The following is a 144,179-nucleotide window of genomic DNA, read 5'->3' on the forward strand; positions in this document are numbered from 1 at the left end:
GTGTGCTCTTTCATTATTGCACAGATAACTATGTTACTGCCAGGATTCTGAGAGTGTTAGAGTGAAATGACAAATAGCCCTTTGTAGACTGCAGAGTACAGTGGATATTAATGCAGAGAAACACATAAGGCAGAACACCCTCTTTGAGACTGTATATATGCCTTAAATAAATGAAACATTTCGAAGAAATTGAGTCCGAGAAGTGCGTTGTAAAATCCTGTTGGAATTTGGTGATTAAAATATTTGTATATATATTATCTACAGATAGTTACAGTTAGGACCTATTATCCATAGGAAATCCGCAACATTCTATTCCCAATAAGTCTGGTGCCGGTTGACGAATCCTCGCAAAATTTTCCAAACTTTTGGCCAGCTCCGCTCCGCTCCGCTCCTACCCTGAAAGTTTTGTGGTGATTCGTCAAGCGGGGGCTCAGAAAAAAGGGGGGTCCCAAAACGCGTTTTCCCCATGCAATTTCCCATAGGATCTGTTGTCGCAGCTACAGCCCGAACCGCTGAACGGAATGACACCAAATTTGGCAAAGAGGTAGTCCTCAGTTCAGACTCGTAACTTTTGCATAAATGGTGTGAATCCGTTCAGTAGTTCCTGAGAAAATTAGAGTTAAATGTACATACATATCTATGGCCGGGGAGGATCCGCAGACCCTACCCGCACCGTAAGCGCACTCTCCCCGAACCGAGCGCGCACCCTCCCGATCGCACGCTGAATCCTAATTGGCTGTCGAGTGTCTGTCTACATCCGAAACCAGGAACTGTTGGTGGCCATTTTCTGCCTCGGTAGAAGCGAGGCTGAAGAAGCAAGGGGAGAAAGTGTGTAAAACATATAAAGGGGGAAGAGTAGAAATACTCTGACCCTCTAGAAGTGCTTAGGGGGTCCCAGAAGGACCCCCTGGGTCCCCCTTTAAAAAAAAAACAAAACAGTGAAATGCGCGCACGGTGCGCGCATCCTATCGCGTTGGGTGCGCGGATCCACAGATTTTTTTTAAAAAAAAAGATAAGAAATCATTGGTTGTATGACTACTTTGTACACTGAAAGGTAGGGTGTATATTTCTGTTTTTTAAAGGTATGATTCTTATTGGTTAACAAAAACAGATTGTAAGGAACATTATATATGATAAGCTGATATGTTGAAAAGTGAAGCACACTTCCTCTCTTGTTTAGCAACATTGTGTGCTGAACTTCTGACCTGTGTGCCCAGTGCAGTGTTCCATGACCTGTTTCTATGGTAACAGGCAGAAGGTAGATTGGGGGAAGGGTTGAAATGTATTTCAGTTGGAAAGGGTTGAAATGTTTAACCAATAGAAATGTGTGTTTGCTTTTGCGTTTATGTGTGAAGGATTGTGATTTGATGTTTACATGTATATGTGTGGAAAATGAAAGGGAAACTTTTCCATTCTTTGTTTTTGCTGAGAGGTGCACAGTGCAGAGATTCTGTAAAAGAAAATATGGTGAGTGACTGATATACTGCTTAATCTACAAAACAACTTAAAAGATGAGTTATTTAATTGTGAGGGGATGTATGTAGACTTTTTTGATTTTAATCAGACTAATGTTTTTCTCCTGCTAAAGTGTAGGGAGAACTTTGTTTTCTCTACAATCTTATTGACAGTGTGTGTGCATGTAGAAACCATTCTGTGATAAGCATTTGTGTTTTTCATGTGTTTGCAGACAGATAACTGTGCAGTTTTTATATTTTGGCAGAATTAGAAACCAGTCATTGTTTATGAATTTGTGAAATTAGTTATGTTATGTTTCTATACTAAAATGTAGTACTTCTTCTAGATGAAGAAATGTGTTTTGGTATAGTGCAAGGGATAGTGTTGTTTGTCTAGAATCACGCAGTGAGTATGTGTGCATTTGGGAACCACTGTGAGAGAAGCATTTGGTAACATTGTGTATTTGCTGACAGATAAATGTTTTAAAATCTGTCTTGTTGTCAAGTTTTAGTAGCATTAGAAGGCAGTTTTTGCTTATGCTTTGATTAAATGAGTCAGGCTTTGACACAAAAGTGCAGTCCAGAAATATGTAGATTGTGTGCAGTTCCCTTACCACTTGCACTGTAGTGAATGAGTTTTGGTAAACTCCTAGGGATAGTGGTGCTTGTCTAGAATCACACTGTGAGTTAGTGTGTATTTGGGATCACTGTGAGAGAAGCATTTGGTAACATCGTGTATTTTCTGACAGATAACTTTTTTAAAACCTGTCATGTTGTCAAGTTTTAGTAGAATTAGAAGCCAGTTTTTGCTTATGCTTTTATTAAATGAGTCAGGCTTTGACAGAAAAGTGCAGTCCTGAAATATGTAGATTGTGTGCAGTTCCCTTATCAGTTCCACAGAAGTGAATGATTTTTGGTAAAGTCTTAGGTATAGTGGTTGTTGTCCAGAATCACACTGTGAGTCTGTGTGCATTTGGGAACCACTGTGAGAGAAGCATTTGGTAATATCGTGTATTTTTTAGCAGATAACTCTTTTAAAACCTGTCATGTTGTCAAGTTTTAGTAGCATTAGAAGCCACTCTTTGGTTATGCATTGATAAAATGATTCTTGCTTTGACACTAAAGTGCAGTACTGAAATATGTAGATTGTGTGCAGTTCCCTTACCACCTCCATAGTAGTGAATAAGTTTTGGTAAACTCCTAGGGATAGTGGTTGTTGTCTAGAATCACACTGTGAGTCTGTGTGCATTTCAGAACCACACTGAGAGAAGCATTTGGTAACATCGTGTATTTGCTGACAGATAACTGTTTTAACCTGTCATGTTGTGAAGTTTAAGTAGCATTAGAAGACAGTTATGGCTTATGCTTTGATTAAATGAGTCAAGCTTTGACAGAAAAGTGCAGTCCTGAAATATGTAGATTATGTGCAGTTCCCTTACCACTTGCACTGTAGTGAATGAGTTTTGGTAAACTGCTAGGGATAGTGGTGCTTGTCTAGAATCACACTGTGAGTTAGTGTGTATTTGGGATCACTGTGAGAGAAACATTTGGTAACATCATGTATTTGCTGACAGATAACTGTTTTGAAACCTGTCATCTTGTCAAGTTTTAGTAGGATTAGAAGCCAGTCTTTGCTTATGCGTTGATTAAATGAGTTAGGCTTTGACACAAAAGTGCAGTCCTGAAATATGTAGATTGTGTGCAGTACCATTAACTCTTCTAGACTAGTGAATGAGTTTTGGTAAACTGCTAGGGATAGTGTTGCTTGTCTAAAATCCCACTGTGAGTCTGTGTACATTTGGGTAAGGATTGTGAGAGAAGCATTTGGTAACATAGTGTATTTGATGACAGATAACTGTTTTAAAATCGATCATGTTGTCAAGTTTTAGTAGCTTTAGAAGCTATTCTTTGCTTATGCATTGATAAAATAAGTCAGGGTTTGACACTAAAGTGCAGTACCATGTACTATTCTATTCACTGTGCCAGAACTGAAAATTTAAAAGTTTTACCCAGGCACTAACCTAGTAGTAGTCTGATGATTTAGTCAGTTTCCAAGTCCTCATGTTGTGAACCATACATGGTCACATAGATTGTTTCAAATGTCTATGCAGTATGCATGCAGTCTTCTAACATACTATACACTTGTCTTTCACATTTTCAATTCGCTAGTCAGTATCCATACACTTCCAGGAAACATCCTGTAACTCCGTTTGCAGTCCTCTAGTGACCCATTCAGCATCATGTACTAATCCATTCACTGTGCGAAATCTCAAACACTTATAAATTCACCAAGATACTATCTTTGCAGTACTCTAATCATTCAGTCAGTGCCTAAGTGTTCATGCACTGAGCCAGGCGTTAGCACATGGCCTGCTTCAAACCCCTATCCACTATGTATGCAGTCTTCTAATCACCTAGACACTTGTCTTTCACACTTTCAATTCCCTAGTCAGTATCCGTACAGTCCAGCAAACATCCTGTCACTGCCTTTGCACTCCTCTAGTGACCCATTTAGTACCAAGTACTAATCCATTCCCTGTGCGAAAAGCCTACCACTTATAAATTCACCTAGGCACTCTCCTTGCTGTACTCTAATCATTCAGTCAGTACCCAAGTAGTCATGCAGTGAGCCAGGCCTTACCACATGGACTGCTTTAAATGCCTATTCACTATGCATGCAGGCCTCTAATCACCTACACAGTTGTGTTTCACACCTTCAATTCCCTAGTTAGTATTCATACACTTCTAGCAAACAACCTGTCACTCACCCAGTGTGTCTCCTTATAGTACTGTAATCATTTAGTCAGTTAGCATGTAGTGTTTTAGTGAGGTAGGCTTTAGGGCATGAACTGCTTCAAAGTAGTATGCACTATGCATGTAGTGTTTTAACCATCGTCACACTTGTGGTTCAGGGCTATAGTTTCTTAGTCAGTATTTATATAAAATGTGTTTGTACAGTAATGGAATAGTATAAATTTGAAAGTTATTAATATACATTTATTTGTGATTCTTTTTTACAGGTACAGAACAGGAGTGTTTCTCATCTGTTTGCACTCTTCTCGTGCAAGATTGTTTGGATGAAGGGTCCTTCAGTGTTTCATCATACTTACTGTGCCGCTCGAGTCTTTTTTGTTAGGATCCCCTCGTAACATAACTCTTTTGAAAATCTTGCGCGTGACAAAGGTGGCATGGGTCTTTGTTTGCCCCTCGAGAAAAGTAGAAAAGTTCCACATCACTGAAGGAAAACGTTGTGGGCGTGGTGCGTCCTCCAAAAATTCATCCTTATATTCAGTGAATATTTTAAAGCGACAACATTTACAGTTTTTGTAAGTTAAACTTATAAAATTTTGTTAGCTGTAAGCATTTTATATATCTGTGATTTGTATCTTGTGGTATTTTGTTGAGAATAGCATGTTGTTTTTTTTTTAACAATCTTTGTGATTGTTTTTTTTTTGCTCGCTGTTAAGTGATGAGTACGATTGAAATCACTATTTTTAATGAAATATAATATATTCTGAGAACAGCAAAAAAGGCAAAAAAATTACTTTGTGGAAATTATGCTGTGTTGTAAAAAAATTATTATTACATGTTTTATATTTTTTTCCTTTTCTTTCACAGATCCAAATTTTAAAATAAGCAATTTTTAAGAATTTTGATTGGAATGAAAATGTGAAAAAAATGTGTACCATTTTTTATTCCTATTACTGTGAAGGTAAGTTTAACTAAGTCTCAATATGCAGAATGAGGAGGTCTGCAAGAAGCTACAAAGTGGAAACATGTTTCTAAAAACACTCTGTTTATACCTATGTAGTTTTGAAATCTGACCATAATCAGATATCATGTGACCTGCAAAAAAAAAGAGATTTGAGGGGTTCATAATATATCCTATTTTAGCTATTGAAGGACCACAATTATTTCAATCATTCTTCTTTGAGCATCTTTGCAGACAAAACTTTGTGCTTACCTTTTATTATTCGCAAGGAATTTTAAAAACGGAAATATGTCACTTTTTGTAAGATAGTTATTGTGTAAGATACTCTTTCATATTTACAAAGAGAGGAAATGGCACTCTGTGCACTTTTCATACTCCATGTAAATACAACCTCATCATGCAGACCACTTTGTTTTGGAAGGGTGTTCTGTAAGTGTTGTTGTGCATGATTGCACTGAATACTCATAGAACAAGACAAATGTCTAGATTTATCAGAAATCATAAATCTCGATATGTGTGTGAATGGTGCACCATTCTAAAATTGGTGTAGGAAAGCACAACAAGGAGAATTGTTTTCATTTCTCCACATTTTTACGTCTTCAATGCATGCTGAAATGTTCAGCATACATTGAAGGAGAAAAATGCATTTTCTCATTGTTTTTGTGCAGGAAGGTGTGTCTTCCTGCAGAAAAACAAACAGCACATGACACAGATATCCTTGCACTGTGGTGCAAGGGTGCCTGTGTCACCACATGGCTGCAGTTAAAGCAGCCGTGCAGACAGGAGCATAGATTTGCAACATATTTATGTACATATGTTGCATCCCTGTGCTTCGGAAGTACTACAGCACACTGCAGTTAAAGAGGTTACTGTGTGATGCTGCAGCACTTCCTCATACTTCTGCACTTATACATTCACCATACGCTACTAATGCATTCATTCAGTCAATTACATACTACACATACATTCATCTAAACTAACACTAACAAAGAAATGTAGCTCTTTTTTTAAACCAGGAAAGTTAGTTCTTACAAGAACTTTTTTTTTTCTTCTTTTTTCTTTTATAATTGTTTTAGGGGTTTTTGAATTTTTTTGATTTTTTTTTGTTTTTTCTGCAAAAAAACCCCCCAAAAAACAAAACAGGAAAAACCAAACAATGAACTTCAGGGAACAATAAAAAAAACAAAAAACTGGCAAATGTGACTTTCTTGGCAGCGGCAGAGCAGATCGATCGACTGCTCACCATAGCACAAAGTCGCATTGCACTTAGTGCAGAGCACTTTTAAAAATTGAAATTGAGGACGGATGTCCAAGGTTTGGGCTGATGGATGCACTCTTGATGTGCTCGGCTGCGATGAGGTGGATGGCGCAAGAGCAGGAGTGTTTCTCATCCGTCGGCACTCTTCTCGTGCAAGATTGTTCGGATGAAGGGTCCTCATGTGCTTCAATATACTTGCCGTGCCGCAAGAGTATTTCTTGTTAGGATCCCCTCGCGACAGGACTCTTTTGCAAATCTTGCACGTGACCAAGGTGGCATTGGTCTTATTCTGCCCCTCGGGAAAAGTAAAAAATTTCCACACCACTGAAGAAAAAAGTTTTTTGGGTGGTGCCTCCGCAGAAAATTCATCCTCAGAAGTATGAGGTGATGCAGGTGATGCCTGCTGCCCTGAAGCCATTTTTGGTTGAAAAAAGTTAGAGCTAAGTGTAAACTTAGTCTAAAGAATCTTCTTCTCTCCAAAGAGATGGTGCTCTAAAGAAGGTCAAAGAAGATTGATTGAAATGGGTGGGGTCTTTCAATAGTTAGAAGAGGAAGTGTAATGAACCAATCAAATCTCTTTTTTTGCAGGTCACATGGGATCCGCGCACCCTGCGCTTACGCAGCACGCACCCAGCGCGCATCCGCGAAATTGAATAAAAAAAATTATAGGATTAGATGTAAAAATATATTAGTTTTAAGACTAGTTTAGAGTTTGTCTTCAATTAATATTCACATGAAATACATACATATGTTTTTTACAATGTTAAATAATTCGCAGGATCCGTGCACCTACCGCGTCATAGACGCAGATGACGCATCGCGGAAGCGCGTAAACGTCGCGTTACGTACATCAAACGTGTCGCGTATAGGCTGGGAGTCGCGTACCGGTCGCATTGCGATTGCACACTAGACACGTACCCGACGCATACCATGCGCAGATGCTATCGCGTAGGGATCAGGAACGGTGCGCTTAGGGTGCGCGGATCCAAAAACATTGAAAAAAATATATAAAATAAAGTTTTGCACATATAGTTAAAAAAATATTTTGAAAAATATTTTAAAAAAATAGAAAAACCCATTAAGTTCAAATTATATTTTTTAATTTTTAAAAGAATTAATTGAAAAAATAAGTTTAAAAAATGGTGATAAAAAAGTCTTTTTAAAAAAACTGTAATTAATAAAATTGACACACTGAATTTGAAAAATATACAAATCCAATCAAAATCATTAAACATGATATCTTCAGAGATAAGTTATAGCTAGGAATTAGCATTTAAAAAACCTTTGAAATTCACTGAAAAAACCATAGGTTTCATGCACGTTATAGTTAGGGATTGGCATTTAAAAAACCTTTGAAATTCACTGAAAAAACCAAAGGTTTCAGGGGCGGTATAGTTAGGAATTGGCATTTAAAAAACCTTAGAAATTCAGTGAAAAAACCATAGGTTTCAGGGGTGTTATAGTTAGCTGGACATTTCCCTCGTACAAAACCCTAGAAATTCCCCCGTTATAGTTAGTTCAGCTAACTATAACTCGCGCCCCGATATGCACTGCTCATGATGTCACATATTACATCACTCATGACATGGTCAGTGACATCACTGATGACATCTCAAATGAGATCACTGATGACATCACTGATGACGTCATCCATGTGATAAATTAGTGCATCTTCTCACACCCTAATATAACCTTTGATACACCGACTAAAAATTTCAGACGGCCATTTTGAAAACCATAGATACTCCAATACCAATAACTAAATACCCACTCATTGACTCTTAGGTCTACATACATCTCCACTCACTCACCTGTACAGTCACTCATACTTACAGTCACTCCGTACAGGACTATCATATGCATTTATACACCTATATAGACACTCACACACCGCCAATCATCCATTGAGGTACTGACACACCTAGTCACTCTTGCAAATAATTAATCACAGTCCAATTTACTTACCTATACAGTTAAACACATTCAAGTTCACTTACTCATAAAAATACTAACTAATTCTGACGCTCTTATACAATTACTGATACAAGCACACACTCATTCATACAGCCACTCCCGCAATCACACACTCTCACATATAGATAGTTATATACTGTTACACACATATACACAGTGTTTCACATATGTAGTTACTGACACATGTACAACTGAGATATACATTCAATCACTAACACACCCACACATACACTCACCCAACCACACAGTCCATCACAGTTGCACTCTTAAAACCATGCACCCATAGAAACACCCACTCACACATCTATGCACAGAGTCACACACACTACCAACACAAACACTCAGGCACCCATACAGATACTCAGACAACCAATCAATAACCCAAATAGACACTCATATAGCTATTCACAAAACCATGCAGACACTTATACACCAACACACAGACACATACAGACATTCACACAGTTTAGTCACTAGTCTGCAGTAAGATACATTTAATGACTCACTTATAGAGTCAGTTACGCACCTAGAAAATTATCCATTCACACACTTGTACACCCACTCATTCTTCAAAAGGCCTTTCCCTATATATATTAAACATATTAAAACTTTACAGAAACACAGACTCACTGGATGACGTCATCAGTGATGTCATCAGTGATGTCATTTGAGATGTCATCAGTGATGTCATCAGTGATGTCACTGACCATGTCATGAGTGATGTAATATGTGACGTCATCAGCAGTGCATTGCAGGGGCGCGAGTTATAGTTAGCTGAACTAACTATAACGGGGGAATTTCTAGGGTTTTGTATGAGGGAAATGTCCAGCTAACCATAACACCCCTGAAACCTATGGTTTTTTCAGTGAATTTCTAAGGTTTTTTAAATGCCAATTCCTAACTATAACGCCCCTGAAACCTTTGGTTTTTTCAGTGAATATATATATATAGATATTACCTACTGGCGGTCGCCAGTAGGTAGTTATAGTTAGGACCACGTTTCCATAGGAAATCCGCAACATTCTATTTTGAATAACTTTGGCGCCGGTCGACGAATCCTCGCGAATTTTTCAAAATAGGTGGGGCGCTACGCTCCGCTCCTACCCTGAAAGTCTCGGAGGGATTCGTCAAGCGGGGGCTGAGATAAAAGGGGGGTCCCAAAACGCGTTTTTCCCATGCATTTTTCCATAGGACCTTTAGACACAGCTACAGCCCGAACGGCTGAACAGAATTACTAGAAATTTGGCAGAGAGGTAGTCCTCAGGTCAAGGAAGTGCCTTTTGTAGGTTTGGTGTAAATCTGTTCAGTAGATTCTGAGAAAATAGCCTTTAAATCAATATATATATCTGAGCCAGCTTACGGTGCGCTTACGGTACGCTTACCGTACGCGTACGGTGGCGTGCGCGAGCACGATTCTGATTGGCTCTTAGATCTTAGTAAACATTCGAATCGGCCGAAACCAGGAAGCGGCGGCCGCCATTTTCTCTCTCGCACTGAGAGTGTGGATTAAAATACAAAGCACAAAAACATGTAAAGGGGCTGTTTGGACAGCTCCAAAACACCTAGCCATGTTGAGGGAGTCCCCAAAGATCCCCCATTGCCAAAAACGGAATTTTTCATTTTTTCGCTAATTTCGCCGATTACGCTTACCGTACGCGTACGGTAAAAAAATTATAAAAAAAAAAAAATTATCCACACTCTCCCCACCCCGTGTGCAAATGGTGCCCGAAGGGCACCATTTGTGAGCATGGCTTATAAGAGGTGTGAAAAATTTAAATATTACCTTTCAAAACGAAGTGCATCATATGTCCTCCATGTGCGCACGGTGCGCGAAGCGCATCGTGCGTACATGGCCCTTCTAGCGTAACGTGGGCACGCGGTGCGCGTAGCGCACCGCGTGCCCACCGTGTGTGCACGGCATTAACTGCGCAAAGTGGGCGCGCGGTGCGCGAACCGCACCGCGTGCTCACTGTGCGCGCACGGTGCGCGAAGCGCACCGTGCGCGCACGGAACGAACTGTGTTAAGTGGGCGCGCACGCCACGAATGGCGTAAAGTAACTTAGCATTTAAAAAACCGTACAAATTCACTGAAAAAACCATAGGTTTCACACACGTTATAGTTAGGAATTAGCATTTAAAAAACCTTGCAAATTCACTGAAAAAACCATAGGTTTCACACATGTTATAGTTAGCGGAAATTTTACTGATAAAAAACCAATGAAATTCCCCCGTTATAGTTAGTGCAGGCAACTATAACTCATGCGACCGCAATCTTCTGCTGATGACATATGTGTCTTTATGAAAAAAAAATATTTGTAATATATGTATAGCTAAAAATTTATGGAAGAAGACATGGGCAAATAAGTGTCTAAATACAGTATTGGCATCAGCAGAAGATTGCGGTCGCATGAGTTATAGTTGCCTGCACGAACTATAACGGGGGAATTTCATTGGTTTTTTATCAGTAAAATTTCCGCTAACTATAACATGTGTGAAACCTATGGTTTTTTCAGTGAACTTGCAAGGTTTTTTAAATGCTAATTCCTAACTATAACGTGTGTGAAACCTATGGTTTTTTCAGTGAATATATATATATATATTAATATATATATATATATATATATATATATATATATATATATATATATATTGCATCCAAAATAATTCCTCGCGACTGATTCAATTATTGTTAAGGATGCACTCACTCGTGTGATTGAAGTTCAAGGCGGCTTTATTTAAAAAACCCTGCCATACCCCTCGCTGAGAGGAGTTTTTTCTCATGTTTCACGGCTTGGTCCTGCCGCAAGCGACGCACCACCAGTGGCAAAGAGCGCCATCACTGCCCGAAAATAGACCTCATTTGTGTTTCTGCGAGACCAACAAGGGCAGCTGCGCCACCAGGGACTGGACCATGGTTCTGGGCCCCAGCGAACTCTAAAGTCAGTAAGCATGGGGATCACGAGAAACGTTGTTAAAAGCAGAATAAATCTCAAGCATCACCCACTGAAGGGTACTGATTGCGAGACTCTGAACGAACTACAGGAACCATAATGCTTAAAGGGAAGTCTACCGTGACGCCCACCAGGGGGCAAACATTTCAAAATGCAACAAATTTGGTTTCTGTTGTTTTTCTCAGGCTCGTGGATGCTCCTGGCTTCCCCTTTGAAAAAGGTCGGAGAGACCGAAATGCATCAGGAACAAAACAATGCCAGCGCTTTCAAAAATGCAATGAAACCTGCCGGTTTCATCGAGATGTGTGCGGCTCATTTCCTTCTCTCTGAGAGGGTTTTTTTTCCTCATGTTTCAGGGCTTGGTCCTGCCGCGAGCGACGCACTACCAGTGACAAAGAGCGCCATCACTGCCCGAAAATGGACCTCATTTGTGTTTCTGCGAGAGCAACAAGGGCAGCGGCGCCACCAGGGACTGGACCTTGGTTCTGGGCCCCAGCAAACTCTAAAGTCAGTAAGCATGGGGATCACGAGAAACATCGTTAAAAGCAGAATAAATCTCAAGCATCACCCACTGAAGGGTACTGATTGCGAGACTCTGAACGAACTACAGGAACCATAATGCTTAAAGGGAAGTCCACCGTGACGTCCACCAGGGGGCAAACATTTCAAAATGCAGCAAATTTGGTTTCTGTCGTTTTTCTCAGGCTCGTGGATGCTCCTGGCTTCCACTTTTTTAAAAGGTTGGAGAGACCGAAATGCATCAGGGACAAAACAATGCCAGCGCTTTCAAAAATGCAATTAAACCTGCCGGTTTCATCGAGATGTGTGCGGCTCATTTCCTTCTCGCTGAGAGGTTTTTTTTCACACATATATATATATATATATATATATATATATATATATATATATTTAACAAAGGCGTCCAACGGTTCCGGATTAAATGGCGCTCTTTTTGAAGGTGCGGGAACCTTGCGGCTTGGACCGCCGCTAATATACCAACAATTTTTCTCCGTTTAAAAAGAAAAAATAGGGTCGCACTCCAGCGAGTTGTAATAATCCTTGGTTTTTATTCACAAATCCACAGGTTCCGAGATGCACAAAGGAAACCAACGCGTTTCGTCAGCGTCCGCTGACTTGCTCACGGTTAATTTACAACTTTCAAATCAAGTTTTTTTTAACAAAAAGACAGGAAATTGACACACCTTTCCTGTCATGTGCGGGGTGGTTTGGAGTTCCCCGGATTTCTGGGAAATGTAGTCCCGTTCATTAACTCACATTTGTTTATATGTTCATATGGATTTTTTAACGCGAGGCTAAATGTCACAAATGAAATTAAATGCAATGCCATTAAGGATCAAAATGAAACAAATTTCATGGCTAAATCCAAAACCAAATGTTATCAATTTCAACATTGCATCGTAAATAAAAACCCTCTAGTGGGTCGTCATTGCTGTATTGTCAATTTCAAAACCACATTGTAAATGAATATCCTCTAGTGGATTGACATTGCAATATGTCCTCCGGTGGGCCTATATCTTAAAGACAGTACTAAATTTAGAAAATCATAGTGGATTACAAGAAATTATTAACACAATGTAACCATTTTGTTCAAATATAAAACCATATTAAATGAAAAAAGTCAATTTGATTTTGTGTTACTGTCTAAAGATGTATGTATAGTTCTTCCGACTGGTTCAGACCAAACGGTGTCATGCTTCTAAAGTTAATAATGTGTCGAGATTCCTTTTGCCTCAATAATCTCTCCCGATTTCCTCCTCGTATGTTGATTGGTACAGTTTCAATTCCGTAAAACTTTAGGGACTTCCAATTGCTGTTGTGGTGTGTCTCCATGTGCCTTGCTACCGCATTATTTTTGTCCTTGTTTTTGGTGGCCCTCGTATGTTCCAAAATTCTTTTCTTCAGCTCACAAATGGTGCTTCCCACATATTTTAAATTACAGGGACATTCAATGATGTAAACCGTGTATTGGCTTTTACACGATATTAGTTGTTTGATTTTCCAAGTTTTTTTGTTAGCCATTGTGATCTCACTTGAGGGTTTAGCAATTTGGCACACCTTACAGTTTTGACACTTAATGAAGCCAGTCTTCTTTAGCCATGTTGTTTGTGCTTTGTTCGATTTAAAATGACTGTGCACCAATCTGTCTTTTAGGTTTGGAGCTCTTCTGTAAGTTATTACAGGGTGCGGTCCCATTATTTTTCCCACAGTCCCGTCCAGTTGTAGTATTTTCCAATTTTTTTTTGAATCACATTCACAATTTCTTTAGATTCCAGAGTGTAATCCAAGATTAATCTTATTGGTTCATCCTTGGTCTCTGGCTCTTTGGTTTGTGTCAAGCAATCTTCCCGGGTTTTCTGATTGGCTCTGTTCCAACACTGATTCACAGTGTTTTTGTTGTATTTTCTCTTGAGGAATCTGTTGATTGAGCCTGCACTTTGTTTCTTCCATTCCTCCTCCTCACTGCACAGTCTACGAAGTCGGAGAAATTCTCCATAGGGTATGCTTGACACTAGGGAGGGTTGGTGGAAGCTCGTTGCTTCAAGGGTGGCATTGGTTGCTGTACTTTTACGGAACAATGTTGATTCCAAACGGCCATTTTTCACATATATTGTGGCATCCAAAAAGTTGATCTTAGTCTTATTGGTTTCATATGTGAATTTCAAACTCGCGACACTATTATTGAGAATTTCAAAATATTCACTGAATTCCTTCTCATTTCCGTGCCTAATTATCAATAAATCATCAATAAATCTTGCCCATTTGATAATTTTGTTTGTGTGTCGTTCATGTTGTTTGTTCCAGGCCACCTCTCGCTCCCACCAGCCCATCACTAGGCAAGCATAGCTTGGGCTAAAAGAAAAGCCCATAGCCGCCCCGTTCTTTTGACGGTAAAGGTCATCTCCGAAGAGAAAAATATTGCCAGTGAGGCAGGACAGAATCATATCACATAACATGTTGTTATGGTCTTTGAAATGAATGTTTCTTTCTTGTAGGAAGAATTTGATGGCTTTCAAACCTAAATCATTATCGATGTTCGTGTACAAAGCAATTACATCCATCGTTATTAACAGAAAACTGTTTTGCCAGGTCACATCACGCAGATTGTTTAGAAGATCAGTAGTATCTCGAATGTAAGATTCTAATTTCACTACATGTGGGATTAAAAAGTGGTCGATGTAATTGGCCATGGGTTCAAATAGGGACCCTTTCGCTGACAAAATTGGTCTGCCTGGTGGTGTCTTACAGTCTTTGTGTATTTTCGGGAGAAAATACATTGTCGCAAGTTTAGGGAAATCCACAGATAGATATTTGCGTTCTTCTTCATCTATCAGGTGTTTCGCTGTCCACATATTTAGATTGTTTTCCATTTCCAACTGATATTACATAGTGGGGTTAGTACTTAATTTCTCATAGTATCTTTCATTTTGCAACTGGCGTTGTGCCTCAGTGATGTACAATTGGCGGTCCCATATGACCACGTTGCCTCCTTTGTCCGCCATCTTAATTTCGATTTCCTTATCATTGGCTAATTTATCCAAAGCCTCCTTTTCCACTTTCGGTAAATTTTCCTTGCGATTCACTTTATTGATTTTATACAAGTCATGGATAACCGCCTCCTGAAATACATCAATTTTGTCGCCCGGTGGCAGCTGAGGGTAGAATTTAGATTTTGAGCGCTTGTTGCTGAGACTGGCCCCTAATTGTGGGATTGCTGACTGCAGGGGTATCTCCCCCCCTTCCTCCCAACAAAAGTTGATGTATTTCAGGAGGCGGTTATCCATGACTTGTATAAAATCAATAAAGTGAATCGCAAGGAAAATTTAACGAAAGTGGAAAAGGAGGCTTTGGATAAATTAGCCAATGATAAGGAAATCGAAATTAAGATGGCGGACAAAGGAGGCAACGTGGTCATATGGGACCGCCAATTGTACATCACTGAGGCACAACGCCAGTTGCAAAATGAAAGATACTATGAGAAATTAAGTACTAACCCCACTATGTCATATCAGTTGGAAATGGAAAACAATCTAAATATGTGGACAGCGAAACACCTGATAGATGAAGAAGAACGCAAATATCTATCTGTGGATTTCCCTAAACTTGCGACAATGTATTTTCTCCCGAAAATACACAAAGACTGTAAGACACCACCAGGCAGACCAATTTTGTCAGCGAAAGGGTCCCTATTTGAACCCATGGCCAATTACATCGACCACTTTTTAATCCCACATGTAGTGAAATTAGAATCTTACATTCGAGATACTACTGATCTTCTAAACAATCTGCGTGATGTGACCTGGCAAAACAGTTTTCTGTTAATAACGATGGATGTAATTGCTTTGTACACGAACATCGACAATGATTTAGGTTTGAAAGCCATCAAATTCTTCCTACAAGAAAGAAACATTCATTTCAAAGACCATAACAACATGTTATGTGATATGATTCTGTCCTGCCTCACTTGCAATATTTTTCTCTTCGGAGATGACCTTTACCGTCAAAAGAACGGGGCGGCTATGGGCTTTTCTTTTAGCCCAAGCTATGCTTGCCTAGTGATGGGCTGGTGGGAGCGAGAGGTGGCCTGGAACAAACAACATGAACGACACACAAACAAAATTATCAAATGGGCAAGATTTATTGATGATTTATTGATAATTTGGAACGGAAATGAGAAGGAATTCAGTGAATATTTTGAAATTCTCAATAATAGTGTCGCGAGTTTGAAATTCACATATGAAACCAATAAGACTAAGATCAACTTTTTGGATGCCACAATATATGTGAAAAATGGCCGTTTGGAATCAACATTGTTCCGTAAAAGTACAGCAACCAATGCCACCCTTGAAGCAACGAGCTTCCACCAACCCTCCCTAGTGTCAAGCATACCCTATGGAGAATTTCTCCGACTTCGTAGACTGTGCAGTGAGGAGGAGGAATGGAAGAAACAAAGTGCAGGCTCAATCAACAGATTCCTCAAGAGAAAATACAACAAAAACACTGTGAATCAGTGTTGGAACAGAGCCAATCAGAAAACCCGGGAAGATTGCTTGACACAAACCAAAGAGCCAGAGACCAAGGATGAACCAATAAGATTAATCTTGGATTACACTCTGGAATCTAAAGAAATTGTGAATGTGATTCAAAAAAAAATTGGAAAATACTACAACTGGACGGGACTGTGGGAAAAATAATGGGACCGCACCCTGTAATAACTTACAGAAGAGCTCCAAACCTAAAAGACAGATTGGTGCACAGTCATTTTAAATCGAACAAAGCACAAACAACATGGCTAAAGAAGACTTTCTTTATTAAGTGTCAAAACTGTAAGGTGTGCCAAATTGCTAAACCCTCAAGTGAGATCACAATGGCTAACAAAAAAACTTGGAAAATCAAACAACTAATATCGTGTAAAAGCCAATACACGGTTTACATCATTGAATGTCCCTGTAATTTAAAATATGTGGGAAGCACCATTTGTGAGCTGAAGAAAAGAATTTTGGAACATACGAGGGCCACCAAAAACAAGGACAAAAATAATGCGGTAGCAAGGCACATGGAGACACACCACAACAGCAATTGGAAGTCCCTAAAGTTTTACGGAATTGAAACTGTACCAATCAACATACGAGGAGGAAATCGGGAGAGATTATTGAGGCAAAAGGAATCTCGACACATTATTAACTTTAGAAGCATGACACCGTTTGGTCTGAACCAGTCGGAAGAACTATACATACATCTTTAGACAGTAACACAAAATCACATTGACTTTTTTCATTTAATATGGTTTTATATTTGAACAAAATGGTTACATTGTGTTAATAATTTCTTGTAATCCACTATGATTTTCTAAATTTAGTACTGTCTTTAAGATATAGGCCCACCGGAGGACATATTGCAATGTCAATCCACTAGAGGATATTCATTTACAATGTGGTTTTGAAATTGACAATACAGCAATGACGACCCACTAGAGGGTTTTTATTTACGATGCAATGTTGAAATTGATAACATTTGGTTTTGGATTTAGCCATGAAATTTGTTTCATTTTGATCCTTAATGGCATTGCATTTAATTTCATTTGTGACATTTAGCCTCGCGTTAAAAAATCCATATGAACATATAAACAAATGTGAGTTAATGAACGGGACTACATTTCCCAGAAATCCGGGGAACTCCAAACCACCCCGCACATGACAGGAAAGGTGTGTCAATTTCCTGTCTTTTTGTTTAAAAAAACTTGATTTGAAAGTTGTAAATTAACCGTGAGCAAGTCAGCGGACGCTGACGAAACGCGTTGGTTTCCTTTGTGCATCTCGGAACCTGTGGATTTGTGAATAAAAACCAAGGATTATTACAACTCGCTGGAGTGCGACCCTATTTTTTCTTTTTAAACGGAGAAAAATTGTTGAGATATATATATATATATACATACATATTACCTACTGGCGGTCGCCAGTAGGTAGTTATAGTTAGGACCCCTTTTCCATAGGAAATCCGCAACATTCTATTTTGAATAACTTTGGCGCCGGTCGATGAATCCTCGTGAATTTCTCAAAATAGGTGGGGCGCTACGCTCCGCTCCTACCCTGAAAATCTCGGGGGGATTCGTCAAGCGGGGGCTGAGATAAAAGGGGGGTCCCAAAACGCGTTTTTCCCATGCATTTTTCCATAGGACCTTTAGAACGAGCTACAGCCCGAACGGCTGAACAGAATTACTAGAAATTTGGCAGAGAGGTAGCCATAAGGTCAAGGAAGTGCCTTTTGCAGGTCTGGTGTAAATCTGTTCAGTATTTCCTGAGTAAATAGCATTTAAAAGCATATATATATGTGGGCGGAGCCTAACCACACATCTCATCCTGAGATCTGATTGGCTGTCAGCACTTCATCCAAGAAGTGTTGGCAGCCATCTTGGGACAAATATACATGATAGCACCTCATTAAAAAGCATTGCAGTTAATAGAAGGTTTTAAGACTTTAGTTACATTATAAATCATTTGTTGATGGTACCATACTCATTTTAGGAATTGTGGTATGTTCTAAGGTGATTTCACCATGTGAAAAAGCCTTCTGCTGGGATATCATGATTGAGAGAAAAATATTTTCTCATGCTTTTACCACAGAGGTTTGGAAGGTGATCTATAGGCTAAACTGAGAGCTTATTTTCTGTAAATTCACATTATCTTTCTCAGTCATGTGAGAATGAAGTCTGATATTCTCAGTAAAACATGTACATCCAACAAGGGCAGAGACTGTCAGTTGATTCCTTTGTGTTCTACTGCAGCTTCCCAGAGTGTTCCAAAGAACTACTAGAGCGCTAACAGTCCTACTTATGATAAACGTATGGCACACCTGAAGCCATCTTGCTTGGATTAAAGTGGTAACTCTTAAAACATTTAATTTAAAAAGGAACAAAATGAGGGGGTTCATTTTTCCATAAAAAGTATGATTAGTGCTGCAGAAAGAAAAATTAGGGCACATTTTGAGTGACTTCTCAAATCCTCTTCTATTTCATTAAAAAATTCTGACATGCAGACTGAAACATGCACTTTCAATACCAGCAGCAGTTTTCCCTGGTGAGCAGTAGCTTTACTACAGTGATCTAATGAGCAAAAAGAGTGCTAACATTCTGAATTTATGGCAAATGTGTGACACATCTGAATGCCTTCTTGATGGAATCAAAGTAAAAAACTGAAAGTATTTCCTACTGAGGAGACTGCAGTAAATGAGGAAATTAGGAAACTTCATAACAAATAAGTCTCCCAAGATGGCCACCAGAGACAAAAGAGCCCAAATGTAGCCCAAATATCACCCAGATGTAGCCCAAGTATAGCCCAATGACAGAATGTCCCAGAATGTTCTTAAAAACAACTAGAGCGCTTACTGTCTTCATTATGACAAAAGTATGGCACACCTGAAGCCATCTTGATTGGAATAAACTGGTAACACTTAAAACATTTAATTTAAAAAGGAACACAATGAGGAGGTTCATTTTGCCATAGAAATTATGATTAATACTGAAGAAAGAAAATGAGGGCACATTTTGAGTGACTTCTCAAATCCTCTTCTATTTCATTAAAAAATTCTGACATGCAGACTGAAACATGCACTTTTAATACCAGGAGCAGACTTCCATGGTGGAGTAGTTTTACTACAGTGATCTAATGAGCAACTAGAGTGCTAACATTCAGAATTTATGGCAAATGTGTGACATATCTGAATACCTTCATGATGGAATCAAAGTAAAACACTGAAAGCATTTCCTACTGAGGAGACTGCAGTACATGAGGAAATTAGGAAACTTCATAACAAATAAATCTCCCAAGATGGCCACCGGAGACAAAAGAGCCCAAATGTAGCCCAAAATCAACCAGATGTAGCCCAAATATAGCCCAATGACAGAAGTGTGCAAAACACTTATTATTTTGTGTTTTTGCAGTGTTATATAGTGCAGACTTGTCAGGTATTGGAGTGCTTTACATGAGCATTGGTTACATCACACAAGAACAAATTCATTTTGGTTGTAGACATGGGGAGACTAAGTGATTTGACCAGAATCACAGAATGTCGAGCTGAAGCAGAAACTTCAACCTGGTTCCCCAGTTGCAAAGTCTGCAGTTCTGGAAGTAACACCACATCCTCTCCCCTAAGTGCAACATTTAATCAAGTGGTCAACTGGATAAAAAAACATAAAGATAACAAATAATTTAAAAGTGCTTTGTCGCTATTTGAAAACTCAGAAAATATGTCCTTATTTTAGTCTTTTAGAGCACTAACCATAATTTTGATGCCAATAAGACCCTCTCATATATGTAATTTCTAAAGGAAATGCTCTAGGTATTACAGTTTTGATTACATCAAGATGATGTCAGGCGTTCCACACTTTTGTAATAAATATAGAATGTTAGCAATCTAGTTGTTCATTAGGATACTGTTGAGAGGCAGAGGCCAGGGGCACGGACTCTGAAAATTGAAGGCAGGTAGGAGGGTGCAAAGGCAACAATTTAACCACACTGAGCTGGCAGGAAGGGCCGTGGAAGCACAACAGACTATGGAGGGCAGTGGAAAGGGGGGCAGGGGCAACAAACCAACAATACAGGACTTGCAAGAGAGGCTGTTGGAGGGAAGATCTATTACGGGTCAAGGAAGCTAGGGGCGGTCCCCAGATCCCCGGGAGCCACCACAGAACTGAGCAGGAGAGTGAGTCAGGGACAAAAGGGGCACCTTAATTTGAGCCGGGGTGCCTAGGAACGCTTGCTCCAAAAATGAAGAAAACAGACATATGAGACATGGAATTGGAGGCAGAATACAATGGCAGTTTAATGAGAAGATGCAACTTCAAAGAAACCGCAGAATAGAGACATAAAGTACAAAAAACAGAATCCAGATAATCATACAGCTGTCATAATATTCTCTGTATCTCAATTAATGTACTGACAGAGAGAGAGAGAAAACACATCTATAAATGCATCATGAGAAACAAGTTACACCAAGGAAAATGTTACCTAGGAACACTCACGTTTACTCTTAGAGCAAGCATTCCTGCAATTACAATACAAAATCTTTTAAATGCAAAAGTAAAGAGAACAATGGTTAAACATAACATGACATTTCATATAGGTAAAATAGAATAAGATACTTCAAGCAAAGCAGAGCAAGACATTTTAAGCAAAGGAAGACAAGAGCTCCCAGCTCTTGGGGAAAACCTGCACTGCCTGTTAACCTACATACAGACGGCGAGGTAGTCCGTCGATATCTGTGGGTGCTCCCTTTTTATATCATTTTGTGGGCTCCTTTGCACGCTACATCTACCTACGTATGCTACCCAAAAGCTTCGACTGCAGATTTTACCAGACATTTCGTCATTTACCCACTTAATGCTGACAATGGACTGGGTGAAAAGGTCAGTCTCTCAGGCCAATCGCTTATCGTAAGTTCCATAGAGCAAGCAGAAAATAATGGGTATTGTACGGGAATTCAATATATTCATGTATAAAATCTCCTCAGTTCTCCTAACTTGACGCTCTGCGGTTGCCACTTCCTTAAAAGCGGGAAACCTGCCCAGGAAGCAAGTACCAGTCCAGGATGCAGCCTACTGTATGTCGACAGCTTCAGGGGGATGTTGAACTTTGATACCGAGCACGGAGCACTCGGGTAGGGTGGGGGCTACTAGTTTGGATCAGAAGGCCTCGCAGACCTGCCTTCAGACTGCTATACACTAAAATTGCAGAGCTATGGTCAATTTAACAAAGAGGCCTACATATTGAACAGAAGGGCCTACACAGGGGTTTTATGCTGGCTGAGTGGTAAGGATGTCTCAGGATAATTATATAGCAATACAGGACCCGCTGGTCAATTTAATACGGCCTACAAATGCAGCTGGCAGGGCAAGGACAAGGGTCTCATACTTCAGGTGTGGACAGAACGGGCCAGGGGCCCCCTGTGATACAAAATCTACCCTCCTTCAAGGCTGTGGCAATGTAATAGACCATTGTGGGCAGAAGGAAGAGGCAATGGTAGTACAACCATACATGCCAACAGACCCGATTCAGCCAGGAAACGTCCAATGTTTTTAAGCTCAAATGGGCTTTATTTGATCTGTCTCCTGTCTACAATATCCTCTTTTTCAATGTAACTCAAAGGGGAAAATCAATACCCCAGTTTTTTTTCAAAATCTCCCTCTTACCAAGTTCAAAATGTTCGCAAGTATGGTACATTGGATCATGGAAGGAAATGGGATAGGGACATGGACTTGGATAACAGAGGACAGGAGGGACATGGAGAGGTGCACCAAACTGACCCTGCAGGGCAGGCATCAGGGTTTGCAGCAGCACAATACACCACACAGGGCATGCAGGACGGGAGTGCAGCACAACAATCCATAGAAAGCAAGAGGGAGGGGACAGGACCATGCACATGGACAACAGAGAACAGAGGGGCAAGAGGCAATGGTAGCTAGCTGACCATAATGGACAGACAGGAGAGAAAGCTGCAGCATAACAGACCATAAAGGGCAGGAGGGACGGATCAGGGGCATTACAATGGAACAGACAAGCCAGGAGGGAGGGAGTAGGGCTGGGGGCAAGGGGGCAGGGCAGGAGCAGCAAGATAGCCATGGAGGTCAGGCAGGATGGGCACTAGAAGCAAGACACACCATGAAGAGCAACAGTGAGACTGTGATGGCATACACACAGACCATGGAGGGAAGGTGGGAGGGGGTCAGGGGCAGCTAACTGACCACACAGGGAAGGTGGGAGGGGCCATGGCAGCACAGAAGACCATGCATGGCAAGTGGGAGGGTTAGTGGCAGCACAATGGCTATGATGGGCAAGAAGGAGGGTGGAGGGGCATGCACAAAGGACAATGGAGGATAGAAGGGAGGGTCAGGACCTGTGCACAGACAAGAAAGTTCAGGGGAAGGGACCTCACAACAGACCACACGGGGCAGGCAGGAGGAGCAGTTGCAGCACAACAGACCAGGGAGGGCAGAAGGGTGTGGCAGTACAATGGACCATGTAGGACAGGAGGAAGAGGATAGGGGCATGGCATGTGGACAGGCAGGGTGGAGGTGGCAGGGACAGGTTACAGTCATCTGACAATGCTAGGCAGGTGGGAGGGGAGTGGCAGCTCAACAGAACACTCAGAGTAGATAGGAGTGGCAGGTCCATGGGACATGGTGGGCAAAAAGGATGGAGCAGGGGCATGCACAAAGACATCGGAGGGCAGGGGGAAGGAGAATAGGGGCAGCAAGCTAAGCACAGAGTTTAAGCAGGAGGTCAATGATGGGGCATAGAATTGGGCAATGGAGGGCAGGAGGACTGGACTGGTACATCATACTAAATTGAGGGCAGTGGCAGCACATCAGACCATGCATGGCAGGAGGGAGGAGGCTAGTCCATGGATTCACACAACAGAGGATAGGGAGGAAGGGGATGGGGCAGCAAGCTAACTGTTCAGAGAAGGCGGGTATTAGGAACTTTATTGTTTTTAAAACATTGTGTCTGTGCGAACTACTTAAAATATGAACAAGTATGCAGCATAATCTCACTTTTATTCAGGAAGAAGAGGACGTTTGTGACTGTGACTCCGGGCTCACTTGGCAGAAACACCCCCTGACCCTCCACCCCCTATCGCAAAATGTAATGCCCGTGAAAAGGGTAGGTGAACACAGTGTTATATAGAACATAGTCCTGAGAGCACGATTGAAAATGAAAACTAGATATAGTGTATGGTATAAACTATGCACCAAAAAGTGTGATATAAGATGAACCGGGCGTGAAATATAATTTGCAATACATTGTGCGCAATGACAGATTCATTGGAGAGCGCGAGATAGCACAGGCACTAGCGCGTGCTATGCGATATGCGCCTTGGAGTGTAATATGCACAGGGCAGTGTTGTGTAACCTAACTAGTCTCTAAAGTTGTAATATAAAATATGTGCTGGGGAGTGTAACGTTGCATATGCACTGTGACAAATATATGGATCCCAGATTGTAATATGTATGGCATAGCACTGTGCGTTATAACATAGGCATCGAGAAAGGCACGTTAGATGGGGCAATATAACCCGTGCGAAGACAAGTGTGGCATGACATATTCACGGGGTGGTGTTACAGTGCACATGGGCTAGAGAGTGTCATAGCATATGCACTAGCTAGTGGAATACAACACAGAGGTGTGTGGCACTCGGCAGGCAATGGTGGGTGTAACACAGCATTGGGCTCTGTCAGGAGCACGCTGTGACTCTCAAGTGATGTTCGTCCCCTTTCCAGAGAGTAAAATAAAAAGTATTACACATCCGGCAGTGGATGTGTGTTTTATTAACCGTGAGGGGGGTTTCTTGCATAGTTTTGGTCGAATTTTTGTCGAATCCCCTTTGAATGGCTTGGTGTGCATGTGTATTAAATGTGCCCGTCAATAGCTACCCATGTTTGTATAAATAAACAACAAGGGTGTCTACCAGGATTAGGCACGGTAGGGCATCAGACATGTCAGAGCTTCACTAGTGGTGTAAATACATTCCACGTGGATTCATTGCATGCATAGTCGCCTTTTAATGAATATCACGCAAATCGTCATGGTGATAGGTACGTACGGTTTGTCCAGCATGTCCTAGGTGTGTCTATAAATATATATTTTTTAAAAATAATAAAAAACAGTGGCCGGCCCTGGGGATTGGGGTCAAAAAAATATAATTAGGAGACTGGCCCTGGGGGATGGGGTCATCAGGGCCAATAAATTAGAATAAGAAGGGGAACCAAACAGCCCCCCTTCTTAAAAAACTAAAATAAATAAAAGACTGGCATCGTGCCGGAGGCCATGCCCCCTCCGTGCAGCACTCTGCAAACGCGCCCCCAACAGGCATCTCCAGTATGCGCCAGGGAGCTGCGCTGCAGCCAGGTGTTCTGAGGCCAAGCCCCTTTTTACACCTCTCTGCAACGCAGCTCTGTGGCGCTTACTGGAGGTACCTAGTGGTCTAGTTTGACCCTAGGGACCCTTAGGATTCAGGGGGACTCTCAACTTAGAACAGCCACAGGGCGCGTTTACACAGTGGTGAAGGGAGGGGACGGGGCCTGAGGTGACGTGTGCAAACACGCACTATGGCATGTTTTAAATTGGGGATATAATTTCCCTTCAATACTGAGGGCCCCTGGGGGCTAACTAGCCCACCAAGTGCTTCCAGTAAGCGCCACTGAGCTGCATTGCAGAGAGGTGGTCCAGGCCGTGCCACTTTTTACACCTCTCTGCAACGCAGCTCTGTGGCACTTACTGGAGGTACCTAGTGGGCTAGTTGGACCCTAGGGACCCTCAGGATTCAAATGAACTTAATCTCCCAACTAAAAATGGACACAGGGCGTGTTTACACAGTGGTGAAGGGAGGGGACGGGGCCTGAGTTAATGTGTGCAAAAACGCCCTGTGGCCTGTTTTAAGAGGTAGTTTTAATCCCCATGCCCTATTATACACTAGGGGCTTACAGAGGAGGTCATGCTAATCACAGGGGGACCCCAACGCATAATGTTCCCTAGTGTATGTAGGTGTTTTCACTGTATTCTAAGTGTCTTTTAACATAGCACTGGCTCTAGGACTGGTTAGTCAGACTCAGTTACCACCAGTATCCGTCTGAAAAAGTTGAGGGTACAGGATGATTTTGCAACAAGGCTTCTTTCTGCTCTTCTTTTTGTTCTTTCTGCACGTTATCCTTCTTCCTGCACTTATCTTCGTATTTGAGGACTTCTGTTGCTTCTTTCTGCACTTCTTTTGTTTCGTTCTGTGCATTTTTTCTTCTTTCTTCACATGTCCTATCTCTGTAGGCATAGTTAGAAATTAGCATTTAAAAAACCTTTGAAATTCACTGAAAAAACCATGGGTTTCACACACGTTATAGTTAGGAATTAGCATTTAAAAAACCTTAGAAATTCAATGAAAAAACCAAAGGTTTCACACATGTTATAGTTAGCTGGACATTTCACTCGTAAAAAACCATTGAAATTCCCCCGTTATAGTTAGTTCAGCTAACTATAACTCGCGCGCCCGCAATGCACTACTGATGACGTCACATATTACATCACTCATGACATGGTCACTGACATCACTCATGACATCACTGATGACATCTCAAATGACATCACTGATGACATCACTGATGACATCATCCAGTGATTGTGTGTTTTTATGAAAATGATATATTTTTTATATTTATGTATATCTCAAGGTCAAAGGAAGAATAAATGGGTATATAAGTGTCTAAATGGATACTTTTTTTTGGAATTTTTTTTGTGTAACTGACTGTTTAAGTGTATCATAGTGAATACATGGCTTACTGAGTAATCTTTAAATATTTAAATATCTGTATCAGTTTCTTACTTTGTGTATAAGTGGCTGCATGGGTTGGTGAGTAGCTACATGAGTGTCTATATAGGTTATTAGTTGGTTTTTTATCACTATGAGTGTCTGAGTTTCTGTATGGTTCGGTGGGGGGTATTACTTAGTGCATAGGTGCATGAATGAGTGACTCACTGTTTGTATGTGTTGAATACAGCATGTGTGCAGGACTGTATGGGTGGATGAGTGTGTGCATGGGTGTGTTAGTGAGTGAATGACTGTCTCAATAGTGTCTTTATGAGTAACTACATATGTTTTAAACTAGTATATGTGACTATTGGTGTATATAAGTGAGTATATGTGAGAGTGAGAGATTGGAAGAGTTCCTGTATGAATAAGTATGTGTTTCTATAAGTGATTGTTTAAAAGAGTAAGTATATGTAAGTTTCTGTAGAAGTAAGTGTGGTGGTGTGTGTATAACTGTATATGCAAGTAAATGGATGATTGATTCTTTATTAGCATGAGTGACTATGTGTGTGAGTTACTCTATGGATGAGTGGCATTGTGTAACGGGATGTACAGGTGTATGAGTACATATGATGAGTGAGTACATGTATGAGTGACTGTAGAGGACTGTTGGTGAATTACTGTATGTGTATGTGGTTCTTAGAATTACTGAATAGGTTGTTGTAACTGATATTGATATGTTCATTATTTTGAACATTTTAGTTTCTATTTTTGAATGTGTGTTTCAATGGTTATATTAGGGGGAGAGGAGGTCTGCCACTCTATCACAAGGATGATGTCATCAGTGATGTCATCAGTGATGTCATTTGAGATGTCATCAGTGATGTCATGAGTGATGTCAGTGACCATGTCATGAGTGATGTAATATGTGACGTCATCAGTAGTGCATTGCGGGCGCGCGAGTTATAGTTAGCTGAACTAACTATAACGGGGGAATTTCAATGGTTTTTTACGAGTGAAATGTCCAGCTAACTATAACATGTGTGAAACCTTTGGTTTTTTCATTGAATTTCTAAGGTTTTTTAAATGCTAATTCCTAACTATAACGTGTGTGAAACCCATGGTTTTTTCAGTGAATTTATATATATATATAGATATATATATATATATATTCACTGAAAAAACCAAAGGTTTCACACACGTTATAGTTAGGAATTAGCATTTTAAAAACCTTGCAAATTCACTGAAAAAAACATTGGTTTCACACATGTTATAGTTAGCTGGACATTTCACTCGTGAAAAACCAATGAAATTCCCCCGTTATAGTTAGTTCAGCTAACTATAACTCGCGCCCCCGCAATGCACTGCTGATGACGTCACATATTACATCACTCATGACATGGTCAGTGACATCACTCATGACATCACTGATGACATCTCAAATGACATCACTGATGACATCATCAAGTGAATGTGTGTTTTTCTGAAAATTAAATATGTTTTATATATGTATATCTCACGGACGATGGAAGAATAAATGGGTATATAAGTGTCTAAATGGATGATTTCTTTTTGAAAAATTGATTGTATAACTGACTGATTAAGTGTATCTTAGTGAATACATGGCTTACTGAGTAATGTTTAAATATGTAAATATCTTTATCAGTCTCTCACTTTGTGTATAAGTGGCTGCATGGGTTGGTGAGTAGCTACATGGGTGTTTATATATGTTATTAGTTGTTTTTTTTAGTATTAGTGTGAGTGTGTGTATGGTTCGGTGGGGGGTATTACGTACTGCATAGGTACATGAATGAGTGACTCACTGTTTGTATGTGTTGAAGACAGCATGTCTGCATGACTGTATGGGTGGATGAGTGTGTGCATGGGTGTGTTAGTGAGTGAATGACTGTCTCAATAGTGTCTCTATGAGTAACTACATATGTTTTAAACTAGTATATGTGACTATTGGTGTATATAACTGAGTATATGTGAGAGTGAGAGATTGAAAGAGTTCCTGTATGAATAAGTATGTGTTTCTATAAGTGATTGTTTAAAAGACTAAGTAAGTGTAAGTTCCTGTAGAAGTAAGTGTGGTGGTGTGTGTATAAATGTATATGCAAGTAAATGTATGTTTCTTTATTTATTTTCATGAGTGACTATGTGTGTCAGTAACTCTGTGGATGAGTGGCATTGTGTATCAGGATGTATAGGTGTATGAGTACATATGATGAGTGAGTACATGTATGAGTGACTGTATAGGACTGTTGGTGAATGAGTGGATGTGTATGTGGATCTTAGAATTACTGAAGAGGTTGTTGTAACTGGTATTGGTATGTCCATTTTTTTGAAAATTTTAGTCTCTATTTTTGAATGTGTGTATCAAAGGTTATATTAAGGTGAGAGGAGGTCTGCCTCTCTGTCACAAGGATGATGTCATCAGTGATGTCATTTGAGATGTCATCAGTGATGTCATGAGTGATGTCACTGACCATGTCATGAGTGATGTAATATGTGACGTCATCAGCAGTGCATTGCGGGGGCGCGAGTTATAGTTAGCTGAACTAACTATAACAGGGGAATTTCATTGGTTTTTCACGAGTGAAATGTCCAGCTAACTATAACATGTGTGAAACCTATGGTTTTTTCAGTGAATTTGCAAGGTTTTTAAAATGCTAATTCCTAACTATAACGTGTGTGAAACCTTTGGTTTTTTCAGTGAATTTGTACGGTTTTTTAAATGCTAATTTTTGTATTATTTAATAAAAAAAAAATAATTTATATTAAAAATAAAATTCCTATGTATTCATTTATATATTATCTGTATCTTTTTATTTGTTTTTGCTTTTTTTAAAAATTTCAATTAGGATAAAGTTGAAAAGTTTTTTTAATTTTTGCAATTAATTTTTCTCCACTTTTTTTTTTTATATATAAATTCTTGGAGTGCGCGCTCTGAGCGCGCTCCTAGTACAATTTCGTACGTTTTTTATGAATACCGCCGTACGTTATTTACGTACGCAAATATACGTTGTAGTGCACGCTGGGAGCACGCACCCAGTACGTATGCGTACGTACGTACGCATGCGTGCGTGCGTCCTACGCGCTCCACGCGGTTTACTTCCGCATACGCTAAAATTACGCGCAATAACGGTCGCGTATACGCGTGTTCAACGTATGCGCGTTACGTGCACGCATATGACGTATGTACATGCTCTCATACGCGCTCGCGCATGCGTAATCACAAGGTGCACGTTCTGAGCTTGCTCAGTGCGCACACCTCGGGTATATGCATAATAAAACAGCACTTCTTATTGGTTATCATTACTTTCAGTTTCTGATTGTTTCAACACCACACCCAATCCCCTCATGGCAAGTCATGTTATCAAGAATCATCACTTTTGATTGGTTTGAAGTACTTTCAGTTCCAGATTCTTCCCAAACCACACCTACTCCCCTCATTATTAGTTCTGATTCCTTTGGAGAAGGAGCTATTCTGTTGTTGAGAGACAATGGCTGAACAGCAACCATCTTCAGACAGTGACCAGGACACTCTTGAGAGGCAGAGGAACAGGAAGCAGAAAGACAGCTTTATATGGCAGTTTTTCACTTTTCCAGAGGGACAAAAAAAGGTAAATGCACCTAAAGTTACATGTGTACTTTGTCAAAAAGTCTTGTCACGTGGGAATCCTAACAAGAAATATTCTTTTAGCATTCACACTATGTTGAGGCAGGTTGACAAAATGCATCCAGTGACTTTTCGTCGAGCTTCTGGAGCAAACCCTCCACCTGCTCTACCGACGACATCTGCAGCAGCTCAGCCGAGCACATCTTCGGCAGCTCAGCCGAGCACTTCTTCTGCAGTGGTGCCTTTGCCTTCTTCCACACCTCTTTTTGGACCACCTTGTTTTGCTAGGTTGTCCACACGCTGCACTGATTGCGGTAAACTTATTTCTGTGGGTGAGACCAGTCTTGATCTCATTCAGAGAAAATTTGATGCCCATGAGTGCAAGTAGGCCATAGATGTTTTTTCTTTTTTTTCGTTTTTCTCTTCCTGTTTCCCTCCATTAACTCAAGGGCTCTTTTAAGAGCCACTTATAAACTAAACCCCCCAAATTTTTTTTTGAGGAATTTTTTTTTTATTTTTTTTTTAGGTGCGCGCACCCAAGGGTTTTTTTAAATTTTTTTTTTTTTTTTTTAATTTAATGTTCATAAAGAGGTGAAGAAATGGAAGCATGAAAAGGGAGGATTGAGTAATACTAATATTTTTCACTTATTTTTAAAAAAAAAAATTCTAAAAAAATTTTTTTAAAAGTATTTTGCAAGGGAACAGAATTTTTTTTTAATTTTTTCTTTCCAGTTCTGCAAAAAAAAGAAAAAAAGTATTAATATTCAATCATACATTACAAAAAGCATTACATGTTTTTACATATTTTACTAAGCAATTTTTTGCCCTTTTTTTGCTGTTTTCAGAATTTTTTATTTTTCACTTAAAATAGTGAAAACAATTGTATTCATCATTTAACAGCGGGCAAAAAAAAAACAATCTGAAAGATTGCTTAAAAAAAGCCCTAAAACTTTCCTCACTAAAATATACCTTGTTAGAAATATTACATATATATTACAAGTACTTCTCTAGATGAATAAAAATTTTCTAGACAAACCGTCTTTAAACCTTGTCGCAAAAGCACACATGCCAAAATAATTTCTGTCAAAGGAGTCCACAATTGTTTTTATTACTTTTCCTTTAGGCCAAATAGTAATTTCAAAATCCTTTTTAAGTGAAATCTTCAATTATAATCCTTTAAAAATACAAAAAAAATGCTTTCTTCAGATGCAGTTTTTAGTTTTCAAAATTTAGGTTTCAGAAAAATTAAGTAAGAATTGGGTAAATCATAAGGCAAACGTTGCTTGAAAATCAATTGGGAATCATTACACAGTGTCCAGCTTTTTTCACATTTAAGATAAACTGTGTAATGTCCAGAAGTTACAGTAGGTCCTTCATGAAAAATTATTGCAACTGTAACAAAAGTTTTTCCAGAAATTGATAATTGCTGTCCTGTAAACTTCTTTATTAAAGTGTCCAATTTTGAACCATCAGTTCTACAACGTTGCATCATTAAAATTACATACTGACCATATTTCTGTAAAAATAATGTAGAAAACATGTCTGATTTACATTCAGAACATTCCATGTTGTGATGGCATCTTTAACTAATTTACTAAAAGTCACTGATTTACTTTGTGGTAATGGTAAAAATATGAACCTTTCTGAATCAACATTACTACTACATGTGTTCATACAGTTTTCACAGCAATGTTCCCATTTGTAAGAGACACCAAATAAGTTTTCTACTTCTACTCCTTCATCTTCTAGTACACTCAAAATATATATTAAGAATTCCTGAGCATCTTGCTGGACATTTTCTTTAAACTGTGTAGAACCACAACATACATCTAAAAGATTTCTAACATCAGTAGCACTTTCTATTTCAGTTTTATCATTACTCAGCTTCTCATAAAGGAGACTCAGCAGAGAACACAATCTTTTTCCATGATTTACTATTATCTGTTCTAGCAACTTTTCAAGATAAAATACAACATTCAGCACTACATTTGCATAGCAGTTGACACCAGAGCTATTTTCAAAATGGCAACCAACAACCTCTTCAACACTGTCCTTTTTCTTTTTCCTTGCTATCACATCACTGTCCTTTTTTTTTGTTCTGTTCATCCACATTACAGATATTCTCAAATCTCCTTTTCTGACAAACAACATGTTTTTCAATCACAGGATACTGACCTAAATGAGGAGCATAGGTTCTTCTTAATCTGTTATACTCCTTTACACAGTTTGTATCAGCACTAACTATTGAGTCATCAAAGTCTATCATAAATAAACCAGATAATGTTTTCACTCGTGACAAAGCAACATATGCCATACCTTCTTTGAACACAGTAGAACCAATGTTTACAAAAGCACTATCTACAGTTAATCCTTGAGACTTGTGAATAGTTACAGCATATGCTAGAGAAAACGGAAACTGCTTCCTACGTACATATAAGTCTTTCACAAGCATGAAACGAACTGAACAACGACAAATGTCTTTAACTTCTTCTATCTGATCAAATTTTATTTTTAAACATTCAATTCCATCTTTTTTCTGGTAATTAATAAAACCCACAACTCTTCCCATAGGTCCATTCACTAAACCTTTTTCTACATCCAAATTTCTCCTTAAAATCACTCGACAATTCATGCAAATATACAGATTTTTTTCTAATCCAGCTGTTTTGGAAATATTCTTCTCTAGTGAATCCAATTTATTTTTCAGTTTGCCTGTTAATGTAAAAGTAATTCTTTCATGCTGAATTTTGTCCTCTGCTTCCATTTTCTTAATCTCTTCCTTTTCCAATTTCAAAAGTTCCTCATTGAATATTGAGCACTCACGTAGTGTTGGCATTAAGCAGATTACAGTATTTTTTTCTGCAATGTTCTGGTATATTTTCTCTGCAACTATTTCTTCATTTGGAAATAAGTTATGTAGCAACCGACTCTGTAATGCTTTTTTGCCAACTTCTGTGAGTAGTCCAATTCTGATATCTTTCAGAATACTTGCATAATCTTCGTCGTTTGCTTGTCTCATATTGGTAGTGAGTTCTTTGTACTCAAAGAACGACCAAATATTCGCATTACCAATGCTTCCTAATGACTTCTTCGTGTCTTCATGTGTCACAGTATTAAACACTGGTTGTCCTTTAACTGGAGTAAGCTGCAGAAGATCCCCAAAAACTATGACATATTTTCCTCCAAATAACACGTCATAGTCTCTCTTAAGAATTTGTTGCATTCTTAAACGCACAAAGGCAAGCATTAAATTTGAAACCATGCTCACCTCATCAATAATGAGAACTTGCATCTTCTTCAACACTCTTGAAACTTCGAGGCATGCTTCTCCAGTTAGTTTGTGGTATTCTATTTTGTTCTCATGCTCCACTGGTAACATTAGCAAGCGATGTAAGGTAATTCCTTTTATGTTATAGGCTGCTAACCCAGTTGGAGCAGTTACCACACAAGACAAATTTGAAGCTGTTTTTTGCTGTAGGTAGCTTCTGATGACTTTTATTAAGAAACTTTTACCAGTTCCAGCTTGTCCACTCACATACATCCTGATTGGTTCAAATGATGTGCATGAGCACTCTTTCTTTTCACGTAGTAATCCATCATCAATTTTTTTGATGACTTCTTCATAAATTTCTTCTTGTTCTTCATTCAGTTGTTGTTCCAGATTTAGTAAGTCGATTGAATCTTCCTGTGCTTGATTCATAGCCGTTTCTACTTCAGTCATGGCTACTGCAGCTTCATTTTCTATGATTGGTTGTCCTAGGGGATCTTGACTAAGTGTTACTGAACTTTTGGCTGTCTTGAGAACTGTCTCTAGCTACTTCACCTGCAATTTTTGCTTCCTGTTCATTTTCTTCATTTAACATTTGGACATAAGTTGTGAAAGTACTGCATTCTATACTGTCTTTGCTAGCATTAAAAGAACCTTCATAGCTTTGAAATTCTCCCAGTAGTTCGTCCTCTGAACGCCATGGTTTAAACAGCTGTAAAAGAGCCAAATAGTTTCGCAACTGAGCTTCCTGTGATTTATCAAACTTCCTTTTGTTTGCTTCACCAAACATCCTTCCTCACCAATGACTTTATATTTTCCATTGTTGATGTCTTCTGTGGCTTTCCGTGAATAAATGTAGTTCTGCAGCACTTCATAGAGACACATGTTCTCAAGATGATGACTTCTCTTTGGGTAATATGTGTCCAACATGTTTGATTTAAAAATATCTGTACTTTCTGGGTCATTCTCGGCCAAATATTCAATTTCTCCAACAGATTTCAGTACCCGATTTCTCATTCCTGCAAGGCCTAAGCTTACCCAAATTATTCTTCTGGATTTCGAGTAAAGACTTGCAGATGATAACCTATCTGAGCATTCGTAGGATCCAATTTCTCGATGCGATAACATCTTTAAACTGAAACTGTACAGCTTCTTACTGACAGTCTTCTCGTGAGAAATCTCTTCCCACATTTCCTTCAATTCTGTTTTCTCAGATTTAGTGATGTAAGATGTCACATACCGAGCAACAGCAATAGAATTGTCTGCCACATACTGAATATCCATGTTAGCATTCCACATGGATAAAATGACTGGGTTGAAGTCATTTATACATTTTGACTCTTCATTTCTTTTTAGGTTGTAGGTATTTTTGGGAGATTTTCTGGTTATAGTATGTCGCACATCTGACATAAAACTGTTGACTCTTCCTTTTGAAAGAACAGGTCTAGGAAATCCAAATCGACACTTTGTGTAGAATTTATCTTTCGTCTTGTACTTCCGTCGACAGTATTTTCCACACCGATGACTTTGGAAACGTAAAACTTGCTCTTTTAACTTTTTCTCTTCTGTGCTTTTAGGTATAGCACATGTTGCATATTCTTCAATGAAAGATAACACTGCTTCATCAGTATCTGTTCCAAACTTTGGGGCATCCTTGATCCACAACAGCATATGAATATGAGGAGCACCTCTTGCCTGGTACTCTTTTCTCCAAAAGAAATCCACTACTTCTCCAAGAGGTGGATTTTTTTTATTGCAGATGAAGGACATCATAGCCTCAAATCTATGATTGAAATATCTGCAAACATTAACTGGATCCAATGAGCACAGTTCTCCAGCTGTCTTGTATTCAATGTTTTTAATGTTTGAATTTGCCTCTCTTAGAAAATCCAGTAAATCATCCCAAGCGTACTCGGCACAGCTTAGGGTTAGAAACCATGTAGGAGTTCCTAAATTCCGTAACATGCATTTTAATTCACCATGGCGTCGGTACCAATATTCATTTGTCCCACGCTGACAAGCCATCAGATTGATCAGTTGTGTTTCCAAATGATCATCTCGGTGCTGCACTTTCTCCATAAAATCCTTAGCAGACACATTTTGTAAATGTACTCCACTTTTTAAAATGTGATTTACTGCATAAGATAATGCAGACAAGTCGTTTTCAAATAAAGATGGAACAAATAAGGAATACTTTGACGAAATCTTGGATCTTCTGCATATAGTCTTGTAGTCCGATACTCAGAAGCTGGAATCTGTTCTGGACGTTCATCGTATCGTCCTCCTTTTCCTGTAGGAAACAGCTGGGGAAAACATCGAGCTTCCAAGCTCTCCTCCCATACACTCACGGGAGTTCCTTTTGCTTTCCTCATCTGAAACAGATCAATAGTGTCTCCCATAACTTCTTTTGAATGAAGAGGATGTATGCTAAAATGTTCATAAATTTCTTCTTCCTTTGACTTGTCCACTTTTTCAATTTGACCAGTTGGTGTTTCTGTGTCTTCTTGTAAATCTTCTTCTTCTTCTTCTATATAAATTGATTCATACCATTTATTATTTTTTTTCAAATACAAATTTGCTCTTTGTACTTTTCGTACATCCACCAGCTCTTGCCAAATCTTCTTATTCTTTGTAGGTACACCATTAACCAGAATTACTAATGGTTCAGTTTCCAAAGTATCTGCATCAATAGTTTCCATATGTTTTTCAAATCCAAGGGCAAATACACCACTCTTCCTTTTAAACCTCTCAGTAAATCAGAAGGAGGTAATTTACCAGTTTTGGGCTCCATACGTACTATGGTCTGGAACGGATGAACACATTAAATGAGTATAGACTCATATGTATTTAATTCAGAAAGTTCGGCAGGAATAGCATCCAATTCTAAATTATTATGTACAGCTCTGGTCGGCATTCTATTTTCTTCTAACTTATTATAACAGTATTTACAAATACGCTGATCTTCACCCAATTCAAAACAATTTTCAAGAAATATATATGTTGCAAAATCCTTCCACTTATAATTATCTTCATTTTCACTTTTTTTATACAGATCAACACTCCTTGTTTGAATTTTATAATGACTTCTGCGGCAACAAATACAAGTAATATTTGGTCTTTTATTAGAGGTGATAGTAAATTTTGTCATTTCATCCTCAACATTTTTTGTAATAATGAGTTCTACATTCTGTTCCTCATTTTCCTCATTTACTGTGTCCTTTTCTGCACTTTCTTGTTCTGGAGCAAAGTAACAAAACTGAATCTCATCAGTAACCTTCACTACATCTGATACAGATCCACGGAACAGAGCATTATTCAACTCATTCAACTTTACTGCTGGACTTTTAGCAAAATACAATGTTCTCACAAACTTTCTCATTTCAGTATGATGAACAGCCAGCATCCTAAAATGATGAAAAACACTTTTACACACTTTTCTAGATAGACAAGCCAGAGAATGTCCCTGCAAACCAGTATTTTCTCTCACTCTGCATGGATCTAGTGTTTGAAGCACCTTCATCTTCTGTTTTACACTCTTTTTACTATATTCTCTTAGAAAGTCACGTAATTTATCAATAGATTCCTGACGCACAGTACAAATACTACTACAGTTCCAAGTGTACACTGGGGCTTTTGGACGTCTCCCCATAGCCTCAGCAGCCATTACTTCTTCCACATTTCTTGGGACCATTTTCTCTTTTTGCATCACACAACCATCCTTAACTTCATATGCTCTACCATTGGTGTCAACTGCATGCAACAAACTATTACTTTGAAGATAACTCTCTTCATTAAAAAATGGTTCAGTACTTGAACTGTGTTTCCATTCTCCCAAGAACACTTTACAAAAGTTACTTTTTTTCACTTCTCTTTTCCTTTTGCTTTGTGACTTCATTGCATTCACTAATTTTTCTAATCTACGCATCCTATTCAAAATTAGAATAAAAAGTTTTCTTTTTATTTCCAAAGCCTTACTTACAATATTTTCTATAAAAAAAAATTTCTTAATAAATTTTGTTTTTTTCTTATATTTTTTCACATCCTTTAGCAAATTTAACATCACTCTTCTATGAAACATTTTTCGACGAATGTTTTTAAAATCAAATTTTTGTGTTAAATCAGTTTGACATACTTCTGATTGTACATTAGCTTTTTTTTTTGCTGTTGACTGTGTTGTTGCTTTGTACATAAAACTCTCTTTGTTTTACAGTTATTTTTGCCATTTTTCTGTTTTTTGAAAATCTTTTTTAAGAAATCTCTGCTCTGCTTATCAGTAGACTTTTTCTTTTTGCCATCACTAGCTTCTTCTGCTATTTTTTTTCCCCAGTTTTGTCCAGATATACTTGTTGTTGCTTTTCTTTCCTTTTTCTTGTCCTTAAAGGCATTTTTTTTTCACTGTTGCTCAGCAATACCTGCAAGGAACTAAAACAAAATCCTTTTTGTAATTATAATTCATTAAAATATTTTTTTTTTACTTTTCATTTATTTCAAATGTTTTTCCATTTGTCTCTCATTTCAGATTTACTAATTTGTGCACAGTACTAACCACCACAGTTGAAAAAAAACAAGCTGCCCCTTTCCTGCAAGTGCATTTTTTAACAGAACAACTGCAACACAAATTATATCTGTGGCCACAATTCCTGTGCGCACACAGCCTCATGGTGTGCTTCTAAGCAGAAAACAGAATTTGATTTGCAAATTCAAAGCACATTTACTACTCTGGTAGATCAAGTGATAATTGCTGTTACAGCCTTACACATTTTACCTGGAAAATCACAGAGGCAGAAAAGAGCACATTTCCTAACAGCTACTTCATACCATAAGTATCTGCAACCTGGGTGAGTGTTTAGAGTAGAGCAAAGAAAATGAGGCCTTGGTGACGTTGAATGTGTTTGCATTACACACAGACCTGAGTAGTACGCATGGGAGTGTTGGAGAAGCTGCTGCGTGTGTCCCAAGAGTGTGTTTCTGCAGACTATGTATTGTCAGCTGCAAGAGACATGAGCAAGGAGATTTCCAGAACTGCATGAAGACTACAGGGATGTACGTAACAGTGCATGTGTGCTAAGGGATAATTTGTGTAAACACAACAGGCTGCCCCTTTCCTGGGACTGCAATTCTTACTGAACAACAACTTCACAAACTAAATCTCTGCCCACAATTCCTGTGCGCACACAGACTCATGCTATGTTTTTTGGAACAAAACAGTGTCCCTGAATAGTACCAAATTACTGTTACAGCCTGACACATTTCCCTTATCATTTACAGAAGCAAAAAACAGCACATGTCCTAACAGCTCCTTAAGACCATGACCATGTGTTACAGGGTGAGTGATTAGACTAGATCAATTTAAATGAGGCCTTCGTGACATTTAATGTGTTTGCATTACACAGTTCTATCTGAAACAGCACACAGAGCTGAGTACTACACATGAGAGTGTTGGAGAAGCTGCTGCGTGTGTGCCAAGAGTTTGTTTCTGAACACTGTGTATTGTCTGGTGCAAGACAGATGAGCAAAGAGACTTCCAGAACTGCATGAAGACTGCAGGGATTATGTAACAGTGCATGTGTGCTAAGGGATAATTTGTGTAAACACAACAGGCTGCCCCTTTCCTGGGACTGCAATTCTTACTGAACAACAACTTCACAAATTAAATCTCTGCCCACAATTCCTGTGCACACACAGACTCATGCCATCATTTTAGGCACATAACACAGGCTGCCCCTTTCCTGGGACTGCAATTCTTACTGAACAACAACTTCATAAATTAAATCTCTGCCCACAATTCCTGTGTGCACACAGACTCATATCGTCATTTTAGGCACATAACACAGGCTGCCCCTTTCCTGGGACTGCATTTCTTACTGAACAACATCTTCACAAATTAAATCTCTGCCCACAATTCCTGTGCGCACACAGACTCATGCCATCATTTTACACACATAACACAGGCTGCCCCTTTCCTGGGACTGCATTTCTTACTGAACAACAAATTCATAAATTAAATCTCTGCCCACAATTCCTGTGCGCACACAGACTCATGCTATGTTTTTTGGAACAAAACAGTGTCCCTGAATAGTACCAAATTACTGTTACAGTCTGATACATTTCCCTTATCATTTACAGAAGCAGAAAACAGCACATGTCCTAACAGCTCCTTAAGACCATGACCATGTGTTACAGGGTGAGTGATTAGACTAGATCAATTTAAATGAGGCCTTGGTGACGTTGAATGTGTTTGCATTACACAGTGCTATCTGAAACAGCACACAGAGCTGAGTACTACACATGAGAGTGTTGGAGAAGCTGCTGCGTGTGTGCCAAGAGTGTGTTTCTGAACACTGTGTATTGTCTGGTGCAAGATAGATGAGCAAAGAGACTTCCAGAACTGCATGAAGACTGCAGGGATGTATGTAACAGTGCATGTGTGCTAAGGGATAATTTGTGTAAACACAACAGGCTGCCCCTTTCCTGGGACTGCATTTCTTACTGAACAACATCTTCACAAATTAAATCTCTGCCCACAATTCCTGTGCGCACACAGACTCATGCTATCATTTTACGCACATAACACAGGCTGCCCCTTTCCTGGGACTGCATTTCTTACTGAACAACAACTTCATAAATTAAATCTCTGCCCACAATTCCTGTGCGCACACAGACTCATGCTAGGTTTTTTGGAACAAAACAGTGTCCCTGAATAGTACCAAATTACTGTTACTGCCTGACACATTTCCCATATCATTTACAGAAGCAGAAAACAGCACATGTCCTAACAGCTCCTTAAGACCATGACCATGTGTTACAGGGTGAGTGATTAGACTAGATCAATTTAAATGAGGCCTTCGTGACGTTGAATGTGTTTGCATTACACAGTGCTATCTGAAACAGCACACAGAGCTGAGTACTACACATGAGAGTGTTGGAGAAGCTGCTGCGTGTGTGCCAAGAGTGTGTTTCTGAACACTGTGTATTGTCTGGTGCAAGACAGATGAGCAAAGAGACTTCCAGAACTGCATGAAGACTGCAGGGATGTATGTAACAGTGCATGTGTGCTAAGGGATAATTTGTGTAAACACAACAGGCTGCCCCTTTCCTGGGACTGCAATTCTTACTGAACAACAACTTCACAAATTAAATCTCTGCCCACAATTCCTGTGCACACACAGACTCATGCCATCATTTTAAGCACTTAACACAGGCTTCCCTCTTTCCTGGGACTGCAATTCTTACTGAACAACAACTTCATAAATTAAATCTCTGCCCACAATTCCAGTGTGCACACAGACTCATATCGTCATTTTAGGCACATAACACAGGCTGCCCCTTTCCTGGGACTGCATTTCTTACTGAACAACATCTTCACAAATTAAATCTCTGCCCACAATTCCTGTGCGCACACAGACTCATGCCATCATTTTACACACATAACACAGGCTGCCCCTTTCCTGGGACTGCATTTCTTACTGAACAACAAATTCATAAATTAAATCTCTGCCCACAATTCCTGTGTGCACACAGACTCATGCCATCTTTTTACGCACATAACACAGGCTGCCCCTTTCCTGGGACTGCATTTCTTACTGAACAACATCTTCACAAATTAGATCTCTGCCCACAATTCCTGTGCGCACACAGACTCATGCTATGTTTTTTGGAACAAAACAGTGTCCCTGAATAGTACCAAATTACTGTTACTGCCTGACACATTTCCCATATCATTTACAGAAGCAGAAAACAGCACATGTCCTAACAGCTCCTTAAGACCATGACCATGTGTTACAGGGTGAGTGATTAGACTAGATCAATTTAAATGAGGCCTTGGTGACGTTCAATGTGTTTGCATTACACAGTGCTATCTGAAACAGCACACAGAGCTGAGTACTACACATGAGAGTGTTGGAGAAGCTGCTGCGTGTGTGCCAAGAGTGTGTTTCTGAAGACTGTGTATTGTCTGGTGCAAGACAGATGAGCAAAGAGACTTCCAGAACTGCATGAAGACTGCAGGGATGTATGTAACAGTGCATGTGTGCTAAGGGATAATGTGTGTAAACACAACAGGCTGCCCCTTTCCTGGGACTGCAATTCTTACTGAACAACAACTTCACAAATTAAATCTCTGCCCACAATTCCTGTGCACACACAGACTCATGCCATCATTTTAGGCACATAACACAGGCTGCCCCTTTCCTGGGACTGCAATTCTTACTGAACAACAACTTCATAAATTAAATCTCTGCCCACATTTCCTGTGTGCACACAGAGTCATGCCATCATTTTAGGCACATAACACAGGCTGCCCCTTTCCTGGAACTGCATTTCTTACTGAACAACATCTTCACAAATTAAATCTCTGCCCACAATTCCTGTGTGCACACAGACTCATGCCATCATTTTAAGCACGTAACACAGGCTGCCCCTTTCCTAGGACTGCATTTCTTACTGAACAACAACTTCACAAATTAAATCTCAGACAACAATTCCTATATACACACAGACTCATGCTGTGTTGGTAGGCACAAAACACAGGCTGCCCCTTTCCTGGGTTATCAATTCTTACAGAACTAATGCTTTTTTCAAATGTGCTGCCATTTTCCTCTCTTTTCTTTCAAAGTGATTTCTGCTAAATGCTAACCATCACAATTAAAAAGAAGCTGTCCTTTTCTTTCAACTGCAAGTCTTACTTTTCAACAGCAACACAAATTAAATCTCTGTCAACAATTCTTCTCTGCACACAGACTCATGGTTTGATGGTAGGCACAAAACAGTATTCCTCATTGTTACCAGTACACATTAACTTATGGTGAAAACATACTCCATAATATTTTACATATTCAAAACAGTTAAATATCTCCCAAAACAGAAAATGTAAATCACAACTTTAAACAAATAATCACAATTCTTTTTTTATATCTAAATTAACCACAAACACCCCCTCTCAAACTCATAACTCACCTTTAAAATTAGTTAGTTGTGAAAGAAATGTGGCAGTCACACAGCAGTTTATCAGACCAGAATCTCTGAGCTGAACACCTCTCTCCTCTCAGCAGAACCAGTTAATGGCACAGTTTCCCTCTCTTTTTTCACACATATACATGTTAATTTCAAATCTCAGTGCTTCCCACATTTTTTCAAATGAAATCACACATTTCTATTGGTTGAAAACTTCAACCCCTTTCCAAATGTACCCTTCCTCCAACTTGACTTCTGCCTGCTACCATAGCAACAGGTTATGGAACACAGGTGTGAGCAGAGAGGTCAGAAGTTCAGCAGACAATGTTTCATTTCCAAAGAGCAAGAGTGCTTGACTTTTCAAACCTAACAGCAAATCCAAACTAATGTTCTTTGTTCACACATTTTTCTGAACCAATACAAAACATGCTTTTTAAAATTTAAACATACAGCCTAGTTTTTAGTGTAGAATGGTTTGAAACAGCCAATGAGTTCTTTTTATAAAAAAAGGTATGTGTGCCCCCATTTTTCAACTGTCTTTCATTTCTTTTTGCCTTTCTACTGAAAGACACCTTCTGAGTGCATCCAGATCTCCTTGAAGATGTTCACAGTGTGGATTGTAGGTCACAGCTATGTCTTCTGGAGTGAAAAATAGAAAAAAGAGGTATGGTGACAGACCTCGCTTTGCCAAATGTAGACATTAAATGGATTGGTCAGAGAGGGTTAAAGTGGCACCAATTAATGCCTTTGGTGAAAACCTTTCTACATCTCCCACAGCCTAACCTTATTATTGTGCACTGTGGTGGAAATGACCTAGGCACTTTAACTGGAGTAGGTCTGGAAATGCTTATTAAGGACACCTTTGTGCAATTGATGTCGCTTTTTCCACAAACTGCCTTTGTATATTCTAACATATGCCAAAGGCAAAAGTGGAACTGGTCCAACCAATTTTGTCCGCAGATTGACAAAGCAAGGAAGCACGTCAACAAATCTATTTCTGCTTTCCTCAGAGACTATGGTATGGGTTCTATATACCACAACAACTTGCGTTACAACATGCAAGACATTTATAGAGGAGATGGTGTACACTTCAATGATGAAGGGAACAGAGTCTTCCTCTTGAACTTTAGACTCTGCATCGGTACCTACTTGTAGGTACCAAAAAACACACAATAAACACAAGGGCTCTTTTTAGAGCCACCTTATATCTTTTTAATTAATTGCGATTTTTTTTTAATTTTTTTGTTTTTAAAAAAATTCGGGTGCGCGCTCGGCGATATTTTTTTTCAAAATATAAATCTTTTTTTTTGCCCTACAAGGTCCTACTGTGACCCCCTTACAATGCCTAGTGGGTCAATATCTCCCCACTCTGCCCCCTTTTCAAGTTCTCCCCCTTTGTTTTTCACCCCCTCTTTATGCGAGAGACAAAATGGCGGCCGCCGCTTCCTGATTTCCACCGATTCGAATGTTTACTGACATCTAACAACCAATCAGAAGTGCGCTCGCGATCGGCAAGGTGCGCGCACAGGACTTGCTCAGTGCGCGCACGCTGCGCGCTTACAGATATATATATTGATTTAAATGCTAATTTCTCAGGAAATACTGAACAGATTTACACCAAACCTGCAAAAGGCACTTCATGGACCTTATGGCTACCTCTCTGCCAAATTTCACATAATTCTGTTCAGCCATTCGGGCTGTAGCTGCGACTAAAGTCCCTATGGAAAAATGCATGGGGAAAACGCGTTTTGGGACCCCCCTTTTTTCTCGGCCCCCGCTTTACGAATCACCCCGAGACTTTCAGGGTAGGAGCTGAACGGAGCGCCCCATTAGTTTTGAAAATTTCGCGAGGATTCGTCAACCGGCGCCAAAGTTATTCAAAATAAAATTTTCAGATTTCCTATGGAAACACGGTCCTAACTATAACTACCTACTGGCGACCGCCAGTAGGTAATCTATATATATATATATTTTTTTTTTATATACTTGGCCTGCAACTGGCCTGGGTTTTCTAGATATTCCAGCCAAGGAGGGCGTAATTCGAACCAAAATTCACAAAAACAGCGGTTCTAGGAAGCTTCTGAACTTCCCTGCGATTTTTTTTGGCATCGTGTAGCCCAAAGTAGCCCAAAAGTATCCCAAATGGGCTACGCGACTACCCGCTCTTTCGGAATGCAGGCCCGACGAGAGAGGGACACCGCTGCTGCCAGGAAAATGGAGGCGCACCTCCTGGGGTCAATTTGAACAGAGATGGGTTGCGGCGGGCCAGGAGGTGCACTGGAGCTGCCCCTGTACACGCCGCAAGCCAACTCTAAAAACACACAGCAGAGGATCCCACAGGTACGCCCAAGCGCACGTGACCGTGGAACCTCTTGTTAGGATACGCGATATCTTAACCAATGTGTTACCCTGAAAACAGCAATGCTGGCAGCGTACATTAAGCAGATAATAATGTCATACCAATAAAATACATTAAGAAACAAAGATGGAGCACTTATCTCGGCTGCGAGCAGCACAGAAAGAGGAAGTGCTCATGTTCAAGAGTGCCTTATCCTGTGACAGTCTCTATGGTTATTTAGTTTATTGTGGTGGAAAACGTTTTTTCATTGGCTGATGTTAAAATTCAGTAAAGAAAGAGAAAGCATAATCCGAAGCCTCAGGTCCTGTATTTGAATCAACGGACAGTCTCTGCCCTTGTGGGATGTACATGTTTTACTGAGAATGTCTGACTTCATTCTCACATGACTGAGAAAGATAATGTAAATTTACAGAAAATATGCTCTCATTTTACCTTCTCGAACACCTTCCAAACTCTATGGGAAAAGCATGAGAAAGTAGTTTTCTCTCAAACATGATTCATGATAATCCAGCAGAAGGCTTTTTCAAAGGGTAAAATCACCTTTGAACACACCACAATTCCTAAAATTAGTATGGTACCATCAGCAATCATTTATAATGTAACGAAAGTCTGTTATCACACTTTATACATTCTCCTTTTGGTTGCCCTCAAAACCTTCAATTCACTAAAATGCATTTTAATGGGGTTCTATCATGTATATTGGTCCCAAGATGGCTGCAAACACTTCTTGGATGAAGTGCTGACAGCCAATCAGATCTCACGATCAGAAGTGTGGTTAGGCTCCGCCCAGATTTTCCTTTAATATTTGAAAAACTACTGAACAGATTTACACCATTTAAAGCAAAGAGTGGACTCTGGACCAAGAGCTACCTTTCTGCCAAATGTGGTGTAATTTCGTTCAGCAGTTCGGGCTGTAGCCGCAACAAAAGTTTCCTATGGAAATTAACATGGAGAAAAAGGGACCCCCTTTTTTCTCAGCCCCAGCTTAAGGAATCACCCCGGATGTTTCAAGGCAGGAGCTGACCGGGCCCCCCATTAGTTTTGAAAATGTTACCAAGATTTGTCAAACGGCGTCAAAGATATTGGCAAAAGAAAAAACACTTTTCCAATGGAAACAAGGTCCTAACTATAACTACCTACTGGCATTAACAATAAAGGGAATGTGGGGTAAAGCACTTGGGAGCTCCACACAGAAATACCCATATTTAGAATATACATGCAAAGGCTGGGGGTGTGTGGAGCTGATACCTCTGGTGATGTTAGAAATGTAACTCAAAGATAGTGAACAATAAACACCACCGAGATTGTCAGCTTTGACCACGGATCCTGGCTATCAAACAGGAACATAGAGGGTGGGAAAAGTTGAGGCCTGGTTTTTATTTTAAGAGAAATTTAGTTTTTTATTAGATTCACTCTGTAGTGTTGGGGTCTAAAGTGATTTCGCTTAAGTATATATAATGTTTGATTTATGAATTGATTGATGAGTTATCTATTAATACATTTGCAATAAATATATTGTTGCATTGATTAAGTAATAATTCTTGGGAAGAATAGTGTTAACGATTTTCATGAAAAGTTGGTACTTTTCTGACCTTTTAATTCCCACTACATGTTATTGCTTGTGGAAAACATCCTTTGAAGTCAGCAACATGTCATATGCATCCTTTAAGTGGCAGTTTCTTATAAAATGTACTCAATGTTTGTTTCAATTTCTCTGGCTAGTTCTTTTCTTCTTGACTTTTGAGGGGTTTTGCTATGTTCTCTTTTTCTTTCTGTAGCACTGACATCACCTTTAACAATTACTCTCTTTGAATTAATTTGTTGCATTCTCATGCAAGAGTCTGATTCTTCTACTATTTTTGCAATATCAGTTGCTTCTTTCACAGTAGGATGTCGAGCAGCCCACAACCTTTTTTGCATTTTTTTGGGTTCCTCATTATCCAATTATTGATCTCTGATTTTCTGGTCCATCATGTTCCCAAATTCATATTATATGGCTAACTCTTAAAATCTGGTGACAAATGTATCTATTGTTTCATGACTCTTCTGGGTTTGTTTGTAAATTGTACGTCTTTACATTACTATATTTACTTGCTTTCAAAAATATATTTCTAGCGCTTTCTTGTCCTCTATATAAATCTTACCAATGTGAGCACAGTCTGACACTGTTGCTATTGGTAAAAACATGAAAACATGTTGACCTTCTTTTCCTAAAGTATTAATTAGAAGCACTGTTTTCCTCGAAGCTCTGAAATTCAATCCATCAGAAGCCTCCAAATAATTTTCAAATTTGTCAATCCATTCTTCCCATTGAATTGGGGGTGGGCCAGCTGGTGCTGAAAACAGGAGTAGGTCCAACAGATTGTAAAGACTGATGTTATACATTCTGTTTCTCCATATTGTGGTGTACTTAAGAAGAAAACATTTCACCTTCCACAACAGTTTTAAGATGTATTAAACCGCAGGGTACACAATTTACTTCCAAAAGTCCCTGTCTATTTTGTTTGAATAAAATTAGTCCTTTCTTTATATTGCAGACGTTCAGGCAGAGGTGTGAGCACAGCAATTAGGAAATAGTAAATCACAGCAAACGCGTTTTCCTTCCCGGAATCCCCTTTCTATGTTGCTTACAAAAAATAGTTCTTCCTTTGTTTTTCTAGATTGGAAAGAGGAGGTCTGACCAGAGCAATTGGGAAGCAGAATAGGGAATTCTTACTCTGCCAGAACAGTCAGTTTGAAAATATAGGGGCATATTCTCAAGGAGCTATCGCCAAGTTAACAGCACTTCAACGCAGCCAAAGTCGCAATAAAATTATCACCCCATTCACAAGCTGGTGCTAACAGCCCATAGCACCAGTTTACCTGCGATACCAGCCACAAATAACCCCGGCAACTATCGCTAATGAGATGCAGAGTATGCGTTCCTGTGCAAAAAGCCGCGACAACACCACTTCGCAACATTCTCAATGACCAGCCAGATCGGCAAAAAGACCACAAAACATGCGATAAGGCGCTCTAGCCGCAGAAAATTAACACCTGCTCTGACCTGGTGCAAAGTCAGACGGCAGCCTGTACCACAAAAGGGAGCCCAGCCCAGAGCCACACCTGAAGAACAACAGATGCCATGGAGCCACTGAACATGCGTGCCGGACACCCAAGAGGGCCACAACGCCCACCGCCACCACCCCCATGACCCCCACTCCCCGGCACCCCCCACCGGCCAAAGACATGCCACATCAACTACACGGAATCATGTACTAAATAATCCGCCTGATGTCGCACAATCACATCTGGTGACATGCATGTGTCATCACAAAAATGAGCATCATACATTCACCGAAGCAACAAATGAAAATTTATTGAAATAAACACAGAACAGAAATGAAGACACATGGCGGCTCCCCTCAGGACATTCCGTAGGTCACAGCCTGCAAGACAAAAATCATGAGAGGGACAGGTAGAGAGAGGGCCGACAATGCGCACCCAGGCCACACTGCTCACCTGCTGCCACTGGTGTGTCTCCTACCACATGCCGGTATGTGGTGCAGTTCACCAGGTCTCACATCTGAGACATCATCTGAAACAGAGTCCAGATACATGAATGGCACAGTACATACAATTGCACAAGACATTATCGCCAGACCGCCGCTGCGCACCCAGGCAGATGCACCCCAGCCCCTCCCGCTGCCCAGCGGTGCATGCCTGCCTCTGCGCACCCAGGCAGATGCACCCCAGCTCCTCCTGCTGCCCAGCGGTGCATGCCCGCCCCTGTGCTCCCAGGCAGATGCACCCCAGGCCCTCCCGCCACCCAGCGGGGCATGCCCGCCCCTGCGCACCCAGGCCTCACTGCTCACCTTCCGCCACCGGTGTGTAGAGAAGTGGGCCCACCACGTGCCGCTGCAAGCCACAAGCCCAGGGCCCGCGGACAATGGTACCCTCCACATCATGCAGCCCCGCTCCGCAGGCCACCAGGTCTCACATTTGATGCTGGTTCTTGATTTCGCCATGGCAGAGGACATACCAGTGCACAGGGCATCATCACTCAGCCCTTGAGGTGCCACTAACTCTGTGACCCGTGAGGCCACGCCGTGTGGTGGTAGGCCCCCGCTGTCCGCTGGCTCAGGCCTACACTGGGGTCCAGCAGGGCACACAAAACCTGAGCAGTCTGGACTGCCAGGAGGGGGCATCATCGCAGGCTGCACACCCGCTCAGCACTTACGGTGCCCCTACCTCAGTGCACCGTAAGTCACCATCCCGTGGCGGTGTGCCTGTGCCGGCCACAGTGTATCCGGTGCCACTAAGTCTGTGCCCCGCAAGTTATGGACCCTCCATGATTGGGTATTGTGGTGCGGACGCCATCATGTCACCACCGGGCCTGCAGAATGTGATGTTGCAGGTCCCTGGGTCCCCATGCCTACATGCAAACCACACGGATACATCCCAAGAGAGGTTGGAAATGGCATCGAGCACATGCGCCCTTCCCTTTTTATTGGCAGGGTCACATGTGGCGTGATGCGTGTGCTGGATGGGTGTGGTGTGGGTGTACACCAGCCCCGAGGGAGTGGCTGTGGCATGCTGACAACTAGACCTGTGAGCAGCAGATCCCTACAGGGGAGACCTGGAACATGTAGCGTTGTCGCCCCCCCTGTAGGCATAAGTGGAGTGGGCTGGCCTGGCGTGTGCCAGTCCAGCATAAGGGTTTAAACAACGACCCCGGGGCTCTGGACGTTGTTCTGTACGTGGCTGGACAAGGAAGTAACAAATTTGTGTGTCTCTGTGATTGCGTCTGTGCCACCCTGACTACATTCACAATGTGTCACCCTGTGACCCAAGTCCAACGACATGAGCCACATGGACGTAGGAGGAATTCACTGACCCTACATTCGTCCATACTACCACATGTGAAAGACCATAGACACTACACATCTGTGTGATTCGGAATGTTTAATGCACATTCAGTGGAGTGTTGCATCTGGAGCAGTACAGGGCCATGCAAAGCCCACTTTACAATGTTGGCTCGTAGAGGGCCAGCCAGAGTCCTTCAGGGAATGACAATCCAAAGGAAGAGGAAGAGTTCAGTCCGCAGTCTGTTAGCTGTTTCATTAGTGAATATACAGAATATGGCAGTCCATTGCGAGGTACAAGGTGAGTGTTGCAGAGTGTATCAGGGGACAGTGAAAGGTGATGATGCAGAGGGCAGAACCAAGCTGAAACTGACCATATGGCAGAGATGAATGCTACAGTTTTCTCCGTACCAGTAAGGCGGTTTCATCCGCATCTTCGTCCTCTGCTGTCTCATGTGCCTCACGTGTGGGTGGTGCTGGCCTTTCTCCAGCACTGTGTGGCAGTTACACCTCAGGTGCCGGAGGTGGAATGTCTGCCGCACTGTGTGGCACTGACACTTCAGGGGGTAGACATGTGGATGTAGTGGTAGCAGTAGCATGCATACACGCCAAGCCTTATGGCAGCAATGCCATGAGGATGGTTTTGAGGTCATTGTGGAACCCAGTCCCTGGTCGTTACTCACCCTGGTGCTGTTGTGTCCGGTCATGTTGAGCAGTGTCCGGTCCCCCGACTCCAGCCACTGTCTCCCCATTAATGACTGTGGACACCATTTCCTCCATGTCGTCCAGCTCCTCCTGTGGCGCAGGACTCCCACTTCCAGTCTGCATTGCTGTCTTCCGGTTGTTGGCGAGTTTCAGCTTGTTTTTGCGCTTGACGTCATTCCAGCTCCTCTTGACCTCTTCCATTGTCCTCTTCAGCACTCAGACTGCATTCACCTTGTCCACGATGGACTTCAATAGTCCATTTTGTGTTGCCAATGACACAGTGGAGGTGACGAACAGTTGTTTATGGTGTTCGACCACCTCCGCTATCAGGATCCTGTTTTCCTGTGGACTGAAGGGCTTCTTCCTACTCTTCTTCTCCTTGCCCTTCCCTGACCCCGAGGTCCCAGGCAGGTCCTCCGAGGGGGTTGTGGAGTTCTGGTTCTCCTCCGTACTTTCTCCGGCAACATCCATTGTGCTTGGCTGTTGTTTGGCATTTGTTTGTCAGTTTTTTTCTACATTTATGGTGCCTGACGCGTGTGAATTGCACGCTTGTAGCTGGTTTTCGAAGATTTTTGTATCGCGATTGGCCTCATCGCAGCTTTTTTTTGCGTTTGCGTTTTGCATTTTTGTGGCGTGGCGTTGATTTTCACACGGTCAGTTGACGCGTTATCTGGGGAATATTGCATGGTGCCGCAGTGTTTAGAATGCTTCATTAACACGGCATAATTTTCCCGCTGTAGACTGCGGTGTTGAAGGTTGCTTTAAGTAACTTTTACGATGGTTATCACACGTTCTTGAGAATATCCTCCCCCCATTGTCTTCCTTGAGTAGCGCTCAGAGGAAACTGGAAAACACTCAGTAACCGTCTGCGGCCCACAGTGAATGTAGGAGTCAGGCTTGTGTGAAAATACGCATGTCGGGACACACCCACGGCTGAGATTTGATCGTCCGCTAACATACGGGCACAATGAAGTTCCAAAGTTTTTTAGTTCTTTGTCAAGAATTCCTGTCATACAAGGGAAACACGCCCTTATGTAAACAGGAGAGCTGTTACATAACTAAAGGGAAACACGCCCTTATGTAAACAGGAGAGCTGTTACATAACTCAAGGGAAACACGCCCTTATGTAAACAGGAGAGCTGTTACATAACTCAAGGGAAACACGCCCTTATGTAAACAGGAGAGCTGTTACATAACTCAAGGAAAACACGCCCTATAAAGGGAGGAACCGGGAGGTACAAGGCTGTCGGATATTGTGTTTACACCGACGTACCTGCTTCGTGAAGAGCAGTGTTCCGGAGTGGTGCTCCAGTAAGGCAAGAACGGAGGTAGGTCGAGTCGTTACTCCCTGGGCCGTGTCTTTCCCCATCGTCACCTGTGAAGGACCCGGAAGCTCTACCGGTCAACCATTGAGCTTCGCTTTTTGACTCGGCTGAGTCCAAGCGCAGTGGCGCTTTTGCTGGTTGGAGTCGTAACTCCCAGCCCGACCAGAGACACAGGGACTGCCAGCTGTAACGCACACCAGGAGGTGTTTGCCGCGTTACAGACTCGGAAGTCCACAGGATCGATCGAGCGGCTGCTCTCGGTTCAGTCTTCTTGCTTGTGATTGGGGTATCGGTGACGCATCACCAGGAGGTGACTCCGCGTCCCGGTGCAGTCTGAGGAAGAGGTTGAGCGGCTGCTCCCTTCAGGTAGAGACCCCGGCTGGGTGTTTCCCTGACTCCTCGATTCTCCCCAACACTCTTCGTGCCCCTCACAGCCTACCGATTGGCATTGTCGGCCATTTCATTTCTGCCCTCTGTTGGCATACGCCGGGATCGGCGTATATGCAGAGGACGGTTAGGACCATCCGTGCTGTGGGCTGGTAACGTACTTAGCCTGGAGGATTCCAGTGACTATAACTTTTGTTTGTTCTTTGTATTTTATTTGCCTTCATTAAAAGAACTAACCCTTCACAAGTGGTTGCGTCCTCATTGTCGTGTCTGTTAAACGATCCTGAGACGTTCAGGGCGTTACAAAATATCCGACCTTAATAACACTAACTGTCTCCCGGTCGATAACAGACATGGCAACACTTGATGATGTGCTGGCTGCTTTAGCGGCCATGCAAGTTGAAGTGGCTGCCTCTAGGCAAGAAACAGCCGATGTAAAAGCCAGACTGGATGCTATCCAATTGGACCCGCTCACGCCCAGCACCTCCCTCACGAACCAGAACCCTGCGGTAGTAGTGGAAATGCCGGTAGCCATCCCCTTGGCAACACCAGAGAGGTACAGTGGGGATCCTAACACAGTGCAGGTATTCCTCACACAAGTGGCGCTACATTTATCGTGCAAACCAAAGGCGTTCCCCACGAGTCAGGCTCGTGTGGCTTTCCTTATATCCTATTTGGCTGGAAACGCGGCACAATGGGCCGTACCTCTGGTGAGCAGGGACGACCCCCTCTTATGTGATTGGGGTGCTTTTCGCGAGGAATTCCTGAAGGTATTCGACAGAAGGGCTGACTCGTACACGGCGGACCGTGAAATGCTTGAGTTGAGACAGGGATCCAACGACCTGGTGCAGTATCTCAACGCGTTCCGAAGGCTGGTTGCGGAAACCAAGTGGCCTGTTGCTAAACAGACGGCGCTCTTCCATCAAGGGCTGTGCGATGAGCTCAAGGACGCCGTGGCTCATATTGACCCTCAACCCAAGACATGTGAGGGCCTTATCAACCTGGTATTACGGCTGGAACATAGGCTAAGTGAAAGAAAGGGGGATCATGGGAGAAAAGGAAAATCCCTTCCATCCTATGTGACGGTGGGAAGTCCTGAAACTTCCACCGCATCCAAGGGAGAACCCATGGACATCAGCGCAATACGAGCGAGCCTCACAGCCACGGAGAAAGAGTCACGCCGTAAACAAGGATTGTGCCTATATTGTGGCAAAAAAGGCCACTACGTACGTGCATGCCCTGCCAAACCGAAGACGTCACGTTATCGGGCCAACCGGTCGGTAACAGCCGTGGTGGACATACCGGCGGAAAACTAGAGGACTCCAAGACCAGAGAAGGGGCATCTCGGAGTCACTCATCCATCCCTTCACTTTCCAACTCGGTCACTAAGGGACAACGACACCTGTTTATCACGGTGCACGTGGGAGTGCATGACCAGTGGATACCCGTTGTGGCCATGGTGGATTCAGGGGCCACTGGCATGTTTATGGACCACAACGAGGCATGCAGGCTAGGGCTAGTGCTTCTTCCCAAAGCAGTACCCGAAGACGTCTATGCGGTAGACGGAAGGCGATTGGTGACGGGGCCCATCGGACAGCACACGGGGGTCCTTCCGATGAGATATGGGAGGAACCATTTGGAACAAATCGATTTTAACATCATCCGAGCGCCCCAATATGGCGTCATATTGGGATTGCCGTGGCTACAGAAACACAACCCCTTTGTGGATTGGCCAACACATCGCATCGAAATGACGTCACCGTATTGCATCCTGCATTGTGGAATAAGAACGGAATCCCTTGACGCAGATGAGAGCGGGAGTCAGACGGTGGCTACAGCGGCAGAAAAAGATGTGGCTCTCCCCCAGGCTTATCACAGTTTTGAGGATGTATTTGATGAGGTGAAGGCGGAAGTGCTACCACCACATAGACAGTTTGACTGCCAGATCGACCTGGTGCCAGGGGCCAGCGTTCCCAGCGGCAGGCTGTATGCCCTGACGGAGCCTGAAAACGTGCATCTCCGGGGGTACCTGGATAAACTCCTCAAGCTAGGATTCATCCGCCCGTCCAAGTCTCCGGCCGCCTCGCCACTCTTCTTCATCCCGAAGGCTAATGGGGAGCTGAGAGCCTGTGTGGACTTTAGGGCATTGAATGCGATAACCATAAAAAATCGGTACCCCTTGCCTCTCATCAGTGTACTTCTGGAACAGGTCAAGAAAGCTCGTATCTACACCAAGTTGGATTTGAAAGGGGCATACCATCTGGTGCGCATGAGGGACGGAGACGAGTGGAAGACCGCCTTTAAGACCAGGTTCGGCCTTTTTGAGTACCTCGTCATGCCGTTCGGTCTGTGCAACGCCCCGGCAGCCTTTCAGTACTTTTTGAATGAGGTATTCAGAGAGGAGTTGGATATCTACGTGGTCGTATATATCGACGACATCCTCATCTATTCGTCCAGTGTGGAGGAGCACGTACACCACGTCAAAGCTGTGCTCCAAAAGCTGAGGGAAAACATGCTGTTTTGTAAACTCAGCAAGTGTGACTTCCACGTCACATCCGTGGAATTCCTCGGAGTGATGCTGAGTCCAGAGGGACAGGAGATGGCAGAACGAAAGATCAAGGCGGTGAAAGAATGGCCGGTGCCCCAAAGCGTGAAGGACGTCCAAAGTTTCATTGGCTTCGCCAACTTTTACAGGCGGTTTATAGATGGATTTTCAGGAGTGGTGGCCCCAATCACACAGCTACTGAGGAAGTCCAAGGAGTTTGTCTGGTCCCCTGAAGCGAACAAAGCCTTTGAGGCCCTGAAAAGCGCCTTTGGTAAGGCGCCGGTGTTGGCTCACCCCGATCCGGATCTCCCCTACGTGGTGGAAGCGGACGCGTCGGATGTGGCGCTGGGGGCTATCTTGTCCCAACGCAACCACGACACAGGGGTGCTTCATCCCGTTGCGTACATGTCCCGCAAACTCAACGACGCCGAATGCAACTACCATATTGCGGAGAAGGAGCTTCTCGCAATCAAGGACGCCTTCACCGAATGGAGGCATTGGTTGATGGGGGCAAGACATGTGGTATCGGTGTACACGGACCATCGGAACCTACAGTTCATGACGGCCACTAGACACCTTTCTCCCAGGCAGCTGCGGTGGATGATCTTCTTTGCGGGGTTCAACTTCCGCATCACATATCGGCCGGGGACGGAAAACCGGAAGGCGGACGCCCTGTCCCGTCAATCTGCAGTTAAGGAACCATTGCCTGCAACCGAGCGTTCCATCATTTCCCCGAGGATGGTATTGGGGGTTATCCAACCGGATACTTTCCTGAGGGGAATAAAGAGAGGGATCAGGTCATTCGCATGGCGGAGGTGGCTCCTCAGTCACAGAGAATGGCAGCTGAAGGACGGGATACCCCTGAAGGGCAGGTGCCTATTGATACCCACGCCTAGGCTAAGGAAACAAGCATTCATCTGGTGCCATGACTCTCCATGCGCAGGTCATTTGGGCTTTGAAAAAACGGTGGCTAGCATGGGACGGCATTTCTGGTGACCAACCATGAGAGTGGATGTCAGGAGGTGGGGACAGGAGTGTCCTACGTGTGCTACCATGAAGGCCGACCATGGCCGAACCCAAGGGCTCTTACATCCACTTCCGACCCCGGATAGCATATCACTGGACTTCGTGGTGGGCCTACCGGTAGACCAGGGGATGACGGCAATACTGGTGGTGGTGGATTACTTGACGAAAATGGGGCACTTCATCCCCTGCAAGAGAGTCCCTACGGCCGGGGAATTGGCGTCACTACTCCTAAAGAATGTGGTACGACTGCATGGATTACCTGGGGTGATCGTGTCGGACCGGGGGTCGCAGTTTACTGCGCAATTCTGGAAGACTTGGTGCACTGCGCTGCATGTTAAGACCGCCCTGTCCACCAGCTACCACCCTCAAACGGACGGCCAAACCGAGCGCCTGAACCAAACGCTCAAACAGTATCTGCGATGTTTTGTGGACCAGGGCAGGGAAGAATGGGTCGACTTGCTATGGGTTGCAGAGATAGCCTATAATAACGCCACTCACAGCTCCACACAGTCATCTCCGTTCTATAGCAACTATGGCCAACATCCCAGGTTCTTGCCATTTCTACATCCGTTCAGAGAGGACAGGATTCCCGCCACAGCGGACAGGGTGGCACACATAAAAGACACGTTGATGCGCTCAAGGGCTGTCCTAATAGAGGCCAAGAGAAGATACAAGGCTGCGGCAGATAGGAAGAGAAGGCCCGGGCCACTGTACCGCACTGGAGACTACGTCTGGATATCCACAAGAAACATGAGGTTTCGAAAGAACAGTGTGTTCCATCCCAAGTACATGGGCCCCTATCGAATTACCAAGTGTATGGGTCCCGTGAACTTGAAGGTGTGCTTGCCCCAGTCATTGCGGATACACCCTGTCTTTCATGTATCATTGCTCAAACCAGCACCCTCCAAGCCGTCTGGGACACCTAGGCCGGTATGCGTGGAGTCGGAGGTGGAGTATGAAGTGTCGGGCATACGGGCGTCCAAATGGCGCAGGGGGAAGCTGTGGTACCTGGTTGCGTGGAAAGGCTATGGCCCGGAGGAGCATTCATGTGAACCGGCTGAAGGGGTTCATGCTCCGCGCTTGGTCTCCTTGTTCCATCGGCGTTTTCCTGCCAGCGCTGGACCCGTGGGGAGCCGCTGAGAGGGAGGATGTACTGTCAAGAATTCCTGTCATACAAGGGAAACACGCCCTTATGTAAACAGGAGAGCTGTTACATAACTAAAGGGAAACACGCCCTTATGTAAACAGGAGAGCTGTTACATAACTCAAGGGAAACACGCCCTTATGTAAACAGGAGAGCTGTTACATAACTCAAGGGAAACACGCCCTTATGTAAACAGGAGAGCTGTTACATAACTCAAGGAAAACACGCCCTATAAAGGGAGGAACCGGGAGGTACAAGGCTGTCGGATATTGTGTTTACACCGACGTACCTGCTTCGTGAAGAGCAGTGTTCCGGAGTGGTGCTCCAGTAAGGCAAGAACGGAGGTAGGTCGAGTCGTTACTCCCTGGGCCTTGTCTTGCCCCATCGTCACCTGTGAAGGACCCGGAAGCTCTACCGGTCAACCATTGAGCTTCGCTTTTTGACTCGGCTGAGTCCAAGCGCAGTGGCGCTTTTGCTGGTTGGAGTCGTAACTCCCAGCCCGACCAGAGACACAGGGACTGCCAGCTGTAACGCACACCAGGAGGTGTTTGCCGCGTTACAGACTCGGAAGTCCACAGGATCGATCGAGCGGCTGCTCTCGGTTCAGTCTTCTTGCTTGTGATTGGGGTATCGGTGACGCATCACCAGGAGGTGACTCCGCGTCCCGGTGCAGTCTGAGGAAGAGGTTGAGCGGCTGCTCCCTTCAGGTAGAGACCCCGGCTGGGTGTTTCCCTGACTCCTCGATTCTCCCCAACACTCTTCGTGCCCCTCACAGCCTACCGATTGGCATTGTCGGCCATTTCATTTCTGCCCTCTGTTGGCATACGCCGGGATCGGCGTATATGCAGAGGACGGTTAGGACCATCCGTGCTGTGGGCTGGTAACGTACTTAGCCTGGAGGATTCCAGTGACTATAACTTTTGTTTGTTCTTTGTATTTTATTTGCCTTCATTAAAAGAACTAACCCTTCACAAGTGGTTGCGTCCTCATTGTCGTGTCTGTTAAACGATCCTGAGACGTTCAGGGTGTTACATTCTTGCAGTTTTATATAGTGAAAACTCGAGCAGAAGGTAGTGGACCGCTTTGCACGAGGCCCAGCTACATTACACATTCATTTTTGGTAGGCACTGGCAGATAACTTGATTTGCCCAGATTTACAGGATGTTGTGCCAATGCCAAGACACGAACCTGGCTCCCTAGCTCCAAAGTCGGCAGCTTTGGCCCTTACGCCACATCCTCTTCTGACACACTGCCCGGCTATAGCTTATGCACTACTCTAGCCTAAATGACAGTACCACTAGTTTAATTAATTTGTCGGACCATAACAACAGTGCCACTAGCGTAAATATGTTTGCTCAGTCAAAGCAGATGAAATGCTAATTAATCTAGCACAAGGACAGCTGTACGCAGTGGGGCAAATCTGTACATCGCACAGCTGGATGTGCCACACTCTTCTTTGAAGGGTTCAACAACCACGATGCTGGCTTGACCTAGAAAAGGTGCTTGTTGCCAAATTTAAGAAGCATAGGATCTACAATGTTTAATTTTAGGACATTTTTTCAGCAAGCACTAATGCAAGGGGAATCCCATCGTCTGCTCTCCACCAAGTGCCGTAGAACCCAGTGGCCTCATAGAAACCTGGTTAACATGAGAGCATGATAGCATTGATGTCATCATCACCTCAACAGCAATGTAACACAGTGCAGCTGACAGGTGTTTCGCCAAGAGCAAAACATTAAAGACCGCAGGGGCCGTTTCTGGATTTTTCCTTGGAAGTTATGCTACTAATACGACTGGAACACTGTTCTCTTTGATTTTTTGCCTTGAAAAAGCCCTTGGCATGCCAGCCACTTTGGGCGAAACACGTGCCGGCTGAACTGTGTTATATCAGACACAATCCCTGATGACTCCAATAAATAGATATTAAAGACACTAAAGATTTCTTTGGACATTAATTCCTGAAACAGACTAAAGTTCTACTAGGCATGGCCTGTCTTTACAGAATTACCTTTCAAATTACCTGGTGGACTTTAGGGGTGTTGCCACCTGACAGGCAGTCCTACTTTTTGGAGCGTAGGATATGGGTTCTGTCCCGGTTACATAACCCCTTGAGCCTCACTCCTTCTCCTAGAAACATACTATAATTGGTTTGAAGAATCTGATTCTAAATATAGTCTCACCATTAGCATGAAGCTCTATGTTAATCCTACAGTCCAAAGTATATTCATAAGCAAGTTCCTTTGATGTTCCAGTAGCTTGTTGACCGCAGGCCCCATGTGCTCAGCTCTTCCTTGACCGATGTCCTCCCCATCTCAGTTGGCCATGAGAATTTAAGGCAAACTGTGATGAGTCTTCCGATAGCGGCGAGCAGTGCTCTGTGCCTGGATTCTGTTGATGTTCCTGGGGGAAGAGGTAGCCTGGGACTATGTCAGAATAAGGTAGTGTGAGTTCCAGTTGGGTGGTCTAGCATGCTTTGCTAGTAATGCATGTGGGTATGGCAGGAGACGTCAATGTGGGGAGAGGATGTGGTCCGTCGGCTAGACTGCCGACTTTGATGTGGAGAAGTGTGGCTCATTGATTAGAGCGGCAGACCCTGATGCAGAGATCTAGACTGGGACCAGGGTTCAATTCCCCGCCTCGGCGGGTCTTGGGCTCAAAAATTCCACGGACCTGATAATTCTTGCCTCGGTGCCATTCCAATCATGGAGTCCCACTCTGCAACTCTGGGCAATAGCTTGCTTAATCTCCACAACGGCCCCCACAACGCTAAGGATGCCTGGCCTCCACCTTGGGGGTGCCCAGGAGTGGTCGCCTCACAGGGAAAGCCAGGATGGGTTCCACAGCGGTATTCGTACAAGCGCCTTCAGACCCTTGCGGGTGAGTAGTGCGCTATACAAGTATCAACTTTTTTTTAAACAATTTTTTGGTGCTGGAAACCAAGGTTGGGGCCTCGGGGTCGCGTCCACATTCTGTGATTCTGGGCAAATCACTTAATCTCCCTGTGCATACCCCAAAAAAATGTGTGTTCAGTCACCATGCTGCAAAAGGAGGGACAAACAACGGGAGAAGGAGGAAGTAAGGTCTACAGGGACTTGAGCAATGGGTGAGAAACAGCCTGATGCCATGGAGAAATAGCAAGGACCAGAAAGGAGGCAGTGGAGAAGGGTAAAAAACGTTACCCATGCAGCAAGCACTTGTACATCATCTCTCTTGGACTGAGCAGACCAATTTAGAATGGGGATACAGAGGCCGGCCCACCTGTACCATTTTCTCTGTGAGGCTACCATAAAGAAAACATGCATAGTTAATGTTAACTGAGGGACACTGCGGGTGGCAGATGGCGAACACTGGCTCCTCACTTTTGGCGTTCTCGGGGTCTTTTCATCACAAGAGTTTTAGAAAAAGCAAGAGAAACTAGAGAAATTGAGAAAAAGGAGAAATATTGAAAAGTAAACGAAAGGAAAACAGGTACAGAGGGACAAAGTGATGAATCAGTTTCAGCAGCTGTAATATAAAGATATAGGAAGTGCCGAGTGGTGGAAGAAAGCGGTATGAGCTCGAATCAAAACCTAGCAGCCTTAATATTTAACAAACTAAACATTCTGCAGCACTCGAGGTCAGAATGACGTCATAGACATTGATTTTCATTCTCGTTGTCTATTTGGTGAAACTGAGTATACCCTGGTGGGAACTAACCCTGTCTGTTACCCATCTGTAATTCAGTTTTATATGTGATAATAATTATGTTGGTGGTGCGTATGTACTATGTGACCTACAAAACAGTATATGCATTTCACATTCAAGAGACATGCTGTTTTCTTTGCCTTCAGTGAAGTCTGGAATTTATGCCAGTCTTCAAAATAATCTGATGTCTCTCACCATGCTACACACATTTAGTTCAATTTAAGACAACGAAATCAAATACATTTACTTGCAAGTAAAGCTGTGGGTGGGAACCATTCTGAGATGCACGCACTTGGAGGAGCAAGAGGGCCAGTCTAGGCAATGTGGCACAGGGAAGCAGATCCGCTTAAGTCAGGGCCATGCCGGCGAGCTCATTGGTTAGTCTGCTCATGAATGATGATGGTCCAACCCATGGGTGCATTCTGGGCCTCATTCAAAAGTAAACTGAGACGAATGTTTAACTTCATGACTTTCAGTATCCACAAGGGGCATTGTCCAGTAGTAAAGTTAGACTTTTGTCTCAGTGTAACTTAAGTTTTGGTCTCAGTTAGACTTAAGACCAAAACTTTAGTTAAACTGAGAGAAAAGTTTAACTTTACTACTCATGAATGCCCTTTGTGAATCCCGAAAGTCGTAAAGTTAAACTTTCATCTCAGTTTACCTTAGTGAATCGGACCGCAGACTTTAAGGCTGCTTCAGCTAAGTGTATGGCGTAGAGAGGGCAAGCAGGTGAGACGCCCTTGGTAAATCAATGAATTCGCACACTGATTTATTTATATTCTATAAAACAAGGACTGGTGAATGTTATTGGTTCATAGGCATAGGTCAAGTGCCCTATGGCCAACTGCTGGTCTAGCTGCTGGTACCCAGTATAACCAACCAGTCACTTTAGCAGCTTGTTCAGTAAAAAGGCTTATTTTACATGCCTCAGATATACCATAAGGAAAGTTATTAAGGTACCCAAGAGAATTTGCCACTACATTATGCAAAAGTACATCCTCATCTTCTGGGCAGTGGCCATGTCTATGAAACTAGATGATGTGTAAAAAATTGGTGAATTGCTCTGGCCTTAACCCTTTAACACCACGCCAAAGCTCAAAGAGTGTGACATAGCTTGTAACCAAGAATGCGCCCAGAACATAGTCCCTTATACGTGTCATCACAAGCTGACGCAAACTTCGGGGTAAGCGCGTTATCAGGTGGAAAGGGTAGGAGACAGGGTGGCGATGTAGCCTAGCAGCTAGGGCTATGGGCTTTGGACCTGGGAGACCTGGTCCACATTCAGGCCTCAGTTCAACATCCTATAGGGCTGGCCCAGCCAGTGAACCTTATCAAATATACAGGTAATGTTCTTATATAAAGCACTCTAATGTCCTTGAGCCAAGTTTGTGTTATATGAAACCGCAAAAAATGTAATCCGGCAGCAGGCTGTGTATTATGGAAACCCCAAGAACCTAACAATAAGTCACGAACATTTCGCTTCCAAGTTTTTCTCATGTTGAAAGGGTTCAAGGTGAGACCTGGTAAGAGAGGGGCACGCCTGCTGAGTGAAGGCGGCGGCAGCCAGCGTGGCAGGCCCAGAGGAACCAGGCATTATCAGCAGGAGGGCACCTAGAGGTGGCATTACAGTAAATGAAACGATGATCTAAGCCCACAAATTTCCAGCCTCTCGAGACAACGGTTATCAATAGTAAAGCCCAAATCTATAGATGTATAACACTCACACTGACGCTCCACGCTGCCCGGCCAGGCAGGTGTCTAGGCTGGCAAACATGCATGTTGTTTTGATAAATAGCACCGTAGGTTGGCACAGAAGCAGCCCCAGGCAGGTGTGTTGCACGCCGCTGTAATTACAGACAGGAGAGTGTCATTGGCCGGTCGCGCGCCTTGGCACAATAACACCCTGCTGGAAACAGGCCCAGGGCGATCATGCACTGGATGAAAAACAAAACAGCAGTGATGGAGAACGAGGACTATAAAGATCCATGATATTATGATTGTAATTATTATTATTATTTTTATCATTATTAAGTAAATCATGAGTGTGCCGAGAGGATACTAGCACATTTGTAATCAGATATTCAAGAAACACTGGCAAAGCCAATAGTTCTGGGATGTTTGATGTGAGTGAATTTTACATTGTAATGGCTGTACATTGTTTAATATGGATTGATGCACAAACAAAACACATAGAAGCACTCTAAATCATGTGAACAGCATACGATAGCACACACGGTCATGCATGCACAGTATAATGTTATCAATATAGTAACTAAAGTCTGACAGTCCCTAAGAAGTCTCCAAGACACACAGATCAAGAGGCATTGGCGCTAGACAGCAAAAGTATCCTTAAAGGATCAGCCATCAGTCCTCATGATAGAGCGTGATTGTGTTCTTTCATTTCTAGGGGTGCCTCATAATCATGAGTAATTCGCACCTGCATATATTCTTTTGTCGTATTAACATGAGATAGTAGAATGTGTACTGTAATAATGTGAAAGGTGATGTACTAGGTGTAATCTTCAGGCAAACGTGAAGAAATTATTGTTGCAATACATACAGGTTTAGCTGAAAACATTAACATGTAGAATCTGTGTATGAGGCTTACAAATTATTCCCGTATTTGATGTGCTTATGTAACGTGTTGATTTAGAGATGCTTAGTAAAATGGTAATTTACATGTGGCTTCATAAGGCCTATGTGTTTTTTTCCTTATGTTGGCCGGTTTCTGCAGGCCTGAAATGCATTTTCCCTGTGAGACGGTGTTTTTCCTCACTGGAGAAGGTCTGGGAATCAAGGGCAGGGAGCCAGAGGCTGGGAGTATCGAAACTAAATGGAAAATCACCTATGAGGAGGTGCCCAGCAGGATGAGGCGAAGGGATGATGCCCAATGGATGTTCTATGATTTGGTGTTCTGAATTAGGGACAGTGCCCCAGGGGTTGAGTTAGGAGAAGAGAGATCGATGGAGAGGGAAGGAGCATCCTAGAATGAGCTCTGTAGCCTTTGGCCACTTGACCCATGCAACGTGAGTGCACTTCTTAGGGAGTCTTCATGCACTGACACCTTTTCTTAACTTGCCTGGGGAATGCTAAGTAGGGATGTCACATTAGTAGTAGTGTAGGGACAGACTAATGCTTCACTTACGTACCTTCGATGAAGTCTGATCTTGATGTGAGGGCACTTACTGCCTGCGTTCTGGTATTGGAATTTGTTATCCTTTTCATGATCCAAAAACTAAGAATTGTACACAGGTTCAGCTTTTTATTAGTTCATTCTTGTGCAACTGACATAGATGAGAAAAATAATTTCTCCCCTGTACACTTCTAAGCAGGCACCAACAGTCCATTGGCAGAGGGTTACAGAGTAGATTGGAATCGGGGAACCCCATCACTCATATGGCAAAGAAATCTTCAGATTATGCAGATCTGGTATGGAGCCACTCCCATGTATGAAAGTTACATTACTGATCCCAAAAACCTCATAGGTCTACACTGCATAAAGTAGAGCTGATCACCAAGCAGCACATGACTCACAAGCAAGGCCCAGAGTGAGAGGAAAATAAGCATGTGAGTCATGGTGTGGAAGGAGACTGTGGGGGATATTAACAATGAAATGTTGCAGCGCGGTGCTGCAAGCAGTTCTTCTGCACCAAGCTGATTCCTTTAAAAAACACAGGGATGTGCTGTATTTAAAAGAATACGGCGTACCCCTGTGCGCTCCCCTACGCCGGCGCTAAAACAGCAGCCATGCACCAATCTAGGCACCCTTGCACAATGGTGCAAGGGAGCCTCCGTTGCAATGATGGTTGTGTTTGTGCAGGAAGGCATACCTTCCTTCACAAAAACAATTGTGTTTTGCTCCTTCTATGTGTGCTACAGAATACAGAGCGCCTAGAGCAAAAGACGCCACTTTATCATCTCTCCTTGAAAGGTATTGCCTCAGATTTACCAATCCTTGTAAATCTGGGGCAGTGCCAAAAAGTCATGAATGGTGCATTGGAACACCCAATGCAACACCCATGACACGCCCCTTTAACACAGAATACTGCTTGAAATAGGGGCATATTTACAAGGCTGTGTAAACCCATGCAGAGTGGCTCTGCATGACCTTTCCAATATGGGCTAGCACACAGTGCCACCGGAGCGTCAAAAAAAGTGATGCTCTGTTGATGCTAGGGGCTTGTAAATATGCCTCAGTGTTGCACATGTCAAATTGGGAACATGTGTAGAGTGGTCAGTCAGTGAGTTATAATGTGAGATATGAGATTGTTTTGTAAAGACTGATGTTGCATGAACCGAATGAGCAACTGCATTTGGTATGGCTGGCTACCGATGTGAACATTTGGGTGAGTGTTGTTGCTGAGTTGTGTTTGAAATAGCTGAGTGATGTAAGTGGTAATGGGTACATTGGTGGTGTGGAATGAGTAATGGGTGAGTAGAAAGTATGTTGCTTTTCAATATAAATGCATCAGGGGGGTTCTTGTGAATGCATTGTGAGTTTGACGGATGTCTCCATCAACATGACAGAGCCACAAGACAAACTTACAAAGTTTTTTTATTTTAAAAAAGATAATCCCAAATTGGGATTTTCCCCCATGGGAATGAGGGAATAGAACACTTTTGAATGCCCCTTACCACCAGGTTATTTCTGGCAGTGACAGGAATTGAAAATTAGCAGTAACACCTGTCTAAATTAGGTGGGTGGACTTACAGCCAACCCTCCGAAGGTCCTTATTCCATCCGGCCGCCAGTGGGATTTGAGCATTGTAGAGATGGAGAAGTCTCTCTTGTCATCAAACCTATCGTGCACCGACTCTAAATTGGGTGGGTGGACACTAAAGTTGGTGATGAGGGAACTGCTTTAACATTTAAATCAGACCCTTAATGTAGTGCAAAGAGGGGCTAAAACCATAATAATTAAAAACTTGAATTTTTTTCCCCTAACACAGTTGGTATTAACTCAAGTTTTACATTATATTTTGAAGGTGTCAAAAAAGGAACAAAGTAGTCAGAATTACATTGGCTAAATCTCAAATATTAAGAGAATTTGTTGCTAAAGATCTAAAGCAGATGGATTTCTGTTCTTAGGTTAAGTAAATAATGTAGGTTTATTTCCACTTAGAGATTATTACAGCAGTAACAATTTCAGCTTGTGGAGCTCTACCAAGGTGGTCTCAAGCTCATTATCATTAACCCGGAAAAAATTAAAAAAGCAAATGATTGTCCTGTTTTGTCATACTACTCCGACAGTGTTAATATTGAAAAAGTCAATGTTAATGTGAAAAATTATACATTCATGTATAAGAACGAAATGGAATCTTTCTTGACGAATTCGCCCGTTATAAACTCCACATCAACTGAACTTGCAAATACATAATCAGGCAGGCTCTGAGATCTACGCCCAAGGTCACTGAGTAATAGGTCACAGGTGGGGTGGCACGTAGCTGGTAGACAAACGCATGAACAGGAAATCTCAGATCAATCCCACAGATAGGTCCAAGGAGATAGGCCCCAACAAAGCACACATTGCCAGATGGGTTATTGTGCTTCCAACAACACCACAAAGTCAGATACCACACGAGTTACGAACATATAGCCAATCAGGACAAAGCACACGTAGTGATCAAGCGCTCCCCATGGCGGATATCTGGACACATTACCCTCTGGCTGCATTGTGTCCAAGGAGGGTCGAGGCCCCTGTGGAGATAGTGTGTAATAACAGTCATGATGAAGTCCGTGCAGAAATGTGAATACGGTGATTCCCATGTCCCCACAAAGATAGTGTGGATTGTGGTCATAGATGAGTCCCCATAGAAATAGTCAATTATGATAGATGTGCTCACATTCTCACATAGTGTGTTATGGTCAAGTATCCATGGAGGTGATAGACATCCTGTGTTTTAATAGATATCCTCAAGTCCCCACAGAGATAGTTTGTTATTACAGACATGCCCATAATTTTCATGCATCAAGGTCTCCAGATCCAGGTACCTCACTGGAAACTCAAACCACTGAATGGGGTACTCCGAGATGTGAGCCGTGGTATTCCTCATTAGCGGCATAATTTGGAAATTTGAGCCAATTAATTGTAAGGCACAAACACCTGCTATAGGTGTTGATCTCATGAAATAGGGCACCCAGTCTAGCCTCAGAGTCCCTCACAAGTAATAAAATGTCATTAGCATAGAGTGACAGCATTATTCTATGAGGTTCAAATTTTATATCTTGTGTGCCATGGAATTCCCTGAGCAATCTGGCCAATGTCAGAGCAAATAATATTTGTGACAAAGGAGGTCCCTGTCTCATTCCTCTTTTAAGCTCTATCAGATCAGATAACTGGTTATTTATTTTTATCCTGGCAGTGGGGATAGTACATCGCAAATTAAATCATTGAACAACACCCCTCACCTCCCCTACGATTCACTCAAAGTCATCCTCAGGAAGGGCCATTGCAAAGAGTCAAAAGCCTTAGTCGCATCAAGAAACACAGCCACCTATGTGGCCTTTATGAGTCTGAAGGCTGCGTTTGACCTCGTTCCTATGCACCATTTGGGGGACGTCCTGAGAAATCTTGAGGATCTTTTATTTATAGTAATTAAAATTCATGTCGACTCATGTGCTCGACTCAGATGGAACAGCTGTGGGGACCTTACTAACAGGATCTCGATTAGTTGTGGGGTAAGACGGGGTGTGTCTTAGCCCCCACACTATTCTGTTTGTACATTAATGGACTGTTGGGGGGTGCTGAAGAATTGTAAACAAGATCCTTAAATTAGCTAACATCAGTACTCCTCTGCTAATGTTTGCTGATGATACTTTACTTATTTCACACACTCCCACTCGACAAGAGTAACACTCAGCTGCAGCGCAGACCTGCTGTCATCTTGAAAAAGTATAGACACACTTCTAGTAGTGCGATGTTCCTGGTTCTGGAGGTGTATAGAGCTGTAGTGTTGGCAGGGGCTCTCTATGGGGCGGAACTTTAGAGGTACAAGAACATCATCTCCCTTGTAAGAACTGAAAATAGATTTCTAGGGTCCTTAATCAGCTCCTATATGTTACCATTAAGATGGGACTTGCTTATACAGAGAATTGACCACATTGCTAAGCTAAGGATGCTGAAGTACTGGATAAGGGTATGGTCCATCCCTCAGCTGACCCTATAAAGAATAGCCCTGAAGGAGTTGATTGGTCTTGACCTGAATTGTGCTACACCCTGACTCAAGGCAATCAAAGACCTCTGCCATCACCTACATCTTCTCGACTTGTGGGAAAAGCCGGCGAAACTGAGCAGTAGCATGGACGTTCAGATCAAGAGCATTGATTGGGAGCAATTCATTTGGGAATGCTAGCATGAGATGCACCCAAATGCTTTGATAGAAGTATTCTTTGCTCACAAGTGTGCGCCAAAGTATGAGGACTTTATGGATAGGATTACTTCCCACTCAGCCAAGTGCCTGTATTTCAGGTTCAGAATTGGCACACTTCCCATTAACACTCGGATCGATAAATGGAAGGGAGCTATTGGCGATCCTTGTGAATGCCAGTTCTGTCTAAGAGTTTAAGAATCAGAAGCCCATTTCATATTCCTCTGTCCCAAATACTTGGTTCCTCGCACTGAGTGGATCATACCGATCTGTCATCTGATGGGGGCCACCCAGTGCACGGAGGCACTGCACCTGCCTAGCTCCATCACTCATGAACCAGTAGTTTTTGCTCTTTCCAAGTTCTAAAATTGGGCCTGGAATATGAGAGCAAGAAGCCTGAAGTAGTACGTCTTATTTCTTTATCACCGGTAATGACTTGCCATAACTTTGAGACCGCACCTCGGGGTAGAACAATGTCTTAATTTTTGGATATTGGCATTCTGTCATTGTCATATGGGAGTCTTAAGTAGGTCCATATTACAGCAATCTCACAGTTCTGGCTAGAGTTTATACCTTTTTAAGAAATACATACTATGCTTTCTACACCATGCGCATTCCAGAGTGGTATAATAGAAGTCTAGTATGTATTAGAACATACTGTAGTGTTTTTTTGATCTATGGCCATTCACTCTGGGACTTTTTGTTTTTAAATTGTAAGTGAGTCAATTGTACTGAAATTCCAGCACGAGTCACCTCATCTTGCAATTGTGTTGTAGCCTTCATGGACTCTAGTGAGGCTCTGATATTCCATATTGAATCGCTTTACTATTGTGTTCAAACGCGTGTACTTAAATACTTTTATCCCTCATTGCAGCTTTTTTGCCCAAGGGCATAATTAGATAATGATGCAATTTTAGTGTATTTAATTGCCACTAGATTTATTGTGTTTTTATGATGTACTTTTATGGCTGTATTTGTACAATCAAAATAAAGTTATTATTATTATTCTTATTAAACACAGCCTCTGCCTTAAAATTTGGCTTATGTGCTGCATGATCGCAAACTACATTTGCAGGTTATCAGCAATGGATGTACCTTGAATAATGGCAGATTGGTTTGAGAAGACCAATATATTTAGCAGTGGATGCAATCGTGCAGCTAGGATTTTTGCTAATATTTTGTTATCTAATTTTATTATAAAGAGTGACCTGAAAGAGTCACATGATTGGGGTGGTTTGTTAGGTTTTATTGACATAATTATTATTGTGTCACATAGGGATGTGGGGAGCAGGCTGCAGGATTGAGCCTCCCCGTAAAGAGCTTAGCAGCTGGAATGGGGCTGTCTCACTCATATATTCTTTAGAAAACTCACTTATGAGTCTGTACTTGCCTGAGGCCCAGCAATTCCTGAGTCCTAGCTTTTTTCACTTCCCCTAAATTAAGGGGTCTATTATATTGGCGGGCGGATCGCCACCGCCCATATGGCAGTGGAGATCTGCCCGCCATTATCCACCGCCCGCATGCAATTTACCCCCCGCCAGATTATGTTGGCGGGGTACCGCGGTGGACGGGAAGACCGTCCGCCGCTTTTCCTCCCGGTCGATAAGTCGACCGGGCGGAAAAGGTTTGAAGATGGTGGCGGTGTCTGTTAGACACTGCCATCCATATTATTATGCATGCAGGGATCAGCCTTTCTGCCGCCACGGAAAGGCATGCGGATTTTGCACTTGGGGGCCCGTTTTGGGCCCCTAGGATGTTTGGGGGGGCACATGGGGGGTACCTATGGTCCCCCACTGCATTTGCATGCACAACATGGCAGGTACCACGCGGTGCCTGCCACGTTGTGCATGCAATTGCACAGCGTGCAGCCACAGCATTGTGGCAGGCGGTGCTGTGTGCACCGCCCGCCACAATGATGTGGATGGGGGATGCCACCGTGGCGGTGGCATCCTAATTGCCGGTGCGGGACCACTGCACTACTGGCGGACGGTCCCAGCACCGCAATGGTGGCAGGCGGACGTAAGTCCGCCCACCATCCTAATAGGCCCCTAAGTGTTCATCTGCTTCCACCTACGCTAACATAGCCCTATCAAACTAGTTGTATATTGTATTAACAGGCAGATTTTTTATACAGTCATGTAACTTGGCATAATATTGATGGAAGACCTTTCAGTATATCGCTGGGGTGTTACTGCAGGGTGCCATTGAGCGAGTTAGTCATCACTATGTCCGATAGGTAAAATCGATATTCTTCCTGTTGATATTTCTGTGTCACGTTATTTACAACTCGATATTTGTGTAAGTCGAATACCGATCCCAAAAAAATTGCACCTCTATCTAATGAAGGGCTGCTAATTCTTGAGAGCTGGTTAGTAGGTTCATTTTGATGCCTGGATCAGGACCTGCTTAATTTTTCTCATGGTTTGGGTGGTATTATGCATAAAGGTAAGGAAAACATATGGGTGGTGTCAAAGGGAATACAGTGGAAGTACACATATGAATGATCTTTGAGGAAACAGAGTGGAAAAACTGACAATTTAGTTCCAAAAGAAGTGGTTTTACAGCGTGGTGCCTGTGTCTTACCAGGTTCTAACAGGGCCCAATAGATACAAGATGGGTTTTATTTATTAGACTATTTGTCCCTTTGCTTTGAGGTCCACCCAAATGCTTGATTATCTTGCATGACAGGAAAGGCTGTGTCATTTGACCAGTAAGCATTTTACTCATGGGCCATAGAGAAGGTTGCCTAATCTGAAGCTCTTTGGAACCTGGGACTTTGGGAGAAATGGACTGAATGTTCTTGACATCTTAAAGTCCACCTAAGCTTTCTAGTCATCCAGTTCTATATGTCTATCTAATCTGACCCTCTGCGCCAGATATGGTTCTGCTTGATATTCTGGAAATATACAAGGACGCAAGTTTATGGAGTTTGTGAGTCTTGCACAGTTTCCACTTGTGGCTGCAATTTACCACAAAAGTGTTTAAGTGAGTGATCTTTAGTGGGGAAACTCTCCATCAAGTAAATAAGGATTATATGATTATTTCTCCCACAAGTTCTATTGTTTGTAGGATCTGTCACCAAGAATATTTTAAATAGAAAACCCAGTCAATGTAGCAAATTAATTTAAAAAAAGGCTCCAAAAAGAATGTCAAAGGCACTTTCCCAAACACAGTGCCTGTGGTCCAGGCAATGTTCTGATATGGGCAATGGGGCAGTAGATGACAGGGATTAAGCAGTATCACAGAAGAGGGAGAGGGATCATGCACAATTGCCACCTATCTGCCATTTCTTTCAGTTTGAATTATTTGAGTACTTTTTTATTATGACTGCAAATCATCCTTTTCAGGGAGCCAAATTAATTATATCCATAAAAGAACAGTAGTTTACAAGAATTTCACACAGCAAGGTAAGGATTTGAAGAATGAAAAGCTATCATCTTTGTGCGTACTATGGGCCTGATTTAGAGTTTGGCGAACAGGGTACTCTCCCACAAGTGTGGCAGAGTACCCTAAATGTCAAACTGACTGTTAGCCCACTCTGTTAGAGTTGGGTGGACCATCAAGTTTCCCATAGTGGTGCTCTTGGTGGCTTAGCTGCTGGAATCTTTACACCAAGGAACCAATGGACTTGGGACCATCACTTTAAGTACATGAGATCACACATCCCATTTAGTTCAGGCGGTCTAATGTATTTTGTTTGTCTGTTCGGGACGGCCAAGGAAAACCTAGCTGTCCCTAACAGTATACAAGCCTCAGGCCTGCCAGCTCACATGGTGCCACCATGTGACACACAGTTTTATTCCTCATCACACAGCCATATGGTGAAGCTGCACAATCCTATGATGAGCTTGAAACCTTACACAGAAAGGGTTTCCTGCTCTAATGTGAAATTTCTACACAACTGGGCTCCAAATAACCCCACCCCAAGGATATTGAAGGTGGTTCCAGTTGAGGTCCTTATTGCGGTGGGGTACGAATAGCTGGTCCAGTGCACCATTTACAAGGCACTGTCCCCTCACTAACAGCAAGCTCCTTCCTTCCTGTATGCTTACATATGGAAATATATGCTTAGGTTGGCAGGTTTGTAGTCAGTGGTAAATTGAACACCTACCACCAATCGACCATTTGGTCAAAATAGCTTGGGCAATGTGATAACCTTTACTCCAAGTAAGGAATGTAGGCTTGATCAAGGACATAAACCTCTCCATGATTCTTCAAGTGTCTATGTCCGGTTTCCCTTACTTGATGTTCCACCAAAGCAAAAGATACACGTGTACATTAACCTAGTACTCCCCTGTCTGGATTACATCAAAGTTATGCACGTTTTAGCATCCTGGGAAGGGATTCAGAAGCTACGAGAATCGGACAACTCTTAGCTTTAAGATCTTGGGCCTCACTATTAAAAACGTGCACTGGGAGCATAGCACTCATGCACCTGGGTGTCTCTTTGGTGTTACAGTAAGGGCTGCGGGTGCATGCCTGTCTCCTTCTATAATATGGTTTAGACATGCTCAGGATGGGCAGGAGCATGACCACAAGGCGACATACTGACTCTGCACCATCATATTAGTTGGTGCACAGTCAATGCACCACCACAAAAGGCAGTGCACAAACAATGCACACATCGAGGGCAGCCCTGGCAGGGGATGACAGGACTCACACGGGTCCTCCAAGCATCCCTCTGGAGATGGTTGTATTAACACCCTACCGCACAGCAGGCAATCCCTGCACCCTCTTTGAACAGAGAAAAGCTCCTGTGAAAGACTTGGCTTTTGTTTCAAACAGGGGCTCTGTCTTTCACTTATACAACAATATCATGGACAACATATTGAGGACCAAAATATCAAAAGATGAATGGGTATAGAGGAAGTGTATATTTACTATTCTTAACCCCACATCTACACAACTCGAAGATATATATATATCATTCAGGTACATATAGGTGGAGTTAGGTATGGAAAATCTATGCGTGCCTTTCAGTATTTCGGTTTCAATATTTTGTCCACGATATTCTCATACCACTCTATTTTGTCTTCGATATTCAGGGGGAACACCTCTCTTTGCAGAGCCATCTTTCAGTGTTCATGCCTGCACTGGGGCCAGTGCATTTTTAGCGAAATTGGGCAGACCCTGTACAGCACTCTGCTGCCTTTGGCTAGGTTTGAGCTGTACAAATCTCACATAAATACATTTTGTTTGTTCAGATATTGTTTCGTATACGCTTTGCACACAGAGATTAAGGTGCACCATGGTGCAGACAGAGACAGAACGCTCAATATGTAATTCAGGACTGGTTGGGATTCAAAGTGGCATTTCAATCTCTGCTATGGTCACTTATGGCTGGACACATCACACTGAAAGCAATGTGCATCACTCATGCCATCCACGGCACAAGCCATGCTTCTCACATCAAAAACTCCACACCTACCACGATTCCAGTCCTCAATGAATAGGTGAGGTCTATCTTCTTTCTCTCATTCTGCAAGAAATGTTATACTTGAGGAAACTCCTTCTTTGATCTAATGGTCAAGATAAAAACTTGCTCCCAGCAAGAAAAAGAGTAATTTGCAATTGTCTTGAATTTCAAAGAGCACAAAAAAATCTGAATCTGGCTCATCTCATGTTTCTAACTACCACAATATAATCAAAAAAAAATGTGTAGGTATCTGCAGGAATTAATGAATCTATTCTTACACTATGCTATAACACCTCATTCTTAGGCGATTGACTACATTGTGGTAAAAGTACCCTCCCATACCTCGCGCTTGATATATTTAGTATAGATCATTACACAGCCAACATGCTGCTCAAATCTGTACTTTGAACAGGGCTTCTATGATCATGATGCAAATTAGAGTGGGTCATGATCACAATGATATGTAGCCCTATTTAAATTCTACAATACAAAACTTGCCTTACGACTTCATCCATACATATTAATGGCTAGATGTTTGACAATCCTGCTTAAGGGTCTGATTTGACTTTGGCAATTGGTGTTGTGTCCGTAGGGATGGTGGAGGCCAATACCTCCATCATCCAAAGGGTACTCTGCCTTCCAAATTTATAGGTGCTTGCCAGCCCAGTGATTTGTCTGCCAGATTTAGATATGACCATGCGCCATGCAGCCATCTCTGTACGCTGGAAGGAACCACCACCAGAACAGTTCGTTTCAATGTACTTAAAGTTTGGTGTATAGCAGCTGTCAGTTTTGACAGCTAAATACCAAGCTTTTGAAATTTTTTTGTTTTGCAAAATCAAGATATTAAAGTAGAAGTTTGTTTTTGAAAAACAAAAAATCACTCCAACACCCTGGGAGTTTTCTCCTAAATAGGGCGAGTGGTGTAATGCTTGTAAAGCCTAGTGCGTCGGGCGGTTGGAGGAAGTTCCTCCGACTGAGCCAATCGGGGTTCTGTTGACAGAATACTAAAGATCTTCACGTCTCTAAATACAGCCAGCCGACAGAAAGTTTGGCGAGCAGAGTACTCCGTCTCGTTTTCAACTGAGTTCTTTGTTTGTCAAACTCAAAGGGCCTGATTGCGAGTCTGGGGGTCATAAGACTACCAGACTCACGGTGGTGATGGTCTGTCTGCCGCATTACAACTTCAAAAGTCATTGCGGTGCAGGACCAGCAGCTGAACCAGGATGATGGTGGAGCTGCGCCACAATGTAACATGCTAAGTGGAACCGGCGCAGCCCTGCTCAGCATGTTACAAGTTCCGCCACCACCAGCCACTTCCAAGCGGGTGCCCCACCATGGAAAGGCTGGCGGTGGAGGAACAAAGGGAGCCCTACAGCGCCCCCTGCTCCCCCGCCATGGGGATACATTCAGTCTGTATTTCTCCAAAGTTCAAACATGGCGTGGATGTCAACGTCCATGCCATGCTGGAACTTTTTTGCCGTTCCCATTGCGGTGCCTGTTTTCCAGCCACCACCATGGGAAAGGCGAATGATAGTCCGTTGTATACAAGTTCAACTCGTAATACGGAAGGCGGTCCTTGCACGGCTTTGGTGCAGCTGTGTCGGCGGAGAGCCGGCGCAACTGTGCCAAAGTAGAAATCAGGCCCTATATTAGGCCCTACCTGTCTGAGCCTGATTTAGAGTTTGGCTGACAGATACTTCATCACAAATATGACTTGTAATATGGTGGGCGGGATATCAGTCATGTTTGTGTTGGATGACATGTTCTCCAAATTCTAAATCAGGCCCTTTTTAGGTCTCGCCTGACCCAGCGCATGCGCTGGTCTGGCAAGACTTTTTGTGAGGGCTTAAACAATGCTACCATGGCCAGCCTAGAGCTACAGTGCATGTGCGCGGGCGCGCGCTTAGGAGCAGAGGCTGGCAAACCTTGTCATGCTCATTAAGCGCCCGCGATCACTTTCACTGTCGCCCGCGATCACTTTCGCCGCGCCCCTTTGATGTTCTCATTCAAAGAACATCAAACATCAAAGAACATGTTGTTGTGTTAATGCTTTGCTGCGCCCGTTTGACTTACAATGTGCTTTCGCTTTCCACAAACTCGATGTTTGTGTTTCTTTATTTTGAGATGCTTTTAGTATTACTGTTTTGTGACTTAAAGAACATTAAGCAAATGTTACTGTGAAACTGGACAACGTTCACAGTGTTTATTTCTGATCGCAGCGGCTGCTTCATGTCCGTTGCACCATTCAGGGAGTCCTTTCGTTGGCGCTTTCATGAGGACATGATGAGGAAGCTGGAAACTTTTGGCGCATTCTCTTTAAAAGCACAGCATGTTGGCGACTGGTTAATCGATTAGACCTATGTAGCGCTTTAGATCTCAAAGCGCTATGGTGGGTGCAGCAGTTACAACTCATGAAATATGGGGTGCAACTCACAAGGAGGGGGCAGGTTTGAGTGCACATTGGCTGCAATCGAACTCTTAAGATGATGGGCTGTGTGTATCCATTATCAGCACTCAGTCTTCGCTAAGTGATCTTGTTTGTTTTGTTATTGTGTTAATGCTTTGCTGCGACCGTTAGACTTACAACGTACTTTCTCTTTCCACAAACTCCATGTTTGTGTTCCTTTATTTTGAGATGCTTTTAGTATTACTGTCACACACACAACCACAACCACACGCACAACCACACACACAACCACACACAGAAACACACACACACAACCACACACACACAACCACAACCACGCACACAACCACACATACAACCACATACACAACCACACACACACAACCACACACACACACAACCACACACATACACACAACCACACACACACACACAACCACACCCCCAACCACCCGCACACAACCACATACACAACCACACACACAACCACACACAACCACACACACAACCCCTACACACAACCACACACACAACCACACACACAACCACAACCACACACACAACACACACACAACACACACAACCACACACACAACCACAACCACCCACACAACCACACACACAACACACAACCACACACACAACCATGCACAACCACACACACAACCACACACACATATGCAACAACACACACAACAACACACACAACCACACACACAACCACACACACACAACCACAACCACACCCAACCACACAACCACACCCACAACCACAAACACAACCACAACCACACACACACACAGCCACACACACACAACCACAGTCAAACACACACAACCACAACCACAAACAAAACCACAATCACACACACAACCACACACACACAACCACACACACACAACCACACACACACAGCCACACACACAACCACACACACAACCACACACACAACCACAACCACCCACACAACCACACACACAACACACAACCACACACACAACCATGCACAACCACACACACAACCACACACACACATGCAACCACACACAACCACACACACAACCACACACACACAACCACAACCACACACAACCACACAACCACACCCACAACCACAAACACAACCACAACCACACACACACACAGCCACACACACACAACCACAGTCAAATACACACAACCACAACCACAAACAAAACCACAATCACACACACAACCACACACACACAACCACACACACACAACCACACACACACAGCCACACACACAACCACACACACAACCACACACACAACCACAACCACACACACAACCACACATACAACCACACACACAACCACACACACACAACCACACACACAACCAAACACACAACCACACACACACACTCACCCACACACACACACACACAACCACACACACAACCCCCCACACACAACCCCCACACACAACCCCCCACACACAACCACTACCACACACAGCCACAATCACACACACAACCACACACACATCCACATACAACCACATACACAACCACACACACACACAACCACACACACACACAACCACACACACACAACCACCCACTCAACCACACACAACCACACACACAACCACACACACAACCACACACACAGCCACACACAACCACACACACAACCACAACCAAAGCCACACACACAACCACACACACAACCACAACCACACACAAAACCACACACAACCACACACACAACCACACACACAACCACACACACACACACACACAACCACACACACAACCACACACAACCACACACACAACCACACACACAACCACATACAACCACACACACAACCACACAACCACACACACAACCACACACACAACCACACACAACCACACACACAACCACACACACAACCACACACAACCACACACAACCACACACACACAACCACACACAACCACACACAGCCACACACACAACCACATGCACATACACACAACCACACCCACACACACACAACCACACACACACACATAACCACACACACACAACCACACACACAACCACACACACAACCACACAACCACACACACCACCCACACACACAACCCCACACAACCACACACAACCACCCACATCCAAACACACACAACCACACACACACAACCACACACACACAACCACACACACAACCACAGACACAACCACACCCAACCACACATCCACACACACACCCACAACTGCACCCGCACCCACAACCACATCGACACCCACAACCACACCCACACACACAACCACTCACACAACCACTCACACAACCACACACACACACACACACACACAACCACACACACACAACCACACACACAACCACACACACACAACCACACACACACACAACCACACACACAACCACACCAAGCATTGGCATAGCCAATAGGTCTCACCTTTGGGAGCTTATAAGTGTTTAGCCACGCAACTGTTGATGTGGTTGCACCAAGGATATTGTGCTGCATAACTAGATACTCAGAAGGTCCAAAAAGCGAGACCTATTGGCTATGCCAATGCTTGTTTATATTGCAAAGGTTTAAATAAAGAAATGTGGAGAAAGCAAAGTAACTCTAATAAATACAGAGCCTTTTACTGTAATATTGCTGTGGTAAATAAGTGATGGCATAAAAGCTAGGATGTTCATGGTGCACATTATCCGGTTCCAGGTGTTTTTTTTAATGAAAGCACACATAATATGCAAAACTATCATATACTAGTTGAACCCAGCTTTAGACACTTCGGATATGGTTTACTGACCTATGGAAAACTTATGATGCACCAAAGGGAATATTGTGCCTATATGCTGTGGGTTTGTACAACATGGGGTGACAAATAAGCATCAAATAAAACAAAGGGCAACAAATGATAAGAAAATGACAAGCATCATTTTCACTTTGTGCAGATGTTCCTGGATGGGTTTCACAAGTGATATTGTTCGCATAGTATTTTGTGGTTCCCCCACTCCCATCAGAGACAATGGTCATCAAAATCCTTTCAGTGTCTGAGATGTTTGCTCAAATCAGAAAGGCCGGTCCAAAGTGCTTTTGATTGTCTGGTCATTCACCCACTTCCTCCACTTGGCGCTTTCTATTGAACTTACAAAGGTGCCAAACTCCAGACTATCAGACACCTTTGTGTCTCAATGGCTCACTTTAAAGACGCTGGCTACATGCCATTTCAGATATGGCCAACATACAAACTCAGACAAGACGGTTTAATCGAAAGGCATCTAGATAAATGTTACCTATTAACAAAAAAACATCAAAAAAGCACAACAATTTTACCTTATAAGAATATAAGCGCTTTCAACCCTCCCACTGCCCGTAAGTGAATGACAGTTTTTTAATTCGAATATAATTCCCCCCAAAAATTCCTAACATAATTCAGTGACAAATTGCTTTGAAGTCATGAGTGAACAGTACTCGAAGCTTGGTTGCTGATGTGCATAGGTTTAAATAGGTCGATCATGATTACACAAACACTAATATTTTTTAGAAACATATTTCTGTAAAGTAAGACAAGTTTTACTAACAAGCATGTCAGACTGGCACATAAAATAGGTCGTGGCATAAACATAAAAGTAGCCTTCATTAGTAAATCAGGGCACTGTTGAACTTGTAAAAAATAAGTTGTGTAGGTGTTTTTGTAACGCACGGAGACTGCATGCATTTGTGCATTCTGCGGCAAGGTTTGTGGCAATAACATGGAAATCAACAGTAAAAAACAGCCTTTCAGACCATACATGTACCTGTCAGACCAGCCCTTCTGGAATTTCTATTGCCTTATTGTCCTGTTCCTGTTCGACCATGCTAACAAGGACACAGGCATGTGAACTCAATTGATATTCTTAAATACGAAAATATATTTTTAAACCTGGAGGTGACCAATTGAAAAAAACATTTCTTTCTAAAACTCTTTTTATTAACAACTTGTAGTGCACCGTATCACATTATTTTATCCACATGATCAAACCGAACAGGTAGGAATCAGTACATTGTACAACTGAAAAATAATTATGCAGTTTAAATTGAAATAATAATCAATTTTCTTCAATTTAACCCAATGCAGTAATTATGAAATCAAAAGGGGTGCCAGCCGCCACAGAACGTTTTATTTAAGACTGACATATGTCAATGTAACTTAAGTGAATTTTGACACCAAACATGAGGCGATATGTGTATGCCTCATAGTGACAGAATATGGGCCCATTTTAAATACGCTGTTTTTTGGTGATGTTATGCAGTTCTGCTTCCCTGAATGGATAAATGGGCAAGTGAAAGCTTATGAATATGATCATAAGCCTCTCTATGTTCTTGGTAAGCCTCAATATGCCTTGCAATAGACAGTGCATGTGCTGTCTAGTAGGCTCAACCTAAAGATCTCAAATAATTTACTTTCCTTTTAAGGTGTAATGTCTCCAATCATAAAGTGGCTCCTAACGAGCATATGTAAAGTGCCAAACTCTTCTGCATGGTTTTTAATGTAAAAAATGCTTCTAAAGACCCTTGTGGAAAAAGAGTAAACCTAACACCAAGGTCCAGTTTTAAAATATAACTATGACAGGTGGAATAAAAGATTCACACCTTTCATTGGAAGATGTGTTCACATATTAGCTTGGTTTCTGATGAGTGTGGTAACCTATGACGCTCCTCCGCTGAGGTAGAGGAGTGCCAACCCACTGCTCTCTGAGCAGTGCAAAGGAAAATTAAAATGATAATAACACAGCGCTATTATCATTTTATTTTTAGTTTGGAGCCAGGTGAGGGCGGGCCGGGGCTGGGCTCTCGTCAGAGGGAGGAAGAGTGGTCGGGTGCACCATAAGTGTGCATGACGGTTTGGCCGGCCGTCTTGGGCCGGCCAACCTCTCATGCGCACTTAGCATTTCTCCACCTGGCTATTTTGCACAGCCGGGTGGAGAACTGTACCAGGCTCTCATGCATTTCCTGAGCGGCTAAACAAGCCCCTCAGGCCAATCACAACGCTGCTGTCATGCTGGTGACAGCAGTGTCGTGATTGGTTTAGGGGAGTCTGGGAGCCTGGGTGCTACCGGGAGCCAGGATCAGAGGGAGGACGGAGGACAGGCTGCGACCAGCAACCAGCAGTTAAATCATCTTTTCTTTTTTTTCTTCTTTTTTTCGAACCCCCTTGACACCAGTCCCTTGCAGCCACCACAGGTGACAACGGTACTGGTTTCAGTGACTACAGGGCTAGACATGCACACTTCTTATACTAAACAAAATGTGTCCATGTTGTGAACATCAGTGTGTACTCTGCCTCTAGTGAGGTCTGACCAAACGGACTGTAGGAGAGTAGGGTCTGCTTTCTATGTTCACCCCCACTTTTTGCTTTTGCTTTACTGGTTTACGACTTAGATGTGGCTGTGGGCCTGCTAATCAGACCCACAGCCCTGCTGTTCTCTCTCTAAATTACTACTATGTACTTTAGGTGCATAACCCATTTGGATAGGATCACCTTATTGGCCCCTGTACAGTGTACCCTAGGTACCCAGGGCATAGGTGTACCCTAGGCCTACCAGGGGCTGCAGCATGTATTGTGCCACCCCTGGCCTGGCCTTCCATTTTGACACAACTGGCTGATCACTCAGCTGGGGCAAGGTCGTGTAATCACCCCTTGCTTAGGTGTAGTATTCCTATACCTAACTTACATATAGACACATGTGTACCTATCAGTCACTCCTATGGCAGGCCTTGACAATCCTGGAGGCAGAGTGCTTGGTACCATGTGAGATGGTGCTCTAGCATGAGCTGAGCCTGTCTGCAGCTTTCGGAACCATGTCCTTATAGCTGTTCTATGATATAGCCTACCATATACTCTTAAAGTGCCTTATAATCTTAGACGGTTATGGTAACTATGGTTTGGCTTTATCAAAGCATGTCGTGTAAGGTGTCTAACACTCGGGAATAATACCCCCATGCCATTTCTGGACATGAGAATATTATTCCCCCCTTCTAGAGGGAAAGACATGTTAAAATCATACTTCAACTGTTAGCCTCTGACCAAAGCCTCAGCATCACAAAATGGATGCTGCTGCCACGACACAAGTCTGACCTCCTGCTGCTGGGAGGGATCCCAGCCAGGGAGGCCTGGACAATAGGTTTCCTGCTTGGGGAGGTGCTAGCACCTCCCCAGACAGCCTTTAGTGTATTGGGGCAGGGTGGGCTGAAAGGAATGAGACATGCCTGGGGCACACAAGGTGTTCCTTGCATAGTCCAGTTCAAACCGGCGCTGGGGCACTCCAGCCCCAGCTCTGGCGCGAAACTGGACAAAGGGAAGTGGGTGTAACCACCCCCTCCCAGGTCCCACCCATAAGGCGTGACCTAGCAGGTATCCCAGCCCCCCAGATTAGTATAAGAGTGGGAGTTGGGCCTCAAGACTTTAGATTATCCTGAACCTGCAAAACTGAACAGAAACTCTGGACCTTCGACATTCGACGAAAGAAGAAGACTGAAGAATCTCCCTTGTAGCCAAGGAGTGGCTACCCTGTGCAAACAGGCACCATCAAGTGACTACCCTTTGCTTTGTGAAACGTTCGACGAGGAACCGACTGCAGAGCCCGACCAGAGCCTTGATTTCCAGACTTCTCCGACCCTCATCCACATCTGCAGCAGAGCTGAGATCCGTGGAGGCGACGAGCGACGTGGGACCGGCTACCTGGGAAAAGTGGCTAGTAACTTACAGCGCAGCTTCTGAGGTACCCTCGAAGTTGTGCACCGGGGATTGAGAAGCCCCAACCCCAAGCACCATCTGCACCGAAGACCAGCCCCCCACACTCCACGAGTCCTGCGTGGGGCCCTTCAGCATTTTCCTGCTTGCCGCGTCTGTCCGGTTGCTTGCCCGCTGGCTAGTGGCCTTTGTGACGACGCTCCCTAAAATCTTCTGCGCTGGTTTGGCTCCTCCAGACTGGCTCCCGCTTCTCTGCAAAGAAGAAGCACCCCAGACCTTCCTGGTCTGCACCAGAAGCAAGTCCCTTGTTCTTCGTGGGTTCCGCTTGCCAAGGCTTGGTGAGTCCTAGTCCAACTTCGACGCCGCCGACAGCAAGAGCCTTCGTGGGACAGCTCGCCTCCTGGTCCTGGTCGTCCTCGACGCTTCCTGGTCCTCCTGGCTCCAGCGTCAAGCTTCACCTTCACCTGCAACTCTTCACGACATCGCCTGGTTCCTTCCTGGTTCCACGTGGTCACCGGCTAGTGACCTTGACTCTGTCCCTTCTGCTTGCAGGTTTCTTCTCTTCGTGATCCCAGCCTTGGGATCCACCGGACACTCTCCCCTGACTGCCTGTCAGCATCTTTCTTCAGGCATCCATAGGAGTCGACGACGAAAACGACGCATCTTCACCCCTATGCACCCGCAGCCTGTGGGCTAGGTAACTTGGGTACTCCGGTGCTCATCAGGATAGTGACTATCCTAGTGTCTAGTTTTCAAGTCTCAACTTCCTAGCTACTCCGGAAGTGTCCTAAATCTATCTATTTCTAAACTGTAACATTGCTATTGACTTTTACGCATTACGCGTGAGTGTTTCCACTCTGCACCCGAATCCCGTGGGCCTCCCACTCCCTAACTAACGCTAGTGTAGTGTAGCCCCAGCGATTCCCTAGGCCTAGGCCTATTCTATTTCCGTGACAGTGGTTCTTATACCACTTATTTAGTATATGGTTTGCGTGGCCCCTAGGGCCTAACTGTATTACTTACCTGTGTGACTTACTGTATGCATTAATAAGACTGTGTTGTACTTACCTCTAAACTCATAAAGAGTGCTGAGGGTTTGCTTAGAATAAATACACTTTATTTTACATATATATCTGTTGTGGTGTCCTTTCATTTGGTATTCAAGGGATTATATATGGTATCACAGCTGGCTTCACATGCCATTCAGAGTTTAGCCTAAGACTGCTCTTGTCCATGCTACCACTAGGATAGCTGGTCTATAAGGTTGACTTTACAACCAATCACCATAAGGGTATTTGGACTGATATAAGGTGTACACTATAACTAGTGACATCATACATCAGGCCAACTTCTCACATTGGTGAGCAGCGGTTGGGATCTGAGCTTGCTGTTGTAATACCATTGTAATCTTGAGATACTAAATTGAAAGATCACACAGATATTGTCTAGGTACATATAACATAGATTATTATACTTAAGTCCTACTGGACTTTGTAGTTGTAGGTTGAAGGGAATAACACACCCTGACTACAACTACTAGAAAGGTTTAGTAGATACAACTAGTGTAGGTAGGTGCACACACCACACCCTCACTAGATCATGCCTCTGGGAGGAGATCAAGTAGATGCTCTCTCAGGAGGGGCAGGTCTGCAGAAGACCCCCTCTAGGTATGATACCTTAACATTCCAGGAGATGAGACAATTGTGTACCTCCAGAGGAATAAAACAGGGTGCAAACCCTACCCTCCTTCAGTTAAGACAACTCCTAGAGGAGTATGATGCTCAGAGGGCATCACAGGAAGGTGCCCTAGGCGCAGAGGAGGGTCTACCCACCACAGAGGAGTCAGATGGGCCTTCAGATGGGGAGGTAGACAGCCAGAGCCAAGTAAGGAGACTTAGCCAGGCTAACTTAAGTTTACATGGGAGTTTGCATGGGGTCCCCCCATACAGACCCACAAGTAGACATTCACAGAGAAGCAGGAGGGACAGATCCCCTTCAAGGGAATCCATCCACTCCCATGTCTCTAACACCTCTAATGCTTCCTCTCACAGGGGAATGACTTCACCTGAGAGAAAGGAGCATGCAGCCAGAATGAGGGAGGCTAATCTGAGGATTCAGAGGGAAGAACTTGCCCTTGCCAAAGAGAAGCTTGCTCTGGCTAGAGAACAAAAGTTAAGTGGGTTAGAACCCACTGGTGGCAGCAACATTCCTAGAGATAGAGACAGGCACTATGATAATAGAAACCTGAGCAAGATTGTCCCTCCCTACAAGTGTGGGGATGACATCCACAAATGGATAACTGCTTTGGAGAGAGCTTGCAAAGTACAGCAGGTACCCCAAAGTCAGTGGGCAGCTATCTTGTGGCTCTCCTTCTCTGAGAAAGGAAGAGACAAGCTCCTCACAGTTAGTGATGAGGATGCAGATAATTACACTGTCCTGAAGAGTGCTCTGATTGATGGGTTTGGCCTAACCACTGAACAATACAGGTTGTTGTTCAGGGATACCCAGAAGACACAGACTCAGGACTGGACTGACTTTGTAGATTGTGCCACTAAGGCTCTGGAAGGCTGGCTATTGGGAAGTAAGGTTAAGGACTATACAGGATTGTATAATTTGATCATGAGAGAACAAATACTTAACAACTGTCAAAACCAGCTATTGCATCAACACCTGATTGATTCTGATCTGACTTCTCCCCAAGAATTGGGAAAGAAGGCAGATAGATGGGTCAGGACTAGAGTTAAGCAGAAAAACCAGAACCAGGGCGGTGATCAGAAAAAGGCAGACCAGAAGGGTAATGAGCAGAAACAAAAAGACCAGAAGTCTTCACCAGGCCCCCAAAAGGCTCAGGGGGAGGGTGGTTCCAAAAAGGATAAGAAGAAAGAAGGCCAAAAGAAACCATGGTGCAACTATTGTAAGTCTACCTCACATTGGTTTAGTGAGTGCACCAAAAAGGATAAGCCCCCAGCCACCATTGCCCCTAAGGCAACTGTACCCCCTAGTTCAGCTGTAAGTGGTGGTTCCCAGCAAAAGGGTGTAGTAGGGTTAACCCTGGGAACTGAGGAGGATTCTGGCCTAGTCAGAGTGCCTACTCAGGCTGTCCTGATCTGTGATGGGGACTTAGCTTTGTCCTCTACTGTAGGCCCCAGTAACCTGGGCAAGTACAGACAGACACCTTTTATCAACCAAAGAATGGCTCAGGCCTACAGGGACACTGGGGCTAGTGTCACAATGGTGACACCTGCTTTTGTGGACCCTGGACAGATCATACTAGGTGAGAATTACCTAGTGACCAACGCTAGCAATGCCACTACCTCCCATAGTGTGGCTATTGTTAACTTCTCCTGGGGAGGGGTAACTGGCCTCAAGAAAGTTGTTGTTAGTTCAGACCTTCCTGTAGAGTGTTTACTGGGCAATGATCTTGAAACTTCAGTTTGGTCTGAAGTGGAGTATAGGACCCATGCAGAAATGCTGGGGATAGATGCACATGTCCTTGCTGTGACCAGGTCACAGGCCAAAAAGTGCAACACTGAACAAGTGCTGGATCCTGAAACTATGGACCAGTCACACTCCAAGAGAAAGAGCAGTAGGGTTAAGGCTGTGCCTTCCCCCCTGCCTCAGGTGGTGGATCAGCCCTCCCAGGAGGATGATTCTGAGAGCCCTGAAGGAACTGTCCTAGAAGAACTTGAACCTGATCAGGTTGAGTTTCTTGGGACAGGGGGACCTTCCAGGGCAGATCTGAGGCAGGCTCAATTAGACTGCCCCTCTCTTGAACCCCTCAGACAGCTGGCTGCTGCTGAGGCTGCAGGGAATGCTCAAGGTACCCATAGAGTGTATTGGGATGAAGGGCTACTGTACTCAGAGGCTAGAGACCCCAAGCCTGGTGCATCCAGGAGGTTGGTCATACCACTGAAGTTCAGGGGCTTCCTTCTAACCTTGGCCCATGATATTCCCCTTGCAGGACATTTAGGCCAGAACAAGACTTGGGACAGGCTTGTCCCTCACTTTCACTGGCCCCATATGTCAGAAGATACTAAGGAGTTTTGTCGCTCCTGTGTCACCTGCCAAGCCAGTGGCAAATCAGGTGGCACCACAAAGGCCCCCCTCATACCACTACCTGTGGTGGGGGTCCCCTTTGAAAGAGTGGGCATAGATATTGTAGGACCAATGGACCCACAAACAGCATCTGGGCACAGATTCATACTGGTGATAGTGGACCATGCCACCAGGTACCCAGAAGCAATTCCCCTGAGGACCACAACAGCTCCTGTTGTGGCAAGGGCCCTGCTTGGAGTATTCTCCAGAGTGGGCTTTCCAAAGGAGGTCATTTCTGACAGAGGTGCCAACTTTATGTCAGGATACTTGACTGCAATGTGGAAGGAGTGTGGTGTTAACTATAAGTTCACCACACCCTATCACCCACAGTGCAATGGGCTTGTTGAGAGATTCAACAAGACCCTAAAGGGAATGATAAAAGGATTACCAGACAAGCTTAGGCGAAGATGGGACATCCTTTTACCCTGCCTTCTGTTTGCTTACAGAGAGGTCCCACAAAAGGGGGTTGGCTACAGCCCTTTTGAGCTTTTGTTTGGGCATCCTGTAAGAGGACCCCTGTGTTTGGTGAAGGAAGGATGGGAGAGACCTCTCAGACAACCCAAACTAGACATAGTGGATTATGTACTTGGTCTCCGCTCCAGGATGGCAGAGTATATGAAGAAGGCTTCTAAAAACCTTGAGGCAAGCCAAGAACTCCAAAAAGCTTGGCATGACCAAAAGGCTGTACTGACTGTTTACCAGCCAGGACAGAAAGTGTGGGTGTTGGAGCCAGTGGCCCCAGCAGCACTCCAAGACAAATGGTCTGGACCCCACACTATTGTTGAGAAAAAGGGAGAAGTCACCTACTTGGTGGACCTTGGGACTCCCAGAAGCCCCCACAGGGTGCTTCATGTCAACAGATTGAAGGCATATGTTGACAGGGCAGACATGGGGCTACTCATGGCTACAGATGAGGGGCAGGAGGAAGAGAGTGACCCTCTCCCAGACCTGTTGACTCAGAACCCTGATGATGGCTCAGTTGATGGTGTGGTCTTTTCTGACAGCCTCACTGTCCATCAGCAACAGGACTGCAGACAAGTTCTGCAGGCCTACAGACATATGTTCTCTCTGACCCCAAGTCAGACAAACTGGTGCACCCATGAGGTGGACACTGGTGACAGTCTGCCTGTGAAGAGTAAAATCTACAGGCAACCTGACCATGTCAGGGACTGCATAAAAGTTGAGGTACAAAAGATGTTGGAGCTGGGAGTCATTGAACCTTCAGAGAGCCCTTGGGCTAGTCCTGTAGTCCTTGTGCCAAAACCTCACACCCAAGATGGTAAGAGAGAGATGAGGTTTTGCGTGGATTACAGAGGTCTCAATGCTGTCACTAGGACAGATGCCCACCCAATACCTAGGGCAGATGAGCTCATTGACAGACTGGCAGCTGCTAAGTTTTTGAGCACATTTGACCTAACAGCAGGCTACTGGCAAATCAGACTAGCTGAGAGTGCAAAGGCCAAAACTGCTTTCTCGACCCCAGGAGGACATTATCAATTTGTGGTAATGCCCTTTGGTTTGAAGAATGCACCTGCCACTTTCCAAAGGCTGGTGAATCAAGTCCTTACTGGGTTGGATGATTATTGTGCAGCTTATCTTGATGATATTGCTGTCTTTAGCTCCACCTGGGAGGATCACCTGGTCCACCTGAGGAATGTTTTAGAGGCCCTGCAAAAGGCAGGCCTCACTATCAAGGCCACTAAGTGCCAGATAGGGCAGAGCAAGGTTGTATACCTGGGCCACCTAGTTGGTGGGGGTCAGGTTCAACCACTGGAGAGCAAGATCCAGACCATAAAGGACTGGGCTCCTCCAACTACCCAGACTCAGGTCAGAGCTTTCTTGGGCCTGTCTGGGTACTACAGAAAGTTTGTTAAGAACTATGGGTCCATAGTGACACCACTTAATGACTTGACCTCCAAGAAGATGCCAAAGAAAGTTCAGTGGACAGCAAGCTGTCAAAAAGCATTTGATGACCTGAAGCAGGCCATGTGCAGTGCACCTATTCTGAAAAGTCCAGACTACTCCAAAGAGTTCATTGTCCAGACAGATGCTTCTGAGTTAGGTGTGGGAGCTGTTCTTTCACAACTGAATGTAGATGGTCAAGACCAGCCCATTGCTTTTATAAGTAGAAGGCTGACCCCTAGAGAGAAACGTTGGTCAGCTATTGAGAGGGAGGCCTTTGCTGTGGTTTGGGCCCTGAAGAAGCTGAGGCCATACTTGTTTGGCACTCACTTCAAGATTCAGACAGACCATAAGCCCCTCTTGTGGCTAAATCAGATGAAGGGTGAAAATCCCAAACTTCTTAGGTGGTCCATTTCCCTACAGGGGATGGACTTCACAGTGGAACATAGACCTGGGACTGACCATGCCAATGCAGATGGACTCTCCAGATATTTCCACTTAGAACATGAAGACTCAACTGGTCAAGGTTAGTTTAATGTCCCTAAGTTTGGGGGGGGGTTGTGTAGGAGAGTAGGGTCTGCTTTCTATGTTCACCCCCACTTTTTGCTTTTGCTTTACTGGTTTACGACTTAGATGTGGCTGTGGGCCTGCTAATCAGACCCACAGCCCTGCTGTTCTCTCTCTAAATTACTACTATGTACTTTAGGTGCATAACCCATTTGGATAGGATCACCTTATTGGCCCCTGTACAGTGTACCCTAGGTACCCAGGGCATAGGTGTACCCTAGGCCTACCAGGGGCTGCAGCATGTATTGTGCCACCCCTGGCCTGGCCTTCCATTTTGACACAACTGGCTGATCACTCAGCTGGGGCAAGGTCGTGTAATCACCCCTTGCTTAGGTGTAGTATTCCTATACCTAACTTACATATAGACACATGTGTACCTATCAGTCACTCCTATGGCAGGCCTTGACAATCCTGGAGGCAGAGTGCTTGGTACCATGTGAGATGGTGCTCTAGCATGAGCTGAGCCTGTCTGCAGCTTTCGGAACCATGTCCTTATAGCTGTTCTATGATATAGCCTACCATATACTCTTAAAGTGCCTTATAATCTTAGACGGTTATGGTAACTATGGTTTGGCTTTATCAAAGCATGTCGTGTAAGGTGTCTAACACTCGGGAATAATACCCCCATGCCATTTCTGGACATGAGAATATTATTCCCCCCTTCTAGAGGGAAAGACATGTTAAAATCATACTTCAACTGTTAGCCTCTGACCAAAGCCTCAGCATCACAAAATGGATGCTGCTGCCACGACACAAGTCTGACCTCCTGCTGCTGGGAGGGATCCCAGCCAGGGAGGCCTGGACAATAGGTTTCCTGCTTGGGGAGGTGCTAGCACCTCCCCAGACAGCCTTTAGTGTATTGGGGCAGGGTGGGCTGAAAGGAATGAGACATGCCTGGGGCACACAAGGTGTTCCTTGCATAGTCCAGTTCAAACCGGCGCTGGGGCACTCCAGCCCCAGCTCTGGCGCGAAACTGGACAAAGGGAAGTGGGTGTAACCACCCCCTCCCAGGTCCCACCCATAAGGCGTGACCTAGCAGGTATCCCAGCCCCCCAGATTAGTATAAGAGTGGGAGTTGGGCCTCAAGACTTTAGATTATCCTGAACCTGCAAAACTGAACAGAAACTCTGGACCTTCGACATTCGACGAAAGAAGAAGACTGAAGAATCTCCCTTGTAGCCAAGGAGTGGCTACCCTGTGCAAACAGGCACCATCAAGTGACTACCCTTTGCTTTGTGAAACGTTCGACGAGGAACCGACTGCAGAGCCCGACCAGAGCCTTGATTTCCAGACTTCTCCGACCCTCATCCACATCTGCAGCAGAGCTGAGATCCGTGGAGGCGACGAGCGACGTGGGACCGGCTACCTGGGAAAAGTGGCTAGTAACTTACAGCGCAGCTTCTGAGGTACCCTCGAAGTTGTGCACCGGGGATTGAGAAGCCCCAACCCCAAGCACCATCTGCACCGAAGACCAGCCCCCCACACTCCACGAGTCCTGCGTGGGGCCCTTCAGCATTTTCCTGCTTGCCGCGTCTGTCCGGTTGCTTGCCCGCTGGCTAGTGGCCTTTGTGACGACGCTCCCTAAAATCTTCTGCGCTGGTTTGGCTCCTCCAGACTGGCTCCCGCTTCTCTGCAAAGAAGAAGCACCCCAGACCTTCCTGGTCTGCACCAGAAGCAAGTCCCTTGTTCTTCGTGGGTTCCGCTTGCCAAGGCTTGGTGAGTCCTAGTCCAACTTCGACGCCGCCGACAGCAAGAGCCTTCGTGGGACAGCTCGCCTCCTGGTCCTGGTCGTCCTCGACGCTTCCTGGTCCTCCTGGCTCCAGCGTCAAGCTTCACCTTCACCTGCAACTCTTCACGACATCGCCTGGTTCCTTCCTGGTTCCACGTGGTCACCGGCTAGTGACCTTGACTCTGTCCCTTCTGCTTGCAGGTTTCTTCTCTTCGTGATCCCAGCCTTGGGATCCACCGGACACTCTCCCCTGACTGCCTGTCAGCATCTTTCTTCAGGCATCCATAGGAGTCGACGACGAAAACGACGCATCTTCACCCCTATGCACCCGCAGCCTGTGGGCTAGGTAACTTGGGTACTCCGGTGCTCATCAGGATAGTGACTATCCTAGTGTCTAGTTTTCAAGTCTCAACTTCCTAGCTACTCCGGAAGTGTCCTAAATCTATCTATTTCTAAACTGTAACATTGCTATTGACTTTTACGCATTACGCGTGAGTGTTTCCACTCTGCACCCGAATCCCGTGGGCCTCCCACTCCCTAACTAACGCTAGTGTAGTGTAGCCCCAGCGATTCCCTAGGCCTAGGCCTATTCTATTTCCGTGACAGTGGTTCTTATACCACTTATTTAGTATATGGTTTGCGTGGCCCCTAGGGCCTAACTGTATTACTTACCTGTGTGACTTACTGTATGCATTAATAAGACTGTGTTGTACTTACCTCTAAACTCATAAAGAGTGCTGAGGGTTTGCTTAGAATAAATACACTTTATTTTACATATATATCTGTTGTGGTGTCCTTTCATTTGGTATTCAAGGGATTATATATGGTATCACAGCTGGCTTCACATGCCATTCAGAGTTTAGCCTAAGACTGCTCTTGTCCATGCTACCACTAGGATAGCTGGTCTATAAGGTTGACTTTACAACCAATCACCATAAGGGTATTTGGACTGATATAAGGTGTACACTATAACTAGTGACATCATACATCAGGCCAACTTCTCACACGGACCACAGCTAATTATATTTGGATGCTTGTTTCCGGTCCAGGCTGAGCTCAAACTTGAATGGCATGGGGAGCAGAAAAAACAATGGATTTAGGCCCAGATCTCTGTATTGGGTCAATTTATGACATTGTTCTGCATTCTGTCCATCAATCGGTTCTTTTTACCGCAAATTATGCAGCATTGACCCAGAAGTGACCTGATTAGTCTGAAACATGGCCAACAGGTCTGTATTGCAATACTGCAGTTTAGGAATATTAGGCTATCAAGCATCTTTAGATTTCTTGACCCTCTAATTCTACATTTACATTTATGACAAATCGCTTGGAAAGTAAGTCTAAAGGGTGGCTCCCTGAAGACCTTTACAAAGAAATCGACCTGTAAGTTTTCTTGATTAATGTTGATGTTCTCTATGGAATGTGTTACAGCATAACAAAGGTGATGGCCAGATTTATCTTAGTGTTGCTTAGCCCTTGCGCCACGCAATGGGGCGCAAGAGTGACAAAACACTAAAGTCCGATTTATCAAGCCACACAAGGCCACCTTACGTGGCCCTGCATGGCTTGATAAATCTGGAGTAACATAAGGCGAGAGGAGTTGGCCTAACAGCTAGGGCGGTCAACCTCCAATCTGGGAAACCAGGTTCGAGTCTTGGCAAGGACGCGCAACGTCCTGTGATTCTGGGCAAATCACTTAATCTCCCCGTGCCTAACAAAAAATGAATGTGTCCTCATATAATGCAACTAGTGCTTGTGTAAAGCTCCTCATACCCGATAACTTTGGGTCAAGTTTGTGCTATATAAAACTCATTAAAAAAAAAAAGGCAGCACAAATCACTGCCTTGCGTTCCTCTGCGGCAGGAAGGTGATCAATGAATGGAGCGTGGGTGTTCCCACACATCTACCCATGGATTTCAGTGCAGTCCCAGAAATACCATTAGTGGTAGCCCTGAGAACAAGTCAAAATGCTACGCCTCCCCAAGTGAGGCAAAACAAAAGGAATATCTTCATTGCTTCTCGTTTATTTCTATTTCTATGTGAGCTGCATTGTGCAGCACACATAGAAAGAGGAAAATGCCTCTCAGGATTGCTTTGTGCAGGAAGGTGTCCCTTCCTTCATAAAAATAATCCTGCCTACAATGCAGGCACCCTTGCACATAACGCAAGGGTGCTTGTGTTGGAGCTAGGCTGCTAAAAGTGGGACACCTCTAGGAAAGGACAGGAATGCGTCGTACAATGTTAAATTTGCCATATTCCTGCCCTTTCACACAGCGCCGCAAGATGAGACACAGGGGACTCTGGGTAGGAAAACGTTGGGGGGTCCACGCAAGCCATACCTCGCTGGACTCCCCTGGGTGTCTAGATTTCAGAAATGTATGGGTTTGGTAGTTCACCAAGATGGCCGCCGAGTCCAGGGCCAAAAACCCAGGTAATCCCCCTTGCAAAACCAGGTTGTTTTGTGATAGGTAATTTTGATGTCTCCTCAATATATTTTGGGCCCTTGCCTGTCGCGAGTACTTGACCCACCCATGCAAGTGAGGTACCATTTTTATCGGGAGACCAGAGGAAAGGCTGGGTGGTAGGAAATTTGTGGATCTACGCAGATTCCAGAACTTTCCCACACAGAAACTTGAGAAAAAAAGGATTTTTTTCAGCTAAATTTTAGATTTGCAGGGGATTCTAAATAGGAGAACGTTGGGGGAACCACGAAAGCCATACCTCGCTGAACATCCCCAGGTGTCTAGTTTTCAGAAATGTGTGGGATTTTTCCCAAGATGGCCGTCGAGCCCAGGGCCAAAAACCCAGGTTAATCCCCTTGCAAAACCAAGTTGTTTTGTGATAGGTCATTTTGATATCTCTTCAATACATTTTGGGCCCTTGCCTATCGCGGGTACTTGGGGCACCTACATGAGTGAGGTACCATTTTTATCGGGAGATCCGGGGGAACGCTGGTAGGAAATTTGTGGATCTACGTAGATTCCAGAACGTTCCACCACAGAAATGTGAGTAAAATGTGCTTTTGTTGACAAAGTTTGAGGTTTGCAAGGGATTCTGGTTAAGAGAACCTGGTGAGAGCCAGACAAGTCACCCCATCCTGGATTCTCTGGGGTGTCTAGTTTAAAAAAAATGTATAGGCTTGCCATGTTTCCCTGCGTGCCGGCAGAGCTAGGGTTCAAAATCTACAGCTAGGCACTTTGCAAAAAAAGGGTCAGTTTTCACTGTCAAATTGTGGTGTGTCCACGTTGCGTTTTGGTCTGTTTCCTGTCGCGGGCACTAGGCCTACCCACACAAGTGAGGTATCATTTTTCTCGGAGGCTTTGGGGAATGCGGGGTGGGTGGAATTTTGTGGATCCACACAGATTTCAGAACTTTCCACCACAGAAATATGAGGAAAATGTGTTTTTTATTTTACAAAGTTTGATGTTTGCAAGGGATTCTGGGTAACAGAACCTGGTGAGAGCCAGACAAGTCACCCCATACTGGATTGCCTTGGGTATCTAGTTTTAAAAAATGTATAGGTTTGCTAGGTTTCCATAGGTGCCGGCAGACCTAGGGTTCAAAATCAATAGCTAGGCACTTTGCAAAAAAAGGGTCAGTTTTCACTGTGAAAATGTGGTGTGTTCACGTTGCATTTTGTGCCGTTTCCTGGTGTGGCCACTATGCCTACCCACACAAGTGAGGTGTCATTTTTCTCAGAAGACTTTGGGGTATGGGGGTGGGTGGAATTTTGTGGATCCATGCAGGTTCTAGAACTTTCCACCACAGAAATATGAGGAAAATGTGTTTTGTTTTGCAAAGTTTGAGGTTTGCAAGGGATTCTGGGTAACAGAACCTGGTGAGAGCCAGACAAATCACCCCATCCTGGATTTCCCTGGGTGTCCAGTTTTCAAAAATGTATAGGTTTGCTAGGTTTCCGTAGGTGTCAGCAGAGCTAGGGTTCAAACCCTACAGCTAGGCACTTTGCAAAAAAAGGGTCAGTTTTTACTGTGAACATGTGGTGGTCCATGTTGCATTTTGGGCTGTTTTCCTGTTGCGGGCACTAGGCCTACCCACACAAGTGAGGTATCATTTTTCTCAGAGGCTTTGGGAAATGCGGGGTGGTAGAATTTTGTGGATCCAGGCAGATTCCAGAACCTTCCACCACAGAAATGTGTTTTTTTGACAAAGTTTTAGGTTTGCAAGGGATCCTGGGTAACAGAACCTGGTGAGAGCCAGACACGTCACCCCATCCTGGGTTCCTCTGGGTGTCTAGTTTTCAAAAATGTATAGGTTTGCTAGGTTCCCCGAGGTGCCGGCAGTGCGAGGGTTCAAAATCTACAGCTAGGCACTGTGCAAAAAATCTGCCAGTTTTAACTGTGAAAATGTGGTGTGTCCACGTTGCATTTTGGGATGTTTCCTGTCGTGGTCACTATGCCTACCCACACAAGTGAGGTACCATTTTTATCAGGAGACTTAGGGTAACCCAGAATTGTAGAGCAACTGTTATTACCTATTGACTTTCGATGCATTTCTGCCATCCAAATGGAAGACAATGTGTAAAAAAGAAGTCACTTTGAAAAATGTCCTATAATTCTCATGCTAGTATGGGTACTCACAATTTGCAAATAGCTACTGTTTCTAAGCTCTATATTTTGTAACAATTTCAGAAATACATAGGTGTGTTTCATCCCGATTTTTCACTGTATATATTTTCCCAAATTAATTGCTATATACCCGGTACATAATAAAAAAACATTGCAAGACGCTGCTCAGTTATTGGCTCTGGGTTCATTGGGTTCTTTTTTTTTTTCATTCTTTTTTTTGTTAATCTTTTTATTGATTTCCAACAATGTCGACAGTACATATCATTGAAAAAAAGCAGATACATTGGCCTTGAACCTTGTAGCAATCACAGGTACAACCATACATAGCACAGAGCATTACAATAGGTTTTAAGGCATAAATTGGTCATCGGTGTCTGGGTCCAGGGGGGGAGCACAAATACCCCCTCGATAAGTGTTCCATATGTCCAAGATGGAGGACCATTTCCTGGGGCACCCACAGGATATATATACCGTTTTTTCCCTAAACATGCACCAGTCCATGTCGTTCTTCCAGGAGATCACCCCGTGTGGTTCCTTCATCCCCCGTGACTGCGCTACATTTCACTTGGCTATCATCTGGCCCAGAGTAACCCACAATTTATCTCTGCTGTTGAGGTCTGTGGGCTCCCAGATATTAAAGAGGCATTGCTTTGCCTCCGGTAATGTAACTACCCCCGTAACCCGACTAATGTACTCAAGCACCTTGGACCAGTAAGACTGAATGAGGGGACACTCCTAAATTATATGCATGAAGGAGCCAATCTGTCCACACCCACATCGACAATGACTCTCATCCATCCTACCCATTTTAACCAGTGTTGGACTAGAGATATAGATCCGATGTAGGATCCTTAACTGCACAAGACGCAGTCTAGAAGAGATGGCCACCTCCTTAGGGGAGGCCAGGGCCTCCTGCCATTCCTCATCATCTATCTCGAGCCCATCGCTTTTCCATCACTGTCTCAGGAGTGTCAGGGGGTCAGGTGTGTTGTTGACCAACTTCTTGTACGTCAATGACATGGCTGTATCTGGTAAATAGCCATCAGTAGTCTGTCCTCTAACGGCGATGCTTCTGGCAGGGAATTGTCAACTGTAATATTTGATTGTAGTGCATGCCTGACTTGTAGAAAACAGAAGCGCTCTGAGTCCGCGAGGTCATGACTATGCTGCACGTCTGCAGCAAACGACACCATTCGTACCCTCTTCTACAAGTCACCGATAATTGAGAGCCCAATGACATCCCACTTGTCGAATCCCTTGGTGGTGCCGAGTGTGTCTAACTTCTCCGAGTCCCATTGGGGGGTTGCCAGGGAGAGATTCCTATCTCACCCAAGGCTTTTGTTCACCGTGTGCCACACAGCCACCGAGTGTTTGGTCGGGCCCGTAAGTCGATATCGGCTGGGTCTGGAATACAGCGCTCTATGGTATGTGCCCCCAGGAAGCAACCATTTATCCATCCTGTAGGCAGGGTCATCCACAGGTTTATATACACAATGATTTATAGCCGCCAGATGCACGGCCCAGTAGTACTTCCGTATGTCCGGTAAATCAATACCCCCATCGAACCAACCCAGGATCAGCTTTTGGAGTGCTAGCCTAAGCCTACCCTCCCACAGCAAATTTCTCTGCAGGGCTTCTATTTCTTTAAAATAGCTGGTCGGGACCAGATCAAGGGAATTCTGCAGGGCGTTTAAAAAAAGGGGTGGTGACATCATTTTGAATAATGCCGCCCTTCCCGGAAGCGAGAGCGTGAGTCATCTCCACACCTCGACATCACGTTTAAGCCTCATCAAGGGGGGAAGTAGGATACGCTCATAGCGAAGCCAAGGGTCAGCAGCAATAAATATGCCAAAGTATCAAAATTCCCCACTCGCCGCCTGCATCGGGCAATCGCGGGGCAGGGGTGGGGGATCCCCGTTAAGTACATAAAGTAGGGTCTTTCTCCAGTTTATTCTGTAACCCGAGTACCTCCCAAAGACAGCGAAAACATCAATGACTACCCATATGGAGGACCTGGGGGGGGGGGGGCAAAAATAGAAGGTTGTCATCTGCATAAAGAGAAATGTTATCCTCCCATCCCTTCGTCCATTTGAGCCCTCAAATTGAGGGACTCCAGCGGATCCATGCCGCTAGCGGCTCCAGGGACAGGGCAAAAAGGAGAGGCGAAAGAGGGCACCCTTGGCGGGTCCCTCGGCTCAGGCCAAAAGTGCCAGACTTTTTGTTGTTGACTACCACTTGTGCCAGGGGTTCCGAATACAAAAGCCACACCCAACCAATGAAGCCCGGGTCGAAGCCCAGCTTGGTCAGGACCGCAAAGAGATAATACCACTCAAGTGTATTGAATGCCATTGTGGCGTCTAACGAGACCGCAACCGTCGCCTCTAGGATGGTGTCGAGTCTGCCCAGGACTCCAGGTATGCGCCGTAGGATTAGCGCAGTATTGCGGTGGGGCACAAAGCCTGACTGGTTAGGGTGGATGAGGTTGCACATTACTGGTATCAGACGATTCGCCAGCACTTTGGCAAGGATTTTGGGATCAGCATTTAACAGGGAAATTGGCCTATATGAAGAGGTGTGAGTCCTGCGCTTACGTCCTTGTGTATCGTCACTAACATGGCAACTCCCTGGCCGTAAGGAAGGAGCCCTTTTCACGGCTTTCGGTGAACATATTACGCATGTGGGGAGCTGTAGCGTCCGGTCTCAGTTTGTAAAGCTCTATCGGCAGTCCGTTGGGACCCTAGGCCTTGCCAGCACGAAGGCCGTGGATCGCCTGTGCCAGTTCGTCATCTGTAAGGGCACTGTCAAACACGTCACGTTCGTCAGCCGTGAGAGTCGGCATTTTGATATCCTGGAGGAGTTGCTCTGAGTCTTTGACAGAGAGGTTGGATGTGGATCGATACACAGAACAATAATGGTCAGCAAACGTGTTTGCGATTGCTTGTGGGTCAGTGATTGTGTGTCCCCCTTCGACCGTCAACTCTGGGAATAGCCTGTTAGCCAGTTCCTTCTTATCCAGCCAGGCTAACAATTTCCCCGCTTTGTCACCCAGGTCGTAAAGTCTACCGGCTTTCTCTCTCCCCAGTGTTTTGGCCATGTCCGTGACAATGCTCCTGTAGTCCTCTCGCCTGAGCTGCAAATTGTGGAGCGCATCTGGCGAGGGATCACTTGCCTCTGAGTCTTCAAGATGACGGATCTCATCCTCCAACCGGACCAGTTCTTTGTCCCTATCTTTCCGAATCTCACCGACCGGGCCTGTCCCTGTGTCACCATCTTAAACGCGTCCCATAGGACCTGGGCCGACTGGACCGTACCCTTGTTGTCACTAAAATAGTTAGTAATTGCCTGCAAGATTGCCTTTTTGACAGCGGGGTTGCGGAGGTACCAAGGGTTCATCTGCGCTACTCTCCTGACCCGTCCACCACCTAGATCTAGATGCGCCCAGAGGGGGGAGTGATCAAAAATATCCCGTGCCATGTGTCAACTTCCTGAGTTTCTACGAGCAGGGCCGCCGGGGCGAGTAGGTAGTCCAAGCGAGAGAAACTGCTGTGTGTGCCAGAGTAAAACGTGTATTGAGTAGAGTCAGGGTGCAGTGTGCGCCACAAGTCAACCAATCATATAGCCTCACGGAAGTCCGGGAGCCATCTCTGGGATTGTGCCATGTCCAGTGGGGGATAACAATCTAAGTGCCCCGAGACCACTGCATTGAAGTCACCACCCAGTATTATCCTACCCTCGGGAAGGGAGAGCAAGTGAGTGCCTAAGTCCCTGAATGTCAGGCTCTGCAGACCCGGTGGCACATACACTGTAACTAAGTTAAGGGTTGCGCCCTCCCATTGCCCGGAAACTGCTGCATACCTCCCCATGTCATCCACCCAGGTGCGCTGTAGTGTGAATGGAAAGGATTTCTTGAGTAGAACACCCACCCCATGAGACCCGGAGGTGAATCCAGAGTGAGCCACCAATTTTTATCCCCACCTGTCCAGTGCCCCACATGTGTTACCGACTAGGTGTCCTCCTGAAAAAGGACCACCTCAGGGGAGTGACGTTTAATGTGTTGCAAAACAATGCTGCATTTGTTTATCCCCGAGGCCATTAACATTCCAACTTAACAATCTAATCTGCCTGTCATGGCCGTTTCCCATTGCGTCTTATACAATATACACTCAAATACCCAAGTTCGAAGAATAGTACAGTCGACATGAAAAAACAAATAATGAGAGAGGAGAACGAAACAGCGTCCTTAAAACCCACCCAACAACGCCCCTCCCTGTGAGTGTGCCCTTCATAGTCGTCCAGCCTCTCTTCCACTTGTTTCCGAAAGACTCTCGCTGCAGCTGGGATGTGTCATCAACCAAGCTAGATGCAGTTATCTCCAGTTGCTTGACCATTTCCCCAATTTTGGTAAGGTCTGCCCTAAAGAGAGTCACCTCCGTTGCGATGTCGTACGTCTTTTGTTCTAGGGACACCCATACGCCGGAGATAGCATCCATCACATCCTGCAGCGTTAGCTCTGTGGGCGCCCCCTCCGTGCTCTTCATCGTGACTGCGGCGTTTTGCAAGTCTGGGGGAGTCACCTTCGAGTAAGCATATTTTTCGAGTTTATTGGATTGGACTGTCTTTCGGCCTGTGGACCCCGACATCGCCTCCGTGGCACCCCAGCCCTCAGTGTCACTCGCACTACTTCTGGTTTCAACTTGTCGTCAGCGCTGTCTCTACATGCTTCCCAGAGTCCTGAGGGGCCGTGTGCTGTGGAGAAGGGGCGCCCCTGCAGCAGGTCAGACCACTAGGGTGCCACCGCAGACTGAACCATGCTTCGTGCCACCAAGACAGTTCGGGTTGAGCGCTGATAAGTCCCGGGCACCAGCCAGGAGGGCCCCGCTAGTACCAGACACCGGCGGCCCAGTAACGACAGGGAGTGCCAGGACTGCTCCTCCAGCCCCCAGCAGTCAAATGGGAAGTGACAGTCCCCAGGCAGCCTCAATCTTCGCCGCACTCCAGCCAGTCACCAGCGGGCGTCCCCAGGCCTCAGGCAATCACAGGGTCCCCAATCGCCAGCCCAGGTAAAGGCAGCTCTCCTCCCTCGCTTTGGGGAGCACGTCTGATCCCAGCAATAGCAGGGGTGGGCCAAAGAGAGGGTGGTGTCGGGGCGCTTCCCTGGCAGGTTCGCTCAATTGTCTATCATGCTGCGCCACACCATTAGTGGGGCCCCTCAGCGCGGCAACTGCTCCTGCTGGGCCTGCTTACCTCACTTTCTGCGCCGCAGTCGGTGGCCCGGGTTCTCTCACACACTCCCGGGGCCACTGCCAAGATTCGCCTCACGTTGCCCGCCGTCTGCGGTTATCTGTGTCTCTAGGCAGGCAGCAGGCCTCCACAGCCTCTCGTGACGTTGACTCGCAGGATCAGGCAGCCAGGCCTAGCACGCCGCATCCCGGTTTCCCGGCTCCCGAAGGGAACCCCAGGCCTCGATAGTATGTCCGGAATGCGTCCGCCGACGCAGCTCCCAGTTCTTCGTTCCAGTGCGGGTCTGATTCAGCGGGGCTGTGCACATCTTTTAAAGCGTCTCTGGAGCCGGATAAGTGTGTCGGATCGTTAGGTAGGGATCACGGGTGTCGGAGCTCTACGGAGTAGCTGCCATTTCTTTTCGCGGCTTAGCCACGCCCCCTGGTTCTTCGGGTTCTTGGTGAACCTACAAGTCCTATATATCCCCACAACCAGAAAGGTCCAGCTGATGTAACGGTATATTGCTTTTAAACATCTGTCATAATTAGAAGTTACAGGTCAAAACGTTGGCACAAAGGGCTGTTTTTTTCAACTAATTTTCAATTTTTTATATTTTCAACTGTTAGTTTCTATAAAGAAACCTTGAAGGATCTACACAAAAGACCCCTTGCAGAATTCAGAATTGTTTCTACTATTCTAAAATGTATAGCTTTACAGGATCCATTATTGCTTTCATACCCATTTCTACCACTAACTGGAGTGCAGTCATTTCTGGGTGCGTTATCGCCACGCTGTTACAAACTTGCTCACTGATTGCTGGATATTTCTTCTGGATGAAGTGTGCTTGAGGGAATAAATGGGAGTGCTGGTTCCCACACATCTGGTAAATCCAATTGGTCTGGTAGCTCCTATGATTGGCCAAACTGGTATTACCATAGTTCTTTTAAGGCGGGTCTAAATGTCCACCTCTCCAGCCACTTTGTGATTGAAGCACTTCTTTGATATCTTGGCTTTGCAGTTAACAGACCAAATTTAGGAGCTGACTTTAAGTAGCCTGTTAATCACCTCAAATGATGAGAGATGTAATGTTACAAGACATTTCAATAAGGCAGGATATAATTTGACTCAGTTACAAGCACAGATTTGTTAAATGGTAAGACCATCAGTGCGGCAGGGAGGCTATCAACACACATTATTATAAGAAACAGTTGGTGGATTGAAACATTACAAACTGGGATGACTAAAAAACAAGTTCAGTGGATGTATCTGATTTGGGTATGTTAAGTTTTAGAATAATCACATAAATATTTCAATTGGCTGGAATATTAAAATGATTGATAATCTCAGGGGTGTTAAATATTATCCTAGTTTCTTATGTTTGACATTAGTCTAATTTTGAAGTGAAATGAGAAATGGAATTCTATTCAATGTTTATTATTCTCTGCACAGCATTTCCTTTTATCTGAAATGTCCTTGGTAATTTAGTCCATAACATATGAAATACACAGTAGAGGACTTTAAAGGAGGATTAAAAAGACCACAAGTTTGAGTACAACAAAAAAACTCTCTTCCAATCAAATGATGTTGCAAGCCAGAAAACTTTCTTAATAGTAAACCCAGAAACTATGGGGCCCATTAGGATGGCGGGCGGACTTTAGTCCACCCATCACCCTAGCGGTGCTGGGACCGGCCGCCAATGGGGCGGCGGTCCTGCACCTGCAATTAGGATGCCACCGTGGCGGTGGCATCCTCCATTCCCAGAATTGTGGTGGGCGGTGCTCACAACACCGCCCGACACAATGCTGGGAATGCACTGTGTGCATTGTCAAGCACGAGGTGCCTGCCACCATGTCCATGACAATGCAGGGGGGTACCATAGGTACCCCCCATGTGCACCCCCTACCCTGGGGGCCCGCAACGGGCCCCCGACAGCAAACCCTACATGCCTTTCCGTGGTGGCGGAAAGGCACGTCTCCGCCTGCATCCAAATTTGGATGGCGGTGTCATGCAGACACCGCCACCATATTGAGCACCTTTTCCGCCCGGTCGACTAGTCGACTGGCGGAAAACCTGCAGACGGTCTTTCCGTCCGCCGGGGTCCCCCCGCCATACTAATATGGTGGGGGGAAATGGGTGGCGGGTGGGGAAGGATGTAGGGTGCCATGCGGGCGGTGGCGATCCGCCCTACATCCTAATGGACCCCTATGTGAACACAACTAGGTTTATCAGAAGTTTTTAGATGTGGTGTAGGTTTGGCCATTCAATGATACCGTAGTTAATAAGTGCAAGATTAATGTATATTTAGATATGTCTTTGATTACTATGATTATTAATTTTCTTGTTTCATTCTTTTGTACCATTGAAGTGTTATCTCTTGATAAAGGTGTATGTTATAGCCTTAAGATATGCCAGCAATTGTGGAAAAAACTGTTAAAATCAATGTATAACTAAATTACAACTTAAATTGAAAGTTGAAAGCTCAAACATCTGATTCATGAAACAGATGAAAAAATAAATGTAGTATCCTGAAAAGTATGCCACTGATATTTCATACATGGTGCCAATGAATTACAGTACATTTCCTTTGCTATGTGGTAGACAAAATGTGAGCCTCCTGTCAGTGGCAAGAGAAAACCAACTGTCTACTGTGGCACCTGCAATCAGCATAACTCAAGGATACAGCTTACTGTGCAATTGTTGAGAAATCAGGGGAACTCCACTTTGATACTAATGCAGGTTCAGTATGTGATCCTGGTGTAAAATAGAAAACTTTCTAGGTGGTGAGAAGGAAGCTATTAATGGAAATGCCCTTTGGTCTGTGTACATCATGCTTATGACCTTGAGCAATTTTGAAAATGCAATTTATCACAGACAATTCCCTCTGTGAACACCAGTTCTGTGCTAACTAATATTACATAAGATGAATAAGACAGTATTTGTACTACCACATATACGCTGCCAGACAGCACTGGGAGAAATATAAGCCAGGGTGTCCTTTGGCATGACTGCTTCATGATCTCAACAGAGACTTTACAATCTCAGCCTTAAAAGCAGATGAATGCCTCATTGTTTGTCATAGGAAGATAACAATGTAATTTTCCACTCATGGTACTGCACTCTTATTCTCAATCTCTGATTGCACGCATTGAACAAATTCAGGGATATCTTAAGGAGGCCATTCCAATTCTGGGTTGGGACAAAAGCTTAAGATTAAAATAATTTCTATGATACATACCCATATAATGGGACCTCAACTTTTGAAATTATATAGAAGTGCCTTTTCAATCATACGCCCGGTCCATAGACGGCACAAATACTGTATTGTTCCTGAAACCTGGGACTGATTGAATAGACTGAGCTGCAGATTGACCAATGTATTTACTGACTGTAGGCTATAAGATTTTGGAAAGCGTGTTGGCCACAAGGATCCTACAGACCTTAGGCTGCATGGGTTACCATGACCAGAAAAAGTCTGTAACAGGGCATAATATGTCAGTTAATTCGAAAGGCTAGTTCACATCATGTCAGAGACAGCAGATTCGGAAATGCTTCAATAAATCATCTCAATGGACACTAAAAAGATCTCTGAAATGGAACTATCAATATTGCATGTTCAGTGCTTGAAGTGGGGAGAACTACAGGCACACACTATGTCAGGGTACCAGTTACTACTGAGAAGTGCCAGCACTCTCCCGTTAAATCTATTTTAGCTCTGCTAAGAAATACTGGTGTTCTTTCTTTCACAGGTACTTGGGACTTGACAGGACCTGCATAATTGAAATCACTGGGCACACTCCAATGGCTGAGATAATGTCAAAACTACATGTAAATTTGGACAAATCCTGTCTGGTTCTGCCATACCTCATCACCGAATCGAAACTGGAGGCAATGGAGTCTTTCCCCTTAAATCCTCTAGCTGCAAGCAGTGGCGGCCGGTGACATTTGAAAGTAGTGAGGCATAAAACCTCTGTATGGTTGCCCGGTGGCGAGCAAGCATAGCGAGCACCCCCGATCACCATAAGAGCTATTTTTTTAAAAAGAGTGGGCAAATGGTGCATTCCAAGTAAATTTGAGAAAGCAAGAAATTGATAAAGCAATTGTGAAACAGTAGTTATGACATCACATCAATAAAGAGATTTCATATGATAATGACATAGGTAGCTGCTTACGTAATGAGCAGGTATTATGGGCAATTTTAAAGTGACATTCTTTGTTAAAAAAGTGCACATCTTTAATTCCAGCTACATGCACATCGTGTTATTCCACTTAAACAAGCATGTTTTGCTTTCAGGATGCCCGCATGATCCCTTGTGTGTGGAAGGAATGGCTGCTTCTTTCCCGCCTATACAATATAGATGACATACGTCTTGTAAGAACATCTTTTTGCAGAACCAATGTATGTGTCCCTTCCTTTGAAAGTAATCCCTGTGCTAAGAATATTCTGCTATGTGTTTTATCTCATACCAGGGGAGAGTTTCTGCAAGAGAAGCCCGTCAGACTCTTGTTGAGACAAGCACAATTCAAATGTTTGCCTTTCTTTTTGGTGTGCTGCTTCCCCTTGCACCATATCTACTCCCACCCCCTTCTCAGCTACTCGGCACCTTCACAGCGACCTTGTCTGACCTCTTTCCAAACAAGGTACCGAAAATGCTGTTTTTATGGTCCTTTTCAACATTACTATGTGAATATTCAAAAGTATTGACGTAGGGTGAGAGAACATGCAAGATCATTCTTTCACGATTTCACACATCCAATCCCTCTCATACAAAAACACATACAAGTATTTGAATATGAAAAAAAAAAGTTACAAACGTCCTCCACGTGATATGTATTCCATAACATGCATTCTACATATTCGAATTGCAAATAGACTGCGCACACCCAGTCACGGCCGGAATTACGGGCGGGTGGGGGGGCTGTGGAAATGGGGTTGTCGCGGGGGAAAGGTGGGAAGCGGGAGGGGTTTAATTAAATAAAATTATCAAATAAAAAAGTACTTACTCAGCTTATGGATGGGTCCGGGTCCGACTCCCGCCGTCCTACACCAATTCCTGCAGCTCTCCTCGTGACCTCGTCATCAGGAAAGGAATCCTCCCTCCCTCTGCCTCCGCCAATCACGACACTGCTGAGATGCAGAGGGAGAGCGCCCCAGCCGCGCCATTTTCTCCCGCATAGAGAACAAGGGAGAGTGGGCAGTTGCGCTGGAGGGCAGGGGGGAGTGGCTTACCCAGTGTTGTGGGTACTGGCTGTTTGGTCGGCTCCAGGGCTCGACCAAACAGTCAGTACCCACAACAGTGGGTAAGCCACTTCCCCCCTGCCCTCGAGCACGACCGCCCACCCTTCCGTCCCCAACCAGGCACTTCTGCTTTCAAGCAGTGCGAGAAGCAGAAACATAAAATGGTAGTTTTTACCATTTTATGTTTCTGCCTTCTCGCACTGCGAGAAATCAGGGGGCGACGCCCAAACGCCCCTATGAAGGAGCCGCCACTGGCTGCAAGGGTGTCCCTTATAATATCAGATTGCGTTATGATGCCATTCTAGATGGACAGGGACATTGGTTGTTGTTTCAACTTTACCAGGGAGGACATAACGTTTTTTCTTTCAAAACTCCTATCTCTCGCCAGTAGTATAAATGAATTTGGAGATGTAATGCTGTATCTCATGCTTTTCCCCACTTCCCTGCAAAGTGGCCCCTGGGGAGCCATTGGTTAACCCAAGTAAGCCTCCATTAAGGGCTCATGTCTCAACACTGGCCAACCCTATGCAGAGTCACCTGAAGGCCACTTTTTGGTTGATGGCCTCTTCTGTAGGTCCACCAAAGGACTCAGTGGTTGCTGTAGGACCAGTACTGTTCTCAGCGTTACGTGCCTCAAAGCTGTGGGCGCTGACCCTGGACCCAACCCCTCATGCCTCAAAAACAGTCTTTTGTGGCTATAATGAGAGACAAATTAAGGCCCGCTATCGATATTGAGACCTTGTAACTTGGGCCTTTACTACATGCTACAAAGGATGGATGTCCTTTTGGCTCTGACAGTGCATATAAGTGTTTTTTGTAATTTGTATGAGAGCTTGAATGAGTACTTGAGTGAATTGGTGCTGTACAAGATGATGGTCTCCTTTGTGCAGTCAGTGGCGTAACGAAACTTGAGGGGGCCCCCCTGCAAAGTACATGGAGGGGGCCCCCCCATTCTCCTCGCCAGTCAAGAGCCCTCAGGCCAGCGACCCGCCATACTGCAGGGGCTCACCCCAGCCATAAAAAAAGGATTCTGGTTCCTCTATTGGTCACATCCGCCCTCTCATCGAGCGATTTACATACATCAGTAAATGCTGCTGCGCCCTCCAGCAAAGTTACATAACACTGCCTCCAGCCGGCCCACCAAACACATCCTCCTACTTGATGAGCCACCTTCAAGCGAAGCCCTCTCAGTTAACTACCTCCAAACTCAGATCACTTCCGTCGTGCCTGCTACTAACTCATCCATTACACTCTACCCTCACCCCTATGAAACCCGCAATTATGCTTTTCTGCCCGCCTTTAAAACCACCCCTCGGATGTCACTGCAAACCTGTGACCGCCGCCTACTGCTCCCCTGTCCATCACCCACAGAAAGACTGATGACCGGTCACCAACTAACCACTGCCTACCAGTAAAGACAGAGCCTTTCAGCTGCTGGCCTCCCCAATGCCACTATGGAAGTTTTAAAAATGTTGAACAATGTCTGCAACTGACCACCTCAAAACATTTCTTCCTGCTAGCCTATACGGCATCAAAGCCGTTCCTGCTACTTTTCATCCTCTGCATGATGCGCACAATAATATCAAATGTACAAAGGGTCAGATTTTTGTTTCCTCACGCCAACATTAATTTACACTATGTACCCCACTAAACCATACCTGCTGTCAAAGGCAAACCAGATCCCATATGTAGCACCAGTCAACAAGTACCCCAAGGACAAACACCAGAGAGAATGAGCGATTCATGAATTAAACCTACAATGACAACGTAGCATTTCCCCACCAACTGTCAGCCCAGCGAAGTCTGCAACCGCACAGGAGCCATCAATACCGGCAACATCTAAAGCGCATTTCCACTTCCTTTCTTTGGCAGCTCCTGATACATATACGTATGCCTTCTGGGCGCCATCTACCACAGACCACAGCATTCTTTGTGTCCCTAAGACTAACCGAATGCTGTTGGTGAACGCTTCTATTCCCCCTTCCTTACTAATAACTAATGGAGGATAACGAAAAAAAAATATAGTATTTTCTTATGCAAATAGCGTATCAAGCACTTGCTGCCCGCAGTCCTCGCAAGATCCACCCAAATCAATATTCTGCTATCGCACCATCCTGTCACCCCTATTATTATCTGAAGATATTTTTTTATCCCTTCCTTGAACTGGGAAAAACAATACTTTGCACAAAAACAAGTCCCTTTAAAACCTTTGCTACTTACAGACTCGCAAAGCACTTCCTTGTTTTACTAACTGTTGTAAAGCAAACGGATAACTCATTCTAGGATTGGGATTATTGTTTAGAGGTGTGGAAGTTAATACTGAGACATAGGATGATTTTTTGCATACACTCGTTCTTCCCTGCATGCGCACACAAAGCAACATTACAATTTAGCTAAACAAATTGTTCAGAAATGTACCGGAATGTAAAGAAACAGCCCAAATAATTTTTACAAAGAAAAATAGACAATCGTCAACTTTATACCCCATGACATAAAAGCCTTAGCGTGCACAGCTTGCTCAAATGCACGCTACCTAATTCTACCAAACTCAGCACATTTGAACATCTCATAATTCCATGCCACACAATTCAACTATAAATAATTTAACCCTACATTCCATACCACATAATTACAATCCTAAAAATGAAAAAACATATATTTCTACTTCACTCCATACCACATAAGTCCACATCACATAATAACATTCCACACAACTTAATAGCACTCCAAACCACATCATTACACACCACACAACAAAATTTAAGTATACATAATTCCACTTCAACCTATATAATTATACGTCACACAACATATTTACACTCAACTTTAAAACACAGAATTACCCTCCACAAAATACAACTCTGCAACATGCTACATAATTCCACTCCGCACAATTATACACCACACCATGCCACATAATTCCACACGTCTCACAATTCCACAATTCATCCCCACACAATTCATCACACATAATTACTCCACATAATACCACTCAGCACCACATACTTATCCTCCACATAATTATGCTCTCATCCATATTGCATAAATACACTCCACATAAATCTAGTCTATACCACGTAGCAACATTCCACATACACTCGTTCTTTCCTGCATACGCACAAAAAGAAACATCACAATTTAGCTTAACAAATTGTTCAGAAATGTACCGGAAGGTAAAGAAACAGCCCAAATTATTTCTACAAAGAAAAATAGACAATCGTCAACTTTATACCCCATGACATAAAAGCCTTAGCGTGCACAGCTTGCTCAAATCCACGCTACCTAATTCTACCAAACTCAGCACATTTGAACCTCTCATAATTCCATGCCACACTATTCAACTATAAATAATTTAACCCTACATTCCATACCACATAATTACAATCCTAAATATGAAAAAACATATATTTCTACTTCACTCCATACCTCATAATTCCACATCACATAATAACATTCCACACAACTTAATAGCACTCCAAACCATATAATTACACTCCACACTACACAATTCAAGTACACATAATTCCACTTCAACCTATATAATTATACGTCACACAACATATTTACACGCAACTCCAAAACACAGAATTACCCTCCACAAAATACAACTCTGCAAAATGCTACATAATTCCACTCCACACAATTATACACCACACCATGCCACATAATTCCACACGTCACAATTCCACAATTCATCCCCACACAATTCATCACACATAATTACTCCACATAATACCACTCAGCACCACATAATTAACCTCCACATAATTATGCTCTCATCCATATTGCATAAATACACTCCACATAAATCCAGTCTGTCACGTAGCAACATTCCACATAACTACACTTCACACCATGCCTCATAATACCATTCAACATCATTTTCACCCAGCAGCGAACACTTCCACGTCACACATTTCAACTCTACACATTTCCATTCTACACCACATAATTCAACAACAAACTACATAATTCAAACCAACAACAGAATTACATAACACACCACATACATCCAATCTACACCACAAAATTCCACATCATGCTATAATATTTAACAGCACACCACATAAGTAAACTCCACTACATACTACTCCACAACGTAAAATACCATTCCAGATAATCTCATTCCAAGACACACAATCCCACTCCATGACACACAATCCCACTCCACATAATTCCAGTATACTCAATACCACACAATTACTATCCACATAATTACATTATTTCGCTACACAGATCCAATCCACACAATACAATTCCACAACTAACAATTCCAATCCAAACCACATATGTCCACTTGACACCACACACATTCTCTCCACTCCAAGCAGAAAACACATAGGTAAAATACACTGTCCTTTACAATGTCAATAGCTCTAACTCTCACAAATGCGAGACCAATTGCATTGCAAATGCTTGTTTACCTTCCAATGCGACCGAGCAGATCCTGTTCATTTTTTTTATTTTTATATATTTTATGGAGTTTTATATAGCTCAAACTTAACCCGTATCGGGTATCATAGCGCTTTACACGAGCACCAGTTGCGTTACATTAGGACACATTCATATTTGTTAGGCACAGGTAGATTAAGTGATTTGCCCAGAATCACAGGATGTTCAGCGTCATTGTTGTAACTCGAACCCAGTTCCCCAGATTCGAGGTCGACCGCCCTAGCCGTTAGGCCAACTCCTCTCCCAAGTATGAGTAAGAATAGGCATAAGAAGGGCTAAGCAGAAGAGCTGAAGTATTTAGATGTAAAAGTAGTGGAAGGTAGGTTCAAGTAGGAGTAGGTAGGACTAAGAGTGCAAGTAGGAGTAGGTAGGACTAAGTTAATGGTAATAAGGGCATTGGTAAATACGGTAGCAAAAGTAAGAATAGCAGTTAGAAGACGTAATAGGAGTAAGAGGAGAAATGAGTAAGAGCAGGAGGAAATAGGCGTAATAAATTGTAAGTGGAAGCAAGAGTATGTTGGAATTATAAAACATAAGAGTGGGAACAAATATGAGGTGTAAGAGAAAGGTAAAATTAAGAGGTTACGTAGCACAGTAAGAGGAAGTATGCAACATATGAGTAGAAACAGAAATCAGCAGTAGGCATAAGTAGGAAAAGTTAGTAAATTAAGTGCAAGATTAATGAAAGTAAGATTGAAAGAGACCAAGATGAGAAAAGAAAGACGAAGACAGCAAATCCTTCCATATTCTTCTACGACTCCAGTGCTAACAAAGCATGACATGCTTTTCATTTTATGTACACATCAGATGAAGAGCAAGGACCTTCCATTAAGCGCTATTGTAACACGCTTCAGTTGGTAACTTGCGTGCAGCTGAAATAGGTACAATTTATGTGTTTTATAGCGCTCACAAACAGCATAAGCGTGTTTCTTGGCACTATTTCAACAAAAGTTAACACTATGCCACTGGCAGAGGTGCAATTTGTTTTATTAATGGGTTGCACACAGACCGGTCTCTGTGACGTGCTGTTCGACGAAAAAGTGCAAGAAAAGACTTCTTAATACCACGTGAGCAGCACTTCAGAACTGTTTGGATAAAGCTTAGCCGATGCCCGGGAGCCGAATAGTGATTTTTGTGTGTCTCTGGCGCCCAGTAGCAGTGCGTTTACCCCGAGGGCCACATTTGGCATGTTCTGATTTGAACTCACCATTATAGAGAGAATGTAATACTAGGTCATTTATTGTCACATGCAACAAGGGTTGTCAATCCCGGCCCCCTTTCTCTGTAGTCCCCGGCACCTGTTTAGAGGTGGACAGGAAGGAGCCCTCTCTCCTTCCAGCACAGCAAGCAATACCACAGAACAGCGCCAAGACCAACACAAACGGCTCCAGGTAGCTCAGCTCATGTGCCCCGGTAGATGTGATGTTGTGAGCTGATGAGTAAGAGGTTTAGGAGCAGGGTGAGGAGCTGGCAGCCTACACCAGGGTGGAGCAACAGCACCGAGGCGTCTACAGCAACAGGGGACGGGTCTCCTCAGCTCCGAAGTGTGAGGCCAGCACGTGGGAGCCATGCAGCGGCAGCCAATGCTTGTGAAGCAAGTAATCAAGCATTGGCAAAGGTAAAATAAAACCAAGCTAGTGCCAACTAACACGAAGGGTGGGATGGGGAATGGTAAAATTGGGGGCAGGAGGCAGGCCCGGCTTCAGGAATTTTTATTTGGGTGGGCCAAGGGTACATTCGGGTGGGCCACTGCTGGCCCAATTTATCGCTTATATATCTAGCCAGGCCTGCTTCTGGGCCCTCCTTTATCTCTCCTTACTCTTACAAGGCACAGTAAAACGCACTCTTTTCAAAGTCTGTTTCTAAATGTTATCACTCTAAAAAAGTGCTTTTCTTCCATGCAATGTCCCTTTGATGGGAAGAGGAAGTTTCTAAGGTGGGAGTATCAAGCAAGTGACACTACCCGGGCTTCCTCTGTGCGAGCCTTCAGGGAGAAACCCTCTTCATTACTACCTCCACCTGACCTCTGACTCTGCAGCGCACTCTCTTACAGGCTTGATGATCCACTTTTCTACCACCCTTCTCCATCACACCTTATCTCACACCTGACCTTGGGCCCTAGCCCCATATCAGCCACCATTCAGTTCCACTTTCACTATTCCCAGTAAAAAACAATAGTAAAATCACCTTCAAACTTGAAACATTGAGTATAGCAGTAAAAATAATTAGCATGCATGATAAAGTATGCTCCACAGTTGTCCTAATCACCTGACTGTTAATTAAATAAATGAAAACAGAAAGGCCATGACAGGGCCGGCTTTATTGCTGGTGCAAACGTCTTTTTGACCTCTTTTTTGACCTCTTTCTCTGTAGATAGCTTAACTACCACCCTCCAACAGTACCCTTCATCTCGCCATAGCCACTCCCCCTCATGGCCTCCTCCTCAGACTCCCTAACTACCACCCTCCACTAGTGTCCCCCATCTTTCTGTAGCTCCCCCACACCCCATGACCTCCTCCTCAGATTCCCTCACTGCCACCCTCCACCAGCGCCCCTCATAGCTTCGTATTTCCCCCCACTCCATGACCTCCTCCTCGGATTCCCTGCCACCCTCCACCAGTGCCCCTCATCTCTCTGTAGTTCCCCCCCATGACCCCCTCATCAGATTCCTTCACTGCCACCCTCCACTAGTGCCCCTCATCTCTCTATAGTTCCCCCACCCCATGACCTCCTCCTTGGCTTCCCTCACTGCCATCCTTCACTAGTGCCTCTCATTTCTCTGTAGCCCCCCCCACCCCATGACCTCCTCCTCAGATTCCCTCACTGCTCCCTCAACCAGCGCCCCTCATCTCTCTGTAATTCCCCCCGAGCCCCATGACCTCCTCCTCGGATTACCTCACTGCCACCCTCCACCAGTGCCCCTCATCTCTCTGTAGTTCCCCCCCACCCCTGACCTCCTTCTCAGATTCCCTCACTGCCACCCTCCACCAGTGCCCCTCATTTCTCCATAATTCCCCCCACCCCCATAACCTCCTCCTCAGATTCCTTCACTGCCACCCTCCACCAGCACCCCTCATCTCTCCGTAGACCCCCCCACCCGTGACCTCTTTGGATTCCCTCACTGCCACCCCCCACTAGTGCCCCTCAGCTCTCTGTAGTTCCCCCACCTCATGACCTCTTCCTCCGCTTCCCTCACTGCCAACCTCCACTAGTGCCCCTCATTTCTACATAGCCCCCCCACCCCATGACCTCCTCCTCAGATTCCCTCACTGCTCCCTCCACCAGCGCCCCTCATCTATCTGTAGTTCCCCCCACCCCATGACCTCCTCCTCAGATTTCTTCACTGCCGCCCTCCACCAGTACCCCTCATCTCTGTGTAGTTCCCCTCCACCCTGTGACCTCCTCCTCGGATTCCCTCACTGCTACCCTCCACTAGTGCCCTTCATCTCTCTGCTGTTCCCCCCACCCCGTGACCACCTCCTCTGACTCCCTCACTGCCACCCTCCACCAGTGCTCCTCATCTCACTGTAGCTCCCCACCCCATTACCTCTTCCTCGTTTTCCCTCAATGCCACCCTCCACTAGTGCCCCTCATCTTTCCGCAGCTCCACCCCCACTCCAGGACCTCCTCCTCGGCTTCCCTCACTGCCACTCTCCACTAGTGCCCCTCATCTCTCTGTAGTTCCACCCACCCCGTTGACCTCCTCCTCTGACTCCCTCACTGCCACCCTCCACCAGCGCCCCTCATCTCTCCGTAGCTCCCCACCCCATGACCTCTTCCTCGGATTCCCTCACTGCCACCCTCCACTTGTGCCCCTCATCTCTCCATTGCCCCTCTCTCATATCCATTTCATTTGTTGTATAGCGCTACTCATATCAGTGTAGGGTGTCACAGTACTTTACATAACAGCACGCATTATACAGAGACAATAAATCAGTCTATGGGGAATGTCACATAAGCCAATGAGGATTACAAGGTGTAGAAATCACGTCATCCATACTGGTGGACAATATATTTTACGGGGGTTTGAACTGGAGAAGCACAAACTCAGGATTTAAAGAGTACTCCAGTGGTTGGGGGTCAGCTTTACTGATTAAAATGTATAACTGCCCAAACAAACTCTTTTTGGCAACATTAGAATAATGAAGGAATGGAGAAGTTCTAACTATATCACAATACAAAAAAGCGAAGTTTGTATGCAGCTCTTTAAAGACAGTTCATAGGTCACTGTCCTATGTTAGGATAGTAACTTCTGAACTGCAAGTAACACAAGGATATCTGTGACAGAGGTAGTAACCCACTGAGCTATTCCCATAAAATTCAGTTTATCAGCATTTAAAAACTACCAACAGACAAATGGTTACTCTGCAGCAGGATCGTAAATCACCAGTTATCTGTACAGTTTTTATTGTAGTTGTACATGGGTGGCAGATTCACTGGGAGGGCCATGGCTCATGTTTGGGTGGGCCAGGCTCATGTTTGGGTGGGCCTGGCCCACCCGGCCCACCCCACCCTCTAGAACCGGGCCTGGCAGGAGGTAACATATCCTGCACTTGTTAGTGGTGTGAGACAAAGAAAAGGGTCAGCGACAGGAGGATATTTACAGCTGGGACTAATTAAAGTCCCAGATAACCTATCTGTAGAAATGTAAATGCTGCATTTTAAAACATATCAGGCATTTGTTATCAACCCACAACATAGCATGTTTTTTGAAGGAGCTCACAATGAAAACTCACAATTAAAACTGCTAGACTTACCGACAACGCTGCAGAATGTTATCTGTCCTGCTCTTTACAAGTCTAACCTCTCTCCCTGAAAGCCCCGGTGTTTCTGAAGAGTGCGGGGCCCCATCCTTTTTCCGGCCGGGCTCTGACTGAAGAGAAACAATGTAACTTGTTACTTTGTTTCTCTTCAGTCCTGCCCTGGGTCAGCGAGGAGCTCAGAGCCGGCTGCAGACTGCACCTGCTTTCTAGAGCAAGCATTTCTCTCCTAGCTCTTTACCGAAGAGCTGAGGGGGCCCCCTTCACCTAACCGAAGACTGGGGGCCCCCCCGCACCGCGGGGGCTGCGGGGGCGTTTGTTACGCCCCTGTGTGCAGTGCTAACAATCAATCAATCAATCAATCAATCATTTGTAAAGTGCACTACATACCCGCGAGGGTCTCAAGGTGCTGGGGGGGAGAGAGGGGGGCCGCTACTGATCGGACAGCCATGTCTTGAGCATCCTCCTGAAGGTCAGCAGGTCTTGGGTCTGTTGTAGGCTCAGTGGGAGGGTGTTCCATGTCTTGGCGGCGAGGTGGGAGAAGGATCTCCTGCTGGTGGTTGTTCTTCGGATGCGTGGGACGGTGGCGAGTGAGAGGTCGGTGGAGCGTAGCTGGCGATTGAGGATGTAGAAGGAGAGCCGTCTGTTGAGGTAGGCTGGGCCGGTCTTGTGGAGTGCCTTGTGTGTGTGGATGAGGAGCTTGAAGGATATCCTCTTGCTGACGGGGAGCCGGTGCAGGTCCCTCAGGTGGGGGGTGATGTGTAAGCCTGGGCGTTGAACTACGCTCCGCTTGCGGAGCTTGCGAAGTTTAGGTAACTTCGCGATTCACGTAGAGCGCGAAGTTGCAGATTGCTACGCAATCTACCGCTTAGCGTAGTAGTTTTGCTTCCTCGCGCGCTCAATATTCATTCTCGCGCGCATGGTAACTTCTTACCGTGATTCTGCATTCGCCAACTCGCTTTTCTGTCCGTTCGCGTGCGCCACGAGATTTGTAATATGGACGCCCGAGCCCGCGAGAGTGTGCGAATGCGAACACGTCATTCGGGCGCGCGAGTTGACTTCCGGCGGCTGTCTTGGTAAGATCGCGATCCCGAACATGCAAAAACTACAATATGGCGAAGAATATCTCTCGAGCTTCATAAAACCTTCTCTAAAATGATCATTTTGCTCAGAAAAACTCCTCAGATTGTGATTTTGCTGTAGTTTTTTGTGTAAGGGGTCCTTTAATTTTTTTTACTCTTTTTTCAAGAGGAAGGAAGTGCCCCTGAGTCTCCAACTTCCTGTTCCTGTCCAGCAGGCTCCTCCCAGTGCTTTGTCCATTTGCTGTTCACTTTCATTTGGATTTGGAGCTGGAAGGATCACTTTTTGTGTCCGTCTGCTGCCTCATACCATTGGATTGGATTTATTTGAGGACTTTTTGATTTGAGATTTAATTTACAAGTAAGTTGGAGAATTGGTGTGTTTGTTTCATTGGGGCTTGTTTGTACCTACATTTTTCTGGTATTTTCATTGTTTTTAAAAATTATTGTTGTGGGTGGCCTGTACTTTCAATAGGGGCCTAGTTGTTTTTCTTTGCAATTTCAGCCAGTAGGGTACCCATGGGTCCATGTTTCTGTGGTGTCTATTGAATTTAAACATAATGTAGGGCATGAATGGCATAGGATTGAAATGCTAAATGTGGCTGTGGTGTATTTCACTGTTTGTGTGTGTGAAATACCTTTGTTGGATGTGTGTGCTTGATGTGTAACTTCTTTCCAATCCTTTCGTAGCCCTGTTGATTTTCATTTTTGTATTAAAGCTGTGTTATTTAGCAGGCCTCCTTTGTCCGGTCATATATAGGCCTGCTTCAGTTCATTGTTTTCCATGGCTTGTTGTGACTGTGAGTGCCCATGTGACTTTTGGCAATTTTGTGGTGGTAGTTTAGTAGTGTGTGCTTCTTTTTCCATAAAGGCCTGCATTTCTTTTCTTTGTTCCCCTTGGCTTATGCTTGTTGTTGTTGTGTCCTGGCCATGTGTGTGGCGGCCATTTTGTGAAGGCAGGCATTGTGCTTTTGCCATAGGCTTACATTGTCTGTCTTCCATTTCTTGTTGTTGTGGGTGGGTAGCGGCCATTTTGTAGAGCCATCCAAGCAGTGTGCTTGCTTTTGCCATTGTGTTCCAAGCTTGTGGCCTAGTCTGCCAGTAGGCCCAGAGGTAGTCATCCTCAAATCATGGGTGCATAAAAACAGTTTGTGTTGTCTGTTGAATTTTTACACCATGGATGGCTTTGGATTGAATTGCAAAAAGTGTTTTTGGGGTGGAATTGCAGTATTTGGGTATGTTTTAAATAAATAGGGCTTTTCAGCCAGTAGGTAACTCTAGGGATTCAGCTCGCATACATTTGGTAACTCTGCACAGCGCGACAACGCGGACTTACAGTTTTTGTCATTTTCGCGCTGTCAATATGCTTGTTCGCGCACGCGATAACGACTTTTTGTACAGTTCGCGATGCCGAACACGCAGAATTTGCAATCTGGCAAACAATATCTCGCGAGCAACATAAAACCTTCTAGAAAACGCTGATTTTGTGCGTTTGGCTGAAAAGACTCTTCAGGTTGTCATTCTGCTGTAGTTTTGGAGCACGAAGTCACTTTTATTTAAAAAAAATATATTTTTAGGAGAGGAAGTAAGTTCCACAGAGACTGCAACTTCCTGTTCCTATCCTTTGTAATCACTTTTTTGTTATTATTGTGGTGGGTGGCCTGAGCATGTGTGTGGCGGCCATTTTGTGAAGGCAGGCATTGTGCTTTTGCCATAGGCTTACATTGTCTGTCTTCCATTTCTTGTTGTTGTGGGTGGGTAGTGGCCAATTTGTGGAGCCATCCAAGCAGTGTGCTTGCTTTTGCCATTCTGTTCCAAGCTTGTGGCCTAGTCTGCCAGTAGGCCTAGCGGTAGTCATCCTCATATCATGGGTGCATAAAAACAGTTTGTGTTGTCTGTTGAATTTTTACACCATGGATGGCTTTGGATTGAATTGCAAAAGGTGTTTTTTGGGGTGGAATTGCAGTTTTTGGGTGTGTGTTAAATAAATAGGGCTTTTCAGCCAGTAGGTAACCCTAGGGATTCAGCTCGCGTACTTTTGGTAACTCTGCACAGCGTGACAACGCGGACTTACAGCTTTTGTCATTTTCGTGCTCTCAATATGCGTGTTCGCGCACGAGATAACAACTTTTTTGTACAGTTCGCGGTGCCGAACACGCAGAATTTGCAATCTGGCAAACAATATCTCGCGAGCAACATAAAGCCTTCTCGAAAACGCTGATTTTGTGCATTTTGCTAAAAAATCTCTGCCGGTTGTCATTCTGCTGTAGTTTTGGAGCACGGAGTCACTTTTATTTGTTTACAAATATTTTTAGGAGAGGAAGTAAGTTCCACAGAGACTATAACTTCCTGTTCCTGTCCTTTGTAATCACTTTTTGTTATTATTGTGGTGGGTGGCCTGAGCATGTGGGTGGTGGCCATTTTGTGAAGGCAGGCATTGTGCTTTTGCAATAGGCTGGCATTGTCTGTCTTGTATTCCTGAACTTTTCTTGTTTTTGTGAGTGGCCTGGCCATGTGGTGGCGGCCATTTTGTGGAACCAGCCACTGTGCTTTTTCCATAGGCCTCCAAGCTTGTGGCCTAGTCAGACAGTAGGCCCAGGGGTACTACTCATCAATCATCACGGGTGCATGGACGTTAAGCAACTGGTTTTGTGTTGTGCGTTAAATCCAACATCATGTATGGCTTTGGATTGAATTGTAAAATGTGGGCTTTACTTTTTTTCTGGGGTATATTTCACTTTTTGGGTGTTGTAAATAAATGCCTTTAGTTTTTATGTGTATATGTTCGTTGTTGTTGCTCCCTGATGCTGCATCCATCCCATAAGGTGCACACATTTTTATTTAGGGCAAACAGGCTACACTACATTTATGTTTTTGTTCTTTGCTGTTCTTATTCTTCCTGAGTGTACACAGTACAGTACAAGTACACCAGGAGCCCTGGCCTTGTCAGTCTCATAAATGGCTATACTGTTGTTGTTCACTGACTTAATAAAATTTAATATTTGTGACCACCCATCACACACTAAGAAGTTATATATTATCTTATTGATCTTTTGACTGATGTTCTTCTAGCTTTTTTGCTTTTAGGTGCACAAAAGACGGAGGAGGTGTGTCATCATCATCGATCGTTGTGGTGCCAGACCGACGTCATGCTGCTGTACACGACGTGACGTGACGTGTGAGTGACCTGAACAGCCATCTCTGCAACTTGTGCAGCTGAGTGCTGTTTTGACATCTGAAGAAGATGCCCCAAAAGAAAGCAGGTAGCAGGTCCTCCGGTAACAAGAAAGTTGCCATGGAGAAGAAGGAACAGAAGAAGAAGCAAGTGTCACTTAAGTCTGGTGTGCCTCCTAAAACCTTTTTTGGGACATCAAAAATGACGCCTGCAGCCGCGGTGTCCGGGGGCCAAGCTGGGGGCAGCACCTCCGCATCAGTGGGCCCAACCCACCAACCCAGGCCCAAGCAGATGAGTGTGGAAGAGGTAGCCAGCCTAATGGGGGAAAGCAGTGATGCTGAGCCTGAACTAAACATATCGCTATCTCAGAGTAGTACACAATCAACGCAGGAGGGAACACAGCAGATAAGTGGTCAAAAACAACAGCCGCAACCACCGCCCGCAATAGTAGCTGTAGTTCCTCCCGAAGTAGGGGCAGTTCAGGAAATAAGCCTCATGCAGAGGAAGAAGAGGAAGCCACTCCTTCAGAAGTTCCATTGTCTTCCAAATCCCCAGCAAGGAAAAGGAGGATTAGTACATCAAGTTCTTCGCCAAGCCACCCTTCTGATGATCTAGATGCCACTTGGAAGCCACAAACTGAGTCTGAGAGGGAGACACGTCACAAGAGCAGGCATTGGAAAAGGAAGATTCCAGAAAGCCTTACACTTATGGAGGTTGATGTAGAAGAGCAGGATGATGATGATGATAATGATGATGAGCCAGTCATCAGGAACATCACTCCCGGGCCTGAGGAGATGGAGACCAACATTTTTACACTATCCAAAATGGCTGTGAGGGATGTAGCACACATACCTCCAACACAGGTAACACCAACACGACCTCCAGCTTCCATATTTACATTAGCAAAGGGCCGGCAGCGTCCTACATCCAGCACAAGCACCACCTCAGCAGAAGTAGGTAGTGGTACTGCACAGAGTCAAATTCAACACACACCCTCCAGTTCATCCGGCATTGGAAGTGGCACCTCCAGCAGGAGATAAAAGTTAAGCTCCCCAGTGTGGGACTTCTTTACGGTTAGCGAAAAGGAGGAGAACATTGCTATATGCTCCGTTTGTCATACCTCTGTTAGTCGTGGTAAGCTTGGTACAAACTATGGTACCGGAGGCCAAATGACCCATCTGAAAAAACACCACGCTATCCAGTGGGAGGAGCACCTTCGTCGCATAAAAACTGGAACCATTGCTGTTGGGGATAAATGAGTAGAAAGTCCGTGGAACAGGAAGAAGAAGAAGAGGGAGACATTCTCTGTGGTAGTGGTACACAAAGTAGCCCTGCCCCCAGCACTGCAGTGGTAACGCCCACATCCTCAGCAACATCTCAGTGGCACAAGAGTAAGAGTCAGCCTGAGACACCAAGGAGTACTGCTTTTAAAAAAAGTGCGACGTTGAGCACAGGAAGGAATACCACGCAGCCTACCATTCTTCGCATGTTTACTAGGCCAGAGGGGCAGTACGAACGCAACCACCCAATAGCACGTTTGTACAATGAGAAGCTTGCTAAAATGGTAGCACTGGACCTTCTCCCTTTTTCTTTTGTTGAAGGGGTGGGTTTTCTTGAATTTGTGACCACCATCTGCCCAAAATGGAAGGTTCCCAGCCGCTACTATTTTGCAAGAGTTGCTGTTCTAGCACTACATCACGACGTGCTGGAATTGCTTGGAAAAGCCTTAAAACAGAGTGCTGTTCAGAGTATCCACCTGACAACAGACATGTGGACCAGTTGCCAAGCCACTGATTACATGTGCATCACTGCACACTGGGTCTCTTTTTCGGGTGTTAAAGATAAGATATCTGAAGGTGTTGTTGACACCGCTGAGATTTTTAAAGACACTCGCAAATATGCAACTGTAGCCATGTTTGCTATGGAGAAATCTCATACTGCTGCAAACATTTTGGATGAGTTTAACAGCAAGGTGTTTGAGTGGCTGCGACCAAGAGGGCTTAACATTGGTTTTGTTGCCACGGACAATGGCAGTAATGTAGTTAGGGCCATGAAAGATGGTGGCTATTTCAGGGTCCCGTGTTTGGCACACTGCATTAACATTGTTGTTCAAGACTTTCTGAAAAATGAAAGCAAAGTCAGCAACTTACTGACCACCTGCAGAAGAATATGCACACATTTCAACCATTATTTTAAAGCCCGGAAGCAGCTGAGGGTCATTCAACGTGAGCATAAAATGCCAGTCAAAGCACTCATCCAGGAGGTGCCAACACGTTGGAACTCAACTTATTACATGCTTGAGCGTCTGTTTGAGCAGTACATACCACTCAATGCTTATGTCATGAAAAGGTCAGGAGATCCTACTGTGAAAGGCATGACCGTTGAGATGGCCCAATGGGACCTCGTTAAATGCCTGGCAGAGATGCTACTTCCTTTTGAGGTCTTCACACGTGAAGTCAGCAGGGAGGACTGTACTATGGGCCAAGCTATCCCATTGTTGTACATGCTAGAGCAAGAGCTGAAGGAGGTGTCAGAAATGTACGCAGGTGTGGATGACAAAGTAGACGCATATTATTTGGCAGACACTTTAGCCATTCGCTTATCTGACAATATAAGGATTCAAAATAACATTGTGTCACATCGAAATTACATTACTGTCTCAATTTTGGATCCACGTTACAAATTATTGCTGAGCAGTAATGAAGTAATTTCTTTTTCAGAAGTGGATGTTGCCAAGTACAAAACTTTGATAGCTGAGGAAGCCACTGACTTTGAAAACGAACGGATCTTAATTAGAGGCCCGCCACCCCAGGGCAGAAAAAGTACTACAGGGCACCCAGAGTCAAGTTCTACTTCAGAGGCCGAGAGCAGTGTGTTTGCCTCCCAGCAGTCAACAACACTGCCAGTAATAACATCAACAACAGCACCAACAGGATCATCAGCCACATTTAAAAAAACGGCAGGTGATTGGTTTCTACGGAAAGGGTTTTGTACGTCCATTACTGATGCACAGGCAAAAGAGGCCAAGCAAATCGGAGCACCCCTGAACATTGAGCGGATGGTTCAGGCCTATCTAGATGACACAACAGAGGTCTTCATGGAGCAAAGCCCATTGGTGTATTGGTATGGGAAAAGAAGCCAATGGCCAGTGCTCAGCAGGCTGGCGATAAAGTATGTGGCTTGCCCTGTTGCAAGTGTCTATTCAGAGCGTGTTTTCAGTGCTGCTGGTGCCATTGTTACTGTGAAAAGGACCAGTCTCTCGCCCAAAAGCGTGGAGAGGTTAACCATGATCAAAATGAATCAGCACTTCATACCACCGGAGTACAAAATACGTGAATCACAGCAGGAAGAGGAGAGCGACTTCGATGACATAAGTAGTGGGTTATTACATGACGTACTTCTTTTTGGTCCACCAGAGTTTGAGGACGAGCTCCTCTTCCCTGACAACTAGGCTTTCAAATTGTTCTTCCTTCCTTTATTTGTGTGTATATCTGTTTTTCTGGTTCAAATCTAATCACAACAAATCCATCAACAGTCTCCTCTTTTTATTTCCCTATTGGAGTTGCACGTCTGTGCATAACTGTCCACTCCACTCCTCAGAGTCCTGCTCCATCTTCCTTACTCTCCCAAAATACATTTCAAGCAAGTCAGACATTGGATGGAGATGGAGAATAGTACATGTTATTTAAATATTGTTTTATAAAATATACCTTTAGAAGTCATCTCAGCCTTGTTGCCTTCATTGAAAGATTAATTTTCCAAACCTACGGTTGTGAATATTGAATTTATGCCAGCACCCTCACCACACGACGTTGGAAATGAAGTCGTCTCTAGTACTTGTCGCCCTTTGAAAGACCTATCCCATAGGCCCTGAGGAAGGAGCCTATATAAAGTATATAGGATCTCCGAAACGCGCGTTGGCGCTTGTCTTGTGCTTTATCTTATGCTGTATTGTTTTGCATTTTTTGTCTATTTTTTTGTTTAAATTCTTTTGTGATTTCTGTCTTCACTGTTTTAGTTTCTTGCATTTTCATTATGTCTTGATGTTATTTATTCAATGTCATTATGGTGTGTGTTGCTGATGACATGTTCCACTTTTTCTTATTATTGTGACTTAATATGTATTACATTTAATGTACCACTCAATTTAAAATGGACATCTATATGTCTCTCAAAAAAATGAAAAAATTATCTAATAAATGAAGTAATCTATTTTTGTACACCGTTGATATGGGCATTGCCTTATTATATGGACTAGTGCCTAAAATTGAATTATATATGTGTAGGAAGTCCCTTGTTGTTGTTGTACAAGGCAAATTCCTTATTAATAATTTCTGCCCTGTACTGTCTAATTGTGTAGTAGTAGTTAGTAAGTACAACTCATTATCATTAACCATCAAGTTCTCTTCATCAGCATGCATGTATTTCCTTTTTCTCACTTTATAGATTTCTTTGATAATGGATCATGGTCGTCTTCCAAGATTGTGTTTTACTTTTGTTGTGTCCATGCATACTGTCTGTTTTTCTTTGTCAATCCTTTCCCAAAGCCGCCCTTTCCCATCCATTCATCAATCCCTAACCCTCTTCCCCCGGGCTGTGTGATTTATATTGAGGTGTGATGTGACTACATTAAATGTACACCAACAATTGATCACACGCTTGCTAGGGCACATGTGGTGAAAGCAACACTAATTGAATTTCAACTAAGGCAGGGCAAGGATCTTCTTCTGCTTGCCCACCCATGCTGTACTTTACTTTGTTCTACTACTCCTCCCACAGTCTGTCTCAGTCAAATGACTTTCTCTTTCTTTTTTCAAATGCTATTGCCAGTGTCTACTACTACCACTACAATAATGGCATCTTCTCCATTCATTTGGGAAACCAACCATGCAGCCATCAGTGTGCCGAACTTCAACAGCATCAATCACAGGTAAGATACGTTTGGTGGGAGGTATAATGGACTAGGAGGAGAGACTGACAGTACTAGTATGACAATTAAAAATAACTCAGTGAGGGGTACCGCATCTATCTGTGTGTTATAAAATCGGCAGATCTTTTAAATCAAACACTTGCTGCGGGCATGCAGCAGCAAGGAAACTAAGTAACAAACCATGTGACGTAAATTGAATTCGGAAAACAGTAACCCACCACAAAACATTAACATCGTATGTTTAAGTAAATAATATAAAATTTAATATACCCTAACAAAAATAAACTATCCCACTCAGATCTAACCCACCCCCCTCCCTATCCCCAACCAATATCCAAAACGAAATTCAAAGTCCCAAATGTCCGTAAGTGAAACCTCAACGCCCAAAACCCACCCACCAACAAAAGTAATTAAAAAAAGGGCAAATGACAAGGTCCTAAAGTCAGCGGGCCTTCAGGTGTTTATCCACCAGGATTTTTACACGCTCCTCTAGGTGCTCCTCCAAGCGGGCCATCCGGCAGAGCAGCTGGCAGCGAAATGCCCTGCAGTTACATAGCAGTGATAGAGATCGAGGCACGGCGGCGGGTGGCTACCGGACCACGGCACCGTAAAACTGGAGGCAGGGCCTGACTGGGGCCCGGAGCATTGGGGGAGGCTGCAGCTGCAGCCGCCTCCTCCTCCTCCTCCGCCTGAACCACCAGCTGGCGATTTTCATCTCAAATGGCCTCCAGTTTACGGCACCAGGCCCTGGCTGCCAACTCCTTCCTCATTGGTTTTGGTGTGGAAGGAGTATCTATATCAAGAAAGAAAAAGAACATGTAACCAATACTCTTAGCAAAACAGAAACACTAAATTCATTCAACACATAGTGGCACAGTATCACTAGCAAGCACAGTACATAACATTTGTGATTTGGTGGTAAGTATCTATACTCCTACTTCCTCGGACTCAAACATTTGTGGGAGTTTCCGACATTATACTCGTACTATGTACTCCGGTACACACCAGTCATGTTGTTCTTATCTCTAGTTTAGCGCAATTACATAACCTTGTTGTAGCCGGCATACCAGCTCAGTCAGCTAAGCTTGCACCCAAGAGAAACAGATATGAGTCACATGATGCAGACTCACGTTAGTTTTATTTACTACTACTGTCTGCAGGTGGGGAAGCTCATATTTTTGTATTACGACCGGTGGCACTGGCCATACTCTGTCTGTTACATGAGGGCAAATGATCAATTTCACTTTCACCCTGCCCTGGGTACTACAAAAAGGCTGATTATTTATCGGATCCAATGATCATTGCTTATATTATAGATGGTAATACGACATCAGGTCAGTAGCGGTCGTGGTGGGAGTGCTGCCGGGCGGTGACGTGGGAAGGTGCAGGGTGGGGGTAGTAAACTATGGATTACAGACAATCACAGGTAAGTAAACAATACATATAAATAAATAAAACAAATTTTGTTGCACGCACTGCATCGCATTTGGCGGTGCAGTGCACACAATGAAAATCATTTTATTTATTTTTATGTTTACTTACCTGTATTTGGCCGTAATACATAGTTTACTTGCCACCCACCCTGCCCCTCCCCATGTCACCGCCCGCCAACACTCCCACCACCGACCGCTACTGCATAGGGTACTTTGCTTTCATTGATTGTGTTACCAACAGATAGGCCTCCCTTTGCAGGCTGGCTGACCCAATCGAAAATACATTAACATAGGTAGGGAGTGGTCCTCGGAGTCGGAGGAAGGCGCTTCGGCTTAATTATATATATATATATATATATATATATATATACGACGTGCTTGCAAACTACTGCGAGTCAACTGTATTCTGAAAATACTACTTATATTCCCCTCCGCTTTGGTACTCTGGCGCAGTTTCTTTGACATTTTCTTCAAAGTAAGACTCTCCAGTGACAGTCTCCACCTATGTTGTCTATTGATGATAGTACATCCAGGCATACATCCATTAAAGTAAACGTCTATCCTTCTTTTTTATATATCTCTTAACAAACCTTAGTTGGTTTCACCAACAACCACCCATGCGTCTGCTCCTTCCTTGCTTGCCTTGGCTTTGAGTTTGAACCAAACACCGCTGATTCTTGCTATCTAGTACTATCCACCCATACTGTGTCGCCCACCCATGCAGGCATCCTCTTTCACCTTCCACCCATCCTTCAACAACCCATGCATCTGATCTGATTACTATCAGCCACCTATGCATGCTTCCAACATATCCTTCTCTGCCAGTCAGTCACATTATTTATCTCGACTGTCCTTCCACCCTTCTTTCCCTCTTTGTTCAACACATCCATCAAGGTCATCTGATCTGAGTTTGTCTTCTCCATAAAAACCTTCACAGCTGATTTGGAGTCAAATAGAAGAGGCCATTGGTTACTCAACTCACGCTGCTAATGCTAAGTAAACGGTGTCTGCTTCAACCACTGTATAATGTTCACTACAACTTAATAAGTCGCACAGTACAGTGAAGTAGTGAACACACTTCCATCTAGTAGAAATGTCAAGAAGTAATGAATATAACTTACCACCGCCGGCCACTGCTGCTGGCTCCCCCCCTGTCGCTCCTGCAGGTGTGCCAGTTCTCCCGCCCCCTCCTGAATGGCCGCATCACCATCGCCGCTGGCCCCGCCGGCACTGGTGGTTGGTAGTATGCCTAGAAAAAACATTACACATTTTTAGATGCCTGGAAACCTCCCCCTATTTTATTAGTGTTCACTTGGAACATTGAAAAAAAAGTTAATACAACATACATCAGCACTAGAGTAGTACAGTCAGTAGATAGACAGTAGTAGTGATATGGTTCCTAGGGTCATCTAGTCCTACTCTACTCTTTTGAAAGTTAGCCTGAGCCATGTGTAACCCTTTTAGATTCATCTTGTCGACTACTACTCTTTTTGCGCATATTTAATTATACCTGGCAGCTTATTGACATGTGCAGTAGACACCTTTGAGGCCACATGACGGTTGCATACAAGTGAAGAGGTCAAAAAACAAGCCACTTTGTTATTGAGTTTGGTTAGTCCGTATTGCTTAGCCATCACATACATGTTACACTTTTTGCCATGACTGCGAAATGCTTGCATTCAGCAGTATACTATCTAACGGCTAACGCGCAGCATTTTTCTCATATAATAGGCGGAAGATTCCCTTCTACAAACCAGAGATTTACAGAGCTTATGATGCATGATGTAACCATTATTTCTACGTTCTACAGTGAGGGGTCTTCCAGAATTCAACAGATCTTTTGTCTTGTTCTTGTTGTCATGCACTTGTAAATGTTTACTGTTTTAATCTTATGCTTTTTGCTGGCTTATTGACGATGGCTGTAGTAAATTAAATTTCATATAACGACGTACAGAACTTGTTTCAAATCAACCTTTTGAACTTACACATAGACTCTGTGGTATTTGGTGTGGTGGGGTGGACTTACACTAGTGAGTGAGCAAAATGGTGTTATGTTCTGGGTTGTCTGCCTCAGTCATCATCATTGTGTATCTTCTGGGGGGGTCGGGAGTGGGACCCTAATGTGATTCACTATAGCTAGTCGGTCAGGGGATTGTGGGTTCTTCGGACTGTGGTGTGATCAGTAAGGTCCAACCTCCCATCACCAACATCCTATTTTGTTGTGCATAGTTCTGTATGTGGCTCTGCAGAATCACTACAACAGTAGTAGTATCATGTACTATCCGATTCAAAATACTAGTCAAATATCTGGTTGGGCATTTTGTTTGTGGGAATTGTCAAAGCCTCAACATTGAGAAGACTAGAAGAGGACAACCCAAAGGACAGGACACAGTTATGTTATGTTATTTTTATTTGTAGAGCGCGCTGTTACCCAAGGGTGTCCTGGCGCTATGTGAAGTCATGAGGAGGCCATGAAAGGAGACAAATATAAAGGTCAGACAGAGAAAAGCCAGGTTTTCAAGGCCTTCCTGAAGGAGAGAAGATTAGTTGTGGCTCTGAGGTGCAGTGGCATGCCATTCCAGGTCTTGGCTGCACATACCACAAAACATTTTCCTCCCCAGCTGGCCTTGTGGGCTCTGGGTACCGAGATAAACTTAGCCTCTGACGAGCGCAATGCTCTTTTTGGAAGGTACCAGGACAGTTGTTCCTTAAGAAACTCAGGGCCTACTCCATGTAGTGCCTTGTGGACCAGTCTTAAGGCCTTAAATTGAGTCCTCTTCCTAATAGGCAGCCAGTGAAGCTTTGTCAGCTCGGGTGAGATAGATGCGTATTTAGGAGTATTGTTAATCAGCCGGGCTGCTGCGTTCTGTAGGATCTGCAGTTTATCCATGAGTCCTTCTTGTATCGTGAGATAGAGCCCATTACAGTAGTCCTATTTGGACAGGGCTAAGGGGGTGATGACTGTTTGGATACTATCTTTTAGGGAGATAAGGCATTATTTTTCTGCATGCTTTGAGCGTTAAGGAAGTGGAGGAGACAACCGCGTTAATCTGGTCTTTAAAGCTGAGTTTACAGTCCACCCAAACACCCAGATTTTTAGCTTTTTTCTTGGGGGTGGGCAGATGGCCAAGAGAGTCCGACCACCATGCCGGGGTCCAGAAACTGGGGTCATTACCGAAAAGTATCACCTCCGTTTTGCCTGAGTTTAATCTGAGGCAATTCTGATCCACCCAACTTCCCACTGCCTGCATACACTCTTGGAGGCATGATGCTGTTCGCCCCAAGGACCCTGGCATTAATGACACGACGATTTGGGTGTCATCAGCGTATGAGGTAAGTGAAAAGCCGTATGATTCAATAAGTGGAGCCAGAGATGATACATAAATATTGGAAAGAGTGGGGCTCAGGGAGGAGCCCTGAGGGACTCCACAGGGCAGGGAGAATGGTTCGGAACAGAAATCCCCTAGAGCAACTGTTTGGGTCCTATTGGAGAGAAAGGATTCAAGGAGATCCCAGGCAGAACCATGAATTCCAATCTCCCGCAGACGGTCCATCAAGAGAATATGATGGATCGTGTCGAAGGCCGCGGAGAGATCCAGCATGATCATCACAGCTTTACCTCCTAGATCTAATGACGACCTAATCTCTTCCGTCTATTTGATAAGGGCTGACTCGTTGCTATGCCCGGCTCTGAATCCGAATAGAAAGGGGTCCAGTGCCTGGGTGTCAAGCAAAAACCTGCTGAGTTGTAAGTTCATAAGTTTTTCTGCTATTTTCGCTGGGAGAGGAAGTCTAGAGATTGGCCTGAAATTATTTGGGTCTTTAGGGTCTAGAGCAGTGCTTAATTTGAGCCGGGGCTTTCCGGTGCTCAGCACCGGCACTTAATTGGTGTCCGGTGCTCGGCACCGGCACCTAATTGTCAACACCATACTTAGAACAGCCCACCACATGGTGGCGCTGCTCATCTAATTTAGAGATGAGCAGAACAACGGTAGTTTAGGACTACAATGTACATTAAAATTGCTAATACCTGTCTCCCCAGCCATTCCTTTAGCTTTGGGGACCTGGAATAATCTGAACTGTCACATTTACATGCGAGAGAGATGGTTAGTAGTGGTTTTGGCAGTGATGCCAAGGGCGATGGGTACTGCAGGTGGCCTCCTGGTCCTGGTCAGAGCCCTGGCACTTAAAATTTTACAAATTAAGCATTGGTCTAGAGTGGGTTTTTTCAAAATTGGCAGGATAGAAGCACTTTTCCAGATTTTTGGGAAATAGCCCACAGTGGCTAGAGCTATTGGTCAATCAGAGTTTTATTATTCCAAAGAAAACCTTCAATAAAGAGTGAGCAACTGTGCAAGCTTCGCTACAGACAGAATAATAGTAGTAGTAGTAGTACAGAGAGTCATAGCAGAGGCAGTTAGAAGGAACTTAGTTAGAGGCAGGGATAAACAGAATTTGGAAACAGATAGTCAAGGTCAAAGAAGCTTTTATAAAAAATAGAATTAGAAAGTGGAACCATAATTTATAGTTCGGAAAAAAAAGATGCAGTAAAAGTTAGGGAAAAATAACTGTTACTATAACCACTGGAGGACTTACTGGGGCCAGCAGCAGGAGCCTCAGCAGAGGAGCGGTCCTGTGGTTCTCCCGCCGACTCCGACCCCGTCTTCTTACCCCTGGGTGGTGCTGATGATCATGTAAAATATAATAAAGAAAGAGACAAACATTAAGGAGTGTTGTGAAACAAATAATAATAAATCATTTGGAAAAATAAGTCAAAAAACATTTTAGGAAACAACAATTGCAATAAAATTGACCTATCTAAACAGATGGATCGACTACTGGCTGCTTGCTGGATTCACGGATCGTCTACTTATTAATGAACACTCCAGTGTTCCATAATCATTCTGATTACAAATACTAACGTAGCCTAGTAAGTACCACCTGACCTACACCACCTATTCCAGACAGGCCAATTGTTCACTAAGTCTGCATTTCAATTTTTTTTAGCCATCAAATGCATAGATGAGATGGAGGACACATGCATAGATTTGTGCATACATACAACAAATTGTGGGTTGGTTGCATGATTCTGATCTAGTTCTGCTACTGACTGACCATGTTAAGCCTACCACTCACTAAACAAAGTACAAAAGGTTCTATGGAGGACTGGGGTAAGCAGCACTCAGTGACAGAGGAGGCGTCACGCAGACCGCGTAAAACAATTATTAACTAATACTAACTAAACCTAGTATCCAATATCCATCCACCACTATTTCACAGTAGGACAATGGAAGGACTAGATTCTCTCTAGCAAATCGCATTACCTAACTTTAGTTCTCTCAAATAAACTCTTACATTAATCAGCAGAAGCTAGCGCAAAGTTGCAAACAAGTAAGAGTAGCACCGAGCACCTGGGTCCTACAATCACAGAAGATTTTGATTTTTGGAACGTAATTTACCAGCAACACGTAGCACGCAGCAGTAATCTTGTTATTCGTCAAAAATTTAATTTATACACAATAAGTTATTCACCAAGCCCAACGACCTCAACACCTAGCAGGTCCAACAGGTCCTGCTCCTGGTCCAGGATGTCGGACCACCGGTGGGCCAGCTGATTATGGGTGCGCCGGACCCCTGAGCACCGGAACACTGCCCGGCGCACCTTTGCCCACCGACGGTGACGCTTCTGGGTATCGTACCCGGAGCCGAGCCTGCCACCTGCCGCCAAGGTCATGGGGAGGTGGCCACCTCCGCCTCCCCAAAAAGTTGCCGGGCCTGCACCCCGGTAGGAAGCATTTAGCCGCAAGGCAGGCGGCTCTTGTCCGCAGGTCCCTTGCCCTTTGCGCTAGATGTGCCCTTGGCCATGGTTCTAAGGGTGGGTGGGAGGCAGAAAAGAAAAGTTAGAAGGGGAAAAAAAGTTAGGGGGAAGAAGTAAGAAAGAAGTAATAAAAGTAAAAAAACACAGTAAAAGTAGAAATAAAATGCAAAATATAAACTTAGGGAAAGAGAGAGATAGATGATAACTAAAAAAAAGTCAGAAAAAATGTTTTAAATACAAAGGATTACAAAGATTAAGGGAAGATAGAAAAGTAGGTCCAGAACCATAGCATAGAGTGAAAAACTAGATGGCCGCGCCCATTCGCGACCACGTGGGTACGTTTGCGCGATATTTCTCACGAACATGCAATAATCGTCGCAAACAAGTAAAATGCGCTCCCGAACACAACATGCGCATCGCGAACACGCTATCCGTGACCCGGAACAGGAAATAAGGCATCGCGAGCGGGCGGGACAATTGAAAAACAAGATGGCCGCGCCAATTGGCGACCGCATGGGTAAGATCACGAGATATTATCCCCGAGCATGCAAACAGCTCCCCGAACACGCTCACTGCGCTCCCGAACAAGAAAAAGGCATCGTGAACGGGTGCCCCAAGCAACTACGCACGCTGGCGCAGCTACGCGTAGCTCGCGTAGTGCAAGGACATCTTCGCGTAGCTTCGCGTAGCTTTGCGAAGCACGACTACGCGAACTACGCCCAGGCTTAGTGATGTGGCTGTGGCGTGGTACGTCGAGGATCAGTCGTGCCAAGGCGTTTTGGATGCATTGTAGTTGCATGATGAGCTTGGTCGGGGCTCTCGCGTAGAGGGCGTTTCCGTAGTCAAGTCTGCTGCTGACGAGGGCCTGGGTGACTGTCTTTCTTGTATTTGTCGGGATCCATCTGTAGATCTTGCGGAGCATGCGGAGGGTGTTGAAGCAGGAGGAGGAGAGGGTGTTGACCTGCTTGGTCATTGAGAGCGTTGAGTCAAGAATTATTCCCAGGTTGCATGCGTGGTCGGTGGGTGTCTGGGCTGCTCCCAGTGCCGTCGGCCACCAGGAGTCGTCCCAGGCTGAGGGGCTGGAGCCGAGGATGAGGACCTCCGTCTTATCCGAGTTCAGCTTCAGACGGCTGGTCTTCATCCAGTCGGCGACGGCCTTCATTCCTTTGTGGAGGTTGGCTTTGGCGGTGATGGGGTCCTTGGTGAGGGAGAGGATCAGTTGTGTGTCGTCGGCATAGGAGATTATGTTGAGGTCGTGCTGTCGGGCGACGTGTGCGAGCGGGGCCATGTAAATGTTGAACAGTGTCGGGCTGAGGGAGGATCCCTGGGGTACGCCGCAGATGATCTTAGAGGCTGTGGACCAGAATGGGGGGAGGCGGATGCTCTGGGTTCTGCCGAAGGAGGTGGTCCATTCCAGCGCCTTGTCTCGGATCCCTGCAGCGTGGAGGCGTGCGCGTAGTGTGCGGTGGCAGACGGTGTCGAAGGCGGCGGAGAAGTCTAGGAGGATTAGGGCTGTGGTCTCGCCGTTGTCCAGCATGGTCCTGATGTCATCTGTGGCGGCGATGAGGGCAGTCTCGGTGCTGTGGTGGCTGCGGAACCCTGACTGAGAAGGGTCCAGGATTTTCTTTTCTTCGAGGTATCAGGTTAGCTGTCTGTTGACGATTTTCTCGATGACCTTGGTCGGGAAAGGGAGCAGAGAGATGGGCCGGAAGTTCTTGAGGTCTCTTGGGTCAGCCTTGGGTTTTTTCAGTAGGGCGTTGATCTCGGCGTGTTTCTAGCTCTCTGGGAAGGCCGCGGTCTCGAGGGAGAGATTGATGACGTTGCTCAGGTGGGGTGTGATGGAGCTTCTTGTTTTGTTGAAGACATGGTGCGGGAAGGGATCTGACGGGCAGCCGGAGTGGATTGTGCTCATGGTCTTGATGGTGTCCTCGATGCTCACGTTGGCCCAGGCTAGCAGGGAGTCATGGTCGATCATGTGCTAAGGGTCTGTTGTGTTGCTGTCTGTTGGGTCTGTCCGGGTGTTGAAGCTGTCGTGGATGTCTGCTATCTTGCGGTGGAAGAAGGTGGCGAGGGAGTCGCACAGGGCTTGTGACGGCGGGGATGTCGTTGGTGTTGGAGCTGGGGTTGGAGAGTTCCTTCACGATGTTGAAGAACTCCTTGCTATTGTGTGCGTTGTTGTCGAGGTGGTCTTTGAACGAGGTTCTCTTGGCGGCCCTGATGAGGTGGTGGTGGTTGCGGATGGCGTCTTTGTGTGCTGCGCGGTTGTCCTGAGTTTGTTTGCTGTGCAATTTCTTCTCTAGTTTCCGGCAGGCTTGCTTGGAGGCTAGGAGTTCTGGGGTGAACTAGCTGGCCCTCTTGCTGGTGTCTCTGTGGGGGGTTTCTTTAGCGGGGCAAGGGTGTTGGCGCAGTCTTCGATCCAGCGTCTAAGGCTGTGGGCAGCATCGTCGCTGTTGGAGGGTTCGGTGGGTGGGCTGAGAGCGAGGTTAGCATGTAGTTGGTTTTCGGTGATTTTGTTCCAGCAGCGGCAGGGGAGCTGTTGGGTGCAGTGGTGTGTGGTGGGTTTCTGGAAGGCAAAGTGGATGCAGCGGTGGTCGGTCCAGAGGAGTTCGGTGGTGTGGCTGACGGAGACGTGCGGGCTTGAGGAGAAGATGGGGTCGAGCATGTGGCCGGCGGAGTGGGTGGGCGTTGTGACGAGTTGCTTCAGTCTGAGGTTGGCAAGGTTGTCGATCAGGGTTGTGGATTTGTTGTCGTTGTTGTTCTGAAGGTGAAAGTTCAGGTCTCCGAGGAGGATGTAGTCGGTGGAGGTCAGGGCGTGCGTGCTGATGAAGTCGGGGCCCGGGGGGTCGGTAGACGAGGGTGCCTCTGAGAGTGGAGTTGGGGTCTGTGTGGATCTGGAAGTGCATGTGTTCAGCGGTGCTGAGCGCGTCATCGGTGCTGGTCGCGACCCTGATGCTGTTCTTGTGGACGATGGCGATTCCTCCTCTGACTCCGTTGGTGCGGTCTCTGCGGGTAATCTTGTAGCCGTCTGGGATAGTTATGGCGATGTCGGGTGCGGAGGAGTTGTTCTACCAGGTCTCTGTCAGGAAGGCGACGTCCGGGGATGTTGTGTCAAGCAGGTCCCAGAGCTCGACGGCGTGTTTGCGCTCAGAGCGGGTGTTCAGTAGTATGCATCGCAGGTGGGTGCGGTCATTCTTGGCGGGTGGTTCGTCGGTTCTGAGGCTGGTGTAGCTGCAGTTCCGGCAGGTGAAGGGACCGTGTGTGCGTTTCGGGGTGGCCTTGAAGCAGGTGTGGGTCGATCCGGGGTTGAGAGAGTGGAGTGTGCTGGCAAAGTAGCGGCAGTGGTCCTCGTGGCAGGAGCGGGAGCTAATCGAGTTCTGGCAATTTGCATTTTTCCTACGCACTTGTGGTAATAGCACGTAACTCCACAATGTCACGTAAAGGCATCATTTTGAAAATTTCACGCACAAGCATAAGGTGAAACTCCTGAAATGTCACCGGAAAATGTAAATTTCATCTGGGTCAACGCATAGCTAGCTAGTTAAAGCCGCGGTGCCATAGTGATTCATACTGGGTGTTCCTTGTTTAGGTGGGTGCCATTCGACTGAAAAATGTCTAATACGACCAGTAGATTCTGAAATGCAGGCTCTTGCAAAAGAAAATACACTTTTATGAGACAAATAGTGGGAACTGGTCCATTGGTTTACCAAGTGTCGCCAACCAAGTAGACCAGTGAAGAGGAACTATGATGCATATTGGTCACCAGTGGGTAGCCACCTAGCCAGTAGTGCTCACTAAGAAAGTGCCAAATATTGCAAAGTGTGGGTATCCTACTGCTTGAGTTGATATTTTAGAAAACAGTTTTTTGGAGGCAGAGGTTGGATTAATAATTTAGGAGTGCCTTTTTTCAATCTCGTGTAAATGAAAGCAGAGAAACCAGCAGATTAAGAGGAACCTGGGACAGCATGAAATAGAAACAAAAGAAATTCCTCTTAGGTGTGTTGCAGCACCAATTTAGCTAGTAAACACCATATAAATAAAAATGTAGGGCCCAACGTAGCACAATCCTTGAATGCAGAAAAATGCATGCATTGTGTAACATTTACACAGCAGTGAAAGACAGCAGGTGGCACAGTCCTCAGTGCCAATATGATTTATTTATTTTTGGTTTAAATCTGTTTATTGAATTCTATCAACATACATTGCGTTCAGTATTACAAGAGCTGTATTGCAGCCAAAGTACATTGTAAACGCAAGACCCAGCTAGGCAAACATGGCATATGAGGAACGCAGTAAAAGTAAAGTTGAACAAAACATAAAACACAAAGGAAGCCTATCATAACCCCTCCCCCTACTCCGTCCCTTGTCCACCCAAGAAACAGATGTAGTTAGCAATTGAGTCTTGTTACTGAAGTCTAGATATTACTTTCCGGCCGTTTGTGGGTCAGAGAGCCAGAGGAGACAAAGATATCTTGGGCAGGTGATTTCCCGGAACTCAGAGGAAAGGAGGGACAAGAAGGGTTGCCAGAGCTCGTTGAATGTGGACCCGTTCCCTGCGAGTGTCAATGTCAGCTTCTCCATTCCCAGGACATGCCATAGGCAATGTAGCCACCCTGTGAGAGTAGGTAGTTGTGGCGACTGCCAATGTATCAATATATTTTGTATTGCCGAGCCCAGTGCTATCGCTATCAGGTGGCCCGACGGGACTTGAGCGGATATGTCAAGGGATTTGGGAGGCCCAGTAGAATATAAGCTGGGAAGCGCAGTATTTGTGTGTCCAAGTGCTCCTCTACTTCATCCAGGACATGGGTCCAGTATGTCTGAAGATGCGGACAATCCCACAACAGGTGTACTAACGTGCCCACTTTCCCGCAACGCCGCCAGCAGTCTGCTACTTGAGTGGGATCTATTGAGTGAAGGCGCTCAGGAGTGTAGTACCAATAGGTGACCAATTTGGTGAGAGTTTCAGTCAACCCCATATGATATACCGAGTGGTGGGCTCTATGATATATCCCCTCCCATTCTTTGTGACTGAGTGATCTGCCCAGGTCTCTCTCCCATCTTGCACGGCTAGCATTATAGAGGTGCGTGCGTCTCTCTGAGAGCATTGTATATAAGTCCGAGATGAGATTTTTGTTGGAGGTGCGGGTGACCAGCCATTTCTCGGAGACTGAGAGGTGTCTACCGGCAAATGGCCGCACCTGGGTGTGGAGAGCCCAGTGTGGGGCCGGGTAGTATCGAAGCCTTTCAGCTTCGGGGAGTCCGTACTCCCGATTTAAGTTGGTGGAATGTTATAATCCCGTCTAGGCCAAAGAGATGGCCTAAGGAGCGGCAGTCTGAAGCTCTCCACTGATTGAAAGCTACCACGTTCAAGCCCGGTTGAAAGTCAGGATTCTCAAGTAATGGGGTGAGTGGCGAGGGAAAGGAGGTGAGGTTGTGTTTGATATTGGTCTGATCCCATGTTTCGATAGTAACCCGGGCAATGTGGGACGCGTATAGGTTAGGTGGTCTGTGCATCCTCCTGGGGAAGGGGATTCCCTGTAGGGGCCTGGCAGCCACCGCCTGGTCTTGGAATAACCAATGTTTCTCTGACTATAGCTGGTTCCATTCGACCAGATGATGCAGTTGAGTCGCCTGAAAATAAAGGCGAATATCTGGGACACCGAGACCTCCCCTCTCCGACGGAAGCATCGTCAGCACTTGCTTCATTCGTGGTTTACAGCCGTTCCATATAAACTGAGCAAGTTCTGATTGAGTCTGTTTTATCCATTCCTGCGGGGGTCGGAGAGGCAGGGTTTGGAACATATATAAAATTTGGGGGAGGATAGTCATCTTAACTGCCACTATTTTACCCAGCCAAGAGAGTGGACAGTGCTTCCATTGGGTCAACTCCTTACGGATTGTCTGCCGCAGCCTTGCGTAGTTGATGGCTACCGTGTTGAGTAATGATGGAGCTAACTGGATTCCCAAGTATGGAATCGCGTTGGTTGCCCATTGAATAGGATGAGAGGTCTGGAGGTGCGCGCGTGTGGACGGCGTTAGGGAGAGGTCAAGTGCGATCTATTTATCCATGTTCACTTTGAACCTGGATGCCAGCGTGAAGGCTTTTAATTCTGCGAGGCATGCCGGGAGTGCGAGAAGTGGAGCTGATAAGGAGATTAGGACGTTGTCGGCATACAAGCTAACAGTATGGGTATAGCCTCCGAATTTAATCCCGGTGATCGCAGGGTGATGACGGAGCCGATGGGCTAGAGGCTCCATATAAAATGCAAAAATAAGGGGCGACAGGGGGCACCCCTGTCGTGTGCCCCTCCCTATGGGGAATCAGGATGACGAGTGGCCATTAACCCGGACTGTTGCTGTCGGGAACTTATAGCAATTAAAGAAGCATATCCGAAGCTTCTCCCCCACCTCCGCTCGGGCAAGGACCTGCTCTGAATACAGCCAATGGACCCTGTCAAAGGCCTTCTCGGCATCGATTGTAAGGAACATGTACTCTCCTTGCATCCAAGAGGCCTTCTCAATGAGGTGAAGGGCCCGTTTCGTATTATCACAGGTCTGCCGTTGGGGAGTGAAGCCAGCCTGATCTGGCTCAATCAGACCGGGCATTTAAGGCGAGAGACGGGCGGCAATATCATGGTGTACACCTTAAGGTCAATATTAAGCAGGGATATAGGGCGATAAGCTCCACATGTGGTCTTGTCCTTTCCCGGTTTCGGGATGATGATTATGGAAAATTCGAGCATTTCTGCTGGGATCGCACCGGGTTCAGCAAATGAATTAAAAAGTTTAGTTAGAACTGGGGCTATCAGGGTACAGAATGTTTTATAAAATATGGCAGAAAAGCCATCAGGCCCAGGGGCTTGGCGGATTTGAGATGCGAAATAGCTGCAATGACCTCCTCAATCCCAATGTCCCTGTCTAGGTGGTCAGCCTGGGCTTTCGTCAGGGTCGGAAGGCCGTCTGAATCGAGAAAGGCAGGTCCGTCCGCCGGAGACAGTGAAGAGCTTGCGTAAAGCCTGGCGTAAAAGTCCCAGAACACTGCAGCTATCTCCGAGTCTTTGGAAACCCGCCGTCCATCCCCTTGTTGGATCTCCCGGACCCCCTGCCTCTGACGAGTTTCCCGCAACTTGTGTGCGAGGAGGCGACCACATCTGTCTCCTCCCGTGTAATAGGCGTGTCGCAGACGGAGAGCTGCGAACTCAGCCCTATTTTGGTCCAAAGCTGAGAGTTGTTGTCGCATGGCTTTAAGTTGGCGCCATACCCGGAGTGCCCCTGTGTGCTAGTGCATTTGTTCTAGTTCTTTCATTTTCTGAGTGATTTTTTCTCTCTTAAGCCTGCGCTCTACATTGTCCGCCGTTGAGAAGGCCACCAGTTTCCTGCGTATAACCGCTTTAAAAGCTGTCCACTGTGTGGAGAGGGAGGTGTCAGCATTAGCGTTGTGGGAAAAGTAGTCTTTCGTGGAGCGTTGTAGTTGGTCTATGACAGTAGTGCGGTGGAGCAGGGTGTCCCGAAGACGCCAAAGCCGGGAAGGTCGCTGCATTGGGAGGAGAGTGAAGGTTGCGATGACCGGTGCATGATCGGATAAAGAGGCTACCCCTATTTCTACGTCTGTTGCCATCACATGCAAAGGTGTGGATGTTAGCAGGTAATCTAGCCTAGCATATGTCTTATGCGTGTTAGAGTAAAAAGAGTATGCGCGGCTATGGGGGTGGAAGCAGCGCCATAGGTCGAGGAGGCCTAAGTCATGTAGTCGTGTCAGCCCCTCTGTAGACAATGCACCTGTCTGGGTAGTAGGTTGGCTGGATCTGTCAGAGTTGTTGTCAAATACTATGTTTAAGTCACCCCCCCAGGAGGATCCTGCGCTCTGCCGTGGCCGTCGCTTCAGTGAGGGCCGTGTGTAAGAACTGTTCTTGTCCTTCGTTGGGGGCGTAGATGGAGCCTATGGTAAATGTTAAACCCCCTAGGGCAAAACGGTAGGTTAGAAGCCATGCTTTAATTTCGGCTTCCTTGTGAAGGCCATCTCCCCGAAACCGTTGGGCGACCAATATGGCCACTCCAGCTGTCTTGGTGGGACCCGAGGAGAACAGCTGGGTCAGGAACCTATGGGATTTTAGGCGGTAGCAGTCTTTGGATAGTAAGTGCATTTATTGGAGCAGACATATGTCCGCATTGGTATTTTCTAAATAGGAAGGACAGCCTTACATTTAATGGGATTGTTAAGTCCCCGCACGTTCAGAGTGAGTATTCTAAGGGCCTCATGTACGTAGCCGAATACCGGTCGGTAACGGCCGATTTTCGGTAATTATACCGTTACCGACCGGTATTTAGGCTTGTGACATGTAGGGGGCTCATTTCTGTATTCGGTAATTTACCGAATTGGTAAAATTACCGAATCGGTAATTTTACCGATTCGGTACATTCCGAATACAGAAATGAGATGTAGGGGGAGTGTGTGTGTGTTGTTTGGAGTCGGTATTTACCACCAACTAATAGTTGGTGGTAAATAAAGTATGGATGTGTAAACGCATTTAATAGCACTTAGAAGTGTGCAATGTGGCAGACATACATGCCCTTAGGGCATGTATGTGTGCCACATGTGCACACATGGCCGAATCAGGGGTGCAACAGGGTGTCAATGTGACACCCTGCCACCCTTGCATGTGCTCCCCCATTACCGAATCGGTATTTACCGATTCGGTAATGAGGCATACCTTCCCATCAATGGGAAGGTATGCCTCATTACCGAATCGGTAAATACCGATTCGGTAATTACCGACTCACTCCGATTCGGTAACATTTACCGAATTTTTATCTACATACACTTTACCGATTCTTAAATACCGAATCGGTATGATTCGGTATTTTAGAATCGGTAAAGTGTATGCCACCTACATGAGGCCCTAAGTGTGGTGGGAGTCATACCCCTAAGTGAGGGTGGGTAAGCTAAGCGCTGAGTCTGGGATCACCGTCGTGCCGGTGTTGGGTAAATGGAAAGTCGAGGAACTCTCTCTGCGTGGATTTGTGCTGTAACATTTAAAAAGAGGTGGACAAAGAACCCCAAAAACTCCAAAAAACACTAATTCCGGAGAACTATCGGGAGTCCAACTGCAAAAATCAGAAATAAGGAAAAAAGATAAAGAAAATCATGTCATAGTCCATAATCCACAGAGGATCGGTTCAAAAGTACCATGGGGAGTACAATGTGGCAAAGGGTGTCTCCCCCCCCCCCCTGCCAGAAGCCCGCCATCAAAAGGGAACACTTCAGAAAAAAAAACAGTTCTTGTGGGCATCAGCCGGGCTGTGTCTTTGCTAGTTCAGTGAAAAAAGTCTCTATGATTTATTTATTTTTTCGTTTGGAAATGTTTATTTATTTTCTTGTATTTTACTTTAATACGTGTTTATTGGCATTTAGAAGAAGAACATCAGGGTGACCAACCCCAGAAAGGGATGGGAAGGCAAATTAGGAATCATTCAGCACACAATAATTGATACGTTCACATGACTGTCCAGTTCAAGCAGCCTTGTACTCTGTGGATGTATCGGAGCTCAGCGATCTCATCGGCAACCGCATTGTAGCCAGGTGATCTGACGTGCTATGCACCGCATCAGCTGAGGTGGCAGCCTCCCTCTGCATCTGAGACAGCGTCATATTCTCTGTGTCTCAGGTAAGACAACAGCTGTTGCCAAATGTCTTTCAGGCGTGATTGCGGGGGCAGAAGGTCCCAATAGTGAGAGGGGAGAGGATGTGGTCCGCAATGGCGGCTCCTTCATAGGGGCGTTTGGGCGTCGCCCCCCTGCTTTCTCGCAGTGCGAGAAGGCAGAAACATAAAACGGTAAAAACTACCATTTTATGTTTCTGCTTCTCGCACTGCGAGAAAGCAGAAGTGCCTGGTTGGGGACGTAAGGGTGGGCGGTCGTGCTCGAGGGCAGTGGGGGAGTGGCTTACCCACTGTTGTGGGTACTGACTGTTTGGTCGGCCCCTGGAACCGACCAAACAGCCAGTACCCACAACACTGGGTAAGCCACTCACCCCCTGCCCTCCAGCGCGACTGCCCACTCTCCCTTGTTCTCTATGCGGGAGAAAATGGCGCGGCTGGGGCGCTCTCCCCCTGCGCCTCAGCAGCGTCGTGATTGGCGGAGGCAGAGGGAGGGAGGATTCCTTTCCTGATGATGAGGTCACGAGGAGAGCTGCAGGAATTGGCGTAGGACGGCGGGAGTCGGACCCGGACCCATCCATAAGCTGAGTAAGTACTTTTTTATTTGATAATTTTATTTAATTAAACCCCTCCCGCTTCCCACCATTCCCCCACGACAACCCCATTTCCACCCGCCCGTAATTCCGGCCGTGACTAGGTGTGCGCAGTCTATTTGCAATTCGCATATGTATCGTAGAATGCATGTTATGGAATACATATCACGTGGAGGACGTTTGTAACTTTTTTGTTTTCATATTCAAATACTTGTATGTGTTTTTGTATGAGAGGGATTGGATGTGTGAAATCGTGAAAGAATGTTCTTGCATGTTCTCTCACCCTACGTCAATACTTTTGAATATTCACATAGTAATGTTGAAAAGGACCATAAAAACAGCATTTTCGGTACCTTGTTTGGAAAGAGGTCAGACAAGGTCGCTGTGAAGGTGCCGAGTAGCTGAGAAGGGGGTGGGAGTAGATATGGTGCAAGGGGAAGCAGCACACCAAAAGAAAGGCAAACATTTGAATTGTGCTTGTCTCAACAAGAGTCTGACGGGCTTCTCTTGCAGAAACTCTCCCCTGGTACAAGATAAAACACATAGCAGAATATTCTTAGCACAGGAATTACTTTCAAAGGAAGGGAAGCATGCATTGGTTCTGCAAAAAGATGTTCTTACAAGACGTATGTCATCTATATTGTATAGGCGGGAAAGAAGCAGCCATTCCTTCCACACACAAGGGATCATCCGGGCATCCTGAAAGCAAAACATGCTTGTTTAAGTGGAATAACACGATGTCCATGTAGCTGGAATTAAAGATGTGCACTTTTTTAACAAAGAATGTCACTTTAAAATTGCCCATAATACCTGCTCATCACGTAAGCAGCTACCTATGTCATTATCATAAGAAATCTCTGTATTGATGTGATGTCATAACTACTGTTTCACAATTGCTTTATCAATTTCTTGCTTTTTCAAATTTACTTGGAATGCAACATTTGCCCACTCTTATTTAAAAAAAACAAAAAAAACTCTAATGGTGGTCGGGGATGCTTGGTACGCTTGCTCGCCACCGGGCAACCATACAGAGGTTTTACGCCTCACTACTTTCAAATGTCACCAGCCGCTACTGGTGGTCTGTCGGCTTAAACTGCCGACTTTGGTGCAGGGAACCAGGGTTCGAGCCTCGAGGTCGCGTCCACATCCTGTGATTCTGGGCAAATTACTTAATCTCCCCGTGTAATGTAAATACGGTGCTCATGTACAGCGCTCCAATACCTTCGGGTCGAGTTCGCGCTATATAAGCACAAAAAAAAAAAAAGAAATGAAAACTGCTCCTGACTATACGCAGAACTTTGCGTAGGCCGTCTGCCCCAATGGATGGCCACGCAGCGTTTTGCCAGAAGTAATAGCATCACAGTGAGGCTTCAAGCTTCGTGGGGGGTGGGGAACCTTTGACATATCCCAGTTCTAGTAGAGGGACCTGCACCAGCGATCGACCGATGATCAGGGCAAGGGTGTCATAGATGTTCCTCCAGTAGCTGGCACTGTGTGCGCACTCCCAGGCAAGGTGTAGGAATATGGCCAGTGGGGCAGCACATCTCAGGCATCGCAAATCCTCAACAGGCCAATAAAACGTAGATGTACCGGGGTGCAGTATAGTCTATTCAGAAATTTGAAGTGGATGAGCATGAGATTGTAATTGGGTGACAGTGCTGCCGTCTGACCGCAGCAATAGAGCCACTGCATTTCGGTGATGGGGAGATTGTGGTCCAGTTCCGATGCGCATTGTCCTGCATTGTGGCGTACAGCCGGGTGTCCAATTTTCGGGGGGTTTCAATTTGTTAATGAGTTCCAGTGCATATAGGGTGGGGGGAGGCACAGGAACGTGATGAGTAGTGCGCTGTATGTAGCTCGAAGCTGGTGGTTTAGGAGGGTATCTAGTGTAGAGGGCAGAGAGGCCTCACCTGCCTCAAAGGGAGGCAGGTAGTGATCATCGGGGCCTATAGGTAGCCCAATTTGAAAAGGTCTCGCTGGTGGGATCGTCTTCTGGCACCCTCATCCTGTAGTGGTGGAAGCATTGGATTGTGTGCAAGTGGCATAGAGGGAGCAAACAAACAAGGCAGTCAGGCAAGTCGGCGCAGGCCATCCCATGCCCAGAGGACGCACACATGTCGCTGTATTGATCTCCATGCGCAAGGGCTTGGAGTGTTGATATAGCACAGTGGTGTGGGGAAAGGAGCTAACTAGTCTTTCTCCACCCCCGTATGGGGCTGGGACAGAGTGGGGTAGAGCTAGAAATGTATGTATTGTGCTTGTCCACAGTATGCATATAAGCTTATGTCAGGCGCATTCAGGCCACCCTGTTGGAAGGGCAAAGTGAGCGTTCTCCACTCAATTGGCAGCTATTTGATGGCCCAGGCCAAGGAAATCAGATTCAAGCACAGTCGTTTCAGAAAATTGTGTTATGAGTGGGAGGTTTAGGAAGAGATATAGGAATTTGGGCAAGACAACCATTTTAGCAATGGCCGTCCTCCGAGCCAAAGACAGGGGTGGGTCTGCTCCAGGCCGGAACTTGTTCGTTCGAGCCAGACCACAGCTCTACCATAATTTGCTCACCAGAGCTTGTCTATGTCTTGGCTGAGCCAGATACACAGGTATCGGACTGGGCCATCTGCCCTCTGCCGAGGATATTCAGACTCAAACTGTGGACTGCTGCATGTGAGAGGGAGTAAGTTAGACTTAGCCCATATGACATTGATACCAGAGTACCCACCAAACCTCACCAACTCAAGGACTGAATTGTTTGGGGTTCCCAGACATAGAGCCTGATCTCGTGTGCCTACATGGACACTAGTATGCTCCTAGACGTAAATTTAAGACCCATATTAGCACGGTGCTGTTGCAGCCTGGCTGCCAGTGGCTCCATCTCTATAGCAAACAAAACACGGGATAAGGGGCATCCATGCCTAGTCCAGTGGTAACTACAATGTGGCAGAAGTCATGCTGTTGAGTCAAAGACGCCCCTCTGGGCAGCATAGAGGATCATTTAGGAGGTAAGGGGG

This window comes from Triturus cristatus, chromosome 7 (genome assembly GCF_964204655.1).
Source record: "Triturus cristatus chromosome 7, aTriCri1.1, whole genome shotgun sequence".
NCBI classification, from domain to species: domain Eukaryota; kingdom Metazoa; phylum Chordata; class Amphibia; order Caudata; family Salamandridae; genus Triturus; species Triturus cristatus.